We start from the raw sequence: 144,179 nt of genomic DNA, 5'->3' as shown, positions 1-144,179 counted from the left end.
TATAAAAGTGTTTAACCCTTTGATACTTTCATGATTGCATATTCCCACTACTCATAATTTTCAAGAGATATTGCGAAATAAAAAATCAGAACTCATAGTTGGTGGGAAAAGCTAAACTAATTCCACCAACTTTATTTATCAATTAATTCATCGCATTGCAAGAATAGTTTACTGATTATAGCCCTCTATGCTCATTATGAAAATATATTTTGATATTTGATATAAATGATATTTTATTTACTTCAGATATAGCTCATCACTATTGATTGAGATGACATAATTAATGATATTAATATGATGGATGAGCAGCTGGCCATTGAGGGGTGGATAGTATTAGAATATATTTAATGTATGTTGAAATCTCTTAAATGAAAGAGTAGCAAACTAGATTTCATATTCTTGAATTATTCATATACATTATATTCAGTTTTATTTTTACAGGTATGGATGCAAAAATTTCCCTACCCAGTGCATAGAGATACTAGATGGAAATATTCCAGAGTTAATGTTATTTCTTGGTTTTTGTGTTACGGATATTTGTTTTTCTTTCTTAATATTGTGAGTAGAGTGACTGAAGAAAAATCTAATCGTTCAAAGGTATGCTCTGATATATAAAATTATGTGTTAAGATGAAAACATTATGAATGTTATAGTTTTTTTAATCATGTGAGCAAAACAAGTGATGTTTTAAAACAATTACTCTATAATTTAAAATTTTTTAATTGAGAAATTCATTAATTTAAATTTTAAAAAACATGAATACCTTTCAGAAAAATTGTGCTTTTATACATTTCTGTTTTCTATCTGTTACTAATTATGTATCATTTATACAATTAAAGCTTTTGCAAAAAATCAATCACACTTACTTTTATCATTGATTATGAATTGTAGTTTTCAATTATTAATAAACGAGTGTCATAGTATATTGCTTTTTAATGCAGTGAAAGTGAAGTTAGCATAGAACATATCTCCTCTAACTATCAAATAATAGAAAAGCATCATATTAGTTAAAAGATTTGTATTTATATAATTTAACAACTGGAATGCTCAGCTATGTAATGCATTAACTGCAATTGGAAACATGTTTTGAAATGCAATAGATAAACTATTTTTTCAGTATTCTGTTGAGATTTGCTAAGTTCTTAGAATGACTTAACTAAACCATAGAAGTCTTTAAATTGGTTACTCATGATCTTACTTTAATTATAAACAGCACAAGTAAAAAAAAGATTTTTTTTGTAAAAATATGTATGTAAGAAATCCTTGTTTATCTGCAGCTTTCAAAATTAATTAATTTAGCTATATTTATTTCTCTTCCAAAGTTATATAACAATTAAGAGAAAGGTGGGAACATATAGATACTCTATGTGCTGCTATTCTTAGAAATTACCTTAGAAGCAAAGCATTAGCATGTTTATATTGCATTTTAAAACCAAATATGATTTTTAAAAAATCAAAAAAAAAAAAAAATCATGACCTGCACATTTATTCTTACTATGTCACTGCTTAGTTCCTTTGTTTGTTTCCATTTAACTTCATAGGCCTCTCTACAATACTAAATAGCAATTTCAGATTTATTATAGGGTTTAATTAGGATTTATATTATTTAAAAAAATTTAAATGTTACATCAAGGATAATGTGTCTGCTGCTCATAAAATGAAAAGATTTCTAGAATTAAAAAAAAAAAGATCAAGAAAAAATGTGATAATGGAAGCTATGAATTTTCATCAGAAATCATAGAGAAGTGATTCAAATTTGAGAATTCAATAAAACCTACAAAGTAATTAACTGACATTGAGCATATTTCCTTTAGTTACAAGGCCAATCTTATTCTTAACAGAATAAACTGGTCATTCCACTGATTATTTATTTTAAAATGCCTTGTAATGTTTCATTATTTTTCAATAAATATATAAATAACTTAAAGCAGAGAAATTAATTTCCTTTTAAGCATATTTTACAATTGTAAATCATAAAAATTTAAAATATGTTTATTGAAACTTTATAAAACTTTACAATTTATTGCTGAATCCTTTATTTATTATATAATAAATTAAATATTTTTTGTGACACTGAAATTAAAATCTTATTTTTTAAAATATTTTTGAAGGAATTCCTGAAAATGATGGGCATGACAGACTTTACTTATTGGGCAAGCACATTTATGAACTACTTCATAATTGGTTTTGTCAGCATGTTGATTATCACAATTGTTTACAAAGCTCCTTTGAATTTCTCTGCAGTATATATAAGGTTTACAGATTTTATGGTTCTGCTCATCATTTTGTCTCTTTACATGGCCAGTCTTATTCTGTTTTGTATGCTGTTCAGTATGTTTTTCAACAGAAGTAAGATTTTATGATTATTAAATGTTTATTAATAAAAAAAAACTTTTAAATTAACTTTTATATTGTACGTTACCTGATGTAGATTTTGATCTGCAAAATAATATTAAGTCATAAAATAATAAAAATATTTTGTGTTTGTAGATTTTTTGATAATATTATATGATATTAATGCCATTTTAAAAATTTATTGATGATGAAAAATTATGTAATCATATATATAAATTGTATTGTTAATTTTCAAAAAATAATCTATAGAATTTTTTTTACAAAACAGTGTAGTATATTTTGTAAGTCTTGCAATGTAATGACTGAAAAAAAACCCCACATTTTTGAATTTTTCAGCTATAATATACCAAAAAAATGATGGGGGAGGGTATTATTCTATTTTTAATAAACTTTTAAAAACAGTCTGCACTTTTGAATTTTTTTGTTGGGGGGGGGGGGAGGTAATCTATATTTTGTATTAGAAAATACTCTTACTGTTGCATTTCAATTATTATTGTTTTTTTTTTCAATAATAATTGCTAACATAGAATATTAATTTAGCAATTGTGAATAATTTTAATTCATTAAACAATTTTCTCTCAATTGAAAATGTACATTTAAGTGATATACATATGTAATAATTGCTAGTTAATCCGTGCTCTAAAAATGATTTTTTACTTAGTGGAATTCTGGTTTAACATAACTCTAATTTCTAAATTGTACAAGGTATTTTCTTTTTTTCCTCCCTATTCAGTAAACCTCACTATGCTCACCATAGTTTCGACAAAGAAATCTTGACAAATGATAAAAAAAATTGCACTACTTTCTTGAAATTATGAAGAATGAAAATCGGTAAAATATTCCCTACCTGTTTCTTCAAGTGAAGTTTTAGTTATATATCTTAATTTAGATATAAGGGTTATTAGGATTATAATATTATTGTACTTATTAATATTTTCTGTTGTTTTCTATTATTATTTTTATTATATCTCTCCCTAATGCTTAATTAGATTTGCATTGTGTTTTGTTATTTGCTCATTGTTCTTCAAAAGTTTATAGTTTTTATCTGAATTATACCCATGCATTTTTTTTAAAAAAAATGTTGATTCCTTTTTGTCATATGAACATAAAATTTCTTATAAATAATCTCAACTTCTTGGTGAGCATTAAATTTAAAAATATATGCTGTTTCAGCTGACTTTTTTTAGCAGTTGAATGTAATGGAAAGTCATTAAAAATTTCATATTTAAAATTTTTATTTTCCTAAATGGTGTATATATACATATGTGTTTCTCTTTCAGCCATGTTTGCTGCTATTGCTTTTTTGATGGTCTATATTATCTCCTTTACTCTTCTGCTGATATATCTATTTGATGTAGAGAAAGATTCTTATTATTTTCATTTATCTGTATTTAGTAAATTAACCATCTGCCTTTTCCCTTTGGGTGCCTTGCTTTCTACCTTTCACATCATAACCTTCCATGAAGCTATTGGTAATTCTGAATTCTATATTATTTTGCAAAATAATTTTTGTAGTAGTATTGCATTTATTAGGTAATGGATGAATATAATCAGAATTTAAAATTTAGTGTTTGGGCGTTATTCATTTTTCAACTTTTTTGGAAATGTATCTTTTGTATAAAATGTATTCTTGCATTGATTGTCATGCATTGTTAGCATGCTTCCATTAAATGAAAAAAAAAAATCCCTAATAAACCTTTGCTTCATATTCAAACTTTTTATATTAGGTAATCAATTGGTGTGTCTGGAGTATTGATCATGTGTTTAATTTCAATTAGATCTCTTGTCCAAAATCTATAACATTCGTACTTAACCCAACAACATATTTTTAATTATCAAATTATGTTGCACATTTGAGTTATGTTTTTATAGCCTTATATCTGTTATGACTTGAACCTTTTTAATGAAGCTAAATGTCATATCTTTATACTATAAAAAAGGCGTACTTATTGTCCATTATGATATTGTAATGTATTTTTTAAAAATTAGCGAATAAACTTTATTGGAAATCCAGTGTAAAACGAGACGAAAAGAAATTGCGTCTTACATAGTTAAAATTCAAATAATTGTTTGAAAAATGGTTAAATTACAAAAACAGAATGTTCGTGCAAGAAAAACATGAGAAATACAGTTACAAGTATCATAATCATGTTACATTCGCCTATCCTAACAAAGGAGCGACCAGGACCATAATTGAAAATGTATTTGACTCACAGCTACCGTATTTAGATCATGTATACTGTGGAGGATAAAAATGTGCATCTTGGAGCGATTTTTATTGAAATGTTAATTAATTAAAAATCATGGAAATTTCAGCGTTTCTCTCCAATAACTAATGAAAATATTACAGTACAAAACTGATTTTTTCATCATCTTAAAGTTAAAAAAATAATCTTTTCAGTGGTACTTGTATTTTAACTTATAAAGTAAGATTATATTTTTAATGAATTTTTAATCAAATATTTTAATCAAATTTTCCAACAAACTATTCCATTGACCATTTTAAAGAAAATACACCAATCAGCGCTTAATCTTTGCCCAAAACTGATTGTCTGAAATAATGAATTTGTTGTCTTAAAATAACAATATTAAAAGTTTTATAACTCAGTGGCTTGATTGCAGAAGATCGAAGCATAAGATTGCCTAGGTAATTTTTCTGAATATGACTTATAGGATTGAAGGACTGTATAAAATTTAGATTTCATTATTGTTGTCAAAAATACATTTATTGATTGAAATATTTAAATCTTTTTGAAGATAAAACTGAATTTTATGAGGATTTAGAGAATTAACTTATTTTTTGAAATGTTGTATAAATTATATAAAATAGCTACTCTGTGATACCCATAAAATTATTATGCTAAAGAACTTGATTTTCTGTAGACACATTTTTTTTTAAAAAATATGTTTGATCTCAGTAAAAAAGTTTTGTAGAAGCTATTAAGAGACTAAGGTATTTAAATATATTTAATTGAAAATTTTAGAGAATATTATTCTTGATGAACCAGTTGGTCATCAGACGCAGCTAGTTTAAAATGTTATTGCATTTAGTAAGTCATTTTTTAATTTTTCAAAATTAATTTTAATTTACTTTTTATCCTTACTGATGTGATTTTTGTGTAAATTATAATTAGTGTGCACTCTAAAAATAGACCTCTTTTATATATAATCAAATATTAATTATTTTCTAATTTAAAAAGCTTGATGAAGCTGTTTGTAGAAAAGCAAGATATTTTTCAAAAAAAGAAAGAAAAAGATTAAAATTTTGTTCTTAATTGTTACTAAGAACAACTAATAAATAGAATGTTTTTACCATAATAATCAAACTGTTCAAATATGTTAAAAAAATCAAATTGGATATTGTGAATTGTCATTTTGGTAAGTTTCCCATTTATTAAATTTGAGCATAAATTTTCTTTCATGCCTTTGCTGTGATTTTATGGGTTCAAAATTCTGTGGCATATATTTGTCATTAATATAATTTAAAATTTTACACATTGTTTTATTCTCTTTTATTTATTTTTAGGATAATCTTTGTCATCTGATAGATTTACCTTTGATTTTAATTAGATATCTATAAAAATGTGTTACATTAAGATAAAGATTTGGAATGTAGAATTATATCATTCTAATTGATAAAAATTTAGTAGTAAAATGTGTTGTAATGTAAAAAAATATGTTGAATCATGTTATTCTAATTGGTAAAAAATGTTTTGAAAATTTGAATATTTGTGCAGTGAAGAAAAACTAGCTTCATCTTTTTAAATCTTTCTTATTAAGGAACTTTCCAAATTCTTCAAGTAAATTTTCAAAAGTATATAAGTTGACCAATGCTGCAATGTTTTTATATTTTAATGAAAAAATTTTGACTCACATTAATTTATCTTTATTTAAAAGTACTTTATCTGAAAGAAATGATAGGGAGAATATAAATATGTAAAAAATTTCAGATATTTAGATTCTGGGAATTATAAATATTCCATTATCTTTCAAATTGAGGACAAAAATAATTAGAAAATATGAAGAAAAAAATATGAAAATTAGGAAACATAAAAATGATTTTAATTATTTACTATCACAAATTGCATGAAAAATTACATTTTAAAATTATAATTACCTTTAGATGTAAAAAAAATATGACAATAAGCTGTCATGTTTTTTTTTATTATTTTTTAAGACAACTTTCATATATTTTAAGTAATAATTGTTTGAGAAAATTAAGGAAATTTTATTTAGCTTTTAATTAAGATCATAAGATCTGAGACTTTTGTTACTATCTAGAACATATCTATTCTAAATTTAATTGCGTTTAAACCAAAGGTTTATTTGTGGAATATGTGAACAAGAAGTTCTTAACCACTGGAGTTAGCAAATAATTACGGTAGTGACATGGAATAAACTGCTCATCAAATGGGTATGGTTAATAGAAATTTTGACCTTATAAGTGTGCATACTGTGTATTAGTGAATCCTTCAAGTTAATGCAGTGTATGGTTTTGTTAATACCCGTTCCCAGTTTTGTTGCAAAAATTTGCCACATACTTTGCAAATCAAGTAAAATTCAAAACCTATTTTAATTTTAATGACTGCAGTATTTTCCTTCAGTAAAAATCTTTATAAAAATTTTTTAAACTGGCATTCACAAAATTCTGAATTGCAAAATGTTTTTATAAGATGAATAAATAGTATGGGCGCCTGGGGCCCTATGTTATTATGATTATGATAATGTTTGGGGTTTTTTTTATTAACTTGCGACTTCAGATTATAATTACTTTTTTATAGCTTATATATTTATTTATAATACGCATAAAAACATTTAAATAATTTACCTAGAAATATTTTTTCAAAAGATGTTTGCTATTACAACTTACCCAGATTTGAGGCAAGTTGTATTAACCACTGTTAAATAGTTTTGATTTGATAAAATTATTTAATAGTCATCATAAAAATTAGTCTGCATCAGAATTGCTGATAATTCAAACAATAATAACTTACTTCCTATCACACACATTTTGCAAATTAAGTACTGAACCCATTCCTCTTCTTCATAATTCTGGCTTATTTTGGTTTTCTTGTAATGTCTTGAATTTAGTATCAGAGCATTTTATTTTGAAACTCCATTGCAGTGTAGAACCATTCTATAAGCAGACTTTGATGCATACCATATCTACTGAGTTAACATCTCTCCTCTATTGTGGCAAAAAAGGATTAGAGGAGATGCCAAAATACACACTATCCTCAGTGTCTGACCTCTTACATGATTATTCCAAAATAACCACACCATTGCTTCATAACAGAATCTTAATGTAATTTATTATAGCATATTGTTAGAGTTGCTGCATGTATCTTCACAAGCTAGAGAAAAATCGTTCTCCTTTTTCATAATCTGTATATTAGTTGAGAAATCTCTTGTTTACGCTTTTTTCGTTTGTCTTCTCTTATGAATTATCTTCCCTTTAAACTTTTCTTTTTCTCTTGTCCTTTCTTCTTGTTTTCATTTCTTATTAATTATGTTATAGTATTCTTTTTCCATTGTTTCTTTATTAGTGGCTGAGTTAGAAATTTAAAGACAAAGATTCCATTTCTTTCAGAAATGATTCCATAGGGAAAGATATGAAGTTTGAGGTGCAAGTGAATATATGAATCTTAACTGCATGAATCAAACACAGAAATCTTATAAATTGTCGGATGTTATAACATTGCATAGTTTCAGACATTTTTATTCATTTATAAAAAAAATAAAAATAAAAAACTTTTAAACATTTAATATTCAAACAAAGTAAATAAGTAAACCATTATTAAGAAGTTCAACTAACTTATCTTAAAAATATTTCCTACATTTAATTTCTCAATTCACAAGTTAAATCTGACCATGTGGTCATAATAGTATTCATTTCAGCTTTGCTCCAACTGTGCTTATGTATTAGAACCCATCAGAAAAATCGTGTTTAGCGAAACTCCTGATTAAAAATTTTAAAATCCCCTGAGTAACGTTTGTGTAACAACTAGACATAGACACCCTTATAATAAAAAACAAAATTTTCAGCATTGTAACTCATGATAATCAGTATTGTCTGCTAAAGATAATGTTGTATTTATTTAAGCAGTTTGTTTAATGTTGTCATAATCATATTATCAAAGGATTTCTCATTTTAAAATTAAACAACTCTCCCATGTAGATCAATAGAAATATCAAATCAATAGTATATTTATTTTAAAAGTAATAAAAATTTGTTTTAGTAATTTCAAAGTTAAAAAGATCCTATTATACTGTGCTCTGAAGCATTTCTTGCAAGAAACAACTATTTTTGAAAAATACGTTGCAATTTTATAACAATTTGTCACCACACTACAGATATTTGAGAAATAATCAGACACTTTATGTTTATGCAGAATAGAATCCAGCTATGCATTTCCCACTGTGGTTTTTCTCTTTCTTGAAGAATATTTCAAGAATAAAAGCATTGCCTTAAACTATTCGATATTTGCTAGAACAGGTTTATATTGACCTTTATACTTATTCACTTGTATCAAACAAGACTATTTTTGAGGCAGCTTATTCAAGAACACTTGTTTTCTGAAATAAAATCTGAACTCTGGACGAGTGTGAAGAGTTGATCTGCCAGACATACAATGAGAGATTTCTGACTAGGTAGAGTATGCAGTTATAGACAGCTGTCTAGTGTTGCTAAATTGAAGGGAGCTGCTAGCAAATTAATTGAAAAATATTAGATTGATTGGCATATAAATAAGTTTTTAAAAATGCAAATTCTAAGAATTATAAAATACTAGAATATTATTATCAATAGTATTTTAACTATATTATTAAGTTTATAAATCCAATGTTTATGCTTTAACTTTTTATTCTTTTATAAATTAATTTGAGCTACATAGCTTGTGTTTATTTTACATGCTGATGCATATATATTTATATATTTGATGAGAATTATATATGCTTACTCATTTAATCAAACTTGTATTTTATTTATTAATTTTTTCTTTTAGGAGAAGGAGTACAGTGGTATAATTTAACTGAATTATCTCGAAATCCAGATATAAGCATACTGATGATCTTAGGAGCAATGTTATTCTCTTGTGTTCTATATATTATTGCTATTTGGTATTTTGACGCTGTGTGGCCATGGCAACCTGGCATGTCTAAGCCATTTTATTTCTTCTTAACAGTAAATTAATTTTGTTACTTTTGTTTTTAGTTTTAATTTAGTGCTTATTAACAAGTTCTGATAGAGTTTTATTTTTGTAGAGAAGTTATTGGTATAGTAAAGAACCTAATACAGACAAAGAGATGACATTTGTGAAGAATAATAACAGTTCTGAATTTTTTGAAGAGGAACCAAGTGGTATGTCCCCAGGTGTAGTTATAAAGAATTTATTTAAGGTAATATAACTGTCCTATGGTGTAATAGGTATCTTATAAGCATAATTTTGAAATTAAATGTGTTTTTATTTTTACACAACTGTTTTTAAGAACAAAAACATAAAAATTTAATATAAACTTATAAATAAATTATAAAATAATAAACTTATTTTAACTAGCAAGTTAATTTATGTTTGATAATTCTTGTACTTGTTTCTAGATTGTTTTATTAATTAAATATTTTGTTAGATTATTTCTAAAGCTTAACATTTCATGTATAAAACAAATTATATTCAATTGTTGTTCTTTCCATCATCTATAATTGCCTATATAAACTTTGCAAATGCTTGAGATGTTTGTTTTTGTTAGTCAAATATAAAAGTAAATGGTTTCTATCTTGAAAAATATGTCAAACTTTTACTGTGAACTTCAAAGAATCTTGAATTTTGAGGTTCCAAATGGTGAATAATGTGTGCTTGTAACCAAGCAGACAAAATATTACTACAAAATATTAAATATTAAAAAATATGCTCCTTGAATGTATTTTAGATTCTTGTTATTACCTTGGATGGAGAAATTTATATTGTATTCTTCTAAATTAATTTAATCTTGTGTATGTGATATATCTGTACAAATTTATTGTATTTCATATTAGCCACCTTTGCGACGAGCTGGTTCACCAGCATTAATGCTCGCAAAAATATTCAATTAATATTTTATGTAACTTATTCTCATAATAGGTTTTTCTGCAAAATATTTTTGGGCTTTAAATTTTGATAGTCATATAATTCACTTGTACTATTAGGAAATTCAGTTTTAAATTAAAGTAGAAATGATAAAAATGCAATTATCATAAGAACGTTATCTAGAGAATCCACGTCTTTAGAAAAATAATCTGAGAATTGAAAGCAGAGTCGTTTTGGCATTTTGAAGTCTTATGTGCACTTTCCTAATTTATAATGTCTCAAAAAATTAGTTAACGAAAATTTCATGGATTCAATAAACAATTCAGTTTTTAGTTGTATTTTTAAAAGATTAGAAAGGATATCAATAATAATAATTTTTTTCGTTTTATAATTATATTTAAAAAAATTATGAATTTTGGGCAGTCTTTTGGTCCTAAGGAATCATATTCTGCAAAATATTATTGACTCTCCAACTTTTAAATAAATAAATGAGCATTTCTTTCGGCATTCAAATCTGAACGATTTATTAAATTTTGAATATTACAATATTGGAACAATCGATATTTTCATAATCTAAGCGAATCACTCTTGAGCATCTCCCAGATGATTGGCTTCTTTGAGACAGTCGATAAAGCGATCTAAAATCACCCATTTTTATAGAATACTGATATTGAAATTTTCATTAATCAGTCCGCTTTTGTGGTTGATTTAGTTGATTGGAGTGCAATATTTTTATTTAAGATATTAGCGTCTCAAAAATATTTTGCTAAAAATGATTCCCAAAGCGAAGGATACATGCAAAAATTTAAAATTCATAATTCATTAGTGTTTATTGACTCTATTTACATAAAACATTTCATTTAGACCATTTTTTTTTTTTTTTTGCTGATGTATGTCTAGTACTAAAGGTTTACAAATTAGTTGTTGGGCTCTGGTTAGAATGGATGTATTTATTATACCAACTGAGTAATATATGTATTTTGAAAGATCATAGAAAACATTTCCTTGCATTTACTTTTCAAAACATATCATGTTTCATATTAATTTCATTTCATACACACACGTGATGAAAATTACATTTTTATGTGTTTAATTTGGAATGGTAGTTAATTTATTTTTTTAATTTAAGCTTTTGTCAATATCATGGTATCCTTTGATAAAATACATGTATTTTTTCCATTAACATGCAACGTGCCTGTGCAGCTTAAATTTTATTTTTATTTTGTGCAAAATAAATTGTTGAAAAATATGATTAAATTCATTAAAAATCGAAATTAAATTTGTTGCTTAAAACATTAGATTAAATAGATTATTTTTTGGAAAGATTATTTATTAAAAGATTAACAAGATTATTTTTTGAACTTTAAAATGATGCAAAAATCAATTTTGTGCTGTAATATTTTCGGAGGTTATAGTGAAAAAACGCCACAATTTTGCTTACTTATTAATTAATTAAAATTCTAATTAAAAATTCAAAAAACGGGCTCTGAGGTACATATTCCCGACCTCCAAAGTATGCATGTACCAAATTTGGTAGCTGTAGGTCAAACGGTCTGGCCTGTAGAGTGCCAACACACACACACACACACACACACACATTGAGCTTTATTATAAGTATAGATTACTTTGTGCAAGTTCTTATCTTCAGGTTTATTGACAATAGCATTTCTTTTTACATGCAGTGCACATTTTTGCATTTGGAGAAGATAGTTTCTTTTGAAGATGAGAAATAAAAGAATAAATTTACTATAGAACAAAATCTTTTGAATATGGGATACACTCCATCTCCTTAATATTAAAATGGCTGATTATTTGATCTCTAAAATCCATACAAAAATTATCATTGGTATCAGAATGAAACTATAGTTAATTTCTGTGTACTAAGAATAAAAGAAGTAGGACAACTGTTTTTCATAAATTGTGCTTTATCTTTTTATTTTGACTAACAGATTCTCATGAAAATTTTATTTAACATTGTTTTCTTTAATATCGCATAAAAATAAAATATCTACCTATAATGCTTATGAAAAAAACTAGTAAAATAATTTCCAATGTGTAAAAAATAGATGGGCATTTACTAATTTTTTTTTATTTGGTTGATTGTGCTCAAGTGAAAAAATAACTATAGACTTTTTTTTTGTCAAGGGCAGCTTATTTTGTTAAAAATTGCATTATTTTCTTTTTAATGCTTAGAAAATGACCTTTCAATGAGTTTCAAAAAGGACAACTTTTTACATATAAAAGTGATGATAAAGATGTTAAATAGATTGCTCTTAGAGAAAGACGATTTATAGTCTAAATGACATACAATGAAAGAGAAATTTCAGCACCAGACATAGAAAGAGCAATGCAATATAGACAAGGCTGGAAAGCAATCAAAATTTATTCATTTGTCATGGTAAACATTTTAAAACTACATAAAAAAATACAAATGATTTGTTTTCAAAAAGCAGAAGCATCATCTAAAATGGAATCAAATATATATTGATAACCATTTGTCTTGGATTAAGGAACATGTCATCAACCTCAGAATAGATTTTAGTGATATTTCTAGGTAAGAAGAAATTTATCTTCGATAGTCCAGATATACTTTCAAATATATATTAATGGTTATTACTACTGACATTGTCTGAATACTATGGCATTTGCATTTTAGAATAAAGAAAAATTTTATTGATAAATGGGAGTAGGAAATTTAATGGTCTGGTGATAGTAAGATATGGAGTAAAAACAAATCTGCTCTTTCTTAATAATCAGCATAAGCATAAAGATTTGATTCAAGTTCTAAATTTTGAGCTTCTTCCGTATGGCTTTGAATAGGGAGAAAAATAGTAGCTTTTTCAACAAAATGGAGCACAATCCAATATGTCTTAATCTGAACACATTAGGAAAAAACTGGGTAATGCTTGTTTGTTGAGTATTTGTTGATGGACAGCACTTTGAAACTATGAATAAGCTTTCAGAGGCATCGGAAAATCATGGAACAATTTTTTCAAAACAGAAATCTAATTTTTGTATGATTTATTGCCAAATAGAGTATTCAATGCATCATAGAAACTAATAAGGAGAATATTTATTTCCAATATCGCTTGTATATTATTTATAGTATTATTGTCTTTTTTTTTTTTTTTTTTTACTGAGTTTCAAATGGTAGAAATTATTGCTATTATTCACTCATATTTTAGTCTTGAATATCATGATAACGATAACAATATTTCCTTATTAAATGATCTGCATCTTAATATATCTTAAAAATAAATTCAGTAAAAATAAAAGATTCCTAATTTTTCTTTAAGCATTTAGTGTGCTACTTTTTTAAAGCAGTATATGTATGTTTTACATTGCAGGCAGGAAAAAAGTCGCCAATTTTTTAAAGTAAAAATATTTAGAATTTCATGCATTTTCTAAAATATTTTCTTTGTTTTATTTTAATAGAAGTTTCGAACAGGTTTTAGAACCAAATTAGTTGTGAATGATTTGTCTTTGAATATCTACCAGGGGCAAATTACTGCCCTTCTTGGGCATAATGGAGCTGGCAAAACAACCATTATAAATATTCTTACTGGTAGGTTTGAAAAAATTATACTATCTTTGATGTATCTGCCATGAAAAATTTTTAAATTGTTTTATTTTAAATAAGGATTAACTAGCTATTTTCTTATAATGTTTACTTATTTTAGGCTTATACCAACCAACAAGTGGAACTGCTTCAATAAATGGTTTCGATATATTAACAGAAGCAACAAAAGCTCTCAGAAATGTTGGTGTATGCCTTCAACATGATGTTTTATATGACACTCTTACAGTTGAAGAACATTTAAGAATTTATGCTGCAGTAAGTCAAGTTTCTTGAATTCAAAATTTTATTTCTTTTTCTTTGACCTTTATTTATTGAAAAGAGAAGTGGCATAAAAATAGTTTATGTTAAATAAATCTTTAGATTTAAATAAGAATTTTAATGTATTTTTCCTCACTTTTCATTTGTAAAAATTAAGATCATCTAACTATGTAATCATAAATTGCTTTTTTTTTCTTTAGTGTCTAGAAATTTTAGAAGAGTAGTATGAGAATAATAAATGAATTTTCAATTTTATATTTCATAATTTTATTTTAGTGGTGTATCCTGAAATTTTAATATGAGAAAATAATAGACTAAGCAAATTTGATTGCATTTTTTCATTGGAAATTATGTTTTCATGTTTCTTTATAGCAGTAATCACAGGAAATATTCCATTATTTCATTCGCAATGATGTTAAAAAATAGAATATTTATTTGCTCTCTAAATAAATGTTTTGTTCCTTGGATTAAATTTTGTCAGAGTAACATGAGATTTTGAATTTAATAACTTTTAAATAAAGCTGCTGTGTCTGTTTTTAAAATTATATATTATATTTGTTTGTAAAATTATTTTGTGTTAAATATCGATGTGCTGTTACAACATTTATAAAAATAAAACCAAAAAAAATGTTTTTATGGACTGACTTTTATTAATTGTGAGTCTTTATAACATTTAGATGAAAGGAGTACCATGGACGAGTCTGGATTCTGAAACAACTGATGTTTTAAATATGTTAAAATTGACTGATGAAAGAACTCAATTAGCATGTGATTTATCTGGTGGAGTGAAAAGGAAATTAAGCATTGGGATTGCTATTGTTGGTGGTTCAAAGGTATACTTATTTGTTTGCTATGAAACTATTTGTTTGTTTTATTATTTCAATTTATCTTGTAATGTTTTAAAATTGTAAGGATTTAAACCATTGAAAGTAAATTTGCTAAACTATAGATTCTGATTATTTTATCAAATTTATTAAAGATTAAATTTATTAAGATTTTCTAATTCTGCTTATGATATTCAAATTTCATCAATTCTTAAGTTACAATATTTTTATATAAGAAATATAGATATTATTTGCTTAGCAGCAAATCAGTTGTTTATTATTTTCTTTTTAAATTAAAAAGCTTTGTTTATGCTCAATTTGTATTTGATTTTATATAATTCAATATCTTGTAAATATTTCAAGTAAGTAACTTTTTACATTGATAAATTCAAATTGATAACTTTAAGTAAGTAACTATTTAAATTAATTTTTTTGTGGCAACAGGAGACCTGACTATAACAGTCAGAAATTGTAATGTTTTTATTAAAATCAAAAATAAATAATTATAAATAACTTTTAGAATGGATTTTTCTTATAAACTTTTATGGAAGTTTCGAAATTTGTCAAATATATTAAATTTATATGGACATTACCATTTTGGATATTAGTGGATTTGGCATTTTTTAATATTTTTTTTGCATGTGTGATATGAAATAAAAGGTATTTTTAACTGTTCTCTTTTTTCAAGGTATTACTTTTGGATGAGCCAACTTCTGGAATGGATGTTGAAGCTAGACGAAATGTATGGGATGCATTATTGAAAATCAGACACAGCCGTACTATAATATTGACTACCCATTACATGGAGGAAGCAGATGTTTTAGGTGATCGAATAGCCATTATGGTAGAAGGGGAGATACAATGTTGTGGATCACCCATGTTTCTTAAACAAAAATTTGGTATGATTTTTAAAGTATATGCCTTATTTTAAATTCTTTGTGACAGTCATAAAAACGTAAATTATGTTACTTATTTTAATGTAAATTGGTTTACATAGTTGTTTTTAATTTTTTTATGTGCTAAATTTATTTACACAAGGATATTCAGAAAACTGAGCTTATTTTTAACTTTTAATAAGAGAGTCCAATCCAATACACAAGCTAGATATATGCTTTTTAATTGAATTATTTTGGGAGTGTATTTCAAATAGCATTCGAATTTTTAACTAATTGAATTCATTAGTTTATAAATAATTATATTTCAAGTTGGTGAACATTTGTTTTATTTATTCAGATTAATATTTTGACTTATGTATTTCACCATTGCAAGTGATTTTTATAGTATGAATATGCTGAAAGCTAAATAAAATGTTTACAACAATGGTTTATTTAATACTGATAAGCTTTACTTTTATATCTGTAATCAGGTTTCACAAATACTACTAAATATTTCTCATTAAAATATTAAATTCTAAATGGCATAGTATAGTGCTTTAAGCAGTGAGGAAAAATTAATATACAGTCTTTATAAATTACATTTTATTCCTGGGACATATAGGAAAGACATCTAGTAAATGATTCTAACTATTAGGGATGGATTCATTTATCTTCCTTTATTGTAGAAATAATATGTTTATTTGTCCTGGATAATTAAAATCTGGATTAGGTTTTTCCTTTCTGAAAACTTTGAATTTAAAGAGTCATAAGATAAAATATCAGAGTAGAAATGTATGCAATGAAAAATATAAAAGGAATATATATATAATATACAGTACTGTGCAAATTAATTGGGACAAACAGATTTTTTAAAGAATTTTTCCCTTCAGTTGCTGTAAAACGTGGTCGCTTGTGTGAATTGCCTCCTTCTGACATGTATTAAAAAAATGGATATCACTCCCAGGAAAAGGACTAGAATTGTTACCCTTAGTTAGCATACTTCTATGGCTGTGAGGGATATAGCTGCAGTAATCTCCAAAATGAAAGAGTAAATGTGGACGCAAACGCAAGACTACACTTTGAACAGACAAATTTCTTGTACGAAATAGTATAATGCATCCTTGCAAAACAAGTAGAGATCTTCAGAGAGAATTATTAGCTACTAGTGTGAGCATGGATTCATCGACAGTTCGATGAAGGCTTAGTGAAGCTGGGAGAATTGCAAGAAAACTAATTGAAAAACAGTTATTAACACCTGCAATGAAGAAAAAACATTTGGATTGGGATAGGAAATTTCAATCCTGGACTGCACAAGATTGGAAGAAGGTTGTATTCAGTGACAAAACGCATTTTCTTGTGCAAGAGTTTCGACCAAGATTTGTCAGGCGAAGTGGTGGAGAACCCATCAGGGAACAACATCTTATTCAAACAGTTAAGAACCCTCAGAAACAGATGTTTTGCAGTTATTTTACTTCTGAAAGACCTGGCAGCTTAGTACTAGTTGAAGGGATGATGAACTCTAAACAATACATTTCTGTAATAGAAAGTAAAATAGTGTCTATGATGCAAACGTTCGCTGGTAGGGTTGGTATCTTTCAACAAGATCTTGTTCCATGCCATCCTTCTAAGCTAATAACGAATTTTTTTCAAAAACAGAAAATAATGGTTTTGGATTGGCCTGGTAATTCTCCTGATGTAAATCCCATCGAAAATTTGTAGAGCATTGTAAAGAGACATCTGAGTAAAATTGACTGCTCAACAAAAAATACAATGATTGAGAATGCTATAAAAGTTTGGTTTCATGATGACGAAATCAAAAATTTATGTTCTAATTTAGTTGAATCCATGCCAAACCATGTGCAGGATCTCATTCGAGCTAGAGGAGGACATATTTTGTACTAGATTGTTATACCGTGCATGTAAGTTAACCTATACTAATTAAACAACATTTGTGAGAATTTTTGCGTTTGTCCCAATTAATTTGCACAGTACTGTGTATATATATAATATTATGACTATTTAAATTCAAAAGTTTTCAGAAAGAAAACACCTAATCCAGATTTTAATTATCTAGGGCAAATGAACATATTAATCTTCAATAAAGGAGGATAAATGAATCCATCCCTAATAGTTAGAATCATTTACTATATATATATATATATATATATATATATATGTTTACATTCTTATTATGAAAAAGTTTCTAAAAAAAAAAAGAATATGAACTAAAAATTACAAACATTCATTTTTTTAATCATCTGTTAATTATTTTTAAAGCTATTTACTAAACTTCTTTTGATTAGAAGCTGGCAATAACCACTTGCATACATGAAGGTTATAAAATGTTATCTTTTTTGGATGCAGTGGTTGCAATATTAAATAAATTTTTCTCTTTATCTATCTATAATAATATACATTAAATGTAAATTTATTAGAGGAGCAAAAGTCTTTTAAATGAGTTGTGGTCATTTAAATACTATCTTTTATTTTAAACTTTCATATATTATTTAAAATGGCTGGGAGATTATTTTAAAATTTTCCTGAAAGGTTTTTCATGTCGTGCAAGTCATGGCTATTGTTAAAATTTCCTGCATGTATTAAACATACAATGTTTAATGCTGTTTATATTAAACAAATACTGCTGTTTGTATTAAACATTCAAAATTTTTTAATTAAATACAGGTTAGAGTGTTTTATTTCAGAAGGGGAAAGTTACAATAATTAGATTTGTTAATTAAAGATTCTCATAATTGATAAGTATAAATTCTTTTATCTTTAAATTTAAAAGGATTCTCATTCATTTTTGAAATGTAAGTTTTGTGAAAAAAAAATTGCCACATTTATATGTATTCGTACAAAATGTCTCTTACATATTTATAATGTCTAATATATGTCCGTGTGTGTTTTTTAGTTTTTAATTTTACATATATTAATTTAAAGTGTTTTCAAGAATGCTTTTATTTTATGAAATAATTTGAATATGTATATTTAAATTATGCATATGAAGTGGGTTTACTTAAAGGACAAATTATTTATCAGTGTTAACTAATTTATAAAATAATATTAAATCAATAATTATTAATTGCGATGTAAACTGAAATATTCTCTTTCTCTCTCTGTATTTTCTTAAACTTTAGTTTGTTAATCTTTTTTATGCAAAGCATTGTTCAGTAAAGAAAAATATCCTTTAATTTTTGGACATAATTGAAAGTTCTGAATTTTTCTTTTTAGATTATAAATCTAAGATTATGCATTTAGGAAAAAAAATCCATATAAAATCTTTATTACTCTTTTCATTCATTTTTAGTCTTGTATGACTTACTACTGGTCTGTGTAATAGAAATCATTTACTCTCTGATTATAATGGTTTTAAAACAATTAATAAATCTGTAAATATTTTTTGCTTAATTTTTTTTACCTGATAATTATTGTAGTATTTTTTTATATTTATTTAGGTACTGGATATAATTTGCATGTTGTGAAAGATATCAATTTTGATTTGAATGCATTGATATCTCTTATTAAGAAATATATCCCTAAAGTTACTCTTGGAAATGAACTTGAAAAAGATATATCAGTCAATTTGTCAACGAATACCATTAGTAAATTTGGAGACATGTTTGAAGAGTTGGAAAACTGTAAAACTGAACTTGGGGTTATTTCTTTTGGAGTAACTATAACTACTATGGATGACGTTTTTTGGAAGTAAGTGAAAACACCATTTTTATACCTATGGTTTATTTTAATTTTTTAAATTTATTGTAGGAACTTACCTAATTATTATAAAATCATTGCTGAAATTTGGGAAAGTGAATGCCATTTGCATAAAATGAGAAACATTTTAATCAACTTTGTCTATTAATATTTAGTGTTATTATGTTGTATTTTATAATTATCTGAGTACTATTTATTTTATTCATTTATTTACTATTTATTATATTTATTTAATTTTCTAAGTACTTTTTATTAAATTGAATATTGATTGAAATGGGATGAGAATGGGAATTTTAGCAACAAAGGCCGTTATCTCCTAATGCCAAAAGAGTTCATTCAATAGATGTTAAAAAATTTTAGAGATTGGAGAATAATCTGGAGATACTACTTATTAGAAATAGCCATCTGAATAAACCTTTTGAATGAAGAACAAGAATGATCAAAGTTAAGTTTTGCAAAAGGATTTGATCTAAGATTTGCATATTTGGAACAAAACAAGATGATGCGTTCAATGTTGTTTTCAACATTACAAACTTGGCAGTGAGGGTAATTGTGTAGACCAATTCTATACAACAGAGCTGGAGTTGTAATCATCTGGGTTAAAAGTCGTACAGTTATGATATCTTCTCTTTTATTTTTGAGCCATGGATTAAAGGAGAACATGGTAGTGACATCACCAATAGATTCTTGATATTTGCTTTTTTGGAAAATGTGATTCGTTTTTGTAATAAGGTTTCCTGGTAATGAGAAATTAAATTTTCTGAAGTAATCCACTCCAGCAATGGGCATAACTCCTGGACCATTTTTACGAGTACATCCACCTTTTCATTCCAATGAATTTGTGAAGGTAATTGTGTTAGGATTGTGTAATTGTTCTAGAAGCCACACCAAACATATTTTCTGATTTAATTTTCCCCATGCTTGAATTTTGCCAACTAATCTGTGATTGACTTTTGGAAATTTGATTGTAAGGCATTTTAAAGCTTGAAGGGCTGAATAGCTGTCTGTCAACAAAAGCAGATTTTTTTACTGTAACTGAAAGTTTATCCAAAGCTTGACAAAGTGCCAAGGGTTCTGCTGTAAAAATGGAATTTATAGGGTGAATTCTGTAGATGAAAGATTGGTTACAAGAAATACACGCAATAGAAGTGGAAGATTGAGGTTGGTTGATTTAAGTTTAATGGTGCAAGAGCCAAAAATAGGTTATACTGACTTTGTTGATTTAATTAAGGATTATGGTAATAAATAAAGGAATGACTCGCCTCATCCACGTCTCGATATTTATTACATCGAATATATTTTTTGTATACAGATTCAAACTATTCAAACTGCACATTTTCGAGCGCGTTTACTTGGCATCCGTTTCCTCCAAGCATCCCCTAAGAATGCCTAGTCCCTGAACATAAACAAGAGTTCAAAGTTCTGGATTTTTCATTGCGCCATCTGTTGGCGTTCAGATGAATCACCAGACTTCGCCAACCATTTAGTTTGAGAAGTGAAAGATTGATATTTGGATGTGTCCGTAGCGATAATAATCTTGAAATTATTTGCCTACAGTTTCTTCAAAGAGATTCTTGATCCTATAACTAGAAAGAGCTTTATTTTGATGACTGAGGTCTGAAAGATGAATTTTACAAAAAATTGTTTTGGGAGACAATGGGATTTGGTAGAGCAATAATATGATTTGTAGTACCATTCAGGTTTGCATATAAATTTTCATTTATAATTTCTTCTTTTTTAACTCATTTGATTCCAGAATTGGAATTATGATGATAAATAGGTGAATGAGTGTCAACAGCAAGTTGTCTAAGAAAGAATTGCACAGCTAATCTTTCAATTTTTTCCTATGACATTTCTTGACTTACGATTTTCATTAGAACAATATTTAGGGCCCATTTAGGCCGTCCAAGTGCTATTCTAAGAGCTATAGTTTGTATTGATTGGCAGACTTTGTATTGAGTTTTGGAGAATTTATTGGTAACTGAGCTTCTTTAATAAAACAGACCTAAAATGCTATGTTTACAAGATCCGTAAATTGAATATTGATTCTATTTTTCAGTGTTTCAAACATTTCTGAGGTAAAGCATAAACTTCATTCTGAGAGTGAAAAAGGAAATGATACTTATTTTGAAGATGAAGGTAAATCTTTGGTTTATTTTAGTTGCAATTTTAATTGAAATATTTCTTAATAATTTCTCTGCTTGAAAGACATGATGCATAATGAGAAATGTTTATTTAATGATTTTTTTCTGTATTAAAGAAATCAGTTTACAAGTAATTGAACATTTAGTTCTTAATGCAAGTTTACATTTTATTATTTTTATTTTTGTAATTATCATTAATGTTACAAAGACATTTTTGTTAAACTGAAAAAGTCTTGCATCAGTGACAGCATTAAAAGTTATTTCATTTGATTTTCCCTTCATTATCCTGAGCTTTAGAAAAATTATTTAAATATATATATGATTATATTTACATATATAAAATAGCAGTTAGTTTGAGGGGGGTTGTATTTTTATGTTATTCTTTAATAAACATATTTATGGTTTTGATGTATCATTATGAGCAGTTTCATGAATTTTTCTAATTGAAAATCATGCAGTATGAGTAAAACTTTATTCTTTTTTTTTTTTTAAATTCTTGCATATTGTGAATCAGCCATAATTGTAGTAATTGCTTTTCTTTCTGTATTCAGTAAACAAAAACAAAAATTAGTCTATTGAAAGTGTTTTTGTCATTTTTTATTCCAGTTAATGTTGTACTTTTGACATCTTGGTTTATTTTTTTACGATAAATTCTTTTAAATATAAGAAGTCTTTTTCATTTTTCATTTCAAAACAGCTTTTTTTTTATATTTCATCATTTGCTATTGCAAAAATATTAAATTATTTTTTATTTCTTTTTAATGTAGTTCTAAAATACTTTTGTTCTGTATACTTTTCTGTTTAAGAGAAAAATCAGAAAAATATTTTTACTGGTAATCATCCTCCTCGTTTTTGTAATTGATTTAACAAATTTGAAGAAACAATCATAAATCAAAATTTTGGTCTATTCGGAAAAAAAATGGATTTTTTTTGTATTGAACTTGCTTAATAAGAACTGCTGTGTTAGAAATCATAATTATCCTCATCAACATGTCACTATATTTAGGGCTTATTATTTTGAATCCTATATTCTACTACTTCTTTTGTCACAGGTGAAATTTCTGCCTTTCTTTTTAAAATTTTCAGACATTACATTGTTCTAAATTCACTTAAATAAAACCTAGACAGTTTATGTTATTTGACATGTTGATGCTAAATGCATGACAACAACACTCAGTTTGTGTTTTTATTATCTAATTGCTTTACAAAACTATACAAATTACTGTAGGCTTCTTATATATGTATCATTGGAAAACTTTATGCAGAATGCTGCATATTTCATTAAGCAAAGATGTTTATTTCATTGGCCACAAATAAACATTTCCTGCAAAAATCTAAAGCAGTCTTTCATTTAATTTACCTACTATAAAAAATGACAAATTTCTGACAAAACAACAGCATAATGCTGCTGGAATTGGGGTAGGGGGTTGCAGACAAATCAGTTTTTAAAAAAAAGCTTATTATCCTAGTTGCCAAATAAATTAAGTTGTAAACAAAAGTAAATATCTTATAAATGATAAAATGTTTAAAAGAAATTTATTATTCATTAATTATTAAGTTAATTAAATGCTTTAATGCTTTTAAAGAAATCACTAATTAATAATTATGGTTAAATTTTTCAAGAAATTTTTTTACTTCAATATTTTTTTTCATGATATTTGTATTTAAAATTTTTAAAGACATATCTCTATGGAGTTATGATTATTAAATTACAGTAAATCATTAGAATAGTGATTAAATTAAAAAACACTTGAACTGTTTTCTAAATTAACCAGTTTTTAAAACAAAGGTTACATGATGCTCACTGTGATCACCTAATGTCGTAATTGGTTAGTGACTGTAAGATGAGAAATATTCTGTTAATCTTTCATAACATTTTAATGGCATGTTGATATCGTTTAATAATGATTATTTCATTATTATGCATACATAGATAATAACTACAAACAGTACTAATTATTTCATCATATTTCTTTAAAATATTATCTATTAAAATATTGTTTAAAATATTGTCTATTAAAATATTTGTTGCAAATTAATAATTTTATTTTTCATTTTGGTAATTCATTTGACTATATTAGAACCTGAACTCCTTCTTTTTAATCTTAAAAAGAATAATTTTAATAATAAAAGAATAATATTTTCTGTATAACTAACTATAAATTAGAATTACTTGCAAAAATTAGAATTATTGGCCAAAAGTGATTTCAACAAACAAAACATTTTTAATAGTCATAAGAACATCAAGATATAAATTATGAATCTTTTCTAGTAATTATGAAGCAATAAAAATGATTTTGAGATTTTTTTGATTATTGATAAAAAAAAATTCATGTCTTTGTTTTTACTCTTACATTCATTGCATCCTCTTCTTATTTGTCAAACAATTATTTAAAATATCCATAAGAAATATAGGAAAAGCAATTGCAAAATTAATTTGTAGCTTAAATTTCCTATTAAAATTATCCGATTTAAATATCTATTTCAAATCAAAAATATAATTATTAATATTATCAATTATTTATTAAACTATTCTTGTTTAATTAAGAAAAGGCAAAAGCTGTGGAAATATGCAACACTTCATATGATTATAATGATCAATTTGCCACTAATTTTATATATATGTCAATATTCACTTTAAGCTTAAGATTTGCAATTATGTTTATAAAATATTTTTATATTTTTTTAATTGAATATTTGTTTATTTGCTCAGACCTTGTATTAATGAAGTAAATAATTTAATTTGAATTATTCTAACAAAATAATAATGGATGTATAAATTCATTTTGATTATTAATTCCAAGAATTGTGTCCTTTTATTTTTTCTAAATCTGTATATGTATACAAAATAATAAGCATATTTGTGTATGCATATAGAATAACTTATTTCTTAAAGCATTTATTTCTTAATTCTTATAGCATTCTTAAGTATTTTGTTATAATTCTTTCATATCATTTTGATCCCTGAATGTATATTTTTTCACATTATTTCTGTCAAAATTATTAAGCAACATTTAAAAAGGTCTGTTTCAATTTGAGGTATTATTTCATAATTGTATTTTGATACTATGTTTAGCTTATAATTTTAAAATGTTGTCAAATTTTAAAATTTAACCAGTATTATATAAAAATTGAACCGCAATTAATGCTGCTAAATACGTATAAGATTTAAAATAAAAGTTTCTAAAGTGTTTTTCATAAAAATGTGATTGATTTTTGATATTTGAATAATATAGAGTATATTTATATGCATTTGAGTCTTACTTCATGCTCAACTTTATCAGCTGTAAAAATTATTTTAGTTTAGTTATTTAGTTTAATTTATTTATTAAAATAAAATGTACATTATTGTGATAACATTAAGAAATGTTTGTTAATCTATGCTTTATTTCAACATGATTTTATATTTTCAGATGTCTTTGGTGACTCACCTGGTATAAAACCGCATCCTAAAGTGATTAATCAATTCATTGCTGTGTTATTAAAACGTTTCCACTATTCTAAACGACACTGGAGCATTCTTATTACCCAGTTAGCTATCCCCCTTGTTCTCATGTGCCTGTGTCTTTATATCATTAAATTTAATAGTCAACAATTCAAATCTGAAACTGGTTCTCTGAAACTTGATATTTATTCTGTATATGGTGCAACAGATGGATTTTATTATTTCAAAAACCCACAACTCTCTAGATTAGCTAAGACATTGAAGAAAGTATATGAATCAAATCAGATCAATGTAGAGAAAGTTTCTGAACCAACACATTATGTCTTGGATTATGGCAAAAATGATATATCTACGTATTTAAAGAGTTTCCTTGTGGGAGGAGCAATAGATCAGTATTCATATGAAACTCTGAATTTAACTGCTTGGTTTAATGGGGAACCTTATCATGCTTTGCCAATGTCACTTCTTTTGATGCATACTGCATTATTAAGAAATATAACTAGCTCTGGGAGTATATCTTTAACCAATGATCCATTTCCAGAGTTACGTATATTTGTAGTTGAAGATGTGGGTGAAATATACAGAATTTTGGCTATTGTCTTTGTGCCACTAGCATTTGGTTTTGTTTCTGCTAGTTACATTTTGTTGCCTATTTATGAAAGAGAAACAAAGGCAAAATTGTTACAGATGATGAGTGGAATTCCAGCTGCAGTATACTGGATTGCTATGTTTTACTGGGATGTAATGGTCCATTTTGTGGTTTGCATTGTAATGATAATACCTTATGCCATTTTTGTCCACTATGCTTTCTTCGGAATACATTCAGAAGCTATTGGTAAGTTTCTTTATTTCTTCTGAATCATTAATAATGTATGTTTTGTTATGAATTTAAACTATTCATTTTTTTTTAAATATCTGTTAGGAAAAATTATGTTGTATTTCTTATGTCAAAACAGTTTCATTGTCAATTTCTGTAATCATGTTACTTAGTTAAAAGTGTTGAATAGCAGTTATTGTTTTTAATAATATACATCAAGAAAATTTATGAGCACAATTATTTATGTTGTTAAATTTTAGATTTTGTAATTTTAAACAACAGATAATTTGCATCAGAAACAGTATTATTGAATAAATTTTAAATATTTAAAGAACTCTTAATTTAAATATCTCTTAACAAGTAACTGTTTAAATATGTTTTGAGGCTTCCATTTTTAATATTTTATATATTATTATATCATGCTAAAGTGTAACTAATCTATTGATTAATTTCATTAAATTTGAGAAATTTAGTATTGCAATTAAATTTTTAATCTGTTTCTTTTTAGATACATCATTGCTATTGATGTTATTGTATGGTTGGTCTTCAATACCTTTCAGCTATTTATTATCGTTTTTCTTTAAAAAGGGAAGTACCGGATTCTGTGCTGTTCTAGGAATATGTGCACTTGTTGGTGAGTATTTTGTATTTGCTTATGTATTTTAAAATATTCATTTTTTTTTTTTTTCATTTAGTTTATGAAATACACTGGTGGACAAAATTAAGAGATGAAAGACATTTTCCCAAATATCTCAAAAAATACTGAATATAAATAAATGAAATTTGGTATGGATATAGCTTATACCATGATAATAAAGTATGCAAAACAAAAATGAAAGTGCCATTCACTGGCAAGACCTATTGCCAATAAATCCAATGTAGTCTGAACTTAAGGATAAAAGATGACAATAAAAGTGTGGCTTGTACAGTGTGTGTTGCCTTTAGTATGGTGTATGGTCACCCCTGACAGGCAGACAGCATGCACAACGAGTATGCATGCCATTAATAAGGAAGTTAAGGAGGGGTTGTGGAAGACCCTCCCGTTTTTCCACCAGAGCAATTTTTAACTCTTGAATGGTTCTGGGGGGAGGGTGGCATATCGCAATAGCTCTCCCAAGAGCATCCCAAGCATGTTCAATAGGATTCAGGTCAGGGGATTTGGCTGACCAATCCATTCATTGAATGTCCTCGCTTTCCAGATACTCATCAACCATGAGAGCCCTATGTGGTCGCGCATTGTCATCCATAAAAATGAACTCAGGGCCAACAGCGCCCCTGAAAAGACGCACATAGGGCTCTAGGACCTCCTGCTTGCACCTCTGGGCATTCATGGAACCATTGTCAAGCACATGGAGCAGTGTGTGGGTATCTTGCATGATCCCTGCCCAAACCATGAGTCCTCCACCAGCGTAATGGTCCCTTGCGATAATGTTGCTGGGATGGCATCGGGTTCCAGGTTCCCTCCATATCAATAACCATCCAGAATCAGGTTGTAGACTGAATCTGGACTCATCGATGAAGAGAACATTAGCCCATTGAAGCTGTGTCCAATTCTGATGTTGTCTGCATCATTCTGCACGCGCTCTTTTGTGGGAAGGAGTGAGTGGGATGCAAATAGCGGGCTTCCTGGCATACAGCCCTCTTTCATGGAGTCTTCTGGAAACTGTCTTACTCGAAATTGATGTTCCTGTAGCAGCCGCGAAGTCCCTAGACAATTGAGTGGCTGTAGCCGTCCTCTGGCGCTTAGCTGAAACGAACAAATACCGGTCTTCATTGGCCGTTGTAGCCCTCGGGCGACCTTGTCCTGGTCGTCTGCATACTGTCCCACTAGTTTTAAATTGACTCCACAAATTGGAAATGACGCTTGGTGTTATATCCAATTCCCTAGCAACCTGAGCTTGGGACTGGCCTGCCTCAAGTATACCCACAATTCCCCACCTCATACCGTCGTCTAAACGATGATGTTCACTCATTTCACCTAAAAACCAGCAAGAAACAACACGATTATTCAAAAAATGCACTAAAATCTGCAACTATGTTGAAGAGTGGAATGAGATGAAATAGCAACGATTAACGGAGTTCCCGCCCGAGATGGGCTACCTCCAACTTTGTGATATTGACGGGACCCTGGCTTTGACTAAAGTGACATGACTAAATGACTACGATTAACGGAGTTCCCGCCCGAGATGGGCTACCTCCAACTTTGTGATGTTGACGGGACCCTGGCTTTGACTAAAGTGACATGACTAAATGACTACGATTAACGGAGTTCCCGCCCGAGATGGGCTACCTCCAACTTGGTGTTGTTTACTGGACCCTGGCTTAGACTAGTTTGGGTATACTCAGGGTATATATAAGATTTACCATCGACCAATCAGAATCGTCTCGTAAGCGGCGGGTGGGTGAGGGTGTAGAAGGCTGGCGAATCCAGAGCTCTCCTTTCGTACGTTCCAGAACGGATTTAATTTTTCTGGTTCAGCTTCTTCCTCAAGATGTAGTGAGGGATAGGGGTGAAGGGTGTTCAACTGCTCTACTTTCCCTTTGACTGCTTGCGCGAAGTTTTTGCATGGATTTAAATTTTTTAGATATACCTAACTGGATGATTATTTATGGGTTGGGAGATGACAAGTATACAAGAAACACAGATATAGGTCGGTGGGGGAGGGGTTGTTTTATCCGGTGATTTCTTAAGAGTGTTTTAGATTAATAATACATTACGGGGTCTTGTTTTTAAGGTTAGCGGTGTATGGGGTTAATTTATTTAATTCTTCATTTTCATGTTCGTCGAGGGATTTGAAAAAATTTGTTGCAAGCTTTTTGATTACTTCTCTAAAGGAGGGATAATTTAGTGCCTTCCTGATGTCGGTGTTTCTCATATACCATTTCGCGTGTGCTATTTTTCTAATCGTTAGATTATATTGTGTTTCTACAATTTTTAAGTTTGACTTTGCAGTGCAGCCCCAAACGGGACATGCATAAGTTAGTACTGGACGCAAGTAGGCAGTAAAAATAAGCATTTTTTCATCCCTATCCATTTTAGAATTCCGAGAAATTAGGGGGAAGAATTTACGCGTTGCTCCTCGGAATTTATTTTTGAGTTTCGTTAGGTGGGATTTAAATGTTAATTTTCTGTCCAGTGTGACTCCTAAGTATTTGCTCTCCTGAGACCATGGGATTTTGTGGCTATTTATTTCTGTTTGTTCGTATTTTCCGTCTCTGGTTCCTCTATGGAAGAGTACTGCTTCAGTTTTTCCTGCATTGATTTCAATTTTCCACAAAGTCATCCATTCATGGATGGCTTTTAAATGTCTATTCAGAGCTATTCTGAGATAATTAACGTTTCTGTTTTTGGCCAGTATTGCTGTATCATCGGCATATAAGCAAAGAAGCGTGTTGAATTGTTTGGGGATGTCATTGATATAACATGTGAAAAGCACCGGTCCTAGTTTTGATCCTTGTGGTACACCTGCATTAATTCTTTTGATATCAGAGTATTCCTCTTTGACCTTTACTAGGAATTTTCTGTCTTGTAGATATGATATTAAAATTTTGATCAGGTACGGGGGGTGTGTTGTAATTAATTAACTTGTGTATTAATCCATCCTGCCAAACTCTGTCAATGGCTTTTTGAATATCTAGAAAGATTGCTCCAGTTTTTTGTTTATTCTGAAAGCCTTCTGTTATATATTCTGTGACTCTAATTAATTGGTGGGTAGTTGACAGTTTTGGTCTGAATTCAAATTGTTCTGGGCACAGGATGTTACTATCTTGTAGGTGTGTGTTTAATCTCTTTAAGATAACACTTTCTGTTATTTTACTAAGTGTAGGGAGTAAAGAAATTGGACGATAACTAGCAGGGCTAGTGGGGTCTTTTCCTGGTTTTAAAATGGGGACCACAGTGGCAGTTTTCCAACGTGTGGGGAAATGTCCAATTTCAATGATTTTTCTAATCAAAATTGTAAGAATTATAATTACATTTAAAGGTAGTTTTTTGATCATTTGGTTATTAATTTTGTCTATTCCTGGTGCTTTTCCATTTTTAAGTTTGTTTATTTGTTGAATAATTTCATTTGTTGTTGGCAGTTGGTCTTTATTACACTTGGGTGTTGGTGTGGTGTGGAATCTTGCTATTGTGTCCTTAACCGTGTCCTCAATTTCATTATTTTTGATGTCATTGAGTGTGAATTGTGTCTCAAGGCTGTCAGCCAGGCAGTTTGCTTTGTCATTATCAGTTTTTGCAATACTGGCCTGTCCTGTTAGTGCTGGAATTTCAATTTTCTTTTTCTTGAATGGTCGTGGAACATCCCAAATGTTCTCATTTACTACGTTAATATTTATTAGTTTTTTCATAAATCTATTTTGTTCCATGCCCGCGTCCATTTTATGTATATTTTTATTTAATTTATTTAAAATAGTTTTAATGCTAGGGTCCCTTGTAATTTGATACATTTTCCTGATTTTGTTCCTTTGAGTTATTAAATTTTTAAGTTCATATGGGATGTAATTTTTGTTAGGTTTTATAGGGATAGAGTTTTTATTTTTAGTTAAATTAATTTTGGTTTCAATCTCATCCACTAGGTTGTCTATTTTGTCTGGGCTGTTAATATTATAGAAGTTAAAGTTTGTTTTGGTTAGGTCATTTTTAAAGTCTTTCCAATTAATTTTAATTTTACTATTGTCAGGGAGTTGATATTTAAAGAAAAAATCTAATTTAATTGGGTTGTGGTCAGAGCTGAGTTCATTAAGGGATGCTATTTTGTAAGGATAGAGAAAATCTTTGACTATAGCTAGATCTATAGTGGTTGCTGAATTATATCCAATTCTAGTGGGCTCTGGGGGAAAGATTATTTCAATACCTATTTGATTTGCAAAGTGTTTTAGAGTATTTCCTCTTTTTGTAGAATTTTTGCAATTCCATGCAGTGTGGTGAGCGTTGTAGTCCCCACATATTATTTGATTAGAGCTGCACTGCAGTAAATTTTCAAGGTCGAAGGTGAACAATAATTCATCCGACGATGGGGAAATGTAAAGAGACGTTAAAGTAAAAGGATCAGAGTTTTTAGGGGTAACTACAACTACAGTTGCCTCAGTATGATAAAGTGTCGGTGGAATTAAATGATGGTGTGGGATCGTTGATTTTATAGCGATTGCCGTACCTCCACTTGCTTTCGCTATATCTTGTTTTTCGCGATAGCTATAATAAACATTTTAGTTTGCAAGATAAATTTTTTCATTTGGTCTCAGGTGCGTCTCTTGTAATAGTATGGCATCGGGGTTATACTTATTTATAAAGTGTCTAAACTCATTGATTCTGAGTTTAATCCCATTTGCGTTCCAGTACACTAGTGATAATGATCTAGCTATAAATTACTTTAGCCACTGGGTTTACTTTGGCTAATTGTCTCAACTAGTATAAATAATTTGGTCATTGGATCATTAACCTTTTTCATTTCGTTTACTGCGTGAAGAAGGTTCGGTATTTCTTCAAAAAGTTTCTTGATTTCACTAATGGCACTGAGGAGTTCTGTGATATTTCCACCCCCGCAGTCGTTGTTTACATTTAGATTGTTTACGTTGTGCTGGTGTAGTGGCGCCATCTGCTGAGCAGAGTTGCCGTTCAAAGCTTGTGCATAGGATAAGTTTGTTTTGGTAAAAGAGGGCTTGATTAATTGAGGAGTTCTATTTGTGTAGTTATTATTGTTAAGTTTAGGGAATTTGGGACATCCACGGTAAGCCGCAACGTGTCCTTCCTGCTCGCAATTTATGCATTTAGGATTTGGATGTTTCTCTTTAATTTCACATTCTCTGGTCTGATGTTGCTGATTGCATTTAATGCACCTTGGTTTCATCCCGCAATTTTCGGCTTTATGGCCAAAGTTGTTGCAATTGAAGCATTGAATAATCTGATTTCTCCCTCTATATTGTTTTACTGTGACTTTAAGATAGTCAATGCTTTCTATCTTGTATATTTGGTCAACTATGTTGTTTCTATTAAGTTCAACCATCATAAAAGGTAGTGGTTTTTTGGTTCTGATTTGTGTCAGTCTAAGTATCTTACTGACCGAGAAACCTCTTTTTGTTAATTCTGCCTCTAAAACTTCATCTATGTAATCTAGTGGCAGTCCTTTGAATACAACCCTGACTGGCCTTTGATTTTTTGTCTTATGACATAAAATTCATGACCCATTTCCCTGCAGTATTCAACAATTTTCTTGTATGTATTTATGTCATTAGTAAATATTTTAATGAAACCATTTCCAAGAATGTTATTTGTGGGGCCAAATCTAAGATTAATCTGTTCCAGGACTTTGTTGAAATCTTTTACATATTTTAGCATGATAGGTGGGATTTTTTCAGTGTTATCTTCTTGTTTTTCAGTATCTATACTTGTGGTGCTAACATTATAAGCCAGATAACAACTTCCGGAGAAGAGAGTACTCTTTTGTCTAGTGGTTATGTTACTCGGCTATGAACCCTAACGTTGCGAGTTCGAACCACAACCTGCACATTGGTGACCCTGGTTCTGAACAACCGCATCCTTCATTCAGCTGTCGTGGCTCCATCTACCGGCAGCAACCACTCACACACGCTCGCTGTCGCCCACCATAACACTTGGCGCGATATCAACGTTCGTCGCTCGCCATAACGCTTGGCGCGATAATCACGTTCGTCGCTCGCCATAACTGGCGCGATAAACTCTACCGACTCACTGGTGGGGGACTATTGTGGTGGTAACATTATAAGCCAGATAACAACTTCCGGAGAAGAGAGTACTCTTTTGTCTAGTGGTTATGTTACTCGGCTATGAACCCTAACGTTGCGAGTTCGAACCTCAACCCGCACATACTATTTAGAACATCAAATCTATTGTTTGTAGAAATTTTTTCCGGACTATTTTTGGGGCTATCTATGGGTTGCCTAGCAGTTTTCCTCTTTTGTGGGTTCTTAAAATTATCACCATGCTTTTCTCTATATTCCTCAAGTAATTTCCCTTTAGTTAATTTATTCCTATTAATCAAGCAGTCATGGGGAGAGAGACAGTTAATTGAACTTAACTCACCCTTATAATGGTCCAGTCTTTGCCTGGTAATTCCAAGTTCCTCCTTCATAGAAAGATAATTTATATCCCTATCATGGTTTGCGTACTCGTCTGTTTCCATAGATTTTAGGTAAAATTCGATGTAATTAGCTTTTGCCTCCTCCCTTTCCATTGCCCCTCTTTTGAAACAACCACTACAAGTTTTAAGAGAACTGTTGGTAATAAAACCAGTAGCCTTCATATCAACAAGATTTTCCTCCATACAAATTCTCTTTGCTGTGCCTAAGTCAGCCAGACCGGTTAGTTCCGAAGAACGGAATGAGATGAATTCTCGATTCTCGATGGTGGGTTTATCGGGGTACCCGTCCTTGGAGAAGGACTATCCCCTTAATGATGTGACTGATAGAGCATAACTTTTGATATATTGCCATGGTACTGTTAAAAAATTGAAGTTAAGAGTTCATATGAGGATTTGGCGAAGCTAGGTTTGTGATTGGCTTGGTTTGGGTGAACTTTGGAATGGCGAGAGGCTATTGGCTGTTACTGTAGGAGTGGGTGAGTGGGTATGCTGCCAGCGGTAACGGGTCTTTACGATAGGAATCCAGTGCAGGGGAAGTTACATGTTAAGTTTAATAGCACTAGATGGCGCCATGAGCATTTAATGTTTACATTATTTAGACAGTTAAGGTGAAAGGGTTATACCAGTTAGTGAAAGGGTTAGATGTGTTAGAGGAGTACGTTTTTTGGTCTTTTTATTCGCGGATTGGGTTCGTAATTAGGGATTAGTTTTATTGCTTCGTTATCTATATTTACAAGGTTGTTATGGAAGTTAGTGGCTAATTTTTGTATGAATTTTTTGAGAGGTGGATAATCGAGAGCTTTATATATTTCAGAGTTGGAGAGATATCTGGGTACTTTACAGATACTTTTTATAATTTGGTTTTGTTGTTGAATAATTAATTTTAAGTTACTTTTGGCAGCATACCCCCACACTGGGCAGAGGCATATGTGAGTACTGGACGCAAATAGGCTGTGTAAATAAGTAATTTATTTTCCCTATTCATTTTTGAATTCCATGATAATAGGGGGTAAAATTTTCTCGAGAGATCACGGAATTTGTTTTTAACATATAGTAAGTGGGGCTTCCATGTTAGTTTTCTATCTAAGATTACACCGAGATATTTGCAGTTCTGAGACCACGGGATAAATTTATTATTAATTTTAAGTTGGGGGAAAGATTTATTAATAGGTGATTTGTGGAAGATAATAGCTTCTGTTTTAGATACGTTAATGGTAATTTTCCATTTTTCGAACCAACCTTCAAGTTTGTGGAGGTGTCTGTTTAGAGCTAGCTGCATGTAGTTTGGATTTTTGTTTTTAGCGAGTATCGCTGTGTCGTCTGCAAAAATGCATAGCATGGTATTGAACTGATTGGGTATGTCATTAATGAATAATGAAAACAGCACTGGGCCAATTTTTGAACCTTGGGCGACGCCGGCTAGGATGTTTTTTTCCGAAGAAATTGCATTTTTTATTTTAACTTTGAATTTACGGTTTGATAGGTAAGAGTAGATTATTTGAATTAAGTAGTTGGGGATATTGTAATTAATTAATTTATAAATTAAGCCGTGTTGCCAAACTCTATCGAAGGCTTTTTGTATGTCTAAAAATACCGCTGCTGCTTTTTCTTTATTAATGAATGCTTCTTCGATGAATTCGGTAACACGGTATAGTTGATGAGTTGTAGATAGGTTTTTTCTGAACCCAAATTGTTCTGGGATAAGGATGTTATTTTCTTCTAGGAAGTAGTTAAGTCTGTTAAGAATAATTTGTTCAGTTAGTTTACTTATTGAGGGTAGTAGCGAAATGGGTCTGTAGTTGGTTGGGTCGGTTGGGTCTTTGCCGGGTTTGTGTATTGGAATCACAGTTGCTGTTTTCCATCTTTTAGGAAAATACCCAATGATTAGGATTTTATAGATTAAAATTGCAAGTTCATAGATAATATTTCCCGGGAGGTTTTTTAGCATTTTATTGTTAATACCATCATGTCCTGGGGATTTGTTATTTTTAAGTTTTTTAATAGCTGAATTAATTTCGAGGGGAGTGGGGGGTGTTTTAATTTCTTTAAGAGTATTTTTATTAAATTTAAAGTGGGTTATAGATTCATTTACGATTTTATCAGTTTCGAAATCTATGGTGTCATTATTTTGAAATTGGTTTTCTAGGCTGTTTGCTATGCATTCTGCTTTATCCTCATCTGTTAGAGCAAGTGTGTGTGTGTGTTTGAGCGGTGGTATGTTTTTAAATTTCTTTTTAAATGGTTTGACGAGTTCCCAGATAGTATTGTCTTCAGGGTTGGCATTTACTATCTTATTAATGAAGTTATTGTGTTCAATTGTTTTATTTAATTTAGTGATTTCTTTATTTAATTTATTGGTTATTTTCTTGAAGGTTGGGTCTCTGGTTTGTTGAAACATCTTTCTAGCATAGTTACGTTCCCTGTTAAGTCGTTTTAATTTAGGATCAAAATGCATATTAGATGTTGTGATGGGTTTGATGCGGTGATCTTGGCCTGGTTTATGATTTGTTCAAGAGTGTTTACTGCGTTATCAATTTTGATTTCAGAATCAATGCTTATGAAATTTAGGTTATCGGTTTTATTTAAATTGTTTTTAAAAAGGGTCCAGTTTGTTTTATTTTTTCCTATGCTATTTGGTAAGGTGTATTTAATGAAAAAGTTTAAGTGAATGGGGTTGTGATCAGAACTTAATTCAGGTAAGGAGTTTATTTCATAGGGATAAATAAAGTCTTTAACAAGTGCGAGGTCTATTGTGGAGGTAGAATTATTTCCAAATCTTGTGGGGGTGGTAGGAGCAATGATGTCTATACCAGCTCTGTTGCAGAAAGTGTTAAGGGAAATACCTCTATGTGTGTTATAGTTACAATTCCAGTTCTTATGATGTGCATTATAATCACCGGCTATAATTTGGTTGGGGCTAATTTGAATTAAATTTTCAAGATCAAATGTGAAAAAAAGTGAATTATCTGAGTAGGGGGGGGGGTATGTAAATAGAGGTGAGCGTTATGGGTTCTATATCTTTAAAATTAATAACTATTACATTTGCTTCTACGTGATAGAGGGTTGGGAGTATAAGTTCGTAATGAGGTATGTAATTTTTAATTAGTATCGCAGTTCCACCTGCTGCGTTTTGTGTAGGATTAATTATTTTTCGGTAGCTGTAGTAGGAAGCGTAATTTGCTAGAAAGATTTTCTTTTGTGGTCTCAGATGGGTTTCCTGAAGTAAGATAATGTCGGGGTTATACTTATTTACGAACAGTCTGAATTCATTTATTTTATTCTTGATCCCGTTTGCGTTCCAGTACACAATATTTAGGCTGTTTAGCTTGAATTAACTTAGTAAGAGGAGTTTGTGTCGTGGCTTTGAAAAGCCAACATGAGTAGCTGTAATTTATCTTCGATTGTATGTGCATTTTTGTGTTTCTGTGTTTGTTTACTCGATGCTGACTTTTATACCTCCTGCTGGCTTAGCAACGCCCACAAGAATACGTAAACTTATCTCAGGGCCAATAGTGCTACAGTGACCATATATGGCAATCAACTGTCCAGGTTTTGTGCGGTATTTTTAGAGAAATGTACGAAAATGCTTTCCATCTCTTAATTTTGTCCACCAGTGCATTTTCTGTTCTATATGATGGTATTTAATTGATATCTACTGAAAATAAATTTGTATGTTTTAATTGAAAAAAATTGTATACAGATAATTATTTTAAAACTTTCATAAACTATATCATTAATATTATAATGCTTGATAAACAAACTGGTATGTTAAAACAAAATGCAGTGTAGTGGAAAATTAAGTTAAAACTAGTGTATGGGGATGGAAGGAAAAAAAGAAATAAAAGCTGAAGTGATTTAAAATTAAAGTATTATCCAAACATTATTAAAATTTTTCCATTAAGCTTTACTTTAAGAGGAAGAGTTATGCTGTCCCATTGCATAAATATTATTTGAGAAAGGATATCCTGTTCTTACGGATCCAATTCTGCTAAAAGAAAAAAGTTATAGATAAAATTGATTAGTAGTTCTAGTATTTTACAGTTACGAATATAACCAACATTAGTATGGAAGTAATGGCATGCTTTTATTCTAAGAAAATTTTGCTAGTTTTGCTTCTCATCAAACTAAGACTAATAAAACAATTTGTAAGAAGCATAGAAGAAGAAAGTGAGGGTTTTGTGTATTTAATATCGGAATTCCCTCAATTAAGTCATTCAAATTTAAAAGGAGAATATTTCTGTCTTATCTATTAGGAAAAATTTCAAGGAAAAACAATTCCATGAAATATTTGAAGTCACCAGCAGATAATAAAGAATATTTTCAGAATTGTAGAGAAACAAGTGGATGAAATACTCATGTGCTACCACCATCTTCAGGTTTACATATCTCTGAAATTCTATTTTTCTATGTCTGCTTCATAATCATGTATGAGTCTGGATCCATTTTTGATCAAGATATTGATCCTAACTATTAGGCATTGTTATTATTCAGAAAAGGTTTGAAGGGAAGTGGTAACTAACAATTTAAAAATATCACGAACTATCAAAAAAGATTCCTCAGAGATATGATATAAACGGCAGGCTTAGAAAAATTGCAATAAATATGATTATTATATTATTACATGATGTTTTTTCATAAAATTTTTCAATAAGTGCATGAAAGATCTTTGCAGATTTTATCTCCATGTTTTGTATTTACTTTTGTGACTTGAGTATTTTGTTAAGTTTGATATTCCACATCTCTTATTTTAAATGTTAATTCTAATGATTTATGGTTGTAATAATTATTTGTATTCTCTGTGCTTATAATGAAGCAAAACTCCTTATTTGAATGCATTTACAAAAACTATGGGAAAAATTATTGAAACATTTTTGAAGACTATGTTTTGTATTTACTTTTAACAGAGGGAGAAATAAATGTATAAAATTTTCTTTGAATTAAATATTTCACTGTTACCTTTGAGGTAATTCTATCAAGTTATGCTGTTTATTTTCTATAATTTCTCTATGTGTGCTGATATTAAAGAAATATTTTTTAATACCAAAAATGGTACTCTTGTTATTTATGAATGTGTTTTAAACACATGTTTTTTTACCATACATTTTTGTAGACAGATTTCTATGTTATTTCTTCTTTTTGGCTCTATTGTATAGTTCAAGTTTAGACTAGTAAATGCTTGCTTTAAAATTCATATGTGAATGTGTTTGGTTACAAAAAGATTAAAATATATTTTAATGATTTAAAAAAAAGCAATCTCTTCGTTATTTCTAAAAATGAAAGTATGTGAGAAAATTTTGTTTTGGGTGGGAGGGGTTAAAAGATTTTCTAAATAAGGAGTTTTCTAAAAATGGACCACAAATCAGTTTTTGGTGGGTCACAACCAGATTTAAATGCGTATTTATCTTTCTGCAATTTGCCAAAATGTGATCTGAGCTTAAAATCTCATTACCCCACACATTAGAAATATATTTTTTTATAAAATAATATCTTATAATAAATGTGTCCCCCCCCCCCTTTACAAAATTTGTTTTTGGCCCATGAAACCTCTTTCGTATCAAACATGTGCTGTTCACTATTTTAAAAATTTAATCCACTGAAGATGAAGTAGGTAATTATAGATTTGGTTTCTAAAAAGTGGATCACATTGTTTAAAATTTTAGAAACCTTTGTTTAAAGTAATGGAATGTTTGTAATAATATTTTATATAACAATACTTGAAATTTTTAACTTAACTATAATTGCTATGATATAGAAAGTTACTACTTAGCTTGTCTCATAATGTTTAAAGACAAAAATTGTGTTAATTTTATGATAAAAGTTTATCTAATGATACTTAATGTTTAAATTAAATATTTTTTATTCATATTATGTTAAAATAAGTGAAATATTTTTAGGTGTTGGGTGTGCTTCACTTTTGAAATCTATACAGTTTTTTCTGAACAAATACCACTTAATAATAATAGATGAAGCTGTTTGGGTTTTTCGAATTTTTCCAACTTTCAGTCTTACTTCTGGAATGTCAAGTCTGTATGGTGCTGCATTTTATAATGCATTTTGTGAAAGTGTGCCGCCATATGATCTGGAGTTCCATTGCAATTCACCTACGATGTATAGTTCAAATCCTTTATTTAAATGTTGTAAAGGTAAATATGATTATTTGCTGCTCATTGCTAATAATATTAATTGATGATTTTTAAAATAAAATTATATTTAAAAACTGTGGAAAAAAACAAAATTACTTTTTATTTATTTCAGTTTTGTTTGGAAACAAAGGGAATTCAGGGTATAAGATTATCATTCATATTTAAAATATTTTAAATAGTTTTTTCCTTCACATTTTTTAATTTTATTAGATTTAATTGTAAAATTTTTTATAAAATATTAAATTCTTTAATTTCTCTCTTTTTTTTTTTTTTTTGTAATACAAACATTTTTAAAAATGTTTATTAATTACATTTTAAAAATTTCCTCGAAAATTCTAATAACTACATTCTTTACTACTTTCTAACTTCATCCAGAATAGCACTTGATCATTTTTTCCAATTATAATTTCTTTTTGAAGGATAAGAACTATTCAATTTTTATGAATTTTTATAAAAAGGTTAGAAAGTAAATGAAAGGAGCATTCATTAACGTAACTGTTCATTAATGACCAGCTGAAAATACTTATTTGAGAGTTTTTTTTAATGAAATCTGGACTATTCATGGTTACAAATGCTACAAAAATCTAAAAGAAAAAGGTCATGTCAGAAATTTTACAATCTGATGTCTTTTTGTGCTATTATCTGAAAACGATTACAAGTTGCATTTAATAATCGTTATTGAAAAATAGATTGCTTGAAAATAAAATGAATTAAAAAATTGCTAGGAAAAAAATTCCTGGTTTTATTTTTTAATTTAATGGCATTTGATTAGTTAAAATCTCGATTTTGATCCAAACTCTTTCTTTTTGAACTTTTACTTAGATATAATTATTTTAAAATTTATTATTTTTGATTTAATTAATACAGCAAATAGTAGTTAGTGTAATTAATAAATACAGCAAAAAATTATTATTTTTTAAAAATATAATCTAGCACAACTTTTTTACTTGAATTCTATCATTCATGTTTCCTGTGAATATTAAGGTGTGCTCTCTTCTAGATATTTGTGAAAATAACTGTCATCAGAACAAAGATCTTATACAGTGGGATAAGAATTCTACAGGCCCAGATATATTGTTCCTTTTCATTGATGGTATAATTTATTTTGGTCTTGTACTCTTTATGGAAACCAAGGCCATAGCTAATCTTAATCGAATTGTAAAATACTATTTTCAGAAAATACGTAAATCTGTAGTAAAGGTAATTATTCGAGAAGATATTGTTGAAGACTCTAATGTGCGAGAAGAAGAAGAGAGGATTCGAAATTTATTAGAAACTCATCCAGGTTCAGGTAGAGAGGCACTAGTAGTGTCTGATTTGACCAAAGTGTTTCAGAATTTTTATGCTGTAAATCACTTGACATTCGGTATTCATCAAGAAGAATGTTTTGGCCTTCTTGGTGTGAATGGAGCAGGCAAAACAATGACATTTAGAATGTTGACTGGTGAATGTTATCCCTCTGAAGGAAATGCCTTAATACAAAATTGTTCTTTGAATGAAAATTTGAAAAAGGTAAGAATTTTTTTATTTGACTACCATTTGTAATGAAAAGATTTATGATGAGATGGAATATATTAAATGGAAGAGTTACTCCTTTATGCTTTATTAAAGATAAATACATTCTTGTATTATCAAAACATGTTTTGTATTTAATCATAAATGCATTACTTATAAAAAAGGAGATTTTTTTCATAACAATTATTTTTTCTTATATTGCTTTACCTTAATTTTTTAATATAATTTATATAATCATCTATAGCTCTTCTTAGCTATTGATTTTCTTTGTTGCATGTTTGGTATGCTAGTTTAAAATGTTAACTAGAAATATAATGTACTTAATGTTACTTGAAAATGTAAGATATGATTCATGTAAAGTATCAATAATATATCTAGTGTATATTTGTCATGTGTGTTGTAAATTTTTGTTATTGTGTTTGGTTCCAAATGATGGTTTATAAGTAGGAAAATGACAACAAGCATATTTTGCATAAAAGACAAAAATGAAATTCAAGTCAAAAGCATTGTTTTATTTAAAACTTTTCATTTTAATTAATTAATTTGTATTCCAAGTATATATTTTAATGCTGTATAGAAAAAGAAAGAAAAAAGTTTATAAGATTGAACTTGCTAGTTTTTTATATACAATATTTTTTATTATTTATATGCCTTATAGTTTCAATCTTATCTTGGTTATTGCCCACAATATGATGCATTGATTGACCGCTTAACTGGTCGAGAAATGTTGATGCTTTTTGGTCGGTTGAGAGGTTTAACTGGATCGGATTTGTATGAGAAAGTGGAAAAATTGATTAGAATGACTGATTTGACAAAACATGCTGATAAACAGACACAATTTTACAGGTATATATAAAAAATTCCATTTTTTTTATTTTACATTTTAATTTCTTTTCACTTTCTTAAAGATTATTAAAATGGATTTTAACTCATAAAATATTTTTCTACAAAATTGATGCAATAAATAATCTGAAAAATCTGTTAAATAAAATATGTTTCAAGTTGAAAAGAAAGAAATATGGAAGAATTTTTTATTGTCAGTTTTATGAATAAAATAATTATTAAAAATAAATTCTAACATTATAAAAGGATTATATTAACTACTTTAAACTGTTATTGGTGAGAAATTTATATTCATTGCATTTCATATCATTCTGCTATGTTTTGTCTGCATTATAAATATTCATGTGTATTTCTATAATTTTTTCTATAAAAGCTACTGTCTAAAGATTTATATTATTGTAAAGCTGTAATTATGTTACTAAAATAAGAATTTGTGCATAATTTTTTAAAGCTAAAAACTAACATAATTTTTAATTACCATCATAATAGATGTTGGCAATCTTAAAATTAATTGTTTGTAGTATACAAAGTAAATCCATTTATCACGTATATTATAAAGTCTAAATAGAAAAAATTATTATTTTATAATAGTATATTTATTGTATAAAAGAAGTGACTTTATTCAAAATTTGAATAAAATATCTGTACAGTTTTAAACAGATAAAATTCATTGATTAACTATTAATTATTCTAATTTCTTAACTTTATTGAATGAAATATGCATCTAGAATAAATGTTAAAAAATATGTAAATCATTTTGATGTTTCTGAATTTTATTATATTTTCAAAAATATGAATATTAATATTGTGTAATTTTTTTACTCCGTTTTTTTTTTTTTTTTTTTTTTTATAAATTTTGATAATAAAACATAATATGAAAAAATCTTTATTTTCTGTGTGTTTTTTTCCAGTGGAGGAAATAAAAGAAAGCTGTCTGTTGCAATCGCATTCATTGGCTCTCCACCTTTAGTTTTATTGGATGAACCTACTGCTGGTGTTGATCCTGTATCTCGCAGAAAGATTTGGAACATTATTTCTCAAGCTCGAAATGATACTGGAGCTGCAATTCTACTTACTTCTCACAGGTAAATATTTTACAGACCTTAAGTCATATTTCTTATATTTTGAAAAAAAAATTTTAATATTATAGAAAAATTAACTTTTTGTATAAATATTTGAAGAATACAGCTGGGTTTTCAATCTTTACTGAGAAGTTAAAGTGCAATACATGGTTCATTAAATAGTGTATAATGATTTCTGAAAATTATTTCCTTTATTTGAATTCATGAAAGCAATATAAAGGGTACGAAAAGTCTGAAAGATCTCATTTTCCGCTATAATATTTTATAGTTTTTCTTTCCTTGATGGATTAATCAGGAAATTAATATTAAGATTTGTTCTGAGCATTTATTTATAAATAAAGTTTGTATAAAATAATAATAAATTTTGTGTATTATGTTTATAAAAACAATATTTTCCCTTTCTCCAATTAATATCAATATTCCTTGTACTAACATTGATGGCTCTTTAATTTTAAAAATATTCAAGTTAAATTATATAGTTAATTAGTGGTGTGTTTTGATTTTTCTTGTCCTAAAAATAACTTTATACAATATAATTTGTTTTTGTTCTTTGCATTTGAAAATATTTGTGAGGAGATAAGTTTTTAACTTTTAATAGAAAATCAGATTTTAAGAAAAATAATTTGAAAAATTTCTGTATTAGTTTAGTTTTATATTTTTCAGATCTTTAGAGTGGAGCCTATTATAAAGTAAATATGAAATGATCTATCTTAATATGTGTTAGAAATAATAAAAATCTGTTAATAAAAGCTTTATTTTTTATTTTTACATGTTTCATCCTTTTTTCTCTGAGTGTAGGATGGTATGCATAGATTTTTGAACATAAAAAAGTTTTGATCTGAGAAAAGACATTATTTTGATCTGAATTATAGCTTATTGTTTTACTTGCTACTGCATTTTTGTTATCTGTATATTGTAAGAAATGTTTATCGGGAAATTTTTAAATAATTTATGAATAGAAAAAAAATTTTTATAGTAGTCATTCATTATAGACAGGAAAAAAAGAAAAATTCTTTTATAATAAAGAAATATTATAATTATAGAAACAGAAACTCAGACAAATTTATTTTCCTTGCCTATTAATCTGTGGAATTTCCTAATCACACTTATTATTGTTTTTCTTCTTATCGTAATTATATCATCCTGTTAGAGGAAGCTGGATAAAAAAGAATACTCTATGCTGGGTTCTCGTAAAAAACAAATTTCAGTATCTGGAATAGAGTACTCCATCAGATACATAATGAGGAATTTGATTGCCAATGGCCCAATGAAAAGATCTACTTAATAATAAAATAGCTGAGTAGAAAGCAAAAAAAGTTACCCTACCTCTGATCACAATTTGTTTGCAACGATTTTTGTACATATTTTGCTTTCCTGTATTTTTATGATAAAAAATACCATCACTTAGCCAATATTTTCTAATGTGTCTACTCTTAAGTACTGAGTTATGATGCCATAATGCATATGAACTGAGTATAATTGCATATGGATAATTTCATTCACACTTGATCAAGCTTTCTATTGCAACATTCAAAAATGTTCTTTTGCAAAGAAAATATTATCATTATATATTTAACAGTAAATAAGAAATTAAATCAATCTATTTCAGATATGAAAAAAGGCAGCCTCTTTTCTGAATGATAATGCATGATAAGAAGAAGTAATATGAATAATCTGCAATATGTTTATTCACATTTTATTTTTATTTTTTAATTCCAAAAAAAAATATTTTTTCAAATTTTTTTTTTTTCCTGTTTTACAAATTTCAACATGATATTTTAAAATACCTAAAATTAAAAAAGGGTTTTAAAGTGAAAGCTGTTACATTTAAATTGAGTTACAAAATTTGATATACTTCCTTATATGCTGCATATGAAAGTTAAAGAAATCTTTGAATAACTTTCTAAAAATTTGTTAGAATGAAAAAAATATAAAATTCAACTCGAAACTGATATGTTTAACATTAAAGGATCCTCTAATGAGACACATCTAAATTAGTCTCTAAGAATAATATAAAATGATCAAAACCGATTTAGAAAGATATTGTTTGAAGTAAATTTAAAATTAAATAAATTAAATGCAAAATTATAAAGGAAAGTGTAGACTGTTTCATTGCGACAATCTTCAAAATTTATAAAGTTTTTTTATTTACATTTATTTTCTTGCCTTTTTCCAAGAAAATTAAGCATGAAATCTTTAGCACTGTGATTTAAGTATGTCATTCTTGTTATTTCATCGTTTTATCTTGTCCTGTCAAATCCAATGTTCAATACGCATGCATGCAAAAGAATGAATGAGGTACTAAAAATTTATAGCAGGCAGTGCTAGAGTAGGGGCATGCATGACTTTGATCATGCATTTCCTGCCCTGATCTTGAAGTACATTTTTCTTTTCTTTTTCATCATAAATATATAATCTTTGCATTCTTTTTCTTTTCCTGCACAGTCCATTTTCAAAATGCAAGTTCTTATATCTGGTGACTCGAGTAGTTCTGCTTGTTTTTATAATGCAGTTAACAGCTAGTTGATGAATGGATAGAGAAAGGTTATGGTATTGTAAAGTCTCGATCCAATAACAGGTAGCGTTATGATCAAATTCTTTATTTACAGCTTTATTACATAAAAACAACTCTTTCTCATCTAGGTTAAATGAATGATGCTATTTATAGCACGAAATTTAAACAAGACTAGTTCCTCGAACAAATTTGGAGAAACGCCTTCACAAGAACAGCTAACAGGCGGTTGGCGTCTCAGGCTACTGCAGGGTTAGCTCTAGGTATCCACCGAATTTCCTTCAGGTTGAATTTTTCTCCGAAGTCCACTTCATACCAAGCTCCTCTCTCCCTCTTCTTCCGAAAAATCTCACCTTTTATCTTTCTCTCAGACTCCACCTTTCCTGTCCACTCCCTGTTACCCAATCACCGTTCAGAACAACCTGAATCGTCTCTGGTCGCCCGTGGGAAATGTCCATTGATGATCCACCCTCCTAATGGGAAAAATGAAGGACATCTGGAGTGTTTGACACTCTCGCCTTTCGAAGACACGATTTATTTCCCTGGGAAACGCACGTGTGGTTCCTTATCTGGATTAGCACTAATTGGCCAGACGACCGTACTTAAAAGGAGGGTCTTCCATTTGGCAATCTGGAGGCACTTAACACTGTGGGAGTTTCGTTGATGAAGAATGGCCCGGAATGTAAATTATCGAGTGTGGGAAAAAGTAATGTCACAGTGGTCACCCAGGGAAGAAGCTGAATCATTACAACTCTCCCCCCCCTTTGAAAGGGGACTTTTGTCCAGTCTTGGACGAAAGTCACTACCGGGTCGTGGAACCAACTATCCCTTCTTAGAGGCAATTATACAATACAAATACATTTAAAAAACAATTTACATTAAAACACTATTTACACATTAAAATACCGCTTACACATTAAAATTTATCACTAGATTTTCCTTTTTTTTAAAGGTCACAGCGGCTGAAACCATCAGCATTCTGGCGCTTACTGCCCGGTTTATGTGTGACAGTATAGTTGTATGGTTGTAAAGGCAATGACCATCTCATCAATCTAGGGTTGTTACCCGCATTGGTTTTTAGCCAAACTAACGGATTGTGGTCCGTGACAATAGTGAAGTGCTGGCCATCCAAGTAAAATTTAAGCTTCTTTATGGCGTATACTATACTAGCACACTCTTTTTCAGTAGTGCTATATTTCTTTTCCGCGTCTGAAAATTTCTTACTTAGATATAAAATAGGATGTTCCTTGCCTTCGGAATCTAATTGAGACATTACAACTCCCATCCCTACATCCGACGCATCAGTTTGGACTATAAATTTTTTTTGTATAATCAGGGGCATGCAAAACGGGTTTTTTTTGTCAAACTCATTTTTAATTCTTGGAATGCTTGTTCGCATTCGGGCGTCCATCTAATCTGCTCTTTCGTCATCCTACCTTTCAATGCGTTGGTTAAAGGTGCGGCTATGACAGAAAATTTTTCCACATAGTGTGCGTAATAACCCGCTAGCCCAAGGAAAGCTCGTATCTGAGTTTTTGTTTTGAGGATAGGAAAATATATCACTGCTTTGATTTTTGCTTCGGCTGGTGTTCGAACGCCATCTCCTACCATATGTCCTAAATATTTCGTCCGGCTCTGTGCTAGCTGACATTTTGATGGTTTCACGGTTAGATTTGCCGCTCCTATTCTTTTAAGAACCTCGTCAACATGTTTCAAGTGTTCTTCCCATGTTTCGGAATAGATCGCAATATCGTCTAAGTAAGGTACTGCATACCTCTCACAATTCCCTAATATCTCAGCCATAATCTTACTAAAAAAATATGGCGCATTCACCAGTCCAAATGGCATTCTTAGAGGGAGATACGTCCCGAAATTAGTTACGAACGCTGCTAACCGACTTGCGTTCTTCGTCATTGGAATTTGCCAGTAGCCCTTTGCTAGATCTAGTACCGTAATAAATTTTGCGGCGGAGACTCTTTCTATTCGCTCTTCTAAATTTGGCAAGGGGAAGTACTCAGTTTTAATTATACTATTTAATTTGTGGTAATCAATACAAGGTCTTGGGGCTTTTCCCGGTGCCTCTACTAACAGCATTGGTGATGTATATATTGTAACAACTCAACTTTAGCTCTGACAAGCAACAACTCAACTCATGTTTACCCAAGAATCTTTACTTTGTAGAATTCAGTAATAAAAACGGTTGGTTGCTAGCTCCCAATATGCATTTTGTTTCTTTTATTTGTACTTAATTAATTGCTTTTTGTTTTTACCAGAATTTATCGATAACCTTAACAGTATAGTCTGATTGTCCCATTTCAATTATTTTCAGATCTAACATCTGCTTTATTTCCGATTTCAAAATTTCGGCTTGGCGTTGCGATGTGCGATATGGCTTCGACCGAACAGGCTGATTACTGATCAGTTCTATATCGTGCTCAACTAGATGTGTTTTTCTCGGCTTATTTGAAAAAACTGTTTTATGTTTATGTAACAACTCTTTGAGTTCCCCAATCTTCTCCGTCGTTAACCTCTCTTCTAAGTTGCTACTTCGAGATATTTCCTCGAAATCGTACACGTTTACGTCTCCCGTCGGGTATGCGATCTCTAAATCATTTTCCGTCTCCACATTCACTTTTTCCTCGTGGAACACTAGATTCACCTCCGCCAATCTTTTATGGTAAGGTTTCAACAGATTAACGTGAAAAATTTGGGGCTTGGCCTCCTTTCCTGTCATTTTCACTATATAGTTCGTTTTCGACAATTGAGATTGAATTTCGCCTGGCCCTATCCACTGTACTGATAGTTTATTCGACATAGATGCTGCGAGCACCAACACTTGATCACCGGATTTATATTGGCGATGGACAGCATTTTTGTCATACCATAATTTTCTCTTATCTCGCGTCTCCAACATCCTGGTTACTGCTATATCCTGACAACGTCTCATGCGGTTTATTAAGTCGTACATGTATTTGGCTACCGCCTTTTCGTTTTCTTTCGGTGCTACCCAGTGCTCGTATAACAGCACTTCTGGAGTCCTTAGGTTTTTTCCGTGAACCAACTCAGCGGGGCTAAATCCTGTGCTCTCGTGAGTAACCGTTCTCAAAGCTAACAGAGTTGCTGGAAGATTTTTCTCCCAATCCTTTCCGGACTCTAAACATAGTACCTTTAGAAGTCGCTTAATGGTTTTGTGGAAACGCTCTACCGGGTTTGTCTGGGGATGCCGCACAGATGAATGAGTGACTTTTATTGCGAAATTATCAAAAAATTCTGTGGTTAAATAGCTAGTGAACGACGTACCCCAATCACACTGTATCTCACGGGGAAACCCCATTCTACTAAAAACGTTTAACATAGCATTTATCACTGTGATTGACGTAAGGTCTTCTATAGGGATTGCATCCGGATATTTTGAAGACATACACATCGCCGTTAACAAATATCGATTGTTTTTCTCACTAATGGGTAATGGTCCTACGCAGTCAATATTTAATTTGCTAAAAATTTTCGATATAACGGGAACTTATTTGAGAGGGGCCTTTGTCTTCTCCCTCGGTTTACCGATTCGTTGACAAGGATCACACGAGCGAACGTAATTCTCGATATCCTTTACACAATTTGGCCAAAAATAATATTTTAGGGCCCTATCTTTAGTGTTAGTTACCCCCAGATGTGCCGACTTCGACTCGTGCCACATCTCTAATATTGCCGGTCTGAATTTTTTCGGCACAATTAATTGAGATCTTGGGTTCCCTAAATGATCTTTTGTTACCCTAAAAACAATCCCTTTTCCTTTTTAAAACCATCATGTCCTTTGCTAACGCTTTCCCTACATTCTTCCAAGGTTCCGCAGTCCATTTGAGCCTTTGAAAATTCTTCTTGAGTTATCTTGAACGGAGTGAATAAATCTTCAGCTCCTTCCCCTATCTCAATGGGTGGTAACGATTCTTCTCTCAGTTGCATTTCAGGTTCTATCTCATTCTTCCCTCCTGTCCCGCTTTCTATTCTCCTTGCTTTTCCATCCCCTTTCGCGTTTTCCCCCTTCTTTTGTGAACGAGTAGTGACAGCATTCACAGTGGCAATACTGATACGTTTGTTAAGTAACTCGGCCGTTGCGTTACTAAGAAGGTAAATTCCTTGAGCGAGAGATGAATCGACAATAGCGGCCTTTGTGCCGACCTCCCCGAACTCTGGGCTAGTGAGTTTTACACGTGCCAGAGGCAAACACCTCAAATCTAAGTCCAATGGTTGTTTGACCCAAATTACCTCACCGGTAAAATCTGCATTACTGACGTAATTTCGTGTAACAATATCTACGCTGGCGTCTGAATCCCGGAGAATTTTAATTTCCGATCCGTTAACGGATCCTTCACTTATATAGGGAGCAAATAATTCATTTTCGTGCGCGTTTCCTACGTGATTTATCTGCTCTGTCGGTTGATTCCTTTTTAATTGAGGGCAGTTTGGCCTTAAATGCGTCGTAGACAGACATTCATAACATTGTAATTGTTTCCGCTGATCAAAATTGTCTCCCCTCCAATTCCTTTGTGGGACTAAATTCCTCCACGATTTATTCTCATTGGGTTTAGCGTTTGCCATTCTTTCCGTAGCTTTATATTTCTCTTCTTTCTTAGGCGAAAACGGTCTGTTTCTCTCAACCATTTTTCTTTCGGGGAATTTTACATAGTTGGATTTCGTCCGCACCGATTCGTAGTGGTCCAGTTTCTCGGCTAGAACAAAAGGATCCACGAACTCCGACCATACGTCTAGAAAATGGTCTCTTATCTGGCTCGGGACGCGTTTTTTATCTGGTCGGTGATTAGCATTTCTTTAGCCCGGTAAAATCCGTTACACCCGATCCCGAAAGCCAACCATCTAAGAAATGTTCCAGATCAAAAATTAATTCCTTCCACAATGCGTTCGGTTTTTTCTGATGGCTCACGAAACGCTGCCTATATGTCTCAGTTTTTATCTTAAATCGTTCCAGCAAAACTTGTTTAATATGCTCGTAATCCTGAGCCTTGTCTTCCGGTTCTTTCGCTATGATGTGAGCCAAATCTAACGGCAATAATGACAGTAGTTGAGAGACCCATTCAGCCTCGTCAATCTCGGCGGTTTTTAATTGCCTCTCTAGTAATGTAAGATAAATTGACATATCAGTTTGGTTACTATCAAACTTAGGCATTAAATGCTTAATATCTCTTCGCGGTCTAGAATTTTCATTTCGGCTTGAATGTGAGCTATTAATTTCCGAGGAATTAGATATTCTTAAACGCTCCAACTCAAATTCCCGTTCGCGCTGCCTTTCAGCTTGTAATTCTGCCTCTACGCGCTCTTTCTCTGTTTTTCGTTCTTCCACTATAACTTCATATCTATCTTTTACGAAGTCTAAGTCAATATCTGGGAACTCTTTAATTTTCCTGATCAGATCTACTACTTTATTTGAGGGGTCAGTCCCGATCCCTAATTCTTCCGTCAGGGAGAATAAATCTATTTTTAACGCTCTGTTTAAGAAAGCCATTTCTTAATTTAATTCTACTTACAAACTGATTAGCTATCTTACTCTCAAAAAAATATTCTAAGCTACACAAAAACTCAACTGATTTTAAACACAAGGAACTCCTTTATGTATCAACAACACACATAAAACACAGTTGATTTATACAATACACAAAATAAATTCTATTAAATATTTCACCAGTTTTGAATAATTTACTGAAATCAGCAGATTTCTATTCAACTAATTACTGCAAAACTGTCACACAATTTTTCATCTAATACACATTCGATAAAAGTCAAAGTTATCATTCATCGAATGCATTTGGTTCAGCCACTGAAACCTGTGGTTACATTTAGCATTTACAAGTTAATTAGCATCTACAATTTAACATTACTTCTATATTATTAACAGAACTCGTACACCAAAATTTTAATCTTTACAATTAGTCCCAACTAATTAAAAATTTCTTTACTGAATTGCTTTAATAGCCAATTCTAAAATGCTACACTAAAATTTCAAATTTTACTTCAGTAATCGACAGTTACTTTTATAATAAATTTACTGCCTCTAGAGAAAGGAAAGTTAGGAAGCACTCACCGGTGTGCAGGAGACTCGGAACACTTCGTCGGTTGGTTGATACCAGGTTGGAGGTAGAGGGAATTCCAATCGAAGTTGAGTCCACTCGTCGAACTTGTAGCTGGAGAATTCCTTTCTAACTTGGGTCAGTACGCTCTTGCAGCTGAGCGATTCTTCCTCGCTTTGAGTTCCACTCGTCGATCTTGTAGTTGGCAATTAACACGCAACTTTTTAAAAGTAATTTTAACCTAGATATTGTAAGTTTTCTCAGACTAGAAATCTCTGAGTCTGAAACGCAAGTCCAGTTAGCTAATGATAGCTTACCGCGCAAAGTTCTATCAACACCGCTGCCACCAAATATTAAAGCTGTAAAGTCTCGACCCAATAACAGGTAGCGTTATGATCAAATTCTTTATTTACAGCTTTATTACATAAAAACAACTCTTTCTCATCTAGGTTAAATGAATGATGCTATTTATAGCACGAAATTTAAACAAGACTAGTTCCTCGAACAAATTTGGAGAAACGCCTTCACAAGAACAGCTAACAGGCGGTTGGCGTCTCAGGCTACTGCGAGGTTAGCTCTAGGTATCCACCGAATTTCCTTCGGGTTGAATTTTTCTCCGAAGTCCTCTTCATACCAAGCTCCTCTCTCCCTCTTCTTCCGAAAAATCTCACCTTTTATCTTTCTCTCAGACTCCACCTTTCCTGTCCACTCCTTGTTACCCAATCACCGTTCAGAACAACCTGAATCGTCTCTGGTCGCCCGTGGGAAATGTCCATTGATGATCCACCCTCCACAATGGGAAAAATGAAGGACATCTGGAGTGTTTGACACTCTCGCCTTTCGAAGACACGATTTATTTCCCTGAGAAACGCACGTGTGGTTCCTTATCTGGATTAGCACTAATTGGCCAGACGACCGTACTTAAAAGGAGGGTCTTCCATTTGGCAATCTGGAGGCACTTAACACTGTGGGAGTTTCGTTGATGAAGAATGGCCTGGAATGTAAATTATCGAGTGTGGGAAAAAGTAATGTCACAGTGGTCACCCAGGGAAGAAGCTGAATCATTACAGTTTCAAACACACTGTTTTCCATGGTTCCACATAGGAAATTAATTTCTATTTTCGGTAAATAATGTTCGTCAGCTAAATGTCAGCAAAACTTTCACTATAATAAGACTCCCTTTGTATTTATACTATTAATGCATGACAAGCTTCAATTATTCATGAAACTCTATGTTAAAATATAAATTCCAATTCAAAGCAATGCTGTTTAAAGCAATTTATAAAAATATTTAGTTATTTTTTTAATCATTTGTATAGTTGGTATTCTCATGTACTTGCATGTCAGAACCCATTTTTAATATGTGATAAAAAATAATTTTATCTGTGTATTATGCATATAGAATGTGTGTTGGAATGGAATGGAACTTTTGAGAGTGGGAAAATAGATGGCAAAAACAATGTCATTTATCATGTTGTCAATTTTCAAAAATTCGATTAAAGCCTTAAAATAATCTTTATCTAGCTTCCTCATGGGATGTTAATCTAACATAATGCAGGAGTATAACAAAGAATATTTTAATAAATTATATGTAATAATGTTGATAAAAACCATATAATATATAAAATTTGATGAAGTACAAAATTAGTATAGGAGAAAATTCAGTAAACAATTTCACTAATGATCTATATTTGCTGTATATAACAGAAAGTAATATCCTCACATTTGCTTATGAAAATGAAAATTTGAAAAGTTTGTAATAGTTTTTTATATAAAAGTGGGCTAAAAAATATAAAAAGTTTAATAAAAATATAAAAAATATAAAAAGTTTATAAACTTTTTATATAAAAGTTTATAAAAAAGTATTCATATTTTTTGTTGATGTATTTTGCATAACATAATAAAATTTTTCTTTTAAATGTAATCTGGACAATGTAAATCATTGCCATCATTGTTATTTGTTGTGTCTACTCAGTTGTTTAGAACTATGTGCTTTTTGAAATATTTATCTGTATTATGCCAGAACTTAACAAAAAACATTCATATATGTCTGAGTCGTTTATTGAAAACAATGTTGCTATTTTAAATTAAATTATTCGTGCTTTTATAAGCTGAAGAAATATAATTTATTTTTATTTATGTATTTTTGTAATAGTTTTTAATATATTATTATTATTTAAGACTTCAATATATATTTAAATCGAATTTTTTGATTTCCTTTCCTTCAATTATCAGTCTTAATGGCAATTTATTTATTATTATATTAGGAGTGATAGTATTATTAAAAATCAAATCTGATTTCTCTAATCCATAGAAAATGGCAGAATTCAGTTATTTTCTATTAACATCAGGGGATTTTTTTTCTTTGGCAAACTTTCTAAAATATATTATAGCTTCCAAGAATGATTCATATAATTTGTGAATCTATAATGGATATAATAAGGCAAAAACATTATCTTTATGTTCTAAAAAAAAAAAAAAAAAAGCGAAAGACCATCATATATCAATTATTAATATATTTGATGCTCTCTTATTACAGTCCGAACTGAAGTTCATACTTGTGCCTTTTAAAAACACTTTTATTTTCAGTGTTAAATTATTTTTTTTAAAAATATGTGAGTGAATTCTATGTTCAAAATTTTGGTACATTTTTATATATGAGTATTTTATTTATAATCTGGGCCCAAAAATAATTGTGTCTGTACCTCATGTATTATCATGTATGTTTGTCTGGAGTAGATGTTTGGAGGATTGGGTGAATGTTCAAAAATCCTCCTAGTCATTTCTTTTGAAATATTTTAAAATTATTATTAAATGCATTTTTATAGTTCAAAATTAAAATAAAATCATTTTATTAAAATTTAGAATGAGTGGAGTCTTTGAATCAAATGTGCCCCTATGATAAAAGTGATTTATACTAATTTTTTTCCACAGATAATCTAAAGGTTAAAGTTAAATTTTGTTGAAATAAGAAGGGAAATGGAACAGTAGAGGGGGTAAAACTAGTTTCTAGAAAAATAAACATTTATTCACAAATGTGTTTTTAAATAAGTTATTGCTTATCTTGTTTTCCTTTAATATCAAATTAATTTTTTCTTGTAGCATGGAAGAAAGTGAAGCCTTGTGCAATCGACTGGCTATCATGGTGAATGGTTGTTTCCGATGTCTTGGTTCCATCCAACAACTTAAGACAAAATATGGTCAAGGCTATATAGTAATAATCAAGCTGAAAAGAGAAAATCGAAATGATTATAAAATTATTAATGCCATTAAATGTCATGTTCAGGGTAACTTAAATAGGGCATATTTGAAAGATGCTCATCAGGTAAAGAAGATATTCTACTAAATTATAATTGTTTTATAATTTGCATATATATATATATATAAATAATTATTTTGGCATGCTTGTAAATAATAGAGTAATATCTGAAAAACCAAACTTTGCTTTGTAAGGGTTTTTTTTTTTTTTTTTTTTTTTTAGAAAATATTTAGATATGAATAACACACTGATACATCTGAATGTTTTTCTTTCTTACCTACATAAGAACTTTCATTTATTTCATATTTTTTTAAATGATGAATGCACTTAGTTATTCGAAACAATGTGTTCCATTACAGTATTCATTTTATAGTTTATTTATCATTACTTATATTTTTGAACTTAGTCAGTTTTAGTCACTCAGTTTTACCATGGAGAAATCAGATCCGATGTGGCGCTATATGACATTGTTGGCATGAGAGCAGATAGAAAAAGGCTCTAATAGTTAGTTATAAAGAAATATTTTGTGTGTGTGTATAAAATTGTGTTTTTTTTTTTTTTTTCGTTAAAGATACTTATATAAAGGAACTTAAAAAGCAAAACCTTATCTAAATTAAAATTTATCCAAATCGTTAGAGCCATTGGAGAGATACACTAAAGAAGTTTATGTATATACAAGAATTGCTCAGCTAAAATTATAAGATATAAAAATAAACTACTACAGAAATAAAAATGACTTAATGATTCTTATTATTTTTTCTTTTAAATTTGGAAATGAGTAATAAATTCAACTTTGTCTAGTAGCCTGGGATAAAAATTAGCTGACGTATAAGGATGCTGGTTATCATGTGGAATAATTCCTTACAAACATCATGTTTTGTTTTTTATAAAGTATATAGTTAACACATTGCAAATATTTATTGAAATCAGTAACTTAATTCAAGTTTTTTTTATTATTATTTTTTAGAATAATATAATATTTGAATTGTTATAAAAGTATCTGACATTTCATTTTTATGTTGTATATTTAATGCAATTATGTTATATTTAATTTTTTCCCATCTGAAGTATTTAAATAAAATAAAATTCTATTTTTTTATTTCATATATAAATATTTCATTTTCCATTAAAAAAAATTAATAAAGTAATGAAACCGAAATAATTGTATAATAATTCTATCATGATTCTCCTATGCTTATTCCTCTAAAGCTATCTTTTATGATTTTGCCCATTTAGAGATTAGAACTTAAAGTAATGAATAAAAGACAATTAAAAATTTAAATCTGATTTAAACCAATTGATAACATTGAAAATAAAATTCCAATATATTACTCTATATGAATTTCTGCTCATTATTTTTATAGGGTACGCTTCAATATCATGTTGGAGATCCATCTGTTACTTTGAGTCACCTCTTCAAATTTATGTCAAATATGAAGGCTGAATTCGAATTGGAAGACTACTTGATAAGTAATACTTCATTGGAAAATATATTCCTAACCTTTGCAAGGGCACAAAGAATCTCTTATGTTAAAAAACTTTAACAAAGTTATTATAGTTGTTCTAGAGTGTATTTTTTTAATTCTTTTTTCTCGTTTATTTTCAAAATAATTTACAAATTTGATTTTTTCTGCCATGCACTTACTTCACAATACGTATAATGTTTATGTTTTCTAGCAACAGTATTTACTTATTGTTTGTATGCTATGTTTTTATATATCTGTTTGTATATTTTTATTTTACAACTGTATTTTTGGATAGTGTTCACGTGTATTAAATAACTATGCATCATAATTTTAATGAATCAAATATTTTTTATTTTGGATTATTCAGTTGAAGAATTTTATGTTTTGTTGTTTATAAATTAATTTCCTCTTTTTAATCAGACTAGAGATTCATTTTTAACCATAATTTATTCTTGTAGAAGCATAATTTTCTATGCATTTCATCTGTTTTTATTACCTTACAGTTGCAAGCTTAAAACTTGAGATCTTAAATCAAAACATCTTCTTTGTTTTAAGTTTTACTTAAATAAAACTCAATTGTTTTTAATAAATTTCTGACTTTTTAATAAATTTATTTAGAAAATTATGACAGATGACTGCCTTCAAAATTTAAATACAATTAAAGCTATGCTTATAAAATTTTAAATTATCAGGATATAAATTAATACTACATGTCTAGAGTTATTTCGGAAGATTAATTATCTGCAAGAAATTAATTAATCATTTTTTATGCTGAAGTTTCATTTTCAAATTAGCTAATTTTTTACAGTTAATGAAGTTTATTTTTTAAATTCTAATTTTTATTAATGTGGCAAATAGAAATAAATGTGATGAAATTAGGAATAATTTTTGATAGAAATTTAGTTTTGCTGTGAATAAGATTTAGATTGGATTTTGAATGTAGTATATATATATATATATATATATATATATATATATATATATATATATATATATATTGTAATATATACATATATTATAGAAGAATAAATTAGTATATAAAAGATTAGTATATATATATATATTGTTGGTATACAGTAAATTAGTATATATTGATTGATTGTAGAATAATGAGTGTCCAATTTTTTTATTGTTTAACTAATCCAAACTAATACATTTATTTATTAAATCCTGATTCTCATGGAAAAAATCGTGCTCTTTTAATTATATGTTGTAATTTGTTAGAAGTATAAAAAATACATAAAATTACAACTAAAATATATCAGTTAGTTAAGCTGTGCTATTGTTCTGTATATATTTATATGAATTATTGGTGTCAAATGGGATTATTTATTTTTAAATCAGAAATTTCATTGTTTATTTTTTTTCTTTAATTATTAATATTTTTTTGCTTGCAGTTTCATTTTATTTTTATTTGAATTATTAAATAATATGAATTCTTTGTAGTAATCATATCTGATGTTATCTTTTTATTATTATTTTTACATGTATAATAAAAATGAAAACCACAATATAAGCAATTGCAATCGGCAGAAATTTTTATTATCTCCTCTTTCTTTTGTAACTCAGTTATGAAGCATGCTATATGAGACTTGCATATTTATAAAGATTCTCTCTTTGATTAAAGGATAATGCAAGCAGTTCTCGTGAAATATATTTTGAACTACGGGGAATGGTTTTTAACTTGTTCCACAATTTTTTGATATTTACTTTTTAAGTTATATGTAATAAAGTGCGATTTTCTCTCAAGAGATAAATATTGATTTCATCATTGTACATAAGTAGTTTATAATATAAAACTACAAGCTACAGTGTCTGAAAAATTACTTTGGCAAGATTGTGCAGATGTTAATCATATGGAAGCATGGAATCTAATGTTTGGAAACATGGAATCTTGTATAACTTGTCATGCTTAACTATTAAAATAACTAAGAAAATAAATGTTTAATAAAAAAAACTGTTTGCCATTGCTATTTTAAAAGAATAATAAACATTTTTTACAAACAGTTGTGATAAATTTATTTGTAAAATACTTTTTTAAGCAATAAGTGCCCTTTTTTATTATAATTACTTTGAGCATATTCTGTGTAGGCTCCTTTTCAATGAGCCTCGTATTTACGCAGCTTAGTGCATCAAAGTAATTTTTGTTTATAGATTACCGCTTATATTTTCAAAGCTTTATTTTTATAAGTATTTTCATATGTCTATTATTATTGTTGTTTGCATTGAATATTAGGGCTGCTTTAAAGAAAGCTGCTATTTTTTAGTGAATAAACTATTTTATTGAAACTTGGCTGGAGCTTTTACGATATTAAAAGGTTAAACTGAGTATACACATTGTGATATGTATTTGAAATTATAGATATTAAGGTGATTTAATAAATTTGAAAAAAATCATTTAAATACTTTATGCATTGTATATAACTAAAAGGCTATATTAAAGCCTTTTTTGTGATATTTTTTTCTATTTTTAGATTTTTATATAGAATGGGGTAAGGTTTAAGATAGTTATAAGCATTTGGGGGATAATGTAACATTCCAATATTTTTTTCTAGCATCAGATTTGACGCTTGTGTATATAATATGGAAAAATTGTTTTAATAATCAATTGATGCATGTCTATATTTTATAGAGTCAATATTTTATCAAGTGTACTTTTTAATTGTATTACTATATATCGGGGCTTCCGAGAACGAAGAGAGTAATAAAAGTTTTATGGGCCTGGAACAGTGACTGGTTTTAACTAAGCGATGGACTGTCTTTAGCTTTGGTCAGTTGATGTCCATCGTCCCTAGCGTCCGTTCGTTTGTATTTGTGAAGATATTTGAACATTTTTTGCATTAAAATTCTTTTTCATCGCCTCTGGATTACTAAAACGAAGTACCTTATCACACTTGATTATCATGTGAGTAATTAAGACTATTTATTTTTCTTTAATAGCAGTTTTTTTTTAATAATATAAATGCGAAGTATACATTAAGCCTAAAATCCTTTCATGTCTCTTAGCATTGGACTTTCTTTATTCATTGCAGACTATAAACAAGAGTGGTTCAACGATTCATATAATTCAATTTGTGTGATACTAATGGCAGAATTATTTTGTTTACTTATAAAATATGTTTTTGACTTCACAGAAAACCCATTTTTTTTCACTAATTTTTTGCATTCAATTTTTTTAAAACTTTTTTCGCAGGAAATATTTTACTTTTTAAAATAGTTGTAAACAAGTCGATAGCTTCTAAAGTTCAGAAAAATAACATTATTATTTCAGATAAATAAAACAATAATTAAATATTAGAAAATTAGAGCATTATTTTATAAAAAAAAATATCGCAACTATTTGGAAATGTGAACAATGTTTAAATTTATCTTTCGATTATTTTTGCTCAATGGAACAAATAATTTGATTTCTGACGATTGGCTACTGTTTCTGGAAGAATGCATTAAATGGATAAATGAATGAAATTTTTTTTATTTTTTTTATTTCGGGTCAAGAAAAGAAACTGGGAAAATTGGCAGGCGGAAACCTTTTGTTCATTCGAACATACAACCAAAACAATGATAGATATAATTATTTATCAGCTACAAATTTCTTCTAATAGCTACGTCTTAACTGACAAATATATAACCGATCCTCTGGAAGGCAGATTTGGTTCATACAGACAGCTGTGTGGTGATAACGTGTTTCTGTTGAATAAATTTTACAAGCAGAAAAAAAATTAAGAATTAATACCTTTTTAAAACTGCATTTAAAAAAATATGGCTCTTTTCATTTGAAAGAATTTATTTGTGATTTTTCAGAAAAGAAACACCCTTCCAAATCTCAGAATTCGAAATAAAAGGTGTAGATTTTACGTATGAAGAAGAAGAGTTGATTCCTTTGTATATTTATTTTTCTGGATATGCAGTTTACAAACTAAAACCTTATTTGCAATGTAGCGACTGTATAAAATTATTATCAGCTCAAAAAGAATTGATTTTTGAAATGACGAACTCTGTTGGTAAAGAATATTTGGAATAAGGGAAGTTAACATATCCAGATGAAGACATCGTTAAAATTTTTGTAGCACGTTTCAAAATTTTTGAATTTATTTTAACAGACAATGAAAGTCTCCTCCACTCAGAAAATGTACGATCAGCATTAAAAAAAAATAATATTAAGTAAAATTCCAGATTTAAATATTGCTGGCATATGCTCTACATGTCAACGAACAAAAGAAGAGCACAATCGAAAATTTATATCTGTTTTTATTAATATATTTTTAAATGCTTATTCGAAGCTAAAAAATAGTAATTCAAAGTTAAGTAAAGGTAAAAAAAGAAAACTGGATATCATCAGTGCATCTTATTTGTATTCACGGAAACAAAGCATTAATATTAATAACAGAATTTAAATTGTTGAAGGATTTTTTTTTTTTTTTTTTTTTTTTGAGTGGCGAAGTCTAACTACAGCTCCTTGTGATGCTTCTTGGGGAACTCTGACTTTAAGAATCAGCTGGCTGGCGTGGCTTTGGTAATTTCACGTTAAAGTTCAATGATTTTTATAATTTTTTACTTTCAAATTGTGTAAGAAATTACCCATTGAAATATTTTAAAGAAAGAAAAAAAAATACTATCTTAAACAGTTTTATAATTATTCTCAGCGATTATTTTTTTATGCCAAATACCAGAACTTAAAATCAATTAATATATATTTCAAACATTTTATGTGTTTATTCTATTCATGTATAATGAAATTTAATAGCTTTATATATAAAATTATCAACAACTTAAGAAAGTGTAACGATGCTGTTAATTATTTTTAAATTTAAAGTTATTTTGCTCAATTTATTTAAGGAAGAGAGGAAAAAACTGAACGAAAAAAGATGTAAGCAATACGCTTAAGCGAAACGCAACCATCGCTTAGTCGCTTCCCCTTTTCTGCTGTTCCAGGCCCGTAGAAGAGAAAACTGTCTTCTTGGAGGCCCCGTATATATGGGGATGTCGATGTTGAGGAAGTTACGCCTTTGTACTTTAGAATTTGAAATCAACTTACTTTTATATATTTTGAATATTACTAAAAATATAACATATGCAGTATTTTCTCATATTCTTTTTATTTAAAATGGCAATTTATTTTTTAAATGGAAGTTGGTTTTTGAAAATGTAAAAAAATGATATTTCTTTGATTTCAGATTTAAAGTAAAAAAAGTTGTGTTTTGTAAATTATTGTAAATTGAAGAATTTTAAAATAAAAATGAATTTCTCTGTCATGATTGGTGATGGGAAATAAAAAACAATATTAAAATTGTGTAGTAGTATTAATAATAAATTCATTAATATTAAGTGACTACTAATTCAAATGTAATGCAGTTTTATATAAGAAATATTTTGACGAAGCATTTTTAGTTTCAACTAATTTAAAAGTGAATTGCTATTTTAAACCATTCACATTATTATTTAGTTTTGTAGAGTACATTTTGATTGCTTTTAGGAATTCTCTGTTTTTAATTTGAATTTTGAAATTTCCTTTTGGTGCTTTTGTGAATATTTAATTTCACATATTTTTACTATAATCTTGTCATATATTCCATGTGTAATATTAAATCAGTATGAATCGTTAGTTTTTATTATTAATAATTAATCTTTTTACTTTATTTTTATTATATTAAATTATAATGCAATTTTATTCTGTTTATTTCTTTATATTATTTTTTTGAATTATTGTTAAAGTTGTACAATTTGTAATTAGTAAGATTTTGACATTTAACTTAAAAAAAGTTTTTTTTTTTTTTTTTTTTTTTTTTTTTACAAACTGTTATGAGTGATATCTTATTCTGTAACTTCTTACATGTAAAGAAAATCTATATTGTAGTGAAAAACAAAGTAATTCTGTGATTCACTCTGAATTAAAAAAAAAAAAAAATCTTATTAATTATTGATATTAATTGTAATTGTTTCTTGTTAAGAAATAAAAGAAATCTTTTGTTTGGAGAAGGACTTTTTACTGCTTTTAATTAGCCAATTTTTCAAATTTTTTTACTGATAAAAGTTGAGCGTTTTGAATAAATTTGGATAATTTTTGCTGTTTCCAGATCAGATTAAGTATAATTTTGTTATGTTGTTATAATCTGAATTTAAAACATTACGTTTGTTGCTTATTGAGAATGGATATTAGAGAGAAAATTTGTTATTTTAAATTGGAATAAAGAAAGAATATATGTAATTTAATTAATATTACAACATATATAACTAAACAATTTGTAGTTGAAGTTATATTCTAAACTGGGAAATCTGTATGTAATGTTAGATTAACTATAGTAGTATATCTTTCATATATGCTATAATTCACACAATACTAGTAATCAGCTGTTCGTTGTTTTTATTTACGTTATTCAGTTGTTTTATATTTTAGTAATTGTAAAAATTTTTTTAATGTTTTTGTAAACAATAATAGTTTAAACCGGGAGCAAAATGTATGACTGGCTTTGCATTTTCTCTTTGTTTGTCAGGTAAACATGTTGCTAATGTGTTCTAAGTAAAGCATTTCCTTTGAATTTTCATACTAAAAAAACATTTTGCTATTGCTGAATGTTATTTATTTTTGTTTGTGTAGTGTTCGTACAGAGATGCTGTTTTTTTTTTGTTTGTTTGTTTGTTTAAGTTGTGTATAATTTTGGATTGAGAAATATCATATGGGTATTTTTGGAATTCCTTTTTCCTGTGTGCAATGTTATTACAAATAATGTTTTAATTTTAGCATAATAATCTTACTGACTTAATTTTATTATATTTTTTTCATTAATATTTGTATACTTCCTTTGTGTATTTACTGTAATTCAGCAATTTATTAATATTGTTCATAGATCCCATTGAAACTGTATCTTCCAGTATTACATCAATTTTTTATGAGGAAAATATTTAAATTTAACTTTAAAAATTCACAATGTTTGCAAAACTAGAATTTTTTAAAGTACTGTTATTACTATTGTTATGATATGCTGTTTCTTTCAATTTCTAAATGTAATTTTGAAATCACAAGGAATATTCGATGTTGTAAAATATTAAAATAGAAGTATGTGTTATGTTTTAAACATTTTTTTATTGCATTGTTTGTCAAAGTACAGGATGATCAAGAAATAACAGGACTGTTAGGGGCCCTGTAGCGTGTTATGTACTGGACGAACTATAACAAAATTTGGTCACCATACACATTAGAATATGCGGTTTTAATTTATCAAAAAAAAAAGTATCAAAAATGCCGATAGGGGAAATCCTGGCGCTGCAAGCGCATAATGTGAAGAAAAAAAGAATAAATAACTACCAGTGGATATAGTAAATAACAACACACCAAATATCAATGAAAAAACGTTTATTATAGCAACTTACAAATTGGCTCAAGGTGACCACCAGCCTGATGTTCCAGTAATTAATTGCATGTGGTACACGAGGTTTTCGACGGTGACACGCAGCATATCGGCATTTATTCGTTCGACGTGTAACGTTATCTGTTCTTTTAAAGTTAGAATGTCAGAAACATATCCTTGATACACAACGCCTTTCAAGTAGCCCACAACCAGAAATCGTCCTCGGCCTGGTTGCACACCAAGAATTTATGTTTCAAATCTTTCTACGATTCTTTGCTAAGTTAGTTATGGTCATCGCTCCTCTACGTAATTGTTTTAACTGCCGGTATTCACGAAGAGCAACACTGACATAATAAGGCACGTTCACGTAGTTCCAACAACCCTACCTTTTATCTTCGATATCGTGTCACAAAGTACCGTATATGTGGCCACTATACAATGAAGTTTTCGATCTCAGCGCCAGGATTTCCCCTATCGTCGTTTTTTGGTACTTTTTTTTCTGATAAATCGAAACCGCATGCTGGCCAAATTTTATTATATTTCGTCCATTACATAACACGCTACAGAGCTCCGAACACCTCCGGTTATTTCTTGATCACCCTGTATTTCTACATTTTGCAAAATATGATTAATTTTTTTTAAAACAGTGGTTAATTTTAAATTTCCAAATAATACTTATATGATCTGTGTATATGTATGTACTGATTTTGTCTTTTGAAAAGATGCAGCTATTTTGCTTAGAATTCAATAAAGAATCTATGGAAGTTTTTTTTGTGTTGATTAATAAACTCTTTAGATTTCTTTTAAGATGGGTATCTTTGAATGAAACATATTTGCATATTTATTTCTTTAAACTAGCTGAATTTAAATTCTAATTATTTAAATTTTGTTTTAATGTAGATTTAATTATGAGAATGCTATTTGCTTATCAAGAAATTGACAAACAATTAATTTTAATAAAGTATTGTGCCAAAAAAGTTTGTCTTGTAAAGAAAAATGTTCTTAGCGTTCATTTTTTTATTTATAAATATATTCGTAATCTTTTTATATATTATGCTTTGTAAATTTATTCTACTTTTGACCTGTTTGCAGTTAAAAAAAAATTCGGATACCACAACCCATTAAATTATTATGCACACAAAATTAATGATAAATGGAAATTGCTTTAATTCTATTCCGTTGTGAACTTAAATAATGTATATCTTCCAAGATAATATTTCTGGAACATTTTTAATAATTAATATTGAAAGGTCCTAACAAAATTTTGCTTTGCATCACAATTTTTAATTACTGAACTGAAGTATGGAAGTTTTCAAAATTGGTTTTTGTTCTAAGTACTTCGCTTGCTCTTGTCAACCATCTAAAATGTGATAAGGATAGTGGAAAGCCAATTCTAATTTATTTTGCTGATTTAATAGCAAATGAAATACTAAGAAAATACAGTAAATTATTATTGAGTATTTCCTGGGGAGCATCGTTTATGTATTGTCAATGCCTGCTTTCTCACGATTCGAATTTCATTTAAAATATAGGCTTTCTTCTCATCATCTGGTGAAAGTAATTTGCGAGCGAAATCTCAGGAAGTTTGTGTATCTGAAACCAAGTAATTTTATAAATGCAAAATAAAGAGCTAGAAAAAAAATTCAGTGCACCGCTTTTCCAACGAAATTGTAGATTCACATCGAATTTTGAATCAGATCGTTTAACGATTGGCACATCTGTCTGCTTATATAACTGCCCGTATTGTATCTATGTCATTTTGTATTTAGTATTGTTTAAATGGTAAGCAATGGACATCACTTTATCAATAAATTCCAGCAGATCAGGGTAGCATAAGATTATTTAGTTTAAAAATATGTGTCCAGTGGATTTTCTTTGTTTATAGTAACACACTGCAAAATTTAAATTTTAAAATTGCATTTTTATTTGTTAGTTAAGAACGAATGGCGAAAATTTTGAAAGTGATAAAAATTATGAGAAAAAAAATACTAAGGATATTTTAATAGCTGTAATTGTCATATTCATTTGGTTTCAGATACACGAAAACTTCTTGAGATTTCGCTTGAAATTCTGAAGAAATCTTCAAATTGGCATAAAGACCGCATACCAAATTTCATCGTCTATATCAAAGCGATTTTGAATGATAGTATTTACAGTAGGGATGGCGAATATTTTACGAATGGTTATTATGTAAACAATATCAAAAAGTCACAAATACCAGTGATCAACACTTTTTAGAGATAGGTGTGATATGATTCTACTGGTGATATTGCAATTGCAGGTCCTGGATCACAATAGAAAGTAATGATCGATACGTTCTGTCCAATTAAAGGTAAAGAACAAGAATTTTGTCATGCACAAGGAAAGTCTTTTATGCACTGATGCATGTTCCAGGAAGTGACTCCCCCCTCCCCCTATTGTTGCAGGACTTACTGTTCACAAGCAGAAAGTTTCACAAAGAGCCCCATGTGCGTCTTCAGTCTGGAGCATTTAGCTCTCTTTCCTCTCGCTTGTGGTTTTCTGGGGATTCTTTATAGAGATGTATAATCCACGATTTTTTGAATAAGAAATAATTTTGCTACTGTTATTTTTAAATATTTGTTACAAATATCTGTTATTTCAATCATATTATTAATTAAAAATTATTAATTAGTATTAACTATAAAATTTATTAATTGTAATTAATTCTTAATATACTAATTTAAGTAACGCGTGATTGAATTAATTTATCTAGCTCAGTATACTTTTTAAATTTGATTTTTTTAAACTATTTATTTATTGGAGTAAAGCATTTTCCGAAAAAGTTGAATTAAAAATGTCATTTCTTTAAAATGTTTATTTTGGTTCTATATTTGACCAATAGATGGTGCCAGCAGTGAACAGAATATATGCAATCAGAATGTCATGTCGCAGGCAATTAAAAATTATCTATATGTGATAATGCAATGTGAAAGGCGAATATTGCAAAGTCAAGGTCGCTGCCATAAAGCGGAGCGGTGACTTTACACTTTCAAGTGAAGTCACCACTCCGATAAATTTCAGTGATATGTAATTCAATGATACGATAATTCTGAGAATAACCGGTCCTTTCACTTTTCAATCCATTCACAGATTTCTCTTTATTCGCGTTAAGGGGATGGGACCTTCAGCACACAAGAGAAGAATGCTTTGTGTTTCTGGGATTTCCTTTCATTCCCCTGTTGGGTCGGGGATCAGCCAATACCCCTTCTCTTTCAGAGATGTCTGCTCAGGCCGCTTAAGTTTTGAGGATTCTCGTCCTGAACTCCATGTGGAGAAGATGTCCTAGAAAGACGCTCCATCAGCTTTGACGGAGGATGAGCTGCTTTCGCGGGAATAGTGCCCCCAAAGGCCAAAGAAGACGAGAAAAAAAACCAAAACTAAGGTCTTCCTGACTGGTCCTTTTCAGGACCGTAGCGGAAAGGGCGACCAAAGCTCATCTTCAGAGGAAGAAATGATGGAAACGCAACCGCTCCAAGTAAATACGGAACCAACACCTTGCACAAAAATACTCCTTGCACAACCTCAACTGAAGCTAAATCTAATGGCTAAAGGCCGAAAGGCAACCCAGTTAAAAAAAGAAAAAGAAAAAAAAAAAAAAGAGTAGCTGATGAGGATGGCTTCATAGCTCCGGCTGCGCACCTCATCAGGAAAGTTGAGTTAAACCTAAAAATTAAATATTGAATTAAATAAATTAAATAATGAAAAACTAATGATGAAATTATAATTAAAGAACATTCAGAAGGATTAGAAGAGACGACGAGGTCGATACCGATAAATTGCTTGCACAATAAAAACGAAGAGTGCCACCCTTCTTTGTTACCCCCAGAGCAGACTTTAAAGTAATGCTGAATATCCTAAAACTAGAGGCTTCTTCCCTACGCTCAGTAATGAGCAACAAATTTTTAAAGTTAACTGTAGAAACCGAGGAAGAGCACCGGAGCCTTTCCCATCTCCTCGAAGCTCAGGGTGCTGAGATTATGCTAAAAACAGGTAGGCCCATAAAGGTCGTACTTCGAGGACTTCCCTCCTGCATTCCCATAGAAGAAATTAAAGAGGAATTGATAAAGGAAAGATTCACAGTTGTTAGCATCACTCAACTATTTAAATTCCAAACCAAGTCACCGATGCCGTTATTTTATGCACACATTGCAAACGGTCCTCTTTCAGAAATGGTTTACACTCTGACTGAAATGTTCGGCACCAAAATTTCAGTAGAGCGTTACAGATGAAGGAAGGGACCTTCTCAATGCTGGCTGTGTCAGGTCTTCTTCCACAGCTCTGAAGCTTGTAAATTACCAATAAAATGTGTAAAATGTGCAGGACCTCATAGGGCTAAGGATTGCACTCTAGCCTTTGAGGATAAGCTAAAATTTGCTAATTGTGCAGGTCATCACGCGGCCAACTGGCGCCAATGGCCCCGATTCCCTAAATCAAGTGGACGAAACAACGCCACTTATAACTTCCAAAAAAATCACCTTCCAATGAATATGGAATGTAACCAGGACGTATCGACCTCAAAAAAATTTCAGAAAAGTGGAAGAAAATGTGTCATATTCAAATATTCTGACAAATACTCAGTCAGAATTTCCTCCATTAGAGACCCCAGCAGAGTGAGAAACAGTCTCACCAGCTGCTAAAACCCCTATTTAAAATCAGTCGGTCCCAGTGGATGCGATTAATTCCAAAATTTTCACCGACATCTTTTCAGGTCTATAGTTCGTCAACGGATTCTGAGACGACCACATTTCGACGACTCCGTCACATTAAGGGGTGAGACGCGGAACGATGAGTGCATTTCCGGTATTCCCTTTGACCTTGGATTTCCCCTATTAGATACTAGTAAATGTAAACATCTCCTCCTTTCATCTTTCCTTTCACCCCTATTTTGACGAATTAAACTCATACTAACGCATGCGCAAAAGCTCGGAGGGTTTTACAATCCGTTACTGAACTATATATACTCATGAGAGAAGATTGGTGCGACGCACCTCTTTTACTCCAAGCATTCAAAAAAGCTTTACTAGAAATTCGTGCTGCATCCCATGGTGCTGATATGGCGTATTTTCTTTTTGAACAATACGTTAGTATTAGTAACGGTCCCCAACATTAACATTCAATCATTACAACACAATGAACTTGCATAATCTTAAAGTTTGCACCTGGAATGCAAGTAGCTTGTGCCCCAGGATCGCTGATGTAAGAGACTGTTTTAGAGCAAAATCTTGTTGTGTTCTTGGTTCAAGAGACCCGACTCCCCTCCGGAGTACACGCCCCTAATCGCTAATTACCGGATTTATAAAAATGAGAGATCCGGAGCTAGGAATAATGATCAGCGCATTTACATAGGTACTTGTATCTATGTGAAATCAATAATTGAACATCACGTCATTCCCCCCTAGAGAGGATGGACGCGACAATTATTGAGGTAAAATTAGGAAATCTCCCCCCCCCCCTCAAAAGTGTGTCAGCATGTGTAAGATATGGGTCCCTTCGGAGGATTTGAAAAAACTTTTAAATTTAGGCCCTAATGTCATCATTGCGGGCGATATGAATGCGGGTCATATAGCTTGGAATAATTACAAAACAACCGAGTATGGTAATCTATTATTTAAATTTTTAACAAGTCGGGACGGAATTAATGTTTTGGCGCCCCACTCTCCAACCCACATTAATGAAGTTAGTGTAAATGATTCCGTCATAGATTTCGCAATATTAAAGCGAATTCCTTTTCACTCTCAAATTAGAGTGCTAAATTGTTTAGGTTCAGATCACCTTCCAGTAGTTTTGACTTTTAATACTGGAACCTTTTCACTAAATTCACCAGCACAATTCTCCACCAACTGGGAGAACTTTCGGCATATTTTAAATTCAAAACCCCTTCCCCCCTTCAAAATTAATAGCAATGATGACGCAGAAAATATAGCTGGTAGTTTAGGAAACATTCTAATGGAGGCACTCGCAGAAGCCTCAAAAGCAAAATTTAATAAACCTTCAGAGAAGCTTCCTTTAGAAATCCAAAACAAAATTAAACTGCGACATTACCTGTGGAGACGTAGGCAACGTTCTCGCGACCCTCAAGTGAGAACGGAACTCCGCAGAACCCAGGAGGTGATAAAAGGGTTAAAAATAGGTCACTTCGAGTAACGGCGAGCTGAACAGCTGGAAAATATTGACACGTGCGGACTTTGGCGCCGCTCCTCCTTTCTCAGAAAACCATTCTTTCCGATCCTCTCCCCCCCCCCCAAGAGAGGAAACGGAAGAATTCGCCCTTGCTCCAATTGAAAAGGTGGAAGTTTTGGTGGACAGAACCAGTTTGCTCCACACGCCGACACGTGGCTATCAACCCCCCCCCCCTGACGAAATACGTCACAGATCAGCTGGAGAACTTCTTGAGAAGCGAACACGTAAACAGTCTCGAGCCCGCTCGGCCGACGGAGGTCATAGAATTTATGAAAAACGTTAAGCCGAATAAATCGCCAGGATTGGACCTAATTACAAATCGCACGATTAAAAATCTCCCGCCTAGATTTATTTTATATTTAACTTTTTTAATAAATAAATTAATTGAACTTTGTTATTTTCCCGATTGCTGGAAAACAGCTGTGGTTGTCCCTATTCCAAAACCAAACTCTGATTTGACTTTTCCTTAAAATTTTCGTCCCATCTCGCTACTTAGTAGCTTGAGCAAACTGTACGAATCTGTGCTTCTCAAATGCCTGAATCAATTCCTCAGCGACAACAATATAATAATTTCCGAACAATTTGGATTTCGGAAAAATCTGTCGACAAATCACTAGCTAATTCGTGTTACAGAATTGATTCACGACGGCTTTGTGAAGTCCCAAACCACAGGTGCACTTTTTCTGGACGTAGCTAAAGCCTTTGATAAAATTTGGCACGGAGGGCTTTTATTCAAGTGCATGCGACTTGGATTTTCGGCACAATTTGTCAAAATTTTACTCTCGTACCTACTCTGTCGTAATTTTCGGGTGCGAGTAAACGATGTAATTTCATCCCTCAGACCAATCCTGAGCGGTTGTGCGCAAGGGAGTTTACTTTCTCCAACTCTTTTTAACATATATATATTAACGATCTACCTAGAGATAGTAATTGTTATTTAGCAGTTTTTGCAGAAGATACCACCTGTCTCACACAGCATAGGGATCCACACAAGATCATTGTAAATTTACAATACATGACCATTTTACAGTGCTGGTTCATCGGCTAGAAAATAAAAGTCAACCCAAGTAAATGCGCGTGCCTCCTGTTTAATAAAAAATTGGTAATGCCTGATCACCCCTATCCAAATTTTCGGCCAATCTGTCCCCTTCGTAAATGAATCTAAATATCTAGGGTTAGTTTCAGACACAAAATTAAGCTTTAATAGTCATATTAAAGCAGCCCTCGCCAAAGCTACTGGAATGAGTATTAAACTCAACAGCTTAATTTCTCCATGGAGCAAGTTATTGATTAGGCTCAAGATTCTGCTCTACAAAGCTATTTTAAAACCAATTGTAATGTTCCCAAATTTGGGGGGGGGACGACTTCTGCCACTAACATCAAGAGGTTGCAAGTTTTTCAAAATAGGCACCTGATGAAGATTGTAAACGCTCCCTAGTATGTCAGGAAGAAAATATTACATGACGATCTCAAAATTTAAACTGTTTCGGAATTTATCAGAAAAACATCAATTAAATTCTTCGACAAACTACCCCAGATTCGTAACAAGTTACTTAATTTACTTGCATACGATCCAGCTGTATCCAGCTCGAGGAAGAGACCAAGAGCTGCGATTGATAATGTTTATGTCATTTTTCCCTCAGCCAAAAACTGTGAATTAATTAACTCTGTTACCAATTTGGTGGATAAAATTTTCAAAATTATTTGTTTAGGCCTCAGATAGATACGATGAGCTACACACGTGACATTTGTCGAAATTTTTTCAAAATAACTAAGCAAAAATAGTCAAATCAGTCCCAATAGTTAGTAAGGCACGTGTAACGTAATTCCATTACAATTCTCTATATTTACCCTATGAATAATCTAAATATAATTTTTAACTAACTAATTATATCATAAATAATAATTATTATTATTATGTACCAAATTTCATGACGTTAGAGCTTTATTGTGCTCATCTAAATTAGTTTCAAATAATTTAAACTTTTCCCTAAACTTACAAATTAAAGTATTTATTCCAAATCATGATGTGGAGGTGCTCGTGACCACTTTGTCACATAACTCCGAAACATCCCGACGTTGCAGTTGCTTAAATTTTGATAGTGTAATGTCAATACGGGGAGTTGTTCCTTTGCGGTTTTAGATTGAAGGGAATCCGCGACTCTTTTATTCCTTTTCCACTTACAACGTATTTGCTTATTGCCGACTTTAAGATTTTGCATTAATATCGTATATAAAATTGAAATCGACCGGCTCCTTCGATATCTTTTTGGTACATTCAACTAAGAATGATCGATCGTGTATAAATTTTTGAGCATTATGAATAAAATATTTTTTTTTTTTTTTTTTCAATACGTTTTTCAGTATTTTAAGGTGAAAATATCAATACTGAGGAAACTTGAAATTCATTTTATTTGAATTTGTAATTGCAGTTTTTGATAATTCTATTTCATTTCTGCTGTTTTTGATAACGAAGCATTGTTAGTGTTTATCATGAGGTTTCATGATACATTAACCTGAGATTTTATATTAATAAAGTGAAAAGAAAATTTCTCTCCTTTTTTTTAAGTTGATTATTTTCCATGTATTATACACCAAAGAGGTCTTATATTCTTTTTTGTTAAATATATTTTGAAAAAAATGTTCTCGTATAAATATTTCTCACACAAAAGACATACTTTTGTGATGTGATTCATAGACTTTTGTAAATGAAACCATTCATTTCTTCTATACAATTAGAAAGAATCATTAGATGAACGGATTATTCTAAGCATAACTAATTTTATATTCCTTACATAGGCTTATTTTATTCTTTAAAAAGTATTTTGAAAAAATATAAATCTTTTTTTTTTTTAAATGTCTGTTTTAAATCTAATTTTTAAGGATGGATGACAAAATATATTTATGCATTGCTCTGAAATACGATTCCTTTAAAATTGAATTCCTCCATTTCCTACATTGTTTAATATTTGCTATATTGTTTACTACTTTTAAGTGTCACAAATGGGGCAAAAATAGTGCTTTCCTTCTGCAGATTTTCCGCCCAGTAGAAATGCTAATTAATTCCCAGCCAACCGAAAGCAATGTCAATGTTGCTTATCGCGTCGAATTTTCGCTTTGTAAGAAGAATAGATGCCTTCTTCTTCTTCTTCTTTTTTTTTTTTTTTTTTTTTTTCGATTTTTGAGGAAAATTAAAATTGCCTTGTAGTTTCTAAACGCAGCAAATCTGTGTGGGAATTGGCAGTCGTCTTTCAATTGTTTCATATAACACTGCATAAAACTTACGTAAAAAGCAAAAACAAATATTTATAATTTTTTCTTTGATAAGGTTCTAGTTGTTAAAAATTAAATGTATCCAATCTCATGAATTTTTTAACAATGTTTAAACTTATTAAAACACTTTTATTACATTGAATTATAAAATTATTTCTCAAAATTAGAAAGAAAGATTTAATTCTTGAAACAAACAAAAAAAGGTATATATATTTGTATAGTTTTTATATGGACTGAATTTATTTCTTGTTTTGCAAATGTGTGTGTGTGTGTGTGTGTGTGTGTGTGTGTGTGTGTGTGTGTGTGTGTGTGTGTGTGTGTGTGTGCGCGTGCGTGTGCATTTTTAAGAATAAGTAGAACTGATTTGATTTCATAGTATCGGCAAAATAGAATTCTTAGAATATTTTATAACCATTAATGAGTTAAAATCTTAATTATTTACTCTGCATTTTTATTAATTTTTACTATACCACCTTCCTTCATAGTATTCACTAAAATGTTGCGATTACTATGTTTGCTTGTCGTAACCTCCAGAAAAATAAGATTTTTACTGTAATAAAACTTTTACATTTTTTTCATTAATAGTCTTATTTTATTACTACTACACTATTCTGCAAGTTTACCGTAGAAGGACTTAGGCTTTGAACTTTTTTCACAATTTTTTTATGGGTTAAATTTCCTGTTTCATTGCCATTAAATAAATGCATATATTCTTTTGTGTTCATAAAAATAAAGAAGAGATTAATTTGATTTTACAATAAAATAATAACTAAGTAAGAATTTTATACGGTGTACAATTGCATTAAAATTCAAATTATAATAAACAGTACTATATAATAAGCGATAAATTTAATAATTAATATCACTACTTGGAATAAAGTTTTCAAGCAAATAAAAAAATCCCTAGAGTCCATCTAAATGTCATTTAGACACATTTTATCAGAATGTTTTATAAACTTTCTTTTTTGAATAAAATCGTATAGTCTCCAGCGATCTTGTATTTTAGCTTTTTATTTATTTATTACATTAAGTCAGCTAAATTATATTCTGAGAACATTTTGAAATCTACAATTATCACAATAAAGATTAGTTAATCAGATATATTCGCCAGCGGTTTTCAAAAGAGATTCTTAAAAAAAATATCATTTTAAAATTTGGTGAAAAATAAAATAAAATTATTCGATTACAATTTTTTATTTTTAAAATAAAATTGCAAGTATCAGAAAGAGTGGTGTAGAAAAGGCGTATTCAAGTCACCACATCTGTTTAGTAATTGCCTATTTAAATAAAAGATATTATTCTCTTTTTCAGATAGAGTTTTTTTCCCAGAATAAATATTTTTCTGTGGAGACTTAAGTGCGAAAGAAAATTTGTTTTCATACAATGAAACAAGTCGCGTATAGCTTCCAGCGATAATCGTTATCATGCGATGGGATAGGGAGAACTCAGATCTGATTCTTTGTGAAATAGAAAGCTCTCTGCATGTGATCAATAGGTCCCGCCGCCCTCCACAATTGTTTGTGGGAGTTCTATTCCTGGAAAGTGCATCAGTGGGTAAGGGGCTTTCCCTATGCATGAATGAACTCTTGTTCGAGAGCTTCCATTGGGCAGATCATATCGATGGTTACTTTTTTTTATTGTATTTGAATCACACGCCTCTTTGAAAAATATTGATCACTGGTATTTGTGACTTTTTGATATTGGTTACGTAATAACCGCTCTTAAAACATTCGTCATCCCTATTTAAAACCTTGATATGATCTTACTGGTGATATTTGGATTACAGGTCTTAGATCACGATAGAAAGTAACAATTAATACGATCTGTCCAATGGAAGCTCTCAAACAAGAATTCAATCATGCATAGGGAAAGTCCCTTACATTGATGCGCGTTCCTGGAACAGATCTCCCATAAATAGTTGTGGCGAGTGGCAGAACCTATTAATCACATGCAGAGAGTTTTGCATTTCACAAAGAGTCATAGTCCGAGCTCTTCTGATCTTATAGTAAGATAATGACTACTGCTGGAAGCAATGCGCGGCTTGTCTCATTGTACGAAAGCATTGTACCTTATGTCTCAAGTCTCCAGTACACTTGTACCTTATGTCTCAAGTACACTCAAGTCTCCACAGAAAATATTTACCTGTTTTTTTTAACAATTTTCTACAGATATTCATTGCTGCAAACAAATTTCATATGCATATCCTTAAATGGATATAAACACCATAATTACCATTTTTCCACGACTGAAGCGCTTTGATATTTTCATAATTAAATTTTCTGTGCCTAATTAGCATGAGAATTCCGCTGCTCTGAATGATTGTAAAATTTAAAAAAAACAAACAGATTTATAGTTTATTTTTAAGCTCTTTCAAAATTAAAAGAGATATCAGTCTTTCTATTGTCAGTTATGTATATTCTTGATTGTATTGTCTACACATTATTTTTTATCGAAATTGTATTTTATTTTTCACAGAAAGTTTTAATAAAAGAAACGCACATAAACTTTGTTAAAAAATCATAAAACTCCATAAATTATAAAGTATTTACTATCAAAACTAAAATACCTTCAAATTAATATTCTTACATATTAAAATAAATCTGGGGGCACGGTAGTGCCCCCGCCAAGTCGAGCAAAAACAAGCGGCATGCCGTACCATCCTTTTCTCGAAGCAGTTAAGGCCATTTTCAACCCCCTATAACTTCGTTGTGAATAAAACTAGAAGCCTGAATTTTCAGTAACCAAGCAGGCATGAAATAAACACGGTATATTTCAAATTTCCTTAAATTTGAACCAGTAGTTTCAGAATTATAACTAGTCAAAATTTGTGAATTTTGTCACTGACTGACTGACTGACTGATTGATTGACTGACTGACTGACAGATCATCAAAATTCTAAGGCACTTCTAGCAGACATAGAAGCTTCAAATTTAGCATGCAATTAGTGTTTAGTGTATAAATCAAGGAAAAACTAAAATATGCGTGTAATAATGGACGGATCGATAAATTTCTCGAAGTTTCGAGCATTATCCATTTTGTCGGCAAACTCGTCGCCAAATGGTCGCCAAGTTTATCACCAAGCTCTGGGATCATTGGCTCGGCATCCGACAGCATCCAATACAGATTACTGTAAAACGATCTTTCTTATGATGACACTATTCTCGCTGGTAGACACAATTACAGGTTTGTAACAATATCTAATTTGAAATAATTCAATTGGAAGCTGCAAATGCAATGGTTGACTTTCAGAGAATCAATCTGGTAGAAGAGCAAACTGATCTTCAAAGTATGATCGCAAAACTTAATGCTGATCAAAAAAGAGTCTTCGATGTGATCACAAATAAAATGGACACAACTGATAATAACGCTGACGTTTTACGCTGTTTTGTGAGTGGAACTGGTGACACTGGAAAATGCTATTTAATAAAAACTCTGAAAGTTTGGGTTAAGACGTATTTAAACAAAAAAGTGGCAGTTAGTGCTCCAACAGGAATAGCTGCATTCAATGTGAATAGATTGACTATACATAGACTATTGCAGCTGCCTGTAGAACACAAGCAAACACCGAAGTACAAGCCACTTTCTGATGAAGTGCTCCAAGTTCTGAGATCAGATTTGAAAGAAGTAGTGTTATTTATCATAGACGAAGTGTCAATGAGAAAAACTGTAGCTGAAGTTCAAGAAGTAGTACCGGAAAAGAAAAAGAGGAAGACTACGTACAAAAATAAGAAAAGGAAAATCTACAAAAAGAAATGAGATGTCATCAAAAACATAATTTTTAAAAAAATTAAGTCTCGCAACTCAATTCTTCTATCGTAAAAAGAATTCTTCTATCGTAACATATTATATTAAACAATCTAATTTAATATAATATGTTAATGTAATCTAATTTAATGTAAAGATGCATTGTGTTTTCATGCGATGGCCACGTCAATCTATTTATTTAAACCATAAAAGATTTTTAATATTGATATGGTCACTATAAGATGTTGTTAGGTTAGCTAATTACGTAATAACTTAAGACAGAAGGACCCTTAAGTAGAGACTGAATGAATTGACCGACTTGGTATTACATGGATCTCACAACTTTTTACGATAGAAGAATTGAGTTGCGAGACTTGTTTTTTTTTTACAAATTATGTTTTTGATGACATTCTGCATTTTTTAATAAATGTCTATTGTAAAATTTTTAGTCATGTTTCATAGAAAACGTTTAAAAAAATTGGTATTGTGTAGGACATAGCTAAATGCGGTGTTTGTGTCTCGCAATATTATATAATTTTAGGAATTAAAAAATAAAGTAAAATTAATACGTTATTTCGCTAATATAAATATTATAATTATAAAGGTTTTAAAGATTGTAATTTATAAAAGTCTCCTTTAATCTTTGTGTATTTTACCCTTTAATAAGATAATCCAATTGAGATCCCCCATGAATCTCAGTGTATTTACATAATTTTCAAAAAAAAAATGTATTTGCGGGATTTTTTTTTCCTGATTTAAGCATACTTTTATAGCGATATTCGTAAAAATGACACTATCTATCTTTTTTATTAAGAGTGCAAAAATCTAGTTGAGCCTATAAGATACTCTTATATGCTTAGCTTAGCACATAAAATTACCTTAATTTAATGTATAAATTAATATATAAATTAAATAATTAGGTATTTCCCAGTTTTGGTCCTTTATACAAGAAGAAACTTTAAAAAATCCGATGAGTTAAATACGTTAATATTGTCTATATTTATTATTCCCATGCAGATTATTAAAAATTGAAGGCTATTTAAACAAAAATAATGAATCAGTAAATAACTGAATTTAATTTAACTTAAAAACAGAAAAAGAGTATCATCTGAAATATTGCTACACCTCAAATATCCGATTTAATCAGCGTCAATAAGTTATTAATAAAAAAAAAATTAATAGGAAAAAAGGGTTTTTTTTATTAAAAAAAAAGCTAAAAATCATTTTATATCTTAAGCACAAAATAAATTAAATCATTTTTGATGGCTATCATAAAAAGTATAAATATCGAATTATTTATTTATTTGTCAAATGTTTTATCTGATTGGCTGAATGCTTTCCAACGACTTCAATCGTTACCATTCAATCCTTCTGAGTTCCGTAAGAATTATTTGACGAAACGGCATGTCAAGGATTGATAATTAATCACATTCAAAAGACTTGGAATCTCACAGAGAACATCGGTTAAAAACCTGAAATCGCCTCTGACCAATGATATATGTAAAGGCGCTGTTGTTGCATTAAAATTTACGCATTCTATCATTTTTGGTTCTGTTTATTGATTTGAACAGAGATATGAATTTTTAAACATAAGAATTATTTCTGTTACTTTGTAATGTTCATAAAGAAATTCAAAATAATTCTGAAATGAAGAAAAAAAAAAATTAATTTCTTTTATACAACAATGCAGGGCAAAAATGTCGCATTAGGTTTTGCATATTAATTAATAAAAATGTTGAGAAATTGAAAACAAAACTATGGCTTTGAAACTCTTTTATGATAAGATAGATTCATAAGATATTTGGAAATTATTTTGTGTAAATGGAATGCTTTGAAATGTTACATTCTAAACTTATAGCTAATAAAAATGCTTTAAAAATATTTCATAACGAAAATAAAATGTATAATGTAATGATTTGAAATGAGACAATTTCGTACCGATATATATATATATATATATATATATATATATATATAAATAAAAAAAAACTGCATATCTGAAACATAATTAGTGAGCCAAATATCAAATTTTCTGAATATTTTTCATTGAGAATTGCGCTTCTAAAATAAAGAGTAGAGGAAAAATTTAGCCTGAAAATTGACTAGTATCTTCTCAAAGTGAAATTAATAATAATGGACACTGCTACTTGAAAAAAAGTAACTGTAATCGATTTTATTTGGTCCCAAGTCACTTCTTTAACCAATATAGATTCCAGATTTTAATTATTATCAAGTCTTTAACTATTATAGATAAAGCTATTTCATTCTGAGAATTTGTTATTGATTGAGAGCATTTTGAAAAAGTTCAGAGATTTAGTGCAAAAATTTCGAAGTTTTCTCAAATATTAAAAAAGTATATATTATAATCTGAATCAAAAATGCTAATTTAAATATGACAACCATTTTGTTTGTGTACGCATGTATGTGTGTGTAATTCTTAGTTTTCTTATGTGTGCAAACATTTCCGCACTAAATTATTGTTTGTAGAAGATTGTAGAGATTGTTTAGGAGAAGAACTGACATTAATTTATAAATTAAATGAATTTCATTTTTGGAGAATTGATCCCTTCGTAAATGATATAGAAAAGAAAGAAAAAAAAAACACCTTTTTTTTAATCAATTTTCTTCAAAACATGCCTATTTTTCTATAAGAATTCAGATTTAAAACGTGAAAGAATTAGAAAAATATTATTTCATATGAAATTTTTTCCAGATACTTTACCCCCTGTTTTTCGAAGTGTGTTAAATATGAAACAACGCGTTCAAAATGCTTACTGATTGAAATCGGCGGGTGAGTAAAAGGTTTACGGAAAATCAGCAGATGTTTTGTACTTGGGAGGTTTGTCCTTTATTCGCCCTCTTCCTGAGTTGACTCGGCCTTTTACCAACTTTTATGACTCGTCTTCTGGAAAAAAATACTTTCTCAAAAAGAGGATCAATATCTTTCATTTAAATAGGCAATTACTAAACACATGTAGAGACTTGAGTATGTTTTTTCTTTACCACTCTTTCTGATATTTGCGGTTTTATTTTGTTTTCGACTTCTTACATTTTTTCAAATAAAAAAAAATAATTAAAATAATTTTATTTTATTCTTCCCCAAATTTTAAACTGATAATTTTTTAGAAATCTCTTTTGAAAACCGCTAGCGAATATATTTGATTCACTAATCTTGATTGCGATTATTGTAGATTTAAATTCAAAATGTTTTTAAAATATAATTTAGCTGACTTAATGTAAAAAAAAAAAAAGATAAAATGCAAGATTACTGGAGACTATACAATTTTATGCAAAAAAAAAAAAAAAAAAAAGTTAATAAGGCATTCTTAAAAATTGTGTTTAAATGACATTTGCTTGCTTGAAAACTTCATTCCAAGTAGTCATATAAATAATATTATTAAATTTGTTGCTTATTGTATAATACCATTTGTTATAATTTAAATTTTAATGTAGTTGTACATCGTATAAGATTTTTAGTTATTATTTTACTGTAAAATCTAATTAGTCTCCTTTATTTTTATGTACACAAAAGATTATATACATTCATTTAATGGCAATGCAGCAGCAAATTTAACCAATAGAAAAATGGTGAAAAAAAATTCAAACCCTAAGTCCTTCTACGGTAAACTTACAGAATAGTGTAGTAGAATAAGGCTACTAAATAAATAATAAATAAATAAATTGAAAAAATTTAATACGGTAAAAATCTTATTTTTAAGGAGAAGGAAACACAGTATTCGCAACATTTTAGTGAATATATGAAGAAATGTGGTATAGTAAAAATTAATAAAACTGCAGAGTAAATAAGTAAGATTTTAATTCATTAATGGATATAAAATATTCTAAAAATACTATTTTTTGGATACTATGAAATCAAACCAGTTCTACTTATTCTTAAAAATGCGCCCCCCCCCACAAAACAGATGCAAATATTTTAATAGCGGAACAAGAAATAAATTCACCCCATATAAAAATATACAAATATATACATTTTTCTTCAAGAAGTAAATCTTTCTACTTAATTTTGAGAAATAATTTCACAATTCAATATAATAAAAATGTTTCGTAATTTTCAAAATTTTTTTAAAAATTCAAAGGATTAGACACATTTAATTTGTAACAATTAGACACTTATCAAAGAGAAAATAGTAAATTTTTTTTTTACTTAAGTATTATGCAGTGTTATATGAGACAACCGAAAAACGATTACCAATTCCCACAGAGATTTGCTGCATTTTCAATTTTTTTCAAACGCAGCAAAAATCAAATTCAATTTCAATTTGCTGCGTTCTCAGAAATCGAAAAAGGAAAGACCTTTTCTTCTCAGAAAGCGGAAACTCGAAGAGATAAGCAACTAGTGTCCTGACACTGCTTTCGAATGGCTGAGAAAGACATCGATGGAATCAGTTGATTTCAATTTTATGTACGATATTAATGTAAAATCTTAAGGTCAGCAATAGGCAAATATGTTGTAAAAGGAAAGACCTTTTCTTCTCAGAAAGCGGAAACTCGAAGAGATAAGCAACTAATGTCCTGACACTGCTTTCGAATGGCTGAGAAAGACATCGAAGGAATCAGTTGATTTCAATTTTATGTACGATATTAATGTAAAATCTTAAGGTCAGCAATAGGCAAATATGTTATAAATGGAAAGGCAATAAAAAGAGTCGCGGATTTCCTTCAACCTAAACTCAAAGGAACAACTCCCGTATTGACATTACGTGTCCTCGGCAAACATCTGTGAAAGAAAAGAAGGGGACTTAGCTGATCCTCGACCCTTCAGGGGAGGAGGGGAAAAGCCAGAAATACAAAAGATTCTTCTCTTGTGTCCTCCCCATCCCCTTAACTGAAGTCATTAAGAGAAAAGCAGAAATCTGTGAATGGATTGAAAAATGAACGGACCTGTTATTCTTGGAATTATCATAGAATCGCATATCATTGAAAGTGGAACTATCTCAGGAAATTGTTCAAGTGTGAAGTCACCGCTCCGCTTGATGATAACCGTTCCGCTTGACTTTCTGATATTCGCATTTCACAATACGCTATCCCATGAAGATAATTTCTAATTTCCTGTGACATGACTTCCTAAAAGCATACATTCTGTTTGCTCTGCAGACGTCATGTGTTGCAGAATATAGAACTAAAGTGAACATTTTAACGAAATGACTTTTTTTTTATTCAACTTCTCAGAAAATGCTTTACTCCAATAAATAAATTAAATAAATAGTTTTGAAAATAATCAAAATTAAAAACTTAGCTGAAATAGATAAATTAATTCAATCACACGTTACTTAAAATAGTAAATTACGTATTAATTACAATTAATAAATTTTATATTTAATATTAATTAATAATTTTTAATTAATAATATGATTGAAATAACAGATATTTGGGACAAATATTTAAAAATAACAATAGCAAAAATATTTGTTATTCAAAAATCGTGGATTAAATCAAGTAAATTTGAAGTTCAGTCTTTCTTTCTTTCTTTTTTTTTTTTTCATAATTTCCAAATATTGATAAACGTTGGGAAGTGTCTTCAAAAGTGTAAAAAATTAAAATTGTGCTCATTATTTTAAACCAAGGTTCTTTTCTTTATAAGGCCTGTTAATAATTCAGCAACTTAAAATTGAAATTGCTATCCGCTATTTAAAGTGTTTATAAACTTCTACTTTCTACTTCATCCATTGATGTCATTGTTTGTAGTTGCGGTTTCGAATTGTGTATATGGTTTAGGTTTCTGTTTAGGAATCAGATACCTGAATCATCAAGAACTACGATTCTAGAGAATTCGCCGGAGAACACACCTTCATTACTTCCTTCCTTCCTGAATCATCATATTTGATTACTGTAATTTCCACGCTGAAATGTAATACGTATAAGTATATGAATTCAATGTACGAAATTAGAAAATCATCTCCGAGAAAGAAATTATTGTTTAAATCAGTGGCAAATTTTATTGAAACGTTGAGAAATTCAAATGATAATTGGAAAAGTATTACTTTAATAGTTTGAAATCTTCAATATTAAAGAATTTGAAACTCTTTTTCTTTGCAGGTAAGACTTAAAAATTAAAAATAATTATGTCTTTGATTTTTCCTTTAAAGGGAGCATAAAAGTTTGTTATTTTATTCGAACTTTCATATTTAGAGTTAGCTTGAGTATATATAAAAAATAGTGTTTTAAAGTTCAGAGAATATAAATTTACTATATTTTTATTAGTTACGTATAATATTTAATTGTGTTATATGGAAAATCTTAACTGGAGATGCAATAATGAAAGTGGAAATATGGAGCTGCATAAGTTAACTTGATATAATTGATTAATTTACTGCTATTACAGAGTGTCTTTAAATTCATTTGAAGTCCTCACATATGGGATTTTTACTAACTTAGTTTATTTCATTTCACAGCTCCATATTTGTATTATCCTATAAAACTATAGTTCTTGCTTCACTATGAAACTGAATATATTTGTTATAAAGTGCCTTTAATCTTAGTTTTAAAATAATGAGGATAATTTTTAGCTAGCAAACTTATTGTGTAAATATACTGTCATAAAATGACAGATTATGATGCATGTTTTATATATTGCAGACCATCTTTACAAAAATTTCCATTTGATTTTGATATTAAATATTAAAATGCTTTTTTGATATTTTTTTATTGCATTTGTGTCTTTATTACCACACTTAAACAAATTTCTCCTATTTATTTTGATTAATAAAAGCACATATTTTCCCTTTTCATCTTTACTAAAAGTTTTTAACTGTTAATATTAACAAGCCATCTTTAACAACTAGTTATTTTATGCTAATCACTTATATAACTAAAATAATTGACAAAACTAAAGAACCATTCCCTTGCCACTAATGCTGCATTGCTTTGTCAATTTTTATTTGATATAAAATTAATACAACAATAGTCATAAGAAAGATGAATGAATTTTATATCAAATTATTAATGACCTTCTTTAACTACCATGCATAGTTTTTTAAAAAAACAGCACTTCACTTTACATTCTTATCAGGAACATAGGCTGTGAGATGTTTGTTACAATCACAAAATAAAATATCTGGTGTAAAGCTCGTGACTTATAAATATGTCATTAAGGTTTTCTGAACATCTTACTTCAAAATGATAGATGATTTTATTGAATTGAATTAGTGCAGAATATAATATTATAGATTAAAATTAAATATTATTATGTTAATATTACAAAATAAAAACTTGTAAAAAGGGGATAGGAAGTTCACATGTTAATATTTTAACTTTGTTATGTCTTTAATTTTAAAATTAATTTTACTTGTATGAAACAGGCATTGTCAAAATTGTTGTGAGCTGAGTATTTCTATACATGATTCCATTATGACTGTGATTTGCAGCTTGGGAAACCTTGATTTATGCAGTTAAGGTTATGATCAAATGCTTTTTAAATAGTAAACTGTAATCCTTAGAGTTGCTAGAGGTAAATTGAATATATTGTTCTGGAAAACTGTTTTATTGTTTTTTTTTTTTTTTTTTTCAGATGTATCAATATTCTCAAGAAATATATGCAAGACTGTTTCTGATATTTTATTTAAACTTAATCTTGCCCCAATGAAATCTGAAAATAATGGTACTTTTTAATTAAAAAAAACATTGACTGTAGGAATTTTCCGTTAGCTAAAAATGATAATTAAGCTGAAAAAACAAGCAAAACCCTTTTTTTTTTTATTAAACTGGCAAACAATTGATATTTAAGAATTGTTCTGTTGTGTATATATATATATATATATGCTAATGTCATACAGTGTTTTTATTTTATGAAAAATACAATAGTAAAGTAGCTTAAGCCATAGCTTATGACTTTTTAGGCTTTTCTTCTCTGCTCTAATCAGTAATTTCTAAACATTCTTGGAAAGTTTTGACTGATTATAATTTTGATTACTATATCTGTAATACACAAACAAAAAAATATATATAAAGCTTTTTCAAATATTTGTTTCTGTTAGTCAGAAGGGAAAAAGGAAGGGGAAGAGAATGAAGCTATATTTAATTAAAAGCAACTGCTAAAAATTTGTAAAAATCAATGAAACTATTTCATAGTAATTAAACAAAGGTAATTGAAAAGTTAATTATTTGTTCTTTAAGATGATATTTAAGTCATTTCTGTACATTTATTATTTATGAAATTATAAACAGAAGCAAAAATCCTGCATTTTTACATATTTTTTTTATTTAATTTAATATCATTCTTAATTATGCTTATAAATATTTAATGTTCACATTTGTAAATAACACAGTTGATCTGGAAATATACTCCATAATGGCATATGCAATTTTCATGTTGCTGTTCCATTTCAGAATATCTGTAACATATCGTATTTTCTGCTTTATATTATGTAACCAAACTTGTTCTGCACATAAGAAGTTAGTTGACATGTTTGCTGTACATTTATATTTATACAATGTTTAAATGTAATAGTTCTTCTGAAGGATAAAATATCTAATGGTATTCAATTACTCTTTTTTCATATATGTATAAAAATTAAAGTATAAATATATGTTTCTTGACTCATTTCTGGATAATTTGATCCTGCTTTGTAATGAAAGCACGATAAATACATGCTTTATTTTGCTTTAATAGGAAACTTTTTTTAAGTTTTAAGTTTTTTTTTTCTATTTTATCATATTTTTCTGTTTCCAGGTTCAAAGAAGAAATTTTAAAAATGGCAGAAACAAGTGGTCTCCGACAGTTTCTGATTTTACTGTATAAAGGATTTCTTCTCCGAAAGCGTCATTATATTATCACTTTCTTTGAAATTGTGATTCCTATCTTTATTGCAACAATACCATGCATAATATTATCAGAAACATCCACTGAATACGATGTCGAATTTTATCAGAGTTCTGAAAATTTAAATGAAGAACCTCTTTGGTTTAACTATTCAACTTATCTTCCATTTGATCCATTTTACTACAAACCACCTGCAGGTTCTTTAGAACTTGTTTATACACCTTCAAATACCATAACAGAACAATTTATGAATGATTCAGCCAAGATGTTTCTAAAAAACACTCTTTATGAGGGCACAATAGGTAAGTACATTACTTTAAAAAAATTAAATTAAGTCTTGGTGCAAGGATTTTTTTTTATTGCTATTAAAAATATTTTCTATTATTTGTGCTTTGATTGTTTTTCTTTATAATAATGTAATTTTGATTACCAACAGCGGATGGGGGCAGAAAATAATATTATTTAAATATTTATTAATGTAAATATATATAAAGTCAGTAATTCATATTCAGCAAATTTGTCTTAGTTAGGTATAATATTTTAGGTATTTTTATATTTGAGTAATCCTATCTTTGCTTAACATGAATATAGTCATTATGCTGTGTATACTTATAAATAAGTGGGAAAAAACCCTATTTGTACTAAGATGTGGCAAGTTTTTGATTTGGTCTCTGTTAACTCAATTATATGAAATTTTAGTATGAAGTATTTATTTATTTTTCGAAGAGATTTAAAAAATATGAATTAAAATATAAATTTTTTTAAAGAATACTTATATTCTTCATGAATAATTTATTTTAAAATATTGTATGTTTATAATAACTATTTTTGAAAAGAACATATGTAAAATAATTGATACATGCTGTCAGTTTTTATTTTTAACATTTTAAAATTAGATAGATAGTGCTAGTTAATAAAAGAAGAAGTGTAAATATTTAATGACTGTATTTTAATAGCCATTTATATATGATAAATTTCTTATATGTCAAGCTAACAAGAAGATAATTTTGGAATTAACTACTGTTTATTTTTTAATCAGAGGGCATGATTTATACATGTAGATGAAGGGTGGAAATGTGTCCATTCACAATGGGACACAATAGAAAAACAGTATTTTTACTAAGAGGTTTTTAAAGTTTTTTTTTTTTTTTTTTTTTTTTTTGACATGTGTCAATTTAGGAAAGGAAATCTTGGATATTTTTGGAAGGAATGCTATGGATACTAGGGATTTTTATCTTTGCACTTACATCAGAAGAACTGAACAGTCATCAGTTTCTTTAAAACATGTTAAATTTAATTAAATAAAAAAGTGGAGTTTAAATCAGGTGATAAGAGAACATTTTAGTGTAAAGTAGTATAGCTAATTTAAAATAAAAAATAAGGAGTTAAGATTTAAATTAGATTAAGAGATATTATTACACATATAAAAACTGACTTGCACTTTTTGGTGTATACTAAATCTACTATCAGAAGTCAAACATCAACAAATTTATATATGAGGCTAGCTTGAGTGTTAATGAAAAATATGTGAGTTGTCCAAAAATAGTAATTTATAAAAAGAAATGTAATTAAGTTTAATCATTTTTGTTATTTATTACATAATTTATTATGAGTAATTTGTTCAAACTATAAATTGGACTGTGGAACATGACCAAAAAGTGTAATGAATTATATTCTTTTTCTCATATATCAGGTTGTGTACAGTTTTTCATTTCTCCATTTTAAGAATAAAGTAGTGTTTAAGCAATATTTTCTATAATTCTAATCACACAGTATTTATTTGATGTTTTCTTTTAAATGAATTAACCAGTCTTTAAATATAATCTAAAGGCTATATGTGCTCATAAAAAAAAATATTTTTTCTTTATTGTTAGTTTCTGCTTATATCACCTTGATCTTCTAATGTCTTAATGTGTTTCTAAATGTTTTGATTGAATAGCTCTAATTCTTGAGAAATTTATTTTTAAAGTAGATAAATCATATTTAAAAAAAATATAAATTCATATAATTCTGAAATCTTAATGTATTATCTATGCTTTAAAAATATATATATGCTATTTATTTATGTATTTTCATAAAATTCAGTGGGAATATTTGGTACTGAATGCTGGAAATACAAAAAACAAACAATGATTTGTTAATTTATTTGGCTATTTAATAGAATATAATATATAATATGGTTTTTATATTCCATGAATTAAAGAGAATGAATGAATTAATACTAAGGATGCAAGTCCTATTAATAAAATTGCTTTAACTTATTAACTGATTATGCCAGAAGATACAAAATTTCATACTTTGTTTTAAAATATGAAATACAGGGTGTTTATAAAGTCCCGGACCCATTTTGATGTTTAATAATTCATAAAATAATAAAGATATAAACACACTTATGACATTTATTGATGGAATAACTCATATATTTTACTTTTCAGGTTTGAATATTTTTACTTTTGTAAATATCGTCTGCGCGTGTGGTTAATTTCAGATAATTTCATTTTCCAGTCTAAATATCTGTATTTTTCTAAATATTGTCTGCTTATTAATTGCATTTTTCTCTCTTTTGTTTTTGTCAACTATTGCAATGTTATGTTTACTTTTGATGTGTTTGTTCTATGTAGTACTTTTGTATGTGATGTTTTATTCGAGCGGATATTAAGGAGAATGCATACACCACAAGAGAAAGCACAGATTTTATGGTGGTTCATAGAAATGAAATCGATAGTGCAAGCACAGAGAAATTTCAGAAGAATTTACCAAAAAGATCCTCCATCCAAAAACAGCATCTTGCGGTGGAAAAAGAATTTTCTAGAAATTGGAAGTATCGAAGATAAGAAACGTTCCAGACGTCCTTGCACAAGTGATTTTGATGTTGAGTGTGTCAGAGAGACATTTTTACACAATCCTAGAATATCTGTGAGATCAGCGGCAACAGAATTGGATATGCCAATTTCGACGGTGTACAAGGTTATTAAGAAAAAATTAAGACTGCATGCATACAAAGTTCAAATTGTACAAGTTTTGGAACCGAACGATAGACCTAGGAGGATGGCCTTTGCAACAGATATGCTAAGGAGGATAGAAGATGCTGCTGATTTTCTGAAGAGCATAATGTTCTCCGATGAAGCATCCTTTCATGTTTCTGGCATTGTTAATCGCCATAAAGTGCGCAAATGGCTCTGTGGATGCCGACATGCTTGTCACTACCTGGCGTGAAATTGACTATCGACTTGATATTCTCCGTGCGACGAAGGGGGCACACGTGGAAGTTCATTGACAAGGGTCATGAAACTTTTTGAGTCTATTTAACCATTTATGTTATTAATTTAAATCTATCTTTATTATTTTATGAGTTATTAAATATCAAAATGGGTCCGGGACTTTATAAACACCCTGTATAATAAAAATAAACAATTGAATTTATTTAATCAAAATAAACAATTGAAAGCTGCTAATATGTAGCTTTTAATATTTTTCTCTTGAGATATCTGGGATGAAAAATGTTCAAATTATAATATTTTAATTGGTTCCTTTCTGACAAGTATTTCTTTGGTTCTTTTTGACAAGTATTGAAGTACATACTAAATATCCCATTTTCTTTGTTTTACTAGAATTATCAAAATGCAAAACAGATGTGCTAATACCATAACAGGCAATTTGTTCAATTTTATTGCAAATTCTTTGATCATAGTGGATAACTGTATTGGATGTGATTTTGCATATTTTGGTGGGAAATGATATTTTGTCCCATGATATATGTTCAATTGAAATAATTGTTGCTGAAAGTTTTAAAAAATTTAATGGGCAATTTAGAATATTGTAATTTATTTATTATACGCTATTAATATCTAAACACAGTTTTCTTATTTAGTATGCCATGTATTTCAGAGATTAATTTTATGCGATTCTAAAAGACCTACTTGAGGAAATAATAGGCTGTGTAATTTTTCGCACCTGACCTAGGATAGCTGTTTTGAGATATTTTAAAAAAATTACTCAGCTAAAATTTTTGTCGGTTTTCAGAAGTATGGTGTTTGTAATATGTTATTTCTTATCTCTTTTAAATAAACTGAGTAAGTTGATATGTGTCATTGTTTTATTTTGTATGATTCAGCAGAAGTGTCTTTCTGCTCATACGATATGTTGCAACAACAAAGGATCGGATGCAATCATAGTCTGTATTAACCAAAATTCAATGAATTGCAAGAAAGTTATGAAATGTGAGCTAGAGTTTTTAATCAATATTATCTACTACGATATTCGTAAAATAGTTATTCATTCAAGCATTTATATGAATAATTATTTCAAACTACTGTTTTTAAAATTTTTTACTAATTTTCTACAATCTCTTAACAAATATTGTTAAAAAAAAAAGGCAGTTGTTTATAAAGAGTTTTTTAAAGCACTGCCTAAAATTCATTCATTTGTTCTGTAGGAGAGGAAGGGTGATTGATTTATGGTTTTGGGTTTAACTTGTAGCACCTTTGGCAACCAGCTTACCTCAGATCTTATTTTAGGATTTAGTTGCCACTATTCTCAGGTAGTCTTCCAGAAATGGACGTATCACTAATATTAAAATTGACTTCAAAAAACTTTCTGCAATAATTAAAGTGCATGAAATTTTCAATGGCATCATCACCAGTGATAACACAAACGCACGCACGCACGAACACACACACACACACACACGTATATATTTTGTATCCTCATTGTTTTTAGAAAATACAAATAAATGAAATATCAGCAATGCGCATTCACCTTATTTTATGCCCTTTAATTCTTTACAAAATTTTTAAAATGCTATCAAATAAAATTTTTTTCTCTCAACTATTTGTTTCAGTTCTTTCTTTTAGACAGTATCAAAATTTTACATGCAAAATATGTAGCATCATATCCATCTAATATAGAAAATGAGAGGAACTTTTGAAACAATTCAGTTTCTAATCTCTGACATTATGTATCTTCATGTTTCTAAGTTAATATAAAATTATATCCTCATTTTTGAAAAAAATCATTCTTTGTTTGCTTATTTTTTAAAAAGGAAGGGAGAAATCACATTTGAGAAAATTATAAGAAGAAAGTTGTATATATATATAAATAATTGTTGTATTTTTTTAATGAAAAGAAAACTGTATGTTCATAAAAGTTACTAGTTTATAGATATATATTGCTATAAGTTACTGTTTTATTTTAAATTTGCTACTCGATAATATTTATATTAGTTTTCATATGACAAATAAATCATTTGATGTATTCATGATTCCAGAATTGAGAGGCATGAAAACTGAAAAAGAATTGGAGAGCTACTGTGTATATGAGCTACAGAAGACACGTGGTGCTCAACGAATGATTGGAACTGTTTTTAATGATTTTGGAGATAAACTACCAGGCTCTTTAAATTACAAAATTCGTTATGGTGCTCAAATGTATGGACCTTCATCTTATATTCCATTGAAGTATCAAGTAAATGGACCACATGTAAACAATGGTAAGTTATTTGGAATTTTGATATCAAAAATTTGAATTTTTAATTTTATTTTATGCTTAACGGGTTTAATAACTTTCATTTCAGAGAGGGAAAATGAAAGATTTAATTTTATACGTACAATAAAATATTTGTTTGTTAATTATTTTATATAAGTATTTAAAAATATATTTATATATTCGTTTTCATTTTAGCAAAATATTTCTTACTTCTGATTGGTAACTTTATGTATTTTTAATTATTTTGTTTTTTTTATATATGTTAAAAAATAAATCTGCTATCATGTTGGACTTTTAAGTGGTTTTAAGGTTATTTCTGCATTGAGGGAAAAAATATCAAGAGAAATTTTTATTTTTTAAAATATGACACACATAAAAAAGAGTAAATGGTAGGAAGAATTTACATTAAGAAATAAAGAGAATTATTTTATAAAAATTTGAAAGTAAGTTAATATTGCATTTTAATTCACATTTAAGTTTTATCAGGACTTTGGTATGTGAATTTAACCAATGGTATAGAACTGAATTGAAAATTTTGAACAATGAAAAACTTCTTATTTCCCATTAATTAAATATTGTATTCATAAGCAAATAAAATATATTTACTATATATAATCTCAAAATGTTGTAATTGCTTCATCAAATATTTAACTTGATTTTCTTCCATTGTTGAAAATTAAAGAAAAAATGTTTAATATATGTTGACAAATAGTGCTAAGATGTTCTGGACTGATCTCCATTAGAAAAGCTTGTTTGCACAATCAACAGAACTTAAATAAGACAATTGAAATAATGCTGTTTTAATGTGTATCAGTTTGACTGGATTATAAGTTTGAGTATTTATCCAAAATTAAATATAGCCATTATTCATAGCAAACCAGCTGTTTGCTAGAGATGATTTCTGTGTGCATGTGTATGTCGCAATTAAATTTAAAAATATAAATTATTAGTTAAAGTAGAAACAGCATTTCATTATTTTTGCAATTATGTTTTATAGAAACCTGTTGCTCTATGTTGGTGGAAATGAATTCTTTTATTAATAACTGAAATAAAGGAAACAGAAAGGTACAATAACAAAATTGAGTTGGGAAGCCAGTTTTAATGTAGAAAGCAAATTCAAAAATTATTGAAGTATTCTAGCAGTCTTGAAGAAATTAAACTTAAACTATAAACATTTGTTAGACTAAAATAGAAATCTAATATTAATTAAACATGAAAATGAAAAATGAAATTGCTATGATAAATATTGTATTGCTTTGAAAAATGAAATTGCTATGATAAATAACTCAGAAATTTGAATTATGTATAATTCGCATGTGAATTCAGCAAACAAACAAAAAGAATACTTATCAAACAACTGTATTTTCTGGAAAAATGAATTCTAATACTCTCATACTATACTTTTTTAAAAATCTGTTTTACCATTTAATTTAATATATATTTCCGTGTCTTTGTTTTAGCCAAAATAAATAGGGAGTTCCATACATTTGTGAACCAAATTGCTTATTATTTATTGAATGTCTTTCTTTTTTATGTTTAAAATTTTCTTATTTTTAAATATTGTCTTCCTTATTTTCTTTGGATAAAATTTTCTTGATTTGCTTTACTAGTGTTCCATTTAAGTTTGGCAAACTATTGCTAAATGTGTACATTGTACATTAATGATAAAATCTTTTCTTCCACCTTTTTTTAGATTATTCTAGGTCTTTCTTTCTGTCTTGGCAAGCATCTGTCGAAGAGACATTTATTCTAAAGAAAGCAGAGGAGCAAGGCAAAAACGTTAACTACAAAGTTTGTAATTTTACTTGGATCTTTTTTACTCATTTACTTGGAAAAAATGTCTTAATTTTTTTAAATCAATTCCCAAATTTTGTTTCTTGTTGATATAACTAATGCATTTTAATTTTCATATTAATTAGTTTCTTACAAATATAAAAATATATGATTTGAGGGATTGAAAAATTTAATTTCAAAAGTAATTTTGCTAAAGTATAAGAAGATTCAAGCTAACATCATTAAGAAAATTGCTAAGCTCTAGTTTTGTGGTATTGAGTAATGTAGTTTATTATTAAAAATAAAATTGTTTTTTTATAAGTTGTCAATAACACAAATTTTTGATTAAGCCGATATAAAATGGCACCTTTTGCTACAGCTTACTGCCTTTGTTTCATTTGATGTTAATTTTGATTGTTATAAAGTTAATGGAAAAGTAATTATTTTCCCCCCTATTCATATTATAGTACTTGCAATTCGACTTTGTCTACAATAGAGATAAAGTAGTGTATTATTTATTAAAAAAATGATTCACAAATGCTGATTTACATATTATCGTGCTTTCAGTTTCAAAATGTATTGGTGATAGAAGCTTAAGGAAAGGATGAGCGAAAAATGATAAATTTAAAACTTATTATTTAGCACCAAGTTTAATTGAATAATTAAATATTATAAATTGCAGTTAGGAAGGAGTAATATGCCTTCTTAAAAGTTGATTTAAGTGCCATATGTCAAGATACATTTTTCTAATGGAAAAAAATATTTTGAACTGACTTTAGTGATGCCATTTTTTCAAATTTTGCTCATGATACAAAGGATAGATAAAATATTTCAATAACTAACATGAAATATGATGTGTTTAATAAGATAATATGAAATTAACTGCATAAATCAATTTACATATGATATTTAATAGTTTGTTCACACTAAATAATGAATTACATGACAGATATGAAATTATAGTATAAATTACAATTATATTTAAAAAAAGAAAGAAAATGAAATGTTAATATACGAATTAGGTAAAACTTATTGAATTTTAATGTATAGATAAAATATGATGAAAGTATGATTCATGTTGAAAGATCCTACTTTTGAAATTTGCATTAATATATGATAAATACACATTGATATATAATATAATTGAAACTAAAATGAAGCTGTAAACTTGTGTTAGGCTAATTATTATTTTTTTTTTTCATTTCATTTTGATTTCATTTCTTTGATTTACTTTCTTTGTTGCCTTTCCTCCCATATTTCATCTCGTATTATTTTTTATTTTATTATATTTTTATATGTGCGTATCTATTAAGGAATCAAAATATTGTGAAAAAATCAAACAGATAGAGATTGAGCAGTTTTGATTAAATGTTTAAATAAATTTGTTTAGATTAAATAAAATCCTGCTATAATTAATTAGATTATTAGAAACTTTCAAGACAACCTGAAATGAAGTTCATTGTTCAGGAAGCACTATCATTAAATTTGTTTCTATGTTGTAATTAAATAAAAGGAAAAAAATTATATAGTTAATTGTAGTTTTAATTATTAATCTTTATTACATTGAATATTGGCATTTAGAATTAATTGAAACATAATAATTAATTTTAATAGTATTAGGACCCTATATAGAATTACTATTATTTTCATACTTGTATAATGCACCTAGTAGCTTTCTCAATATTGTCATTTCACATTGTAATGTTAGAATGATTGTTTTGTAATTTTATTATTTTTTATTTTTGTGTAAGTAAATATTTTTAGGGCATATTTCCATAGCAAAAATTTGAAGTCTAGTTTCTTTTTATTTAATTAGGTGTTATAAAATTATATAAAAAGAATTTAACAGCTCCATAAAAATAGGGAAAATTCAAGGAATTAAAAAAATTATCAATAAAACAAGGGGAAATGAATTTTGAAATTTTTCTTAAACACTGAGGAAATGCAAGAAATTTCAGATTTCTTAGTTTTTTTCCTCACCTAAAAAATGCCAATCTCTTTAAACATTGCCAAAGTAAAAACAAAACAAAACAAAAAAAAAACTATCTCTGATGCTTTAAAAACAAAACAATATCATTCGCAACTGCTAAACCACAAAAATTCACCCATTTTCTACTTTCCTTTTCTTCAGATATCCAAAACTGAGAATTTCCATTGAGACCAATTTCCAAAACTGAAGAAACAAACAAACAGCAACAACAAAAAACAACAACAAAAAACAGAAATTGGGATAATGACTATAAGCTAGTTAAATATTAGTGGTAAAAAATGCTCTTTTTTGCAGAATGTTTTATATTTGTGAAGAACACGAGAAAAAAAAATAAATGCATGCCTTAAAATTTTGCAGTTTTATAAATTCAACCCACATTTCACTAATTGAAAAACGGCAGTTTTATGTGAAAAATGAATGCTTGATTTGCTTCAACTTCTTTATTCCAATGTGCAAATTTCTACTGTATCTCCAAAACATGCAAAGATATGATTTGAAATTTTCCTGAAAAAATTAAAAAGCTAATAAAAAGAACAGTTTGATTAATTTAATAAAGAACTTCTTCAGATGATTTCTGCTCCAATATTTCACGATCCAAAGTATTTTCTGATTTTTGGAAATTCATAAAAATAATTCTTGTATTGATGGTCAGCTAATAATTATTGCTGGTCACATCAGTGACCAGCAATATTTTGTGCTAGTCACTGTGGGGTGGATAGTATTGAAATTTTTTAAATGAAGAAGCAACAAAGTATGGTTAAAGCACTGAGACAACTAATGTTACTTTATTGTTGGAGATTCTACATATTCTTGAATTATTTATGTATATTATAAATAGTTTTATTTTTATAGGTATGGATGCAGCAGTTTCCATATCCAGTGCACAGAAATACTAACTCGAAATTTTCTATAGTTAATATTATTCCTTGGTTTTTGTGTTATGGGTATTTGGTTTTCATCATCAATATTGTGAGAAGAGTGATTGAAGAAAAGTCTAATGGTTCAAAGGTATGCTTTGATATATAGAATTGTGTTTTAAAATAAAACCTTTATAAATGTTATAGTTTTTTTTTTAAATCATCATTATAAAGAAACAGCAATTGAAATTTTAACTGCTTATTCTATAGTCTAAAATTTTTTTAATTGTCTTAGATTTTGTTATATCATTTTTAATAATATTTAATTTTGTAAATTGTGGTTTGCAATATGAGTAGAATTTTTATTATTCTATGAGAATTGATATTCTTTTAGTTACTAATTTGAGAAATTTATTAATAAATATATAAACATACCATAGGATAGTTTTGAGACACATTGTGCTATTATGTATTTTTGCTCTCTTAACCTATTTGTGACTAATTATGATCCATTGATATAATTACAGCTTTCGCAAATCTATTACACCTACTTTTAAGCATTGGTTATGGATTGTAGTTTTCAGTTATTAATTAACAAGTGCCATAGTTTATTGTTTTTTATTATAGTAAAAGGGAAGTTAGTATGGAACTTATCTCCTATTACTCAAATTGTACAGAGAGCATCAGACTAATTAAATCACATAATCTGTAACTTAAAAACAGGAATATTCTTATTTTGAAATACAATAAATAATAAACTTTTTTCAGTATTCCAGTGAGATTTGCTAAACTCTTGGAATGATTTAACTAAGTTATGAAAGTCATTAAATTGGTTACTTGTACGCTTATTTTAATTCTAAAGGATACAATTAAAAAAAAAGATGCTTATATACAAATGTATATGTAATAAATCTTTGTTTATCGGCATCTTGTAAAGTAAACTATTTTAACTGTCATTATTTTTTCCCAGAGATATAACAATTAGGAGAAAGGAGGGAGAGCATAAATACCACATGTGCTATTTTTAGAAAATGCTTTAGAGTAAAAAACATTAGTATGTGTATGTCCTGTTTTAAAATCAAATATTATAAAAAAGTGAAAAAATTAATATCATGGCATAGGCACAATTTATCCTTGTGACGTCACTACTTTGCTCATTTTTTTTCCAGTTAGCTTCACAGGCATCATTAAAAGACTAAATAGCAATTTCAGATTTATTGTTGAACTCAATAAGAGTATTTCCTATTTAGAAGTTATTAAAAAGTTGGATCAAACATTGGGAGTTTTATCAATCCCCAATCAAAAGATTTAAAGAATTTAAAAACTAAGTTCAAGAAAGAATTTTGATAATGAAAGTTGTGAATTCTCATCAGATATATATAATTCTGATATAAGATATAAGATAATTCTCTCTCATATATATATATATATATATATAAACTCAATCTCAATGTAAGGAATTTATCTTATAAATTTTATTAAATTCTCAAATTTGAATAAATCCTCTATGATTTCTGAGGAGAATTCACAACTTTCATTATCAGAATTCTTTCTTGAACTTAGTTTTCAAACTCTTAAAATCTTTTGATTGGAGATTAATAAAACTCCCAATGCTTGATCCAACTTTAAGTTACAAGGCTAATCTTACTCTTAATAGAAGAAACTGTTCCTTCTACTGAATGTTTTTATTTTCTCGATAATCTTTGATTTAAAAATACCTTGTAATGTCTTCATTATTTTATATTAAATGTTTAAATAAATTAGTATGCATAGCATTGAATTTTCTATGAAATTTGAAATGTATATACTGAGGCCTCTTAAAAATTTATAATTTATTACCATTCCTTTATCTGTTATGTAATAAATTCATTATTTTTGAAATATTTTAGTGACATTGAAATTAAAATCACATTTTAATTTTTTTGAAGGAATTGCTGAAAATGATGGGTATGACAGACTTTACTTATTGGGCAAGCACATTTATGAACTACTTCATAATCGGTTTTCTCACCATGTTGGTTATCACAATAGTTTACAAAGTTCCTTTGAAGAACTCTGTAGTATTTTTAAGGTTTATAGACTTTACGGTCCTGCTCACCATTTTCTCTCTTTACATGGCCAGTCTTATTCTGTTTTGTATGCTGTTTAGTATATTTTTCAACAAAAGTAAGTTTTTGTGACTATTAAATGTTTATTATTAACTCAAATCTTTTAAAATTAAGTTTTATACTTATATACTGTGATAAAATATTAATACAATGATAAAATATTAATTGATAAAATGATAAAGACATTCTGTTTTTGGTGAGGAAAGAGTGTATAATCATGTTCTATAAAATGGTAATAGTAATTAAAAAAATTCTATGATTTCAAAAAAAATTTTTTTTTAAGAAAACAATTGGCTGTATTTTGTCAGTCTTGCAGTAATGACTGACCAAATAAAACTGACAAACAAAATGATGACTGACAAACAAAAGAATTTTGAATTTTCTAACTATAAACTACAGAAAAAAAAAAGATGAGGGGAGATTATTATATTGTTTTTGGTTTGCTTGGATTAATCTATATTATGTATTACAGGGTGCATAGCATCATGAAAAGTGCTTAAATTTGAAAACCATTTTTAAGCACCTTAAAATGCTTAATTTATAGAAAAGGTCCTTAAAAAGTGTTTAATATTCAAAAAAAAGTCCTTAAAAAGTACTTAATTTTCTTGTAAAGTGAAGAAAGCTTTTTGTTTTGTTTTGTTTCCCCACAAGTTGAAGATGATAATTCGAAATCACAGTCATAAAGGCTTGTTTACCGGATGTATCAAAAAAGAAAACCTACAAAAGGGAAGAATTCTAAGAAGTATTCCAGGGTTTCCAGCACATATTAAGATAATGCTTAATGATTCTTTTTCACCCCCTTCCTTTCTTTTTTCCACACTCCTTTTTTTCAGGTCCCCCCTTTTTTTTCCAATGTGCATTGCCATTTATTAAAATACTCGAAGGGGCAGTGCGAAATGCGTACTATACCATACTTCGCTTGAACGACCTACTACTGATTACAGGTATTCAACTGTATTATATTGAATTGTTATTAATTGCGGTATGTAATTAATTTAGTCATTCGCTTAAAATCTAGTATGATGAAATTTTAACTTCAAGTATTTAATTTTCTCTGATCGTGATATCTTTCGTAGTATTTTTGAATGTCCCCATCCATCTGAACATTTTTATTTGTTGGACTAATCTTGCCAAATTTGTTTTGACTAAGCAAAAGGAACTGCTGTATCTGGTACTTAAATAAATAAATAAAAAAAATTGAATAAAAGTTTTTTTTTATAATTTTTTTTCAGGATTTAGGTTTTATCATTTTATAATGATTTTTTTTCTTTTTATAACTCTTACAGAAATATTTTCCCAGTAAAATCTCTCTTTATATATAAAATCTTGTCCTGAGAAATGCCTAGAATTAAGGCATTGAAGTTAGGAGCTTGAAATTTGGGAAGTTATTTTTTTTGGGGGCATTAGAGGCATACTAAGAACAGAATTTCCGAACTTTTAATTCAAAGTTTAATTTTTAAAAAAATAGAATTTTAATGCGTTTTCATCATAACATCAATGCATATATATCGCATAAAAATTATATTAACGCTATTTTAAAGGTTAAAAAAAGAATAGCTTTTGAATAAAAAAAATGTCGTTTGGTTAAATGTAATTAAAAAAAAATAATTTCTGAGGAATTAATTTTGGACACAGTTTACCACAAAAATTTTTATTATGATGAAATTGAAAATAATAGTGCTTCTTTGAATCGTTGATTTACATTATTCTGCAGCTGTTAAAAAAAAGAAAAGAAAGAAAAGAAAAAAAAATGCTTTCTTTGATTTTATTTTAACTTAAAAATTTTTTTTAAATTTATTTATTGAATAAAATTCTTTATTTGGTAAGTTTTGTTAAATTTTGAAGCAATGCGATATATTGTCTTTCTCTGGCTTAAAGAATGACTTTTTAAAAAATGCCTCAATTGTCATTTTGACTTTCTTCTATACAAAATTTAGAGAAAATTGTTCAATCATCAAAAAAATTCGAACTCGCGATTTTAATGAATCTCCACGTTTCATACCTCTTTCAGTTCGAAAGTACATTTTTGGAAAATGTCTGTGTGTGATAAAGGTAACACAAAAGCACTTTGAGTTAGTTGAATGAAATTTGGTATACGCTCTTCACACCAACCTTGTAGATTTCGATCAAATTTTCAGCTATATCCGTTTAGAGGAAATCTGTTTGTCTGTCTAACTGTTCGAATATAAGTTAGCATGATAACTGTAAAATGAAGAGAGCTAGATACTTAAAATTTAATACACAGATTTAGTATCTATTGTATAAACATCTGTCAAATTTTGAGCCAAATCCAACTAGGGATTCACCACATGTCCGTCTGTACTTTCAGAAATATGTAAACACAATACCTCAAAAATATAGCGACTTAAATATAGCAAATTTGGTATGTAATTTTGTGACTATTAGTGTAGTTTTGACTCAAATCTTTGTTTCAATCAATTAGGAAGAATGCGTCTAAAGCCCAAATTTGCTTTTCGGATACTTTCAACCGCATGCTAGAGATTAATCCCAAACCTCTTGCCAATGATCACACAATAGAATCATTAAAAATATTTAATTCATGCCTAGTATTAATATTCCGTAACATACGCCAATGCCACTCAAGGCATTTCTCTACAAAATGCAAGAAAGTTTTGGGGAGACGCTCTGACTGATTTATTTCTGTTTTACTTCCAACTACAGAGCTGATTTTTTTTTTACTTATTTTTGTTATTTATGAAAACTAGGACTTGTCAAAACATTTTCATTTCTTTGGAAACTATATATATAGTTTCTTCTGCACTTTTTTTTAAGTAAGAATTTTTGCATATAGATAAAAACGCAGGTTTTCATTAAATTTTAGGAATATTAAACGTTCAAAAAAAGACTTTTACTGCACTTAAGAAAAAGACAATTTCTTTTTAATTTGATCATTTGTGAACGCTGCTATTATTTTCTATTTAAAAAATTATTTAAAAAACATATTTAAAACATGGTATTGTTCTATCACCAATTTCATGGCATTTTGCCAATTGTATGATGATAGTCATAGGAATGCTTTAGTTTTTAGCTTTATAAGATTGCAATAAAATTACTTAATAGAATGAATACTACTTAAAATGATTACTTAATACTTTTTCCACCCAGCCATGTAGGATCTTAATTGTTGTTGATTATATAAAAATCGGATACAAAATTTGTGATCATGCTGAACTTCTACATCTTTATTGGCATTTTCAGAAGTGATGTATCTATCTGATATTTTATATTTATTTTAAGAAATCTTGAAAAAGCTCGCAGATCTTTATTGTGAATCTTATAAAATTGACTTAAATTTTTTTTGGGTATTAATAGATTTTTTCATTTTTATGCTTTTGTCAAATCCAAAAAGGTATAATTTTACTATAGAAGATGTTGTGTAAATACAGAAATAAATATTAAAATTTAAAAATAAGCATTTAAAAATAATTTTTAAGAATTTTTTTTCCAATAAAATTAATGCATTATTATAAAATGGGCTAAAAATACTATACTTAGAAAATACACAGTTTACGTATGCATACTTATACAAAGGTGCTTAATTTTGGGGTCTAAGGTGCTTTAAAAGTGCTTAAAAGTATTTAATTTTTGCAGCAGTTTCTTACTATGCACCCTGGAGAAAACACTTCTATTATTACATTAAATTTTATCTTTTTTAAAATCATAATTATTAGCATAGAATTTTAATTTATTAATTGTGAAGAAATTTAGTTCGTTACAAAAATCTTGACAGAAGAAAAAGAATTGAACTACTTCCTTGAAATTGTGAAATTCTTCAATGATTTTTATTCTTCATAATTGTTTTTTCATGTGAAACTTTACATATATCTCTTGATATAGATGTAAGAGATGAATTAGGATTATGATATTAACTATACTTATTAATATTTTCTCTAGTTTACTTTTATTATTTGTAATATCTCTCTGCCTAATACTTAATTAGATTTGAATTTTCTTTGTGTTTTGTTCAAAAGCATATAGCTTATCTGAATTATATCTGTGCAACTTTTAAAGAAATCTGATTTTTTTTTTTTATTGTTTGAATGTAAAAAATAGTCCCAATTTCTTTGTCAGCATTAAATTTAAAAATATATGCAGTTTTAGCTGACTCATTTAGTTATTGAATTTAATAGTCATTGAATTCACATTTTTAATAATCTGATTTCATATTTAAAATTTTTATTTTCCTTGCTTACATATATATATTTGTTTTTCAGCTGTATTTGCTGTTATTGCTTTGTTGCTGGTCTACATACTCTCTTTTACTCTCCTGATGATAAATCTATTTATGTTGGAGAGTGAATTAAATTATTTTCCTTTATCTGTGTTCAGTAAGTTAGCCATCTGCCTTTTCCCATCGGGTGCTTTGCTTTCATCCTTTTATATCATAACTTTCTACGAATCCAGTGGTAAGTACCAATGCTTTAATATTTACCATAATTATTTTTGCAGTGTCTTATTATCTTTATTAGTTAATGGAAATATCCAGAATTTAAAAATCTGTTTTTGAGTGCTATTCATTTTTCATCTTTTTTGGAAACACATCCTTTGTATAAAATGTATCCTTACATTGATCCATTTATTGTTAGCATGTTTGTTTTCTTTAACTTTTTATTAACTGCAAAAATTTAAAAAAAAAAAGAAAGAAGAAAATATTATAAACTTTTATTCCATATTTAAATGAACCACCTTTGGTAATCAGCTGGTTTGCTGATTATTTTATTTTCAGTTCGATCTCTCACACCTAATGTAACATTCGTAAGTGTTTCAAGAAGATATTTTTTAAGCATTAAGTTCTGTTGGGCGTATGAATTATGTTTTTATAGTCTCTTATTTGTTATGTTTATAATGTAATTGAACCTTTTTAATGGAGTTCAATGTCACTATATCATATTATAAAAAAATAAAATAAAAAACAACAACATAACATAGTGTCTTTCATGATATTACAATATCATTGTTTTATTCCTTATGTAAACTACAATAATAGTAAAACAAATCTTTTTTCCTCAGTTTTCAAAGTTGAAAGAAAACTGCATGTTTTAATATTTAATGAAACAATAAAAATGATTTAAATTTTGTTATAACAATAAAATCTATTGTTAAAAATTTTGCAATAAAAATAATAATTATTATTATAATTTCTTGATATAATTAGGTATAGAGTAAAAAAAAATCACAGCAATTAAATTAGTATTAATTAAAAACAGTTTATAAAAATTTTAATACTGTGTAAAAACTTATACTGTATGAAACTTTACTGTTACATGTGTAAGTTTCATACAATAATGTTTTGGAAGTTATCAAGAAAAATTGCTAAAATCTCATTCAGTTTTGATTAATTATAATAAAAATTTCAAAACATAAAGATTGTATGAATATTTTTACTTTTCAAAGTCATATTTGTGTCAAAATTGGTAGTTCTAGGTTAAATGATCTGCTCTATAGATCACCATAACACACAGATATACATTCTCTTTTATTAGTAGCACAGATAATGGATTCAAATGTTACATTTGACCGAAACAATATATTGCCTTTAATGCCATGAATAAAAAAAATTCATGTGGTTGCTGCTAAAAATTAATATAAGAAAAAGCATTTTTATATTTTGAAAGGATTGCCAATAGAAAGTATTGATGTTATTTATAAATTCTATTCCTCAAATTGGAATAGGAAATATACTTATTACTCTGATGCTCATTGAAATGAGGAATTACTTATTTTCTGGATAATGCAGTTAAGAGTTTTAGATTGTATTTTAATTTAGATAATTTACATTGAAATTTTGGCTGGGAACAAATATAGTGAATATGGCAAAATCTAATTGAATAGAAAGGAAACTTTGAATTTGTTAACTCTTAAAAATTAATCTAAATTGTAATTAGAGTTAGTAAATCATTTTAATATTTTTATACTGGCTGCTTTTGGCGATTAGCTTGTTCACTCAGATTAGTGTTTTTTTAAATTGTTAAATTATTAATATAGAAATTTTTTTTTTAAAAAAAGTATTTTATTTTATTTTTTGATCACTGAAAAAGCATGAATGTAATTGAATCAGATTAATGCAAATTGGGGAAAAAAAAATGCATACATTATGAAATCAAAGTGAAAGTGAAAATCCTAGTTCAGAGTTGAGGATTGTCTTGAAACATGTGATTGAATGTTTTGATTTATTAGTTTGAATCATAGCATTTAAAAAATATTGCTGCAGATAGTATATCTAATTGAAAATATAATTACTATTAAAGGAAATATTGTAGTGAAATGAAATTAATATTGTTAAAAATATAATTTTTTTGAGTCAGTACTGAGTAAAAATAGTTTTTTGTAAGAATTTTAATTTTGGAAGATATGAACAATCCCTTCACATTGAACAAATGTGAAGAAATTGATTTGTCAAATACTCAATGACAGATTTCCGACTATTCATAATATATAGTTGTCTGGTGCTACTAAATCGGAGCTGTTGTGAAATTAATTTTAAAATATTAGACTGATTATCAAGTAAATAAAATTCTAAAAAATACAAATTCTAAGAATTTTAAAATTATTAGAATAATATTATTAATAGGATTATAAGTATATTATTAGGTTTATAAATCTAATGTTTATGCTTTAACTTTTGCATGTTTTTATAAATTAGTTTGAACTATATAGCTTATATTAAATTTTCATGCTGATTTATACATATTTGTATGTTTGATATACATGCTTATTCATTTAATTTAACTTGCATTGGTTTTTAGGGGAAGGAGTGCAGTGGTACAATATAACTGAATTCTCTCTAGTGCCAGATATAAACATACTGATGATCTTAGGAGCAATGCTATTCTCTTGTGTTCTTTATATTATTGCTATTTGGTATTTTGATGCTGTATGGCCTTGGCAGCCTGGCGTGCCTAAGCCATTTTATTTCTTCTTAACGGTAAATTAATTTTGTTACTTTCATTTCTAGTTTTAATTCCATGCTAATTAACAAGTACTGATGAAAGTATTTTTTTTCTAGAGAAATTATTGGTTTGGTAGCGAACCCAGCATAGGAGAAGAGATGAAACTAGTGAAGAATGAAAACAGCTCTGAATTTTTTGAAGAGGAACCAAGTGGTGTCTCACCAGGTGTAGTCATAAGGAATTTATTTAAGGTAATATAACTGTCCTATAATATAATAAATATAAGCATAGTTTTGAAGGTAAATGTCTTTTTATGTTTATATAATTTTATTTAACAACAAAGACAAACAAATTTCATTTGATAAACTTATTTTAATTGGCTAATTAATTTTATATTTCAAATTTCTTGTACTTGTTTCTAGGTTACTTTATTAATTAAATATTCTGTGCATCATTTTATATTATTTTTAAATCTTAACATTTCATGCATAAACTCAAATTATATTCAACTGTTGTTCTTTCCATTTACTATATAAACAGTGTAAACATTTGAGATGTGTGAATTTTATTAATCATATATGAAAGTAATATCATAATACCAAATTTTATTAGTCAAGTATGAAAGTTATATCATATTTCTGAATTTTATTAGTCAAATATGAATGTATTCATATTTCTATCTTGAAAAATCTGTCAAACGTTTATCGTGAGCTTTATAGAACATTTAATCATGAGCATTATTGAATTCTGAGGTTCCAGATTGTGAATAATGTTTGCTTATAATCAATTAGGCAAAGTATTACCTAGAAATATGCTTTTTGAATTTTTTTTAGATTCTTTACAAGCTTGGATGGATAAATTTTATTTGTATACTTCTAAATGGATTTTTGTGTATGAAATTTATCTGTATGCTTTTATTGTATTTTATATTCCTTTGTGTAAGTTCTTATCAGATTTATTGATAGTAGTAGTATTTTTCACATTAATTGCATATTTTTTGTATTTGGAAAAGATAGTTTCTTGTGAGGGGAGAATTTGAAAGCTCAAATTTGTATGGAATAAAATAGTTTGGGTCTGGGATACATTCTGCTTCTTTGACACTAAAATGGATGATTATTTTATCTCTTTAAGTTTTAAACAAAAATTATCAAAAGATTCATAATGAAACAATGGTTAATTTGTGTGTACACTGTGTAAAAAAGTAGGGAAGTCATTTTTAAATTATGCTTTTTTTTATCTTGACTATCAGACTTTTATGTAAATTTTATTTAACATTGTTTTCCTTAATTTCACATAAAAATGAAATATCTGCTTCTTATGCTAATTAGAAACAAACAAACTTGTATATAACTAAAAAAAAGTAGAATGGCATCTGCTAAATATTTTTTTATTTAGTTGGTTGTGCTCAGATGAAAGAACAACTATAAATATTTCTTTATTTGATTTTTGTGGAGAAAAATTTATATTCATTAATTTCATGAATTCATATTTCATTAAAAATTGCATTATATTCTCTTTTTACTATCCCTAGAAGATTACTTTTAAATAATTTTCCTAAAAACCAAATTTTTTCATTTAAGATGGTAAGATAGATTATTCATACACTGTACATCAATCTCAATTCACTTTCTAATTTCATAAACTTCTGGATAGAAATGGAAAGAGAAAGAAGATGGGTAGATCTATAGAGTTAATGCCTTGCCACGAAAGAATAAATTGCTTACTAACTTAAAAAGAACCATAGAAGGACCAAGGCTTGAAATCAAGCAAGTATACTCATGTTTCACGACAAACAGTTAATAATTACATAAGCAGATCCAAAAAAATTCATTTGGTAAAAATGGAAGCATTATCCAAAATAGAATCAAACATATATTCACAATAATTTATTTTGGGCTACAGAAAACATGTCATGGGCCATTCAGTGGAATTTTGTGATATTATCAGGTGAGAAGATATTTAACTTAGGTGGTTGGGATGGTTATGAATACTACTGGCTTTGTCTGAATACTATGTTACTGTCACTGAAAGATAAAGAAGAATTTTATTTAACTCAAATGGGGGAGGAAGTTTAATGTTCTGTTTAGCAGTAGGATATGGAGCAAAAACAAGATTGGCCTTTCTTCATAGTAGACAGAAGCATAAAGATAATATTCAAATGCTAAAATCTCAGCCTCCTCCATATGGCTTCAATTTGGGAGAAAAAGAGTTACTGTTCCAACAAGAAGGAGCTTCCGTTCACTTTGATAATGAAATTAGAAATTGGTTTGTTGCAAATAATATGCAGATGTTACCAATGCTAGCTAAAAGTTCTGGTCTTAACATAGGGGAAAACCTCTGTACAATGGTTGAGTTGCTGTTGCATCTCAAGCAAGTATATGCTGTTGCAAAACACTTTGATTCCATGAATGAACTTCAAGTTGAAAGTTCATTGAATTGAAGGGAAAATCATGGAACAATTTTTGCCATGTGATTGTGTTATAGTCCTTTTATTTTTTTAATCCTTTTTCAAATGTTAGAAACTATTTCTATTGCTCGTTTCTATTTTATTTTTGAATAACATGGTAATTATACTGAACATGGTAATTATATGGATACATGGTAATATATGATCTTTATACTGGTAATTATATTGAACATGGTAATTATACTGAAATGTTCTTGTTAAAGGATCTGTAAAATATTCCTCATAAAAATAATTTCAATAAAACTAGAAGATACCTAATTTTTCTTCAAAAATCTAGTTCCCTTCTGCTTTTTTTATGCAGTGTATGTGTGTTTTGCAATGAGCAAAAAAGTAGCCAATTTTTGAAAGTAAATTATTCAAAATATCAGCCATTTTCTGAAATTTATTTTGATATTTTTTTAATAGGAGTTTCGTATAGGTTTTAGAACCAAATTAGCAGTGAATGATTTGTCTTTAAATATATATCAAGGACAAATTACTGCCCTTCTTGGACATAATGGAGCTGGCAAAACAACTACCATTAATATTCTTACAGGTAAGTTTGAAAGGCGTATGCTATCTTTGATATTTCTGCTATGGGAGTGTTTTAAAGTTTTTGTTTTTGTTTTAAGTAGATATTAACTAGCTATTTTCTTATGTTTTTTATATTTGTTAGGCTTGTATGAACCAACAACTGGAACAGCTACAATAAATGGTATGGATATATTGACAGAAACAACACGAGCCCGCAGAGGTGTTGGTGTCTGCCCTCAGCACAATGTTTTATATGATACTCTTACAGTTGAGGAACATTTGAGAATTTATGCTGCAGTAAGTTTTTTGAATTCAAAATTTTATTTCTTTTTCTTTTAACTTTATTTACTAAAAAGGAATGTGGTATAAAAATATTTAGATTTAAATAAGAATTTTAATTTGTTGAATTATTTTTGTTGTCTTTTCATTTATAAAAATTAAGAGCAAAATTAGCTATGTAAACATAAACTGATTATTTTTTTGTTCTTTAATGTTTAGAAATTTGGAAAAGAAGTATGAAAAAAAAAATAAAATAAACAAACTTTTAACTTTTTTTTTCATAATTTTTTTTCAGTGTTGTGTACAGAAATTTTGATTTCAGAAAATAATAAACTAAGCAAATTTATCTCATTTTTTTTTTGTTTATAATGTTTTGAAGTCATTGAAAATTATATTTTTACATATCTTCATATTAGTAATTTCATTAAATTTTCCAAAATTTCATTGCCAAATTAAAAGAAAAGATAATATTTATTTGTTCTATGAATTTTTTATTCGTCAAAATTAATCTTGTCAGAATAAATAGGAGATTTTGATTTTAGTAACCTTTAAATAAAGTTATGCTTGTTTTTAAAACTAAATATTGTAATTGTTTTAAAAATTATTTTGTGTTTTAAATGCCAATATGCTGTTATAATATTTATAAAAATAACACTAAAACATTGCTTTCATGAACTGACTTTTATTAATCATAAGTCTTAAATGATCAAATTTAGATGAAAGGAGTACCATGGAGGAGTCTCAATTCTGAAACAACTGACGTTTTGAATATGTTGAAATTGATTGGCAAAAGAACTGAGCTAGTGAGAAATTTATCTGGTGGAATGAAAAGGAAATTAAGTCTTGGGATTGCTATTATTGGTGGCTCAAAGGTATGCTTATTTTGTTTGCTATTGTTATTTCGCCAGTTCTACGCACACATTTAAGGTAATTCACAACACAAATCAGATGGCAGAGACTTTAGAACAACTCCATTTTATTCGCGTGTTTTCCCACACTCTCTCCACAGAATTATTTTTGCTTCACTTTGGGGGCACCATCATACAATCATTTCACAACACCGAACATCCATCCCCGGGTTGAATGATACATTCAAAAACTTAAAAGTAAACAACAACAATACAAATGAACACATACCACTTAATACAATAAACAGTATACAACATTGCAAAAACAAGAAATACTCAATTTATCAAATATACACAGTTGAATTCACACAAAAGGTAACAAGTATAATACTCAAAAACAACCAGTGATCATAACACAAAGAGAAATTTTCGCACAAATTACTCATTTGGGATGGGTAAAATACAAATTTTAGTAATAGGACATTTAAAAACTCCATTTTTAGTTTTCACTAACACTACTCTGATTTTATTATCTTTACCATAATACACTTCAAGAATTCGACCAAGAGGCCAGTTACACACAGACAAATTTTCTTCTTTCAAAATTACCATATCATTTATTTTTACATTATTTTTCTCAAAAAACCATTTATTTCGATTTTGAAGTGTACTTAGGTAGTTATTTGACCAACGTTTCCAAATCTGTTGTACAATTTTTGTTAGTTTTTGCCATACCTTTAATCTGTTATCAGGCAGTTCAGTTAAACTCGGTTCAACAATTGCTGAAATCGGACGACCAACAAGGAAATGACCAGGAGTCAAAACATCAAAATCGTTAGGGTCACATGATAAAGGGTAGAGGGGACAATTCGCTTTATATGATATTTGATGGCCTTGACTCCAGCCTCCCAGAGGCCTCCATGATTTGGTGCTCTTGGTGGAATGAAACTCCACTCAACACGTTCATCACACAAAAATTTACTCATATTATTGTTACTATTACTCAGAATTTTTCTCAGTCTCTTTAACTCTAATTGTGTTCCTACAAAGTTGGAAGCATTGTCTGAAAATATACGTTCAGATTTTCCTCTTCTACTAAAAAATCGTTTTAAAGCCGCAATGAAGGCTTCGCTAGTTAGATCTGAAATGAATTCAAGGTGACATGCTTTTGTGACCATGCACACGAAAACACACACGTAAACTTTATTGAAAACACCTTTTCTCTGATTAGGATATTTAATCCAGAAATGCCCACAGAAATCTACTCCCACTTTGTTAAAAGGAAAATTTTGAGAAATTCTCTCGGTTGGCAATTGACCCATAATTTGTGAACAAGTAACGGGTTTTGCTTTAAAACAAATTGTACAGTTATTAACTAATTTCCTGCACATATTATGACCATTTAAGGGCCAGTATCTCTGTCTAACAATAGACAATAAAGTTTGTGGACCTACATGCAATTGTCTCTTGTGAGTCAATTCAAGAATCAAATTAGTTAACTTGTGATTCTTAGGAAGAATTATTTGGTGTTTTTTGTCATAATTTAAATTACTATGTGCCAGTCTACCTCCTACTCTTAGTACCTTTTCAGAGTCTAGAAATGGAGAGAGATTTTTTATCTTACTTTGAGGGCTAACCATACCCTTAGTGGACAAGTCCTTTAATTCTGATTCAAATTCTACCTGTTGCACTAACTTAACAAGCGTAGTTTCCGCTTGTTGGACTTCGGATATCTTCAATGGTCCAATTTGTTTGTTAAATGGTTGCTTACAATTATCGATGAACCTGTAAATATAACTAAGAACACATAAAATTTTTTGGAAATTATTAGATACAGAAAGAATTTTGTTCAAAAAACTATTGTCCAAAGTCACAGCGAAAGTTTTTCTCTCAGACGATTTGAGTTCTTCCTGACACACACTGTCATCACTAAGTATCACATCATCATTTTTAGGGACAATATTTTCTTCATGTAGGAAACTCGGTCCATTCCACCACTTCTCACAGTTCAACAGTGAGTCGGCGCTGATGCCTCTCGTAAGAAGATCAGATGGATTGTCCTTTCCAGGACAATGCTGCCACGTATCTTTGTTTGTCAAGGATTGTATTTCCTTCACATGGTTGGCGACAAAGACTTTCCATCTGCTGCTGGAACCTTGAATCCAACTCAAGGCTATAGTGGAATCTGTCCAAAAGTGGTTGGTTGCTGGTATTTTCTCACTGAGGACTCTTGATACTTCTTTTGCCAATCTCGCAGCAAGTAACGCACCCATTAATTCCAAACATGGAAGGGATAATGGCTTTAGAGGAGCCACACGGCATTTTGAAGCTAAAAGATACACACAAATTTTGTTAGGAGTTTTCAGTCTTAAATATAAGACAGCTCCATACGCTTTAATGCTAGAATCTGAAAATGTGTGTATTTCACACTCTGGGGGATTCTCACTATCACACTCAAGGACATATCTAGGAATCTGAAGTTTACCTAAGAAAGACGCTTCTGAACACCACTGTTCAAACTTCTCATTAACATCTGGCAGTAATTCTTCGTCCCAGTCTGTTTTACTTTGCCAGATTTCTTGAAATAAGATTTTAAATCTTATAGTGAATGGGGATACAAATCCCATTGGATCAAATATTCTGCCTGCGGCCATCAACAAGAATCGTTTAGTATTTTTCCTTTTCAGAAGGAAGTCCAATAGACCTTTTAAATTAAGACTAACATAGTCATTTTGAGGACTCCACGAAAGTCCCAAAACACGATGTTGTTGGTTCACGAAAGCGTTAATATTTAAATGGTCGAAATGTTCTGTCTGCCATTGTTTCATTAAATCACAGTCATTTGAAATCCACTTCCCCAAATTCATCCCTGCATTATCCATGATTTTTGCTGCTGTGTTTGACAAGTCAAATGCTGATGATACGTCGTCTTCACCAGCGACGAGATCGTCCACGTAAAAACAGCTATCGAGTGTCCGCACAGTAATGGGATATTGTTCCTTATATTTCTCAATATGGGTTTTTATAGTTGCGGCCAATAGAAATGGAGACGAGTTCACACCAAAAAGAACTCGATTGAATCTATACACTTGAACATCGTTTTCACTGTTAGCCACAAGAAACCTAACTGCGTCTTTATCTTTTGGAGTCAAAGAAATCTGGAGAAAGGCTTTTTCCATATCAGCTAAAATTGCTATTTTGTTCAAGTGAAAGGATATCAACAAATCAAAAATGTTTAGATTTAAATTAACTCCTTGATGTAAACAATCGTTCAGCGATAATTGTCCTATTTCATGTGCACTAGCATCAAAAACTATACGTAATTTTGTTGTTAGAGATTCATTTTTTATTATCACTTGGTGAGGAAGATAAAACACTGGGTTATTTGTTGAAGCAAACGGATTTGTTACCGTCTCAATTATCCCCTCATCAAGGTAACCCTTTAAAACTTTACAATACTCAGAATACAACACCTTATCATTTTGCCTTTTTCTCATAAGACTGCCGATTCATCTTTTTGCTAAATCAAAATTATCGCTCAACTCATTACTATCTCTTTTCCATGGGAGTCCCACCTCATACCTACCATTTTTAAAACATATATTTTCCTTAAACAATTCTAAATTCATGTCCTCCTCACTAGTAATACCCTCGTCCTTGACACCTATTGATTCTAACTCCCAAAAGGTCTTTAATGTTGTATTTAAATCACTATCTCGAATTAAACCACAGTGAATTTTGTTATTCACCTCCTCATCTACACTTCCGTTAGCAACATATCCGAACACTGTATTTTGCAAAAATAGTCGAGAATCTCCTGTATAAATTTGACCTGGCCTAAGCAATTCATAAAATATTTCCGTGCCTAATAAAACATCAATTTTTCCAGGAATATTAAATTTGTAGTCTGCCAGCTCAATATCGTTAGGTAAATCAATTGAAACATTAATCATTCTTGACGGAATTAAATCGGTTATTTTTTTGACAACTAGCAAATTAAGCTCTTTTTTAAAACTCATATCAAGATTATTTATGGTTGCCATAACACACCCATTAACCGTCATTGATGAATCATTTAAACAAGATACAAGTAAATTAATTTTCTCATTCCTCAACTGCAATCTATCCGCACAATCCTTCGTTATAAAATTTGACTCGCTTCCTCCGTCTAGGAGGCACCTCACTTCATGTCTTGTGCCGTATCTGTCTCGTATTAAGCATCGCACGGTGCTCAATAAAACTGTTTTTGTTTTGTTTTGCAAAAAACTCGTAGCCACTACTGATGCATTTCTCTCGCTCTCAATTTGGGGGAAGGCAATATTTGCTGACCCTCCCTGACTCTGACTGACGTAAGCATGTACATTTGGATTCAACGGCGTCGAATCATTGGCTCCTGTTGCAGTTTGTGTCTGGGCGGAAGAGTTATCTCTTTTGGGATAATGAATTAATCTATTGTGCGGTTTCCCACAAAAACAATTTTTAGCTCTACACGGCTTCTTAACGAAACAATTTGAGGAAAAACATTTATAACATAAGCAATTAATTTTCACGATATCTATTCTTTCGTCAACGCTAAGAGATTTGAACACAGGACACAAATACGAGCGGGTGGGATTCCTTTGTTTTACAACTATTTACAATGCATTTCGCATTTTTAATGGAAGACAGATAAACACTTGAAGTATTTTTTGACCCACGACTATTATTTTGATTACCGACATCATAACGCCACGGTTCATATTTAGATTTATAATTAGGTATTAAACTTTGTTCTCCTTTAATTTTTCCCTTCGACGATATGAAAATATCGCATTCTCGGCCTAACTCATGTGGTTTAAACCACGTCTCTCCTTGTTTTACGCCAATATGAGTAGTTAATTCTCCATCCAACGTCTCGATTATTTTATCTGACACTATTAATTCACAAATTGATTTTAAGTCTTTTACCTCCCTTAACAGACAATAGTATTCAAAGGTTGCACTCAATCTAGATGCGAACTGCACATAACTTTCATTGATAACCTTTGCGCCTTTTAAAAGTGATTTAGACATTCTTGGGGTGTTGGTTGAAACTCCTTTAACACTATGGCTTTAAGTTTATCATAATTACTCAAATCTTCTTCTCGAAGATAAACCATTAAATTACACGCTTTCTCTCCAAGGATATTTAAAAGAATTTCGGGTTTTAATTTCTCGGGAACATCTTTGGTTTTAAATGCCTTCTCAATCGACTGAAAAAATAAATTAAATGACTTGGCTCTCTGAGGAATCGGAATAGTTAGAATTTTAATACTCTTAATCAAACTCTCTACATTACACTCTGTTCCGATTGTTTTAATGTCATTTTGTGATGGCTCACTCTCTCGAGATTGTTCACGCAATTTTGCAATTTCTAATTCCTTTTCTAACTGGGACAGTTTAATTCTCTCAAATTCTAGTCGATTTTCGTTTTCTAATTTTTCCCGCTCAAGTTTATCTTTTCTCTCGTTTATTTCCTCAAGTACACAGTCAACAATAGTTTGATACGATTCTTTATCTGTTTTATAAATCTTCCTCTCCTGTATTAACTCTCTTAAATCTAGAACTTTAGCATTATCAGGTATAGGTAATTTTAACTCCTCAGCAATAGCCTTTAACTCTTCTTTTTTAAACTTAGTAATACTCATTTTTACAAAAATTAACTCAATCACAAATGAAATTAATAAAACACAAATTAATTACATCTTAAAACACTAGATATAACAATATCAATATCATAAAATTTGAATAACTAACCTCTCACCAAGTAATAATAACAACTGAATCTCCATGAAATCCAAACTTGAACTCTGAACAACACAAGACTATCGCTTTCGTTTTCAATTAATTTTCAATGCACTATTCTCAAAATTTTTGTTCTTTGGTCCCAGCCACCTCCGGCTCGACGGACCATGTTATTTCGCCAGTTCTACGCACACATTTAAGGTAATTCACAACACAAATCAGATGGCAGAGACTTTAGAACAACTCCATTTTATTTGCGTGTTTTCCACACTCTCTCTCTACAGCCACTCTCGCGTTACAGAATTATTTTCGCTTCACTTTGGGGGCGCCACCATACAATCATTTCACAACACCGAACAGCTATCAAAATATTTTTTACAGTTATTATTATAATTTATACCATAATGTTTTAGAACTGTAAGGATTTAAAACATTGAAAATGAATTTGTTAAACTATAGATATTTGATTATTTTTCTAAAATTTATTAAGGATAAAATATATTAAATGTTTTAAATTCTGCTTATGATGTTAAGACTTCCACAATTCTTAAGTTGCAATATATAAGAAATGTAAACATTATTTACTTTGCAGCAAATTAGTTCAGTTCTTCCAATTACAAAATTTGATTAAATAGACAGCTTTTTCTTCTCTTTCTTTAAATTACAAAGCTTTGTTAATGCACATTTTATATGTTATGTTATGCAATTTCAATTTTTTGTAAATATTTCAAATAGCTATTTAAATTAGATAATTCCAATGATTATTTAATTGCTAACATTAAGTCAGTAACTATTTAAATTGATTTGCTGTGACAAAAAGAGATTCCTGACTATTAAAGGCTGAAATTGTAATGTCATGATCATAATAAAAAAATAATTATAAATAACTTTTTGGATGATTTCTTATGAAGTTTATGGAAGTTTTGAACTTTGATTTATTTATAAAATTTATATATTCATTACCATTTTGGATTTTTGTAGATTTGACAGCTTTTTTTTTTTTTAAGTTTCTCTTTCCCTATGTAATATAAAATAGAAAGCCTTTTTAACTGTTCACTTTTTCTAGGTATTATTTTTGGATGAGCCAACTTCTGGTATGGATGTTGAAGCTAGACGAAATGTATGGGATGCATTATTGGAAATCAGACACAACCGTACTATAATTTTGACTACCCATTACATGGAGGAAGCAGATGTTTTAGGCGATCGAATAGCCATCATGGCAGAAGGAGAAATTCAGTGCTGTGGATCGCCCATGTTTCTTAAACAGAAATTTGGTATGATTTTTTAAATATGACTTTAAATTCTTCATGACAATCATTAGAACTTAAAGTATGTAACTTATTTTAACGCAAATTTGTTTACGTAGTTGTTATAATAAGTTAATTAAAGGGGGTGCAATATTTTAAATAAGTTGTGATAATTTAATTCCAATATATTATTTTAAACATTCATATATTATTTTAAATTATTGGGAAAAAGATTTTCCGGAAAATTTTTCAGATAAGTTGAAGCCATTGATATTAAAATTTTCTGCATGCAAAGCAAAATGGACCATAGAGACGTTTTAAGCATTCAGAAAATAAAAGAAATTTAAAATGATTTTTCAAATTTTATACTTTTAAAATGGCAAAATTTTCCAAACTTTTGCAAGTTTAATTGATTTTTGAGTTTTTCGATTGTTACAGGCATGAATGTTTTATATCAAATGGGGAAAGTTATGGTAATTTGATTTCAGAAATTGATGATTTTCATAATTGATATTCTTTTATCTTTAAATTTAAACAGAAACTCTTTTATTTATGTAATGTAAGTGATGTCAAAAATGATTATCACGTTTATATGTATTTGCGCAAAACATTTGTCACATTTATAATATCTAATATATTTAGTGTATACCAGTGGAAACTGTTTTTGAGAATACTTTTTATTTTATTTTATGAAATAATTTGAATCTGTATATTTAAATTGTGCATATGAAAGGGCTTACTTAATGGACAAATTACTTATCAGTGTTAAATAATTTAAAAAATAATATTGAACCAATTGTGATGTAAATTGAAATATTTTCTTTCTCTCTCTGTATTTTCTTAAACTTTAGTTTGTTACTGTTTTTTATACCAAGCATTGTTCAGTATAGAGAAATATTATTTAACTTTTGGACAGATCTAAAATTTCTATTTAGATTAAAATGAACTGAAGACTTTCTATTTAGATTACAAATCTGAGATTATGCATTTAGAAAAAAAGAACAAGACCTTATCAACTCTTTATTACTTTTTTCATTCATTTTTAGCCTAGTATGACTGACTACTGAACTGTGTAATTAAAAGCATTTGCTCTTGGCTTATAATGTTTTCAAGGCAATTAATAAATTTTATAAATATTTTTTTGCTTAATTTTTTTGACCTGATAATTATTGTAATATTTTTTAAATATTTTTTTAGGTACTGGATATCATCTACATGTTGTGAAAGATACCAATTTTGATTTGAATGCTTTGATATCTCTTATTAAGAAATATATTCCTGAAGTTACTCTAGGAAATGAACTTGAGAAAGATATTTCAGTTAATCTGTCAACAAATACCATTAGTGGGTTTGGAGACATGTTTGAAGAACTTGAAAACAGAAAGATTGAACTTGGTGTTATTTCTTTTGGAGTAACTATAACTACTATGGAAGATGTTTTCCTGAAGTAAGTAGTTAGAACATTTTTATACTTATGGTTTATTAAATTTTTTTTTAAAATCATTGTAGGGATTCGTCTAATTTTTATTAAATCATTGCTAAAATTTGGAAAAGCGAATATCATTTACTCAAAATGAGAAACATTTTGATAAATTTTTATCTATTAATATTTATTGTTGGAATTATATATTTTAAAAATATCTAAATTTTATTTTTAATCGGATATTTATTCTATTTTTCAGTGTTTCAAATATTTCTGATACAAAGTATAAACTTCATTCTGAGAGTGAAAAAGAAAATGGTGTTCATATTGAAGTTGAAGGTAAATCTTTTTTACAATTAATTTTATCTGTAATTTTGCTTGAAATTTTTATTAATAATTTCACCACTTAAAAGATATGATGCATACTGAGAAGAGTTTCATGAATAATTTTTTCTGTATTAAAGTAGTTATTTTACATTGGAACTTTTTATTCTTATTGCAAGATTATATTTCTTTTTCTTTTTGTAATTACTTTTAATTTTGTAAAAACATTTTTTTTAAATTGAAAAAGTCTAGCATCAGTTATAGCATTAAAACTTATTTAATTTATTTTTTCCCTCTAAATCCTTAGCTGTTGAAAAAAATATTTAAACCTGTATCAGATTATATTTACTTGTATAAAAAGCAGTTACTTTGAGTTTTTTCCATATTTATATTACTTTTTAATAAGTATTTGTATGATTTAATCTATCATTATGAACAGTTCTGTGAATTTTTCTAATTGTAAAATGTGCAATATGAGCAAAACTATATTACATTTAAAAAAAAAATTCTAGTGTTCTATGAATTAGCCCTAATTGTAGTTGCTTTTTTTCTATTTTGGGTAAATAAAACAAAAGTTAGTGTATTAAGGGTACTTTTTTTATTATCATTCTTGTATTCTACTTAATATTTATACTTCTGACTTAAAATAAAACAAAAACACCTTTAGTTTTTCTTTAATATTGAAATTCTTTTTATATTTATGCACCAAAACAATATATTTTTTATCTAATTTCTGCATACACTTTCTTATTTCTTGTGCCAATTTTTCCACTTCTGTTTGTTTATTATTGCAAAAATGTTAAATTCTTTTTGATTTCTCTTTCATGCAATACTAAGATACTTTTGTGCAGTATATCATTCTGTTCAAGAGAAAAGTCAGAACATTTTGTACTGGTTATCATACTCCTAATGTTTGTAATTAATTTATCAAAACTGAAGAAACAGTGTTAAATTAAAATTTTAAGACTATTTGGAAAAAAATCGGCTATTTTCAATGGTCTTACATAATAAGAACTATTGTAACAAGTATTAAAAATCATAATTATACACATCAAAATATCACTACATTTAAGGTTTCTTCTTTCTTGTTCTAATTTTTAATCTTTCCTTTGTCCAGATGAAATTTTTGCCTTTCTTTTGAAAATTTTCAGAGACATTAAAATGCAGAACACATTAATCCAAGTTCACTTAAAAAAAGTAGATTGTTTTGTAAAAAAAAGACATTATTCGATAGGTTGACGTTAAATGCTTTCCAATGCCATTATATTATAATTTATTTTTTGTTATTGTGGCTGACTGCTTTACAAAAGTATACTAATTATAGTTGTCCTTTTCTAAATGATATTTGATACACATCATTGGAAAATTTCATACAAAATGCTACATATTTCATTAGGCAAAACTTGCCATGAACAAATATTTTACACAAAAATCTGAAATAGAGTTTTATTTATTTCACAAACTCTAGATAGTGGCTAATTTTTGATTAGGCAGCTGCATAGAGATACTGGGCTGAGGTTATGACAAGTCAATTAAAAAAAGTATATTATCGTAATTATTGAATAAATAAACGTAAAAAATAAAAATCTTTTGAATGATAAAGTGTTTATTTGAAATTTATTATTCATTAATTATTAACTCTTGTAATTAAATGCTTTGTTTGCAAGGCAATCTCTAACTAATTATTAAGTTAAATTTTTCAAGAATTTTATTCAGTAATTTTTTCCATGATATATGCATTTAAAAAGCATATCTCTACAGAGTTATGATTATTAAATTACAATAATTATTAAAAAAGAGGCCTCAAGAAGCTCACTGTGATCATAAATTATCTAAATTGATTAATAGTTCTAGACTGAGAAAAATTCCATTAATCTTTCAAAATGTTTTAATGGTATTTAATAATAATAACGATTTTAATGTTATGTGCACATAGATAATAGTTACATCCAGTGGTATTTACATCATTATATTACTTTTAAAACATTGTCAGTCTATTGAAAAATGTAGCAAATTAATAATTTTTTTTCCGTTTTGGTATTGATTGCATTAAAACTCGACTCTTAATTTTTAACCTTAAAAAGAATAATTTTAATAATAAATTAGGGTTGACATGGCACAAGGAAAACTGGAAAAATATAGGGAATTTAAAAACTCTTCTAAAAACAGGGAAATTTGAAAATTTCTTTAAAAACTGGGAAAATATAAGGATTTTAAAAATTCTTAGTTACTTTTTTATCAACCCCAAAAATACCGAACTATGAACATTGCAAGAATATAAGCTAATAGCCATATCACTAAAAGCGAAATAACTGTATAATCATGCAAACTTGACTCTTTCCTAATCGATCCCCTTTTTTTCAGTATAGATTTGCCTAGTTTTGATTTCAGAGACAGTTGTTTTCTTACGATGAAATTCTTGGATTGCAGCTTGAGGACATACAAGACTGCTATAATTGTATGAAAGAATAAAATAAATTTCTCTTTTGAGAATAGCAACATTCAGCTTGCCAAAAACATTGCTGTGATGTTTAGTCGCTCACGACTTTTATTGAATGGTTTATTTATTATTTGAGAAATTCTGAGCTTATTCAGAGTAGATAAGAGAATTTTTTAAAACAATGATTTGCTCGAAATCCATATTTAATACAGATTCAACATGCAAAAATAAGAATCCTGACTTGGCTGAATAGGCTAGAGAAGTTTCGCAAAATCCGTTTGCTGTGTACTGCTTGCTTTGTAAGAAGATAATAAGTTTAAGTAATATGGAAAAACAGACAGTTATTAGTCATGCTAAAAGAGGAAAGCATATAAAATTGTGAGTCAATTAAAAAAATCACCATTAATATTGCATTTGAAAGGAATACAGAAGATGATATGCTAAGTCTGAAAACGTCAAATGTGATTTTCAAAAATAAGTCGATTTTAGATTTTTATTTCAAGAACAATCATTTAAAGTAATCTTTTTGCAGTATTGAAACTTTTTGCATCACATTCTCCCTTTAATGCATTCAGTGATTTATCGGAAATGTTATCACATATATTCACTGATTGTGAAATAGCTCCCCCCCCCCAAAAAAAAAAACACATTGGATGAAACAAAAATGTCATGCATTATTTTATTTTTTTGCGGATTAGCTCCATTTTTTCGATAATCTTGAAAGAAATCTTTAAACAATAAAAGAAATTGTAATATCCTTTGATAAAGCTTTAAGTTTTATTTCACAAAAATACCAAAATAAATCAATGTTTACCACCATTTTAAGCCTGTTATATACAGCTGTGTTGATAAAATATTCTTATAAATTTTCCAGTTGATTAGCTGATAATTTACTTTGGCATTGTATTAATAAAGTAAATAAGATAGTTTGAGTTAACTGAATAATAATAGGTTTGTATGTTTATTTTAATTAATAATTGCTAGTATTGTATCCTTTTACTTTCTTTTAAATTTTCATGTGTATGCATAATAATATGTATATATGTCTTGGTATGTAGAATAGATTTCTTATACTATTCCCATTTCTTTATAATTCCTTCATAGCATTTTGATGTTTGAATGTCTGTTTTCTCACAATGCTTCTGTCAATAAGTTCAATTTTTTTGATTATAGATAAAAAAAAATTTTGTAATGTATTTATTTTTCACTCTTTCATTCATTGCATCTTCTTATTTGTCAACCACAATTATTTAAAATATCCATAAGAAATATAGGAAAAGCAATTGCAAAATTAATTTGTAACTTAAATTTTTGATTAAAATTATCAGCTTTAAATATCTATTTCAAATCAAAAATATAATTTATGTTATTAATTATTTATTAAACTATTTTTGCTTAATTAACAAAAGGCAGAAGTTGTGGAAATATGCATCACTTCATATCATTATAATGATCAATTTGCCGCTAATTTTATATATATGTCAATATTCACTTGCACTTTAAGATTTGTAATTATGTTTATAAAATATTTTTATATTTTTTTAATTGAATATTTGTTTATTTGCTCAGACCTTGTATTAATGAAGTAAATAATTTAATTTGAATTATTCTAACAAAATAATAATGGATGTATAAATTCATTTTAATTATTAATTCCAAGAATTGTGTCCTTTTATTTTTTCTAAATCTGTATATGTATACAAAATAATAAGCATATTTGTGTATGCATATAGAATAACTTATTTCTTAAAGCATTTATTTCTTAATTCTTATAGCATTCTTAAGTATTTTGTTATAATTCTTTCATATCATTTTGATCCCTGAATGTATATTTTTTCACATTATTTCTGTCAAAATTATTAAGCAACATTTACAAAGGTATGTTTCAATTTGAGGTATTATTTCATAATTGTATTTTGATACTATGTTTAGCTTATAATTTTAAAATGTTGTCAAATTTTAAAATTTAACCAGTATTATATAAAAAGTGAACCACAATTAATGCTGCTAAATACATATAAGATTTAAAATAAAGTTTCTAAAGTGTTTTTCATAAAAATGTGATTGATTTTGGATATTTGAATAATATAGAGTATATTTATATGCATTTGAGTCTTACTTCATGCTCAACTTCAGCTATAAAAATTATTTTAGTTTAGTTAATTAGTTATTTAGTTTAATTTAGTTATTAAAATAAAGTGTACATTATTGTGATAACATTAAGAAATGTTTGTTAATCTATACTTTATTTCAACATGTGTTTATATTTTCAGATGTCTTTGGTGACTCACCTGGTATAAAACCACATCCTAAGCTGATTAATCAATTCATTGGTCTGTTATTAAAGCGTTTCCACTATGCTAAACGACACTGGAGCATTCTTGTTGCCCAGTTAGCTATCCCTCTTGTTCTCATGTGCCTCTGTCTTTATATCATTAAATTCGATAGTCAGCAGTACAGGTTTGAAACAGATGCTCTGAAACTTGATATTTATTCTGTATATGGTGCAACAGATGGATTTTATTATGTTGAAAACCCAGAACTCTCTAGATTAGCTGAGACATTAAAGAAAGTATATGAAGCAAATCAGATCAGCGTGGAGAAAGTTCCTGAACCAACACATTATGTTTTGGATTATGGCAAAAATGATATATCTAAGTACTTAAAGAGTTTCCTTGTAGGAGGAGCAATAGATCAGTATTCAAATGGAACTTTGAACTTAACTGCTTGGTTTAATGGAGAACCCTATCATGCTTTACCAATGTCACTTGTTTTAATGCATACTGCATTACTAAGGAATTTAACAAGCTCTGGGAGTATATCTTTAACAAATGCACCGTTTCCAGAGTTACGTTTATTTATAGTTCAAGGGAGAGATGTAACAATCAGAATTTTGGCCATTGTCTTTGTTCCACTAGCATTTGGTTTTCTTTCTGCTAGTTTTACTTTGTTGCCAATTCACGAGAGAGATACGAAGGCGAAATTGTTGCAGATTATGAGTGGAATTCCAGCTGCTATATACTGGATTGCTATGTTTTTCTGGGACTTTCTGGTCCATTTTATCGTTTGCATTTTGATGATAATACCGTATGCCATTTTTGTCCACTATGCATTCTTTGGAACACATTCAGGTGCTATTGGTAAGTTCCTTTATTTCTTTCTAGCCATAGTGATGTATTTTTATTCGGTTTTAAGCTGTTTTTAATTTTTTTTATATTTGTTGATAAAAATTATGTTGTAAATTTCTTATGTTGAAAAAAGTTATATTGTAGATTTCTATAATCTTGTTATGTAGTTAAAAGTTTTAAATTTTTAAGGTTTTATTTGATAGATTTAAATGTCAAGAAACTTTAATAGCACACTCAATTATTTGAGCTTTAAATTCTAGATTCTGCAATTTCAAATATTAGATTATGACTATATAATTTTTGACAAAAACGCTGTTATTGAATAACATTTAAATACTTAAGGAACTCTTAATTTAGATTATTTCTAACAAGTAACTGTTTTAAATATTTTTCAAAACTTTAATCTTGAAAATATTTAAAACAGTTACTTGTTAGGATTAGGATTTAGATACATATTTTATTATATGTTAAAGTGTAGCCATTCTATAGATTGTTTTTTTTTAATTTTTAGAAATTTAATTTTTTAATAAATATTTATTTGTTTTAATATAGGTACATCTTTGCTATTGATGCTGTTATATGGTTGGTCTTCAATACCTTTCAGCTATTTAATATCATTTTTGTTTAAAAAGGGAAGTACTGGATTCTCTGCTGTTGTAGGGATATGTGCACTTATTGGTGAGTATTTCGCATTTACGTAACCATTTTAGAATACTTATTTTCTACATTCTCTTATACATATAAAGAAAGTACAGTAATCGAGAAAAAAATTCAGACTTGGGATTTTGATGAATTTCTACATTTTTAGACCTCTCTGAGTTTGATAAAACACATTTTTGTTGAATGCCCGGCCATCTGTCTCTGACACAAATAATTCAAAAACGCCTTGAGCTAGACAAATGAAATTTGGTATACAGTCTTTATACTAAATTTGAAGATTTTTATCACATTTTGACCAAAATCTGCTCAGAGGAAACTGTCTATTCGGCTGTTCAAATATAATTTAACATAACTACAAAACGAATAAAGCTAGATAGAGAAAATTCAATACACTGAATTAACATCCATAGTTTAGATGCCTTTTAAATTTTGAGCCAAATCCAACAAGGGATTGACCGTCTGTTGGTCTGTACTTTGAGTTAATATGCTGACAGATTTCTAAAAGTTGCAACGATTTAGTATATATAAAATTTGGTATGGATTTTGCAACTGTAAATGTAGTGTTGGTCCAAATTTTTATTTCAATAGGCTAAGAAAACGCATCTGAAACACAAATTTGGTTTTCGGATACTGTTAATTGCATGGCAGTAATTAATTGTCAGGTAACTCGCCAAGGATGACTTGATAGATATAGTAAAAATACAAAATTCATGCCAAAAGGTTAGTATTTAGTTATTGTTTGACAGTGATATGCAAAGCATTCTCTGGGATAACATCTTTATGCGAGAAAGTTTTGGGGAGACACTCCCATTTTTTTTTATTTTTCTTTTGTTTTGTCAAAGATTTTATGTTATTATATGTAATAATATTTAATTGATATCTGCTGAAAATAAATTATTATGTTTAAATCAGGAAAAAGCTTACATAAAGTTAATTATTTTAATATTTTTACAAAGTACATCTTCAATACTATAACGTTTGAGAAATAAACTAATGTGTTAAAACAAAATGTAGTGTAATAGAAAGTATAATGGCTGAAGCGATTTAGAATTAAAGTATGTTTTACAAAATATTTAAATTTTCCCATCAAAGAAGAAGAATTGATTTTTAATTGGGCAAAATTACCATGTTCTTATGTTCTAATCAATTCTACTAGATGTGAAAATGGCTGGTAAAATTGATAATTAACTCTAGTATTTTACAATTGTGAATAGCAACTTAACATAAATATGAAAGTCATGATGTTAAATTTCTAATAAGATTTTATTACTTTTACTTCTTTGGGATTATTTAATCAATTTATAAAAAGTATACAACAAGAAAGTGAAAGTTTCATATATTTGATATCAGAATTTTCTCAATTAAGTCATTTAAAGTTGAAGGAGAGACCATTACTATTTTCTGTTAAGGAAATCTTTCAAGGACAAATATGCCATAAAATATTTTCTGGCTGATCTGCAGGTAATGAGGAATAGTTTAGATTTTTCACAATTTTTGAAATGCGAGTATGTAACTAAAAGTGGACTACAAATCAGTCTTTGGTGAGTCACAACCAGATGTTGAATGCACATTTATCTTTCCACAATTTGCAAAAATGGGATCTGAGTAAAATCTTCATTGTACCACTCATTAGAATTTTTTTTTGTAATTACCAAAATTACAAAATATAATTTGATATTCTAATTAAAATACATTAGATTATCAAATTTTATTTTATAACATTTTTTTCCTTCACAAAATATTTTCTACCCATAAAATCTCTTTCACATCGAACATGTGCTATTTGTTGCTGGGATTTTGTTATTTATTTTTATATTTTATATTATATTTTATTTTTGTTATTATATTTTATTTGTTATTATATTTTATATAACAACATGCCGAACTTTTTTCTGAAATATTTTTCTTATAATTGCTAAACTACTACTTAACTTGTCCCATATGGATTAAAGACAAAAATTGTGTTAATTTTAAGATAAAAGTTTATATAAGGATGCTTAATGTTTAAAAGTAAATATTTTTTATTAATATTCTGTTAAAATCAGTGAAATATTTTTAGGTGTTGGGTGTGCTTCAATTTTAAAAACTATACAGGTAATGGCCAAATTCAGTCCCATGAAGTCAGTAGATCAGGCTGTTTGGATTTTTCGACTTTTTCCAACTTTCAGTCTTGCTTCTGGAATGTCAAGTCTGTATGGTGTTGCATTTTATAATGCATTTTGTGAAAGTGTGCCTCCATATGATCTGGAGTTCCATTGCAATTCCCCTACAATGGATATTTCAAATCCTTTATTTAAATGTTGTAAAGGTAAATATGGTTATTTGCTAATTATTACTAATAATATTAACTGTTGATTTTTTTAAAAATAAAATTATATTTAAAAATTATTTGGATAGAAATAAAATTGCTTTAAAAAAATCATTTTTGTACAGAAGCAGAGAGAATTTAGAGTATAAAAGTATCATTCATATTTAAAATATTGTAAATAGTTTTTTTCTCATATTTTAAAATTTTATTGGATTTAATTGCAAAGTTCTTTGAAGATGCAGAATCATTTTTCTTTAATTTCTCATTTTTTTGCTATACAAGCATTTAAAAAATGTTTATTAATTATACTTTTAAAATGTGTTTTAAAATTTTGTCTACCTTTATTCTTTACTATCTTCTATCGTTAGCCAGAATAGTGCTTAATAATTTTTTTTTAAAATTATGACTTCTTTTTAAATGATAAAAAATAATTTTTATGAAAAAACTTTTGATCAAAAAGCTAAAAAATATAAATAAGCAAAAGGAGCAGTCATTAAGGCATCTGTTTATTAATAATCATTTGAAAATCATTTAGAAGTTTTTTAATGAAATCTTGTCTATTTTTGGTTACAAATGTTGGAAGAATCTGAAAGTAAAAGGGTTTGTTAGAAATTTTATAATCTGGTGTCTTTTTGTGCAATCTGTCTTGCTATAGTAATTCTTAGTTTAAGAGATTTTGACTCCGAAAAAAATTGCACTTGCATTTACTGTTCATTATTGAAAAATGGATTGTTTGAAAATAAAATGAATTAAAGAATTTCTTGGAGATATATTGCAGATTTTATGTTTTAATTTAATGATATTTGATTATTTAAAATTTTAATTTTGACTCCAACCTTTTCCTTTAGAACCTTTATTTAGTTATTATTATTTTAAAATTTATTATTTTTGAGTAATAGCGTTTGAACAAAAGAAGTTATTTTTAAATAGAAATATGGTCTAATTCAAGTTTTTTATTTGGATTTTATCATTCATGTTTTCTGTGAATATTAAGTTATGTTCTTTTCTAGATATTTGTGGAAATAACTGTCATGAGATCACTAATCCGATACAATGGGACAAAAATTCTACTGGACCAGATATATTGTTCCTTTTCATTGATGGTCTAATTTATTTTGGTCTTATACTTTTTGTGGAAACCAAGGCCATGGTTTGTCTTATTCAAATGGCAAAATACCATTTTCAGAAAATACGTAAATCTGTGGTAGGACAGATTATACAAGAAAATATAATTGAAGATTCTGATGTTCTAGAAGAAGAGGAGAGGATTCGAAATTTATTGGAAACTCATCCAGGTTCAGGTGGAGAAGCATTAGTAGTATCTGATTTGACCAAAGTGTTTCAGAATTTTTATGCTGTAAATCACTTGACATTTGGTATTCATCAAGAAGAATGTTTTGGCCTTCTTGGAGTGAATGGAGCAGGCAAAACAACAACATTTAGAATGCTGACTGGTGACTGTTATCCAACAGAAGGAAATGCCTTAATGCAAAATTGTTCATTGAATGCAAACTTGAAAAAGGTAAGGATTTTACGAAAATAATTTCTTTATTTAACTATCTTTGTAATGAGAAAATTTTTGATGAAATGGAATATATTAAATGGAAAAATTACTTTATTATGTTTTATTAGAGATGAATGTATTCTTGTATTATCAAAGCATACTTTGTATCTATTCAAAAAATACATTACTTATAAGGGAAAAATTAAGATTTTTCAATTGCAATTATTTTTTAATTGCATTGTTTTAATTTTTAAAAGTAATTTGTATAATCATCTGTAGTTCTTCATTACTATCGATTTTCTTTATTATGTGTTTGATCTATTAGTTTAAAATTTTAACTAGTAATATAATGTAGTTAATTTAACTTCAAAATGCAAAATATGACGCATGTAAAATATCAGTTATATAAGTGGAGTATATCTGTCATGTATCTGTTGTAAACATATTTTGTATAAAATACAAAAATGAAATTCAAGTTAAAAGCATTGCTTTTATTTAAAATTTTGTTTTTAATTATTTGATTTCTATTCCAAGTAGATGTTTTGATGTTCTATGGGAAGAAAAAAATATTAAATAATGCTAGATTGAAATTGCTGTTTTTTTGTAATATAATTTTTTTATTATTTGTTTTATAGTTTCAATCCTATCTTGGTTATTGTCCACAATTTGACGCATTGATTGATCGCTTAACTGGTCGAGAAATGTTGATGCTTTTTGGTCGATTGAGAGGATTAATTGGATCTGATTTGTATGAGAAAGTGGAAAAACTGATTAAAATGACCGATTTGACAAAACATGCTGATAAACAGACACAATTTTACAGGTATATGTAGAAAATTTCGTTTGTTAAATATGGCATTTGAATTTCTTTTCACTTTCTTTAAGATTATTAATTATTCTAATTTCTTAACATAACTGAATAAAATATGCTTCTGAAATAAATGTTTATAAATCTGCAAATCATTTGATATTTTTGGATTTTTTTTTTGCATTTTTGTATGACTTATCACTCAAAAAAATCCCTGGTCTGACTATTTATTTATTTATTTTTTAGAAATTCTACTTTATTCATCAACATACTTTCCTTCAGGAATGATATATTCATTCCAACGCTCTCCTAACTTTTTGATGCCTTTTGTGTAGAATTATTTGCTCTCAAAATAGGCCTCAGTTTTGGCAATCCCTTCTTAATTTGAGCCAAATGTATTTTCCTGGAGCATCTTTTTAGAATCTGCAAAAAGCCTGTAATCACTGGGGGCCAGATCTACAGAGTACGGTGGGTGAGGAAGCATTTCGAGGCGTAATTATTCAATTTAACCATCATCTTCATCGACTTGTGACACGGGGTATTGACCTAATGGAACAGCACTTTTTTCTTTTGCAAATGAAGTCGTTTTTTTCTTTGATTTCTTTACTCAGTTATTCCAGTAAGGCTTGTAATATTCGCTATTGATAATTTTATCTTTCTCACGGTAGTCGATGAACAAAATACCATTCACGTGCATAAAGGTCGGATACCTTCACCTTCCCAGTGGACTTTTGAGTTTTTCTTCACTTTGGACGACTTTCACCGGCTACTGTCTATTCAGCTGACTATCTTTTTGATTCAAATGTGTAGAAGTGGATTCACGTTTCATCCATTGTCATATACAGACGTAAGAAATCCTCCCCTCCCCATTTTTTTTATCTCACTTGAATAGCTCTAAACAGTGATCTGATTCCCCGACGTTTGGTTGTTTTCGATCTGGCGTGAGCAAACGAAGCACCAGCTTTGAAAACAAACGCACTTTCAAATTTTCGTGTAAAATTATAATCACACAGAGGTGGTGATAGCAGGGGGAAATTGCCCTCCCTCCCCCCGTCGGCGAGAAATTCAGAGTTTCGTCGGCAAGAGTGTTCACCATTTCATAATGGTTGTAGAGAGTTAAGCATCATCGAATATAATTATTTAAAATCCACCTTAAAGTTAATATATTGTGAACAATCGAAATATCCAAGTAATGGTTAAAGTGTTTTGGCTATATTTGGCAAAATCAAGTGGGGGTAGGTCAATAATCGATAGGGCGGTAGGTCAATAATACGCCGTTTTTTGCGGACAAGTTTTGATAGACTAAACTAAGAACTGAATGCAATGGATGTCGAAGACGTTAAGTTCGCAGATTTTCAGACATCTGATTCAAATGTCTTTCATTAAGCTTATAATTTGTACTACTTTTGGCAATATAACCGACAAGGTAACAAGTGAATAAGATATTGACAAGGTGGTATTCTCATTTCGACAAGTGGTAACTCAATGCGGTGAGTGCCGAAGATGTTAAATCTGCAGATTTTCAGACATTTGATTGAAATGTCGTCCACTTAGCGTATAATTTGCATTAGATTTGGCAATATATCCGACAAGTGAATAAGATACCGCATTCTGGCGATAACTTTTGGGCGACCCACTATGAACTAAATATGATGAATTTCGAAGAATATATCCACAGATCTTCAGATATTTGATTCAAATGTCGTTCATCAAGCTTTTAATTTGCACTACTTTTGGCAATATAACCGACAAGATGACATGTGTGTAAAATATAAGACATGTCGCATTTTGTCAAAATATTTTGATCGGTTGACTAAGAATTCAATGCGATGGGATGTCGACGGATCCAAATTCTCAGTCATTTTATTTAAATGTCATAATGTTCATTCAGCATATAATTTATACTATGTTTAGCTGAATATTCAGTAATCTGGCAAATGAATACGACGTCACATTTCCGACTAATCTTTATCCTTCGGCTAAGACTTTATCATAGATTATGAAAAAAAAAAAAAAAAAAAAAAAAATGTTTTCATTGTGCACTTTGATTACCTGCCCGTGGAATTATTAGAGAAATTGAAGCTTTTATATTATTCATGAATAGGACGATAGAGTTGTTTTCCATCATTCATGATTCAAATCCAAGTTCTAAAATTAATCATCATCTTATTCATATAATTGATACTTCCTTGGTAACGAATTGATAAATTTATTTTATTCATTTTCACTATGAGAATTGCCTGACTAAAATCTAGTTAATGGTTAAACTAAATAAAAAAAAACAACACTGTTTTCTTTTGACACTCATGTGAGTATGCATGTTAAGAAGAGTTATTTTGCTGTAACCAAATTTTGTGAATTCATTATAAATCACTGGAGTAAGTAAATTGTATAATTGTAAATTAAATTCATTTAACAATAAAATATCTGTTTTCTTTTACAATCTAATTCATCATGCTACAATTATTACACTAACGAAATATTACCGACTGCAGTTGACGACAAAAAAATATTTTTGGTATGGTAGCTTTTTAGCTACACTAAAAAAGGTATCCAAGTATGTACTAATTTTTTTAAAAATAAATTACTACCTAAATGCTTTAGACTGCATTCAATATTATGACTATGTAATCGCAGAACGTATCATTTACATATACTTTTCTTTCAATTACTATTATCGGCAAAAAGTATATAATTCCAGATGCTCCTAAATTTTGAATAGACTTTGAATAAAGATGTCTTTGTAAAAAGATGATTAAAATAGTTATTCTTAGAATATTCATAAATAACACATTAACCTCTTGATATACGAATTTACTTAATATCCTAATTAGATGGCATATCTTATTTGGGACTATTATCGTTATCTTAATACCCAGAAAAATATATGGGCATTTGAGGTAATGATGCGTTTTCAAGTGATTTTAGCGTTTTAAATTACTTAATACTTTCACTTAATTGCAGATTTAAAATTTAAAATTAAATAATTCCATACGCGAATTAGACTCGCCATTGTATATGAAGGGGTTAAAAAAAGCCCATGCATGCAACTTCGAATTAAGAAAGTACTTAATAGTACATAGAATAGTCACAGAGTGCATAAATAAAAATGAAGGTAGGTGAATTCATGTTCAATATCCAATTTTTTTTTCAAATAATATGAATTGGTTTATTTAAATTTAAATATATATATAAAAATAAATACAAGAAGGATCTAACGTTTAAGCAGTCCATTATTCTTAAGAATATTTTTCATATCTTACATAAAATAGTAAGTTTGTACATATATTTACAAAATATTTTCTCCGGCCTTCTTAAAAAACTACATATTGTATCTTCTCTGCATTCTATATTGTTCGTGTCCGAACTATAGTAAATTTTTGTTGGTTACGCGCACTTATTTTCCTCGGCTTCGAAACACATATTAATTCTTGCTGGTTGTTGTAATTTTCACTTAGCAAATATTTTAGGTAGGGGACTAAGCAGAAAAATGGGTTTTTGGAGAAAACATGGAATATTTTTTATTTATTATTCTGGATTTCTAAAACAGTTACTTTTATAAAACTTTTTGTTTCAACATTCATTTTATATAGCTTCTGATATAAAATAGTAAGAGTATGCATTTGTCCATTTAGCATGACACGTCATTCTGGTGCAATCTGTGTTTCTATCTATATAGTACAATTTAGAATGGAATATGACTATATTTTTTCTAAAATTAGATCGCAGAGAAATTAAATCTCAAGAGTCGGAGAAGAAACTGAGATCTCAAGAAACTGATAACCTGTTTTTTTTACAAATACTTTTATAAAGTTTTAGCAATGAAAAAAAGGATCAGCATTTGAATAAAAAAGAGTTAAATAATACTTGACTTTCTTTAATTAAATGTAAAATGAATTATTATGTGTTATTTTGAAGCCAAATTAGAGATATTGTGCTTGCTCCCCTGTCGATTTGCTTGCTTCCCCGTCGGCAAATCTCTACCGCCACCTCTGTAATAACACTACCTTTTGATATCTTTACTGTCAGCTATCTCACGCCATTTAACTTTACGATCTTCCAAACTATTTTGTGGACGTTTTGTATTTTCCAGAATAATTGCCGATTTTGTATGACCGGAGCGTTTAGCATCATATGTATTTGTACGACCGCATTTAAATCAAACAAACCAGTCAATAATAGTTGATTTCTCTGGTGCAGAATCTCCATAAAACATTTATCAAACCATTGTTTGGCTTTAGTAGTATCTCCTCCCATAAAAAAAAACAATAATTAATACACAAATTCTTTTTTATCCATTGTTTTGGAAATTGCAAAACTGGCATCATAAAAACCAATGTAACCTATAAATTAATTGTCAGAATATCGTGAAATATTTAACACCTCTCATTTGAAGATTAGTTTTATCCAGAAATCATAAGGGTCTGTCTACAGTGTTGCCATGTATGTGTCAGATCGAAGATTTATGGAGTGTTGTGTTATGTGGATATTATTGTACATGTTTTTTTGAATCGAAATTTCTTTTATTTGATAATAAAACATTTTATTAAAAAAAATCTTTTTGTTAAATTTTTTTTTCTTTTCCAGTGGAGGAAATAAAAGGAAGTTGTCTGTTGCAATTGCACTCATTGGCTCTCCGCCTTTAATTTTATTGGATGAACCTACTGCCGGTGTTGATCCTGTGTCCCGCAGAAAGATTTGGAACATTCTCTCTCAAGCTCGAAATAATACTGGAGCTGCAGTTTTACTTACTACTCACAGGTAAATATGTTATAGGTCTTTAGTCATAATTTTTCTTTTTTTAGTAAGAAATTAAAATAAAAAACAAATTTAAAAAAAAGTGAATTTCCTGCATAAATTGAAGAATACAGCTGGGTTTTCAATATTTACTAAGAAGCTAAAGGGCATTAAATAGTATACTCTTATTTCTGAAAGTCGTTTCTTTTATTTGAATTCATGAAAGTAATATAAAGGCTACCAGAAGTCTGAAAATGTTGCTGCAAATGTTCTTTGCAAAATGATATTTTGCTAAGAACGTATTATGAAGATATTTAACAATAAACAGGGAGTTAAATTTATCTATTTCAGATGTGAAAAAATGCATCCTTTATTTTGAATTATAATACATTAGAGGCAGAAATGGGTAATAAGTTTGATCATGTTTTTTTTTTTTTTAAATTCTAAAATATTTTATTTTTTCAAATCATTATATCTTTCTGCTTTACAAACTTCACAGGATATTTTGAAATATGTGAAATTAAAAAGAGGCTTAAAAATAAAAATGACTTTTACATTTAAATTGGACTTGCAAACTTAATACACTTTCTTGTATGCTACTCATGAAAGTTAAATCCTTGAATAATTTTATATATATGTAATGATATTTTAACTCTAATTTAATTTTAATTAATTTCCAAGATTTTATTTTAATTTAGCCCATAGTAAGTTCATTCTCTTATTTCATGATCCAATTCCACTGTCGCTACTTAATTAATTCAAGAGAAGCTTTGTTAAATTGCTGAATCAGCTAAAAGCCTAACTTTCCCACACTCCGCGTGAAGAGATAAAATACCGCTGATCAGGCAAATTCTTTTTTAAAATCTCCCTGTGTTTCCCCTACCTTGTCCACGCGTGTAACGAAAATTCCTATCGAAATCTCATAATATATTAGCACTGTAAAGAAATATTTTCCCTATCAAAATCATAGGTTATATAAGACCAGGGATAAAATGTCCAAGAGCTTTTTCCTCATTCCTTAAAAAAAAAAAAAAAAAAAAAAAAAAAAAAAAGTAGAAAAATTTGAAAATTTTTATAACAATCGAAAAAAATACAGGGGATTTTGTTCCTCCTCCTCCTCCTTCTTCTTCTTCTTCTTCTTTTTTTTTTTTTTTCCATTTGAAATATGTTGGTCTCTGAACATTGCAAGAAATAAAGATCGTAGTTGTAGCACAAAAAATGAAACAATAATGTGTATGATTTCGGAAATTCACTCCTTGGGTAAACAGGAAATTTTAATTTTTTTTCCCGTTTGAAATATACCGATTTATGAACATTGCAAGAAATAAAAATCGTAGCCGTAGTACAAAAATGAAACAACACAGTGTATGATCGCGGAAATTCACTCCTCGTTCTCCTTTTTTTTCTGGACAGATCAGTCTAATTACGATTTGAGACACCATAACGCCATCCTGTGCTCCGATGCCTATAACACTAAGTTATCTAACCAGTTGGATGAGCACAAGATGAAAGGAAGAAGAAGAAGGGGGGGGGGGAAATTAAAAGAAAGAAAGAGACGACAAACTATCCAGGGATGTCTAGAGAGAATCTCATAGCTGTCCAATCCTACATGACTGTATTCAATTTTTGGTGAAGTAATAACTAAATGGAGGGGACAAGAACACTTAAACAAATGGTGATTATGGGTTGAACTTACAAGGAAATGAGATCCTCCCGTTGGTGTGGTGTGGTGTGGTGGGGAGAGGCGGGGGTGCCAGTTCAGGTGTCGTCCTCGTCATCTGACCGCGGTTCAAAATTGCGAGGTCCGTCCCAAAATAGCCCTAATGTTGTTTTAAACGGGACGTTAATATAACTAAACTAAATTAAACAAGGAAATGAAAAGGAAAAAAATCGATAAATTACATTGTGAACTTCTGTATGACATGTATAAGCATATAAACAAATATTGTAGAGTCAGAAATTTGTAGCGTCCGCCTGGGCCCTGTGTTTTGATTTCCTTAGTGAAAATTGCACTTTTGAATGAATAATTTAATTGATTTTGACTAGTGGCATTTTGGTCTCAATTATTGTGTAGTCTTGAAGAGGTCTTGGTATTTAGGCATATGATTTATATGGAGTAGATCTTGCCACTTGAAGGGTATTCGAGGCAACTTTCCTGTACCATTCTCCCTCGAGACTTGTTTCTGGCTTTCTCATGTGCCATGAGAGAGCCAGTAAGCATTCGGTAGCATAGTGAATTTGGGATCCTATCTCTCCACAGCTGCAGCAAGGAGAGTTGGCCAGATGGAATCTGTGTAGGTATGTCTGGAATGGGCCGTGTCCAGTGAAGAAAAGGACATCCGCTCTGTTCCAGTTGGCCATGTAGAGATAAACTTTTGGTATTATGTTGAATGTGGAGCGGCCTGTTTCGCCTTCTTCCCATTCCTTTTGCCATCTTGTCATCATCTCAGTTTGAAGGATATTTTTCAGATTACATCTTGGAAGCTTCATTACATTCCGATCTTGATTAGCACTAGCCGCTAATTTGTCCGCCGCTTCATTCCCGCCATAGCCTACGTGTGCCTTGATCCACGAGATTTCAATGTGAGGATTTACAAGAAGGGAGAATGTATCTCTTGCTAATTGGCTATTGGATTTTTGGAGAACTTGAAGCTTGTATACTTGCTTTATTGTCGACATAAATAGTGATTGGATCTGATTAAGGGAGAGAAGTTGCGTATTTGACTTCTCTATTGAGTGCTAGTAGTTCAGCTTGGAAGACCGTGTTTCCTTTCAATAGGCAGTTGACCATTGGTGTATAGTGACTGCATCCAGCATGACTCAAAATGTAGCCCCATCTCCTGCTGAGGATTTTGGCCCATCTGTGTAGATCCCAAGTCCTAAATTCTGAGATCCACTGTCTTCCAACGAAATTTGATGTGCTTGGAGGTGTTTGGACGGATGTGACAACCAAGGACACATTTGAGACACATTTGCTCTCTTTTCATGAGATCTCGAATTACAGTTAATGAGCATATGCGAGAGGGCTATAACTTCTTGAGAGAATAGAATAAATTTCTCTGGCGGGAATAGCGACCTACCATCTGTGGAAGCATCACAGTGATATTTAATCACTCAAAGATGAATTATTGAATCGTTTGCTTATTATTTGCGAAGTTATGATCTTATTCTGAGAATGAGATCACAATTTATTCAGAAGAATTCTCTATTTTAATTCTTTTTAAAAATGAACTGCTCAAAATCCGTATTTAATATGAAATTGGACCGATAAAAATATGAATCCTGACTTTGCTGAATGAGTTAGATTTTTACAAAGTTCGTTTGTTTCGTTCTGCTCGCTTTGTAAGAAGGCGATAAACTTAAATAATATGGAAAAACTGTCATAACAAAAGAGGAAAACATACACAATTACGTACCAGTTCAAAAAATACTTTTGTGTAGGTTCTTTGAATGTTTCGATTTCAAAAGACTTGTTCAAGTATGCTAAATTATCATTTGCGAGGTATTATGAAGCTTTAGAAATGTAGATAAAAGTTCAAGGAAAAGAAAAAGAGTCTAACAAATCTGCAAATAAAATTGTTGCAAAAATAAAAAGAATAAATAAAAAATGAAACTGCAGAAATTAGTGCTGAAATATATGAATTGGCAAAATTAAACAAATAAAAATAAAAATAGTAATCTTACTTGTAATGTTTTTGTATTAAATAATCATTAAATGATTTATATAATGATAGCAAAAATGTTATTTTGTATTTTATTGCACTCAGTTCTTTAATTCTGTGCAATTTCCAGTTAAAGAATATGAGAGGTGACCGATGTCTCTCCTTCTTTCTATAAATTTTGTTTTGCTAAATTATAGACAAGAAAAAAAGAGAAAGTGTTTTTAATATATATATATATATAATATAATATAAACATTTTTTTAATATAGTATTATGTCACGTAATGTTGAATTATTGCTTCCTTTCCTTGCTTTTCCCACTCATTGAAACTGTAGAGTATTGTTGCTCCATTATAACTAGTATATGAGTGCTGTTCATGTTTCTCTTCTTGTATTACATAAATGTACAGGGAAACACACAGGGATATAATATATTTTATAACCAGATTAATATTATTAATAATATTATATAACCAATATTAAATAACCAGATTAAGTGGTAAAGTGTTATTGCTTTCTTCTTTTGCTCTAGTGTCAAATAATTTTTTCTTGTAGCATGGAAGAAAGCGAAGCCTTGTGCAATCGACTAGCTATCATGGTAAATGGACGTTTCCGATGTCTTGGTTCCATTCAACAACTTAAGACAAAATATGGTCAAGGCTATACAGTAATAATTAAGCTGAAAAGAGAAGACCAAAATGATTTTAAAAATATGAATGCCATTAAAGCTCATGTTCAAGGCAACTTAAATGGAGCTGATTTGAAAGATGATCATCAGGTAAAAAGATATTCTGTTAAATTATATAGCTTATTACTCCTAGAAATTGTTATTTGTATCGTATTTTTTATGTTCCACATTGAAATGCATGTAAATAATAAAGAATATAAAATTAAAAATGCTATAGAAAATTTATAGAACTTAATGATTTTCATCAAAAAATATGGAATTATATAGTAATTTCAACTTTAGCTACTTTGCATCTAAATATATTAGACAATGTATAATGATGCTGGTTATCAGTGGAATAATTCCTAAGAACTTTATATTTCGTTTCTTAGAAAGAAATATCGCAAACATATTTCAAATATTTATTGAGATCAGTAATTTAATTCCAGTATTTTTTTCTTTTTACTTAGAATAAAATTATATTTGAGCTGTTATAAAAGTATCTTGCATTTTGTTTCATGTATTATATTTAATACATCTATGTGAAAGATTAATTTTTTTCCATTTGAATTTATTTAAATAAAATTGAATCTTACTTTTTTATATATAAATATTTTTTCATTTTTTTTATTTAAAGAGAGTAAAATAAATGAAACTGAAATAACTGCATAGTAATTTTATCACACTTCTTCTATTTTTACTACCTTTAAAGCTGTCTTTTATGAATTTACCCTTTCATACATTAAAATTCAACATGGTGAATAAACAAGAAATAAAAATTTTAAGATTTAAATTAAATTTAATTCTTAAATGAAAGAATTTAAATTTGATTAAAACTAATTGATAATACTGAAACTAAAATTCCAAAATATTATTGTCTGTGAACTTCTGTTTATTCTTTTTACAGGGTATGCTTCAGTATCATGTTGTAGATCCATCAGTTACTTTGAGTTATCTCTTCAAATTTATGTCAAATATGAAAACTGAATTTGACTTGGAAGATTACTTGATAAGTGATACTTCACTGGAACAGATATTCTTAACTTTTGCACGGGCACAAAGAATCTCATATTAAAATACTATAATAGAGTTATTATAGTAAATTCTTTTTTTATTTTTTTTCAAAGAAAACTACAGATTTGATTTTGGCTTGCTATTTACTTTCTTTAATATGCATGTTTGTTTTGAAGCAACAATATTTTGTTATTGTCTGTATTCTGTGTTATTATATATTTATTTGTATACATTTTTATTCATTTACGATTTATATTGCAATTGCATTTTTGGATGGTGTTCACATATATTAACCCTTTGCACTCGGATGGTGACTCTCACTCACCGTTCAAGATGGTGCATCATTTTGATGTTTTATTTATTTATTTAATTTTTATTGTTAAAAATACCTGCAGAGTAGTAAGAAAATGCAGATTGGTTAAACGAGAGAATTCAATTTAAAACAATGATATATATTTATTTTTCAGAGCAATAAACAAGTCTTTGTGTTAGGTAAAAAATTATGCATAGAATTACTTTTCCAAGTGCAAAGGGTTAAATAAGTATCATATTTTTAATTATGCTAGAATTAATCAGAAATTTTTTATTTTGAATATTCAGTTCAAGAATCTTATTTTTTTGTGAATGTGTTATTGTGTTGTTTTTAATTTAATTTTCTTTTAAAATCAAATCTATTTAGTCATTTTAATCATAATTTATTCTTGTAGAACCATAATTTTCTTTGCATTTATTTGTTTTTATTACCTCACATTTATAAGCTTAAAATTTGGAGAACTAGTTATTAAAACAAGACATATTTTTTTTATGCTGTACTTATAATCCATTGCTTTTAATAAATCATTGACACAGGTGTATTGTGCGATGACAGCATGACAAACTTTAAAATTTACTTAAATACTTTTAAAGCTATATTTACAAAATACAGATTTTTATATTCTGAGGTTATAGATAACTACTAAATGCTTAGAGCGATTGTTTGACTGATTTGGAAAGGTGCCAGTGTATTGTTTTTTAAATTGAAGTAACAAATTTTTTTTACATTTGATAATACATATATTGATTCTAATTTTTTATGTGACAAATGGCGATAATTGCAATGAAATTCAGAGTAATTTATGATGGAAATTTATTTTTCTTTGTGGGTAAATTTTAAATTGGATTTTGATTGAAAAATACATTTAACTTAATATTTATATTGATGGTAGAATGTTTCAATACTTTTTTTATTGTTTAACTAATCCAAGCTTATTTATATAACTATTAAATTTTGTTTCTAGAGGAAAAAATCTATTGTTCTTCTAATTGTAATATGTTGTAATTTCTTAAAAGTATAAAAAATAAAGGAAATTAGAACTACAATACATTAATTAATTAAGCTTCGCTGTTGTCCTATATAGATATTTGTATGAGCTATCTGTGTGAGATTGGATTATTGATTGTTAAATCAGAAGCTTACTATTTGATTTCTGCTTTAATTAGTAAATTTCTATTTTAAGGTTTATTTTAATTTAAATTGTTGAATAAGGATTTTTTTGTATTAATGATATTTAATTGATGCCATCTTTTTATTTTTTACATGTATAGTAAATATGAAAATCATGCTATCAATTTCAATCAGCATAAATTTTTATTATCTCATCCTTTCATAATTTAATTATGAAGCATGCTATAAGAGACAGGTTTATTTATGAAGATTTAATAATTATGGAGCATTAGCATTCTGTGAATAACATTTGCACAAATTGAATTTTAAAGAAGTTGAAGTTATTAAGAGAAATATGATGCTGTACAAATGATTTTAAAAAGTTAACTGTTTTTATAAATGCTGCTCTCTTTAGATATGACTTGTTAGTAAAGAACAATGAATGCTTTTTTCATGAAATATATTTTGAGCTACTCTAAATGCTTTTTTGACTTGTTCCAAAATTTTTATATTTATTTTTCAGCTATTAGTATGATTCCCACTCAAAAAATAATTACTGATTTCATTATTATACATAAGTAGTTTATAATATAACTATACCAGTTACAGTATCTGAAAAATTACTCTAATCAAATTGTGCAGATGTCTATTATATGGAAGTATGGAATCTAATCTCTTGTAAATCTTTTCCATGGCCTAAATTATTAAAATAATTAAAAATAATTAAAATAATTATTAAAATAATTTACTAAATAAACTCTTTAAAAAAGCCGTTGTCATTACCATTTAAAATAAAATATAAAATAATTGCTATAAGTAGCTAAGAAGACATATTTTAAATAAATTTAAAAGTAGTGAGTGCATTTTTTTATTATAATTACTTAGAGACAGCATTATTTACACAACAGTATTATGCATATATGCATAATATGAATGAGCTTTTTTTTTATGAATTTAATAAGGAAATTTAGTGCATCAGAAGTTTTTTGGTTATTAGGTAGCTACTAATATTTTCTAAGGTTTATTTTTTAAATTCTTTTTTGATATTTTTGATTATTGATATTGTTTTATTGAATATTATGACTGCTTTAAAGAGAGGTGCTATTTTTCAGTGAATGAATTGTTTCATTGACACTTGAATAGCAACATCTTTGAGATTAAAAGGTTAAACTGAGTATATAATTATGGTTTGTATTTTAAATGATAAATACAATAGTGGATGAGGAAATTTGAAAAAAAAAAAATTAAGTACTTTTATGTGCCAGATATAACTAAAAAGCTTTATTTAAACAATTTTTTGTGATGAATGTTTTTACTCTATTTTTGATATTTCTATATAGAATTGGGTAAAGTTCAAGATAGTTATTTGCATTTTGTGGGATAATGTATCATTCCAATATTTTTTCTTGCATCAAATTTAAAATTTGTATATCGGATAGAAAAGATAGTTTTAATAATTGATTGGTATATGTTTATATTCAACTGAGTCAAATATTTTTTTGGCCAGTATACTGCTTATGTGTATTACTGTATATGTGTGTACTAATGAAGTTATACAATTTACTTTAGAATTTGAAATCAACTTATTCTTATCTACTTTGAATGTTATTAAAAATATGTTATACTTAATGTTTCCTCATATTCATTTTTATTTAAAGTGGCAATTTGATTTTAATATGTAAGTTAGTTTTTAAATATGTACAAAGCGATATTTCTTTCTTTTGATTTAGAGTAAGAAAGTTACATTTTGCAAATTATAGTAAATTGAAGAACTTAGGCTAGAAATCAATTCTTCTGTGATGGTTTGTGACGTAGAATAAAGATAAATAACAATATTAAAATGTAGTAAAGCATTAAAAATAAATTCATTATTATTGACTGCTAATTTAAATATAATGTAGTTTTATTTTAACAAAATTTGATAAAAGATTTTAATTTCAACTAGTTTAAAAGTGAATTGTCATTTTAAACCATTTATATTATTATTCAGTTTTGTAGAGTATATTACTTTGATTGCTTTTAGGACTTGAACTTGAATTTTGAAATTTTCTGTTAGTGCTTTTTTTAGTGATTTAATTTCACATATCTTTACTGTAATCTTGTTGTACATTATGTGTGTAATGTTGAATCAGTATCAGTCTTCTATTATTATTGTTAATAATTAATCTTTTTACCTTATTTTTATTACATTAAATTATAAAGCAATTTTATTACTTTCATTCCTTTATTTTATTCATTTAATGTATTAGTACTGTTGTAAAATTTGTAGTAAGTAATATTTTATAATTAACTTCAAAAGGTAAATTTTTTTACTTTTTGAATCTTCCTACATGTAAAGAAAATCTATTATGTAATCAGAAACAAAGTATTTCTGTTATTCATGTGCAATTAAATTTTTTCATGAACTATTGATGCGAACTATCATTGTTTTTAATTAAAAATAAAAGAGTTTTGAGTGTTAAAATAAAAGTGTTTTGAGAATCTCTTTTTAAGTAAAATGTTAACATTTTTAGAGATGAAAGTTGAGTGTTGGGAATGAGTTTAAATATTTTTGCTGTTTCTAATCAGATTAAGTGCAACCTTGTTATATTATAATCTGAATTTAGAATATTAATTATGCTGCTTATTGAAAATAGATATTAGAGTGGAATCTTTGTTAATTTGAAAAGAAATAATATATGTAATTTAATATTATGATTAATGAAATGTAGTTCAAGTTGTGTTCTTAACATGGAAATTAGTATGAAATGTCGGAATAACTACAGTAGTATATATATGAATTATTATTTAAACAATTGTAGTAATAATTTAATATAGTTTAGTTGTATGCATAACTTATTTTTTCTTTTTGCATATATGTATTTCTGTATCAAATAGTTTTTTGATGAGCAAAAAGAAATCACATTTTCACATTTTTTAATTTATATTATTTAGTTGTTCTATATTTTAGTAATTTTAAATATTCCTTTTATTATTTTGTATACAATAAGAGTTTAAAACAGTATGCAAAACATAAAACTTGCTTTGCATTTTCTCTTTGTTGATAGTCAGGCAAATGTGTTGCTAATGTGTTCTATATAAAGCATTTCTTTTGAAACTTCAAACCAAAGAACCATATTGTTATTTCTGAATGTTATTGTTTGTGTTGTTCACTCAGAGATTTAGTCTTTATATTCACTTAAGTAGTCTATTATTTTGTATAGTCAAATATCATATTGGCATTTTTGAAATTTCTTTCCTTGCATGCGGTGTTAATACGATTAATATTTTATATTTAAGTTTTAATTTTAGCATAGTAACCTTACTGATAGAACTTAATTTTATTATAATGTCTGTTATTAATGTTTGTATGCTTTCTTAGTGTATTTACAGCAATTCTGCAATTTATCAATATTGTTCATAGATACCATTGAAACCATATCTTTTAGTATTTCATCAGTTGTTTTTATAAAGAAAATTATTTAAATTTACTTTCAAAATTCACGATGTTGTAAAATTAGAACTTTTTAAAAATAAGAATTTTATTATTTAAAATAATTTTGAAGTTAGAATTTTTTAAGTATTGTTATTACTATTCTTATGATACATTATTTATTTCAATTTAGAAGTTTAATTTTGAAATCAAAAAAATTATTCAGTGTAGTAATATATAAGACAGAAATATGTGTTATGGTTTAGGCATTTTTTTGAGTGCATTGTTTGTCAAAGTATTTTTACATTTCTCTAAATGTGATGAATTTTTCAAACCACAGATGAATCTCAAATTTGCTAACAATACCTATGTGATCTGTGATATATGTATACACTAATTTTGTCTTTTGTATAAATGTCTTTATTTTGCTTAGAATTCAATAAAGATTGTATGGAAGCTTTGGTATTCATTAATCAAACTCTTTTATTTTTAAAAAAATGGTTACCTTTGAAGGAAAGATGTTTGCATATTTATTCTTTGAACAACTAATTGAAGGTAGGATGATATTTTGTTTTAATCTAGCTTTGATTATCGGAATAACTATTTTTCTTATCAAGAAATTAGCAAGCGATTAATTAAAAAAAATGTGCTGAAGAGTTTATCTTGAAAGTAAAATTTAAATGGAAGATTTCTTTTTTCCCCTCGTAAATATATTCACAAGCTTCTTATTTATTAAGCTTCGTTAATTTATTCTACTCTCTACTCCTTAGATATCTCAAATTCCTATTAAATTATTAGGCACACAAAACATTAGTTAATGATAAATGGAAATTGCTTGAATTTCATTCTTTTATGAATTTTACAATAGTATGTCATTTAGAAAATTTTTCTGGATCGATTTTAATTAGTAATATTGAAAGATGCGATCAAAATTTTGTTTTGGATCTCAGTTTTTAATAATTAACAACTAATGTACGGTAATCTTCAA

At 28.6% G+C, this 144,179-nt stretch overlaps 2 protein-coding genes across 2 annotated transcripts in view; both read left to right on the top strand.

Annotated features, from left to right (window-relative positions):
* The window catches only part of LOC129966272 (retinal-specific phospholipid-transporting ATPase ABCA4-like), a 63,477-nt gene extending 7,284 nt beyond the window's left edge, over positions 1 to 56,193 (top strand). The window contains exons 4-19 of the mRNA XM_056080687.1: positions 442 to 597; positions 9,619 to 9,753; positions 13,854 to 13,983; positions 14,099 to 14,253; positions 14,934 to 15,089; positions 15,769 to 15,979; positions 19,411 to 19,660; positions 21,729 to 21,808; positions 25,227 to 26,093; positions 26,584 to 26,709; positions 39,088 to 39,336; positions 40,337 to 40,848; positions 41,510 to 41,697; positions 42,606 to 42,779; positions 54,474 to 54,696; positions 55,995 to 56,193. Of these exons, the coding sequence (XP_055936662.1) occupies positions 442 to 597; positions 9,619 to 9,753; positions 13,854 to 13,983; positions 14,099 to 14,253; positions 14,934 to 15,089; positions 15,769 to 15,979; positions 19,411 to 19,660; positions 21,729 to 21,808; positions 25,227 to 26,093; positions 26,584 to 26,709; positions 39,088 to 39,336; positions 40,337 to 40,848; positions 41,510 to 41,697; positions 42,606 to 42,779; positions 54,474 to 54,696; positions 55,995 to 56,174 (3,792 nt within the window). The 3' untranslated portion in view covers positions 56,175 to 56,193. The remainder of the gene's footprint in view (positions 1 to 441; positions 598 to 9,618; positions 9,754 to 13,853; positions 13,984 to 14,098; positions 14,254 to 14,933; positions 15,090 to 15,768; positions 15,980 to 19,410; positions 19,661 to 21,728; positions 21,809 to 25,226; positions 26,094 to 26,583; positions 26,710 to 39,087; positions 39,337 to 40,336; positions 40,849 to 41,509; positions 41,698 to 42,605; positions 42,780 to 54,473; positions 54,697 to 55,994) is intronic.
* Positions 56,194 to 82,361: 26,168 nt separating this feature from the next.
* Positions 82,362 to 143,641, top strand: LOC129966077 (retinal-specific phospholipid-transporting ATPase ABCA4-like). Its single transcript, XM_056080446.1, has 23 exons — positions 82,362 to 82,717; positions 85,350 to 85,741; positions 90,706 to 90,927; positions 92,617 to 92,714; positions 95,539 to 95,694; positions 97,472 to 97,709; positions 101,887 to 102,078; positions 104,419 to 104,597; positions 104,679 to 104,813; positions 107,435 to 107,564; positions 107,685 to 107,839; positions 108,538 to 108,693; positions 115,499 to 115,709; positions 116,880 to 117,129; positions 117,365 to 117,444; positions 122,143 to 123,009; positions 123,550 to 123,675; positions 125,717 to 125,965; positions 126,976 to 127,487; positions 128,105 to 128,292; positions 132,865 to 133,038; positions 137,231 to 137,453; positions 138,250 to 143,641. Exons 2-23 carry the CDS (start codon positions 85,372 to 85,374, stop codon positions 138,415 to 138,417), a joined length of 5,079 nt encoding a protein of 1,692 aa, XP_055936421.1. The 5' UTR covers positions 82,362 to 82,717; positions 85,350 to 85,371; the 3' UTR covers positions 138,418 to 143,641.
* Positions 143,642 to 144,179: the final 538 nt, after the last annotated feature.

Source organism: Argiope bruennichi, chromosome 4 (assembly GCF_947563725.1).
Source record: "Argiope bruennichi chromosome 4, qqArgBrue1.1, whole genome shotgun sequence".
Lineage (NCBI taxonomy): Eukaryota > Metazoa > Arthropoda > Arachnida > Araneae > Araneidae > Argiope > Argiope bruennichi.
The sequence above is the reverse complement of the archived record's forward strand: the minus strand, read 5'-3'. Positions and strand labels throughout refer to the sequence as shown.

Excerpts from the sequence above, each read along its gene's own strand:
- LOC129966077 (XM_056080446.1), top strand. The coding sequence starts at position 85,372 with ATGGCAGAAACAAGTGGTCTCCGACAGTTTCTGATTTTACTGTATAAA. Across the intron at positions 104,814-107,434 it reads TCATAAGGAATTTATTTAAG|GAGTTTCGTATAGGTTTTAG; the intron begins GTAATATAACTG and ends TTTTTTTAATAG. Across the intron at positions 123,676-125,716 it reads AGGGATATGTGCACTTATTG|GTGTTGGGTGTGCTTCAATT; the intron begins GTGAGTATTTCG and ends AAATATTTTTAG.